The sequence below is a fragment of the Cydia pomonella genome, chromosome 12 (assembly GCF_033807575.1).
Source record: "Cydia pomonella isolate Wapato2018A chromosome 12, ilCydPomo1, whole genome shotgun sequence".
NCBI classification, from domain to species: Eukaryota; Metazoa; Arthropoda; class Insecta; order Lepidoptera; family Tortricidae; genus Cydia; species Cydia pomonella.
The window spans coordinates 9,188,391-9,289,870 of NC_084714.1; the positions used below are offsets into that span (position 1 = coordinate 9,188,391).

At 38.0% G+C, this 101,480-nt stretch overlaps 9 protein-coding genes and 1 pseudogene across 15 annotated transcripts; 8 read left to right on the forward strand and 2 right to left on the reverse strand.

Annotated features, from left to right (window-relative positions):
- Positions 1–1,764: 1,764 nt before the first annotated feature.
- LOC133523450 (centrosomal protein of 135 kDa-like) lies at positions 1,765–6,860 on the reverse strand. Its single transcript, XM_061859033.1, has 2 exons — positions 3,615–6,860; positions 1,765–2,052 (listed from the first exon to the last, which is right to left on the reverse strand). The coding sequence occupies exons 1-2, from the start codon at positions 6,714–6,716 to the stop codon at positions 1,909–1,911; spliced, it is 3,246 nt and encodes a 1,081-aa protein (XP_061715017.1). The 5' UTR covers positions 6,717–6,860; the 3' UTR covers positions 1,765–1,908.
- A 74-nt stretch (positions 6,861–6,934) lies between these two features.
- On the forward strand, positions 6,935–29,976 carry LOC133523451 (RAB11-binding protein RELCH homolog). Of its 3 annotated transcripts, none has more exons than XM_061859035.1 (16): positions 6,935–7,480; positions 7,593–7,763; positions 7,975–8,135; positions 12,016–12,234; positions 12,614–12,924; positions 13,450–13,632; positions 14,544–14,703; positions 16,471–16,636; positions 17,815–18,186; positions 18,706–19,051; positions 19,747–20,031; positions 20,180–20,298; positions 21,545–21,686; positions 22,791–22,999; positions 25,570–25,696; positions 26,965–29,976. In XM_061859035.1, exons 1-16 carry the CDS (start codon positions 7,252–7,254, stop codon positions 27,179–27,181), a joined length of 3,417 nt encoding a protein of 1,138 aa, XP_061715019.1. In that variant the 5' UTR covers positions 6,935–7,251; the 3' UTR covers positions 27,182–29,976. The 3 variants fall into 3 exon arrangements, with proteins under 3 accessions (XP_061715019.1, XP_061715018.1, XP_061715020.1); XM_061859034.1 differs by having other exon boundaries at positions 14,541–14,703; positions 26,965–29,970; XM_061859036.1 differs by having other exon boundaries at positions 7,303–7,480; positions 7,580–7,763; positions 14,541–14,703; positions 26,965–29,974.
- Positions 29,977–39,915: 9,939 nt separating this feature from the next.
- On the forward strand, positions 39,916–48,972 carry LOC133523454 (pyrimidodiazepine synthase-like). 3 transcript variants are annotated; one of them, XM_061859042.1, is made up of 6 exons: positions 39,916–40,020; positions 40,431–40,491; positions 40,567–40,734; positions 41,650–41,807; positions 47,390–47,635; positions 47,971–48,972. In XM_061859042.1, the coding sequence occupies exons 2-6, from the start codon at positions 40,467–40,469 to the stop codon at positions 48,136–48,138; spliced, it is 765 nt and encodes a 254-aa protein (XP_061715026.1). In that variant the 5' UTR covers positions 39,916–40,020; positions 40,431–40,466; the 3' UTR covers positions 48,139–48,972. The 3 variants fall into 3 exon arrangements, with proteins under 3 accessions (XP_061715026.1, XP_061715028.1, XP_061715027.1); XM_061859044.1 differs by lacking the exon at positions 39,916–40,020 and adding an exon at positions 40,061–40,128; XM_061859043.1 differs by lacking the exon at positions 39,916–40,020 and adding an exon at positions 40,216–40,306.
- Positions 48,973–49,818: 846 nt separating this feature from the next.
- Positions 49,819–55,258, forward strand: LOC133523453 (glutathione S-transferase omega-1-like). 3 transcript variants are annotated; one of them, XM_061859040.1, is made up of 5 exons: positions 49,819–50,005; positions 52,521–52,688; positions 53,083–53,240; positions 53,597–53,839; positions 55,038–55,258. In XM_061859040.1, exons 1-5 carry the CDS (start codon positions 49,963–49,965, stop codon positions 55,170–55,172), a joined length of 747 nt encoding a protein of 248 aa, XP_061715024.1. In that variant the 5' UTR covers positions 49,819–49,962; the 3' UTR covers positions 55,173–55,258. The 3 variants fall into 3 exon arrangements, with proteins under 3 accessions (XP_061715024.1, XP_061715023.1, XP_061715025.1); XM_061859039.1 differs by lacking the exon at positions 49,819–50,005 and adding an exon at positions 50,502–50,757; XM_061859041.1 differs by lacking the exon at positions 49,819–50,005 and adding an exon at positions 50,945–51,085.
- Positions 55,259–55,388: 130 nt separating this feature from the next.
- On the forward strand, positions 55,389–72,206 carry LOC133523455 (pyrimidodiazepine synthase-like; annotated as a pseudogene).
- A 77-nt stretch (positions 72,207–72,283) lies between these two features.
- On the reverse strand, positions 72,284–76,370 carry LOC133523452 (DNA replication factor Cdt1). The gene is made up of 3 exons (XM_061859038.1): positions 75,255–76,370; positions 74,883–75,018; positions 72,284–74,097 (listed from the first exon to the last, which is right to left on the reverse strand). The coding sequence occupies exons 1-3, from the start codon at positions 75,785–75,787 to the stop codon at positions 72,931–72,933; spliced, it is 1,836 nt and encodes a 611-aa protein (XP_061715022.1). The 5' UTR covers positions 75,788–76,370; the 3' UTR covers positions 72,284–72,930.
- Positions 76,371–80,160: 3,790 nt separating this feature from the next.
- On the forward strand, positions 80,161–82,333 carry LOC133523458 (uncharacterized). Its single transcript, XM_061859046.1, has one exon. It carries the CDS (start codon positions 80,365–80,367, stop codon positions 82,321–82,323), a length of 1,959 nt encoding a protein of 652 aa, XP_061715030.1. The 5' UTR covers positions 80,161–80,364; the 3' UTR covers positions 82,324–82,333.
- Positions 82,334–85,201: 2,868 nt separating this feature from the next.
- On the forward strand, positions 85,202–87,839 carry LOC133523457 (monocarboxylate transporter 6-like). Its single transcript, XM_061859045.1, is given in 2 exon segments — positions 85,202–86,047; positions 86,050–87,839. Coding segments are annotated over 2 exon segments (2,004 nt in total). The 3' UTR covers positions 87,208–87,839.
- A 1,235-nt stretch (positions 87,840–89,074) lies between these two features.
- LOC133523459 (SRSF protein kinase 2) lies at positions 89,075–92,127 on the forward strand. Its single transcript, XM_061859047.1, is given in 3 exon segments — positions 89,075–89,753; positions 89,756–90,612; positions 90,614–92,127. Coding segments are annotated over 3 exon segments (1,920 nt in total). The 5' UTR covers positions 89,075–89,203; the 3' UTR covers positions 91,127–92,127.
- A 2,682-nt stretch (positions 92,128–94,809) lies between these two features.
- On the forward strand, positions 94,810–100,524 carry LOC133523463 (divergent protein kinase domain 1C). Its single transcript, XM_061859061.1, has 3 exons — positions 94,810–95,959; positions 96,266–96,461; positions 96,648–100,524. Exons 2-3 carry the CDS (start codon positions 96,288–96,290, stop codon positions 97,689–97,691), a joined length of 1,218 nt encoding a protein of 405 aa, XP_061715045.1. The 5' UTR covers positions 94,810–95,959; positions 96,266–96,287; the 3' UTR covers positions 97,692–100,524.
- The last annotated feature ends 956 nt before the right edge of the window (positions 100,525–101,480 follow it).

Below are 101,480 nucleotides of genomic sequence, written 5' to 3' on the forward strand. Positions count from 1 at the left end.
TAGGACAGTGCAGATATTGTAGTATAGATAAATTATCACTGGTCCTGGTAGTGGTAAATACTCACTAATCATAGTAGTGAGACTGCTGTAAATAATATTTATCTCTGTATACTTTTTATATGTATGCAAAGAATAGTCATTTATATTGTATAATTTGGCAATGAAATTTTAAAGTTTACTTATTTTAAACCTGTCCTTGGCTTTAACTATTGTGAATATAATCACTTATTTTGTATAAGTACATATGAACTCCAATGGATTTATTATTCTGTTTGTGTTCAAATTTTCCACATGGCTCTGCATGTGTTTTAAAACAATATAGTGACAATTTGCAATTACTATCAATGCTATAAATATGTGATTTCCCAAGAGTTTTGGAATTGTGTTCCGTTTGTTTTACTGCTGATATTGTATATAAACATGTTTCTAGTTCCATTCCTCTTTTATGTTGGAAATATCCTAAACATTCTTTGTTCTTATATCCCAAATTCTAAAATGATAGTTCAACTGCCCAATTTGCAACAGTTACACTGTAGACTGAGCTCAATCTGGGTAGTACCATTCAAACCACAATATAGATCAGCACCACTCCCAACTCAGTGGTGGTGACAATCCTCTACTAATTGGATGGAATCAATTGCAGTGAATTTGGGTATCAATCTGTCTGTGTATGAAGTACCTGTAGGTACATATAACTTACCTGGTAAAGTAATTGTTCCTTAAAAAAATTGTCCTGTGATTACAATTGATTGCTCATTGTCGTCTCTATGCTCGACCCACCGATAGTCACTAATCATGCTTGCTTGTGACTGATTATTATTTTAATAATGTTGAATAATTGCAATATTCTTTTAGTATAAATTATTGTGATAATGATAAATAAACAATGTACGAAATTATGTTAAGATAACAGATGATAACTTGTATTCCTTTCTACTGTAATAATTGATATCTTTTTGGATGCACAAACACTTACCTAAACCAATAAATGTACTGGTACTTACCTATGTTAACAAAAACTTAAAAGTAAAAATATGAACATACTCTACTAAGTAATATAAGATAAGATAGTATGTAATGCTAAAGTTAGGTACTAGACAAAATGAGTAATTTGCAAACAGAATATATATTTGTAAATATATAGGGAGTGCAATATTTTTTTTTTACCTATTTGTTTAATAATGGATTTTAATAGCATTTTACACCTTAATTTGCAACTTCAATAGACATTTAACTATATATACTGACATATCTTCTCTCTTAAATTTTTGTGACGAATCTAGTAGCTGTTGAAAACTATTTGTGATTCTTTTTCAAGCAATTTCACTGTGCCTTATGAAAATGGAGGGTGAAATGGAGCAAACTGTGAGCATTTGAATTGAACTCCTTGCCTTTGCAGTAGTTGTAGGATACTGTGTAAAATATTAGTAGATGTCTGCTACTGAAGTTACACTTAATTCTAATCCACCTGGTAATAGCATACACTCAGCAATGTTAGGGCTGGAATATCAATAGAGACTATGTATGTAAATCTGCCCAGCACTACCTAACTTACACTGACTTTTAGCTTAATCTAGTCCTCTTGAATGTTAAAAGCAGTCTACTCACTACTGTCAATACCTGAAACCCTTTAACAATAACAAAGGCATATAAAGAATGAACTTTTTGTTGTTAAACATTGTTAGAAAACAAAAGCTAGTGTTCTTAGTTACCTAGTAATGTATTGTATAGAGGTTTTGGTTTAGGTAAAGTAACTTTTTCATATTTATCCATTGGTAATAAATATAATTTATTTAATACAATACAGTTTTCTTTTATAAATGCAACTTTACCTAATTCATAACATAATTGTTACACAAACGGTTAACAATTAATAAATAACAACAGATAATTAGCTAATAATTGATTTTATAAAGTACTTCCATGGGAGTACTTTGAAAATCTTTTATGTAATTCATGAAAACGTGTGCTGTCTTCATCCTCCTCATGGCTGACCTCGTGAATTGTTTCTTCCAACATAAGAGGAAGCTCCAATTCTCGCCTCAATGTAGACTGTAAAAAAACAAAAAACAAATTAATATCAAAATCTTTCTATTGTTAACAAGATTGTTATAATTTGAACAACTAATAGTTAGGGAGGCGAGGTAGCTAAATGGCGTAATTCAACGGCGCCGTTGAGACCTATCAAAATCGAAAGATAAAATAATTTCGAAAAGAAAAGCTCGTATGGTAAAAACCATTTTAGCGGTGGGTTTGGCGTGTACGGTTTTTCAAAAATGTAAAAAAAAAACAGTTACTTGGGCATTCTCGAGCGCGTCAGATATTCATACTACGTATGCCCCAAGTGCCTCTGATACCAACGGTATACTAATCTGCCGGTTTGCGTGGTGGTGGTAGGAATATAAAGTAGTCAAAAATGCAAAAAAAAAATTACTCGAGCGCGTCAGATTTTCGGAAGGGGTGTTAAGTAGGCCCCAAGGAAGCTCCCTTTAAAAAAACTGACGATTTCGGCGTGACGATAAGTTACGATGAATTATTGAAAATGCAAAAAAAAAAAGTTTTTTTGAAATACTCGAGCGCGTCAGATTCTCATAGGGGAGGTTTATCTCGGTATCCTGAAAGCATATTTTCTTAATCTGACAAAAATGTTGGTGGGTTCTCTTAATCTGACCGAAAAAGGTTTTTTGGTTTCTTTTTTTTCCTTTCTTTCTCCTTGATAAAACGGGGATTTTAAGAATGACAATAAAGCGATAGATGCAACCAACGTACGGTACGTCCAAAAAACAATTTGAGGATCAACAGGCTATTGAATAATATACATACATGAAACTGTACATGTTAATAATACTTTTGTATACAGATACGCATAACTTTTTCCGAGTCCACGAAAATTGTAGAGAAGCTTTAGAAAAAAAAAAATTGAGATATAATAAAAGTCACATAATTTAATCATCGTTATTTCATATCAATTTTTTTAACACCCTCAGTTTTCGAGATATACTAAAAAAACCGGGAGTTTGAGTTTTTATGATGCTTCAAGTCAAAATTTTTTAACTTTGGACAAAAATGTAGAGACCTTTTTTTGTGTAAAATAAAATTACCTTTTTTGTTTATTTAAACCTTTTTTTTTGTAAAATGTATCGTTCGCGACTTATATGCCGCAACGCGTTTTTCGGAAGACGAAATGGCTCCTCCACACTTCCGGTCATACAGAAACCGGCAGATTTTGTATTTTTAGTAAGTTTTAGATTATATTCTTCAAAATAAAAAAATAAATAATCGCGCTCGAGAATGCCGGATTAACGTTTTTTTTTACAAGTTCGCGACCCTATAACTCGGCGGCGTCAAGGACTTATCATCAGATTAGTTAAATTTAGTCTTAAAACACTAAAATCAACCCCCAATATCTTAATCTGACGCGCTCGAGTATTTCAGACTATCGATTTTTTTTTTACTAATCTGATCGTCTATCCTAGGCGCGCGTCACTACATATAGAGCTAAATACTTTACAAGGTTGTTCTATTGGGACTAAGGTATCTCTCATATCTTAAACTGCCACGCTCGAGTATTACCGAAAATTCCCCTATTCGCCTCCCTTCCTATAACAACTTACATCATGTATTTCAGTTTCTACGCGACTTAGTCTATTAATTCTGTCCTGCAAAGATTTTGTTTCAGCTGTAGCATCCTGCAGAGCCAATTTCAGCTCCACAACCTCTCTCCTTGCATTTGCCAGTAACTTTTCAGTTGTTTCTAAGTTGTCTTTTACATCATGTTTCTCTTCCTCTAATCTTGCCTTTGCTTTTGAAAGACTCTTTATTTTATTTTCGTACAGTTGCAGTTCTGAGTCAGCCTCGCTCAAGCCATGTGTCACTTGACCTGATTCTTTTTGAAGATTGCTACACATTTGCTTCAGGTATGACAGATTTTGTTCAAGAAGAGCTTTTTCCTCGGTAACTAATTTCACCTCATTTTCTAAGGCAGTAATCCTACAGGTCATTGTTGCAATCTTTGCTGATTGGGCGTCAATGGTGTTACCTTTATCCATAAGCCTTTCTTCTAGAGCCTGTATTTTGCTAATATATGTTTGTAACTGTAGTGATTTTGAAGCAGATTCACTCTCCAAAGAGTGATTTGTATTTTCTAATATATTTGCTTCAACGGACAAACTTGCAAAGTGTTCTAGCATATCAGATCTTTCGGCTTCTTTTTGTGAGAGCATTTCTTCAATTCGCCTGATTTCTGCTACATAGTGTTGTAATTGTTGTTTAAGACCGTCTACTTCTCTTTTAGATTTTTCATATTCAATTTTATTTAATTTCATGTTTCCGTTTGCCTCTGCCAAACTATTTTGCAAATGTTTATTTTCTATAACAGCATTATCATATTGCTGATTCAAGCGTAAAATTTCCCCATTGAGAAATTGGATTTGTGTTTCAAAATCTACCAATTTGTGTTCTGATATTTTGTTAAGGTTTAGTCTTCTTTTTAGTTCAGCTAGTTCATCTTCCAGTTTATTTATCTCATGGCTCTGAGATTTAACTTTCTGTTCAAGAACACTTACAGCTTCAGTCTTGTGATCCAATTCTAAAACTAATTTATCTCTATCTTGATCTATCTTTTTTAAATTCTCCATTAACTTTGATTTATCATGATTCAGAGAAGTTATTTCAGATTGCAAATCATTACATTTCTTTTGTAGTGATTCAATTGTGTCTTTAGATAGGCTTAGTTTCTTCTGAGTACAAAATAACTCACTTTGCACTTCATTACTGCTTCTTTCAGTTTCCATTTGAATATTCTTAATTTGATTAGCCAATGTCTTCTCCTTTATAACATCAGATTGCATTCTTTTTATTTGCTCTCTTAAAAAGTTGCATTCTTCTTTGAGGTGGTCAGCAGATGCCTTACCGGTTCGGTGTGTCATTTTATAAGAACTATTTTCTTCCTGTAACTGTTCCATTTCTCTGTGCTTCAAAGCTAAATCTCGTTTTAACTTTTCAACTAAATCTGTGGATTCTTTGTACAAAGATATGTATTGTTCCTTATCTTTTCTTAAGATATTATTACTCTCCTTTAACCTTTCAACTTCATCTTGAAGTTTTAAAATATCACGTTTTGTGTATTCACATCCTGTGCTATATTGTGTCAATTTCATACTTTTGTACTGACTCAATTGACTGCTTAAGGAAATGTTTTCCTTAGAAAGTTCAGCATTTTCCGCATTAAGTTGACTAATTACATCTTTATAATTTTGTTTATTACCTTCATCTTGCATAGCAGACGTGGCTTTAAGTTCTTCATTCTCTTTTTTTAACATTAGTATTCTTTGTTGGCACTCACACAATTGATTATGAAGATTTTTAATGCAAGCACTATCTGGAGGAATACCATTTCTTGGGCTATAATCTTTACACTTTGATAAATGTTTGCTAAACATAGTTGTTGTTTCAGTTAATTGTTCTTGCAATTTTGCCATGCACGTCTCATATTTTTTTCTTTCTTCCTCTAGAATTTTATGTAATTCATCTTTTGTTGGGCATTTACTTTTTGCACTAAGTCCTCTTTCAGAATTTGTGTTACTGTTAGAAGCAAAAAATAGAATTTTATCTTGTAAAGTTTTATTTAACTCAGTTAGATCTTTAACCTTCTGTTGCAGAGTCTCCTTCTCCCCCAGAGCAATATTCAGGTCTAATTGAAGTCTATCTAGTTTAGGTGATTGCGAAATTTGATTCATTAGTTCTGAGTTTTTCTTAACTAGGTTTTCGGCTTTAGCTTGTAACAGACTCATCTCATTTGCCATGGTAGCCATTCTTTTATTACAATCATCTTCAACAGTTAAAGCTAAAGAGTCCATTTTTTTCAATTCATCATGTAGAGTCTTGTTCCTATCAGCAAGATTTAGTGCCCGTTTCATAGCCTCATGTTGTTTTTCTAAAGCATCTGCGACTTGTTTTCGCAGAACACCATTTTCAGCACCTATGTCTTGTAGCTGCCCGAGTAGCTCTTGAACTTTTTTATCAGTATGTGAATTGCAAACATCTCTGCTAACAGCTTTAAGAGGCCTTCCACCTTCAAGAAGGATATTCAGCCTTATTATTTCATTATCTCTGTGTTCAATTTGACTCTTCAAAAGTGATATTTCATCAAAATAGGCTCCATTCTTTTCTTCCAGGCTTTGTATCTTCTTTGTCAACTCTGTGATATCACTATCAGAACCAGTTAACTTATTGTCATTGCAGAAGCACAATCTAGCAACATTATCATCTCCACAGTCTTTCCTTCTGCTTTTATTGCGGCTGCTTTGGGTGCTAACACACAACCCTCTGAGGCTCAGGTCCCTAAGATCATGTTGCAACTTACTTATCAATGTTTCCTTCTTTGTAAGCTCATCCGACAATGTTTTAATTTTTCTTTTACTGTCTTTAGACAACCTCAAATAGTCTTCTTTTAATTTGATGTTTTCTTTGTGTAATTGATTATTTTCTTGAATGAGCTTTGCATTGTCACATTTGTATGGTTCAGCTTCCAGCATCAAGGAGTCTCGTTGCATGAGAGCTTCTTTTGAAAGATCCATGTAATGTTGTAAACTCCTTGTAGTCTGAAGCAGATCTGCGAGCACACATTCTACCAGAGGAACTGCTTCCAAAGGCAAAGAATTATTATATCCTAAGTCTTCTAGTTTTCGCTTTAGATTAAAGTAATCTTCAGCCATTTTTAATTTGAATGATCAAATATATTTTTTTTAACAAGTCGTCACATAACACAGTGAAAAGAACGAAGATTTAGCTTAAATAAATAAATAAACGTAACATAACGGTCCATAAAAAGCAAGCAACTTTTGTTTGTATTCGAAAGCGATGGTGACATTGGTGACATTGGTGACTGTGACAGAACCATAGACAATATTTGCTACGATACGAGTCGTTCGAGGCACACGCCGTCAGCGCACACCAAAAGCTGCTGGCGCTTGTATTGCGAGTAAAGCGCTAGCAAGTGACTGTTAATGTCGTTTTATTTTCATTCATTTTTCGGTTGTGTGTAATCTGTGTTTCATTTCATTCATTTGATCTGTCACTTTTGAGAAAAATGCCTGAGTTGTTCTTATTCTTATTTATTTTCCAAAGTTCATGAATATTACATTTTGTTTATTAACTTAATAAGTACGATATGAGATGAATTATCAGGGTACATCAGACAGTTTTGTCAAAGTTTGTCTCGGTAGTGATTTTTAGGTGAAATAATAAATCATGAATCCATATAAGGATGTTGATGAAAGTTCTTTCACTGCCGCTCCTCACCTGACCTACGAAGATATAGCTACAAAATTGCTGAAAGATCACTATTTTTTAACGGCTCTAGAACTGCATACGGAGCTCGTGGAAAGCGGTAAAGAATTACCGCAATTACGGGAATTCTTTTCTAATCCAGGAAACTTCGAACAACATGTTTCTAGAGCCTCAGAGTTTGTTTCTATGTGTAAGTATACATAGCTTTCAAAGCACGAATGTAATGTGATACTATAACTAAGTGTCAGATTAGCAATACCTTACAAATACTAAAAATACTTTAAAACAGTACTTTTACTCAGATCGTTCGCCCAGCCAGGCGACATTGGATTCCCTCGACACCGCACGGTACTCCGAGGATGGCGGTGGGGACCGCGGTGGCAGTGGGGGTGATGTGGCTGTTTTGGAATTTGAATTGAGGAAAGCAAAAGAAACCATTCATGCACTAAGAGCTAATCTAACTCAATTTGCTGGTAAGTAAGCCAATGAACTTTATGGTATACATCACATACTTAGAGTTATAATCCATGTGCAAGTTAACTTTGGGTATAAAAAACCTTGCATTAAGGAAAATGTTGAAATATGTCAAAATGTTTGGAGACCCTGATCTAAATTATCAGAAATCTTAAACAATTACAATATATTTACTACAGTACTAAAGACAAAGAAAACTTAATGCTTTAGATGGTGAATCAGGGCTGGACAAAAACTCAAAAGATGCATTCAACAAGCGTTCCCTGAAACCCCATGAGCGCAGAGCCCTCAACTTCCTGATTAATGAATACCTGCTGCTCCAGGACTACAAGCTCACCTCTATCACATTTTCTGATGAAAATCCCGATCAGGTGAGTCACATTCCATGAGAATAAGGTACTCTAGGTCTAAGGTACTAGGAAATTGCCTCGCGCGTATGCTCATTCTGTGTGAACCCGCTTATTGAAACATCACAAGTTCAAAGAAGTTTGATGTTTAAAATAACAGTTGCACAGTCTGGGCTGCCAAAATCACTGCAAAATTAGCTTTGGTCTAATTCTAAACTAAAAAAAATAAGTAATATCAACAATACAACATTGCCATCTTTGTATTACAATATAGACAAAAATGTTGCTATGTAATGTTACACAACGTTTTGATTTATAACAACTATATTTGCCTTTGTGCTGTATTGAAAAGCAGATGTTGTTTTAATAATTATTACATATCTGCTTATTGGCTGTTGCGGCTGCGTATTTATAAAGTTTAAGTGAGTTAAACTAAACCTTATATGCTTACGCAATAAAATATAAATTGGAATATAATTTCCTGATTATCACCTGCCAGTTAGCCTTGTTGGAGTATACCCAATGTTGACTCACCATTATGAATTGTTCATGCATATTTAGTTTAGATATTACTTTTGAAAAAGTATCAGGTTTTATGTGTCTTATAGATTTTATGTTTCATGCAAAACACAATGGTGCTTATCAAAGGAGTATTTTTATGTCCCAGATATAAACAGTAAATTAAAACCGCAATGTAAAGAAAGGGAGCCTATTTCTGCCTATTTATGATACAATATGCTGAATAAAAAAAAACATGTGACCTGTCATTCAGCCAATGAGTTACACAATTACACAAAATGCCAAACCAAAAAAATTATGTTACTCACTTGTCTCTAATGACATTATAGATTTGTATCGATATGTATAATAATGTCATTAGAGGAACAAGTGAGTAACATATTTTTATTTGTTGACATGATTTTAAGATCATAATAAATAATAAATATTATATGACATTATTACACAAATTGACTAAGTCCTACAGAAAGCTCATTAAGGCTTGTGTTGTGGGTACTTAGACAACAATATACAACGTGTCCCAAAACTCAACGATAAGCCGGCACCAGAGGATGGAGCTGCTTATGATTAGTCGAGAAAAAATAAGGAAAAAAACATATCTCAATTATTTTAGAAATTACAGAAAAAAAATGAAATTCATTGAAAATCGACATCCCTAATGGTATTTTTAACGACCATGTCTACAAATATTCAAATATTACTGTTTTTTATTTTGTTTTTGGAAACTTCAGTAGCCCTGCTATCTAACACAGTTCTTAAAAATACCAAAATACATGTAGTTTTTACACAAAAAATAATCAAAATTCATTTTGTCCCTACAATTTTGAAAGATTGTTTCTTACAGTCCACTTTCAATCATCATGGTGTAAAAAAATAGTATCGACACCACTATGGCAATTATTTTCAAAAGTTGACGCAACTAACCAAGATTCCAAAATGGTATAATACTTTGGGAAACCTAGTCACAACAAAAAACAACGAATTTTTAAACAAGAACCGACATTTTTAAATGTTGATATTAATCACTTTTGAAAAGGGTTGTTGTTGCAAGTTTTAAAATTTCAACGGAAAATGTGGGTAGTTAATACAATTTTCAAGTCAGTACACTCTGATCCTTTGTTCGCTGTGCACCGTTCCGTATTAATTGATGTGGCTCTCATACTAACAACTCTTGGCTTTGCTTTTTGGACTGGTGATCTGCAAACTGTACTGACCTGGCATTATTTTGGACTGTGATTGTGTTTTGTGTATTGGACTTTTTCCGTATTCTGGATTGTTTAGCGTTTATCATGCCGCTACCGTACACACCGTTGGAATACGCTAATATGCATCTCATTTATGGAGAATGCCGATGCAATGCTAACGCTGATAGCAGATTGTATCGAGAAAGGTACCCAAATGTTCAAAGACATCCGGATTATCGAGTGTTTATTAATGTACATCAAGCCTTTGCGGAAGGTCGTTTACCATTTGACAGGAGACACACTGGAAGACCTAGATTGGAACGCGATGAAGAAGTTCTCAATGAAATAGAAAACGATTCAACTACCTCGGTACGTGCCATAGAACTAGCTACGGGAATACCAAAAAGTTCTGCACATCGAATTCTAAAACGTCACAGACTTCACCCATATCACTACAGGCGTGTGCAGACGTTACTACCGCGGGACTATCCACATCGGGTCGCATTTTGCCGTGCGATGCTGCAAAAGCACAGGGAAGATCCCCAATTCTTAGACAAAGTTCTATGGTCGGATGAATCAACCTGCAAGAAAGATGGCTATTCAAATCTACACAACTTACATAGTTGGAGCAATGAAAATCCGCACTTGATGAGAGAAGACAAATCTCAGTATCAATTCAAGGTTAACTTATGGACGGGCATCTTAAATGGAAATGTAATTGGACCCTTTGAGTTACAAGGAAACCTTAATGGTGATGGCTATTTGACCTTTTTACAAAACGACTTGCCTGAATTATTAGAAGACGTGCCTTTACGTGATTTACAAAACATGTGGTTTCAAAATGATGGTTGCCCAGCTCACTATGCCCGTGCAGTGCGAGAATACTTAAACCAAGAGTATCCAGGGCGTTGGATCGGGCGACTTGGTCCTATCTTGTGGCCACCCCGTTCGCCCGACCTGAACCCCCTGGACTTCTTCTACTGGGGCTGTCTTAAAGACAAAATCTACTCAAAACCCATAGCAACATTGGACGAGCTTCGCCAAAAAATCACACAAGCTGCGGATCATATCAATGGTAGAAGATATGCACGACGGATAAAACGATCATTTCTAAGGCGATGTCATGTCTGTATTAATGCCGGTGGCAGGCAATTTGAACATTTACTGTAGTATTAATAATGTAGTAAATGAATTTAAAAAAAAAGGAAAAAAAATTGTACCATTTCTTTGCATTTATTCAACATTTTTCAACAACAAAAATCCTTTTTTGGGTACAGTAAAAGTGATTACCGCCAACATTAAATAATGTCGATTCTTGTTTAAAAATTCGTTGTTTTTTTTTGTGACTAGGTTTCCTAAAGTATTATACCATTTTGGAATCTTGGTTAGTTGCGTCAACTTTTGAAAATAATTGCCATAGTGGTGTCGATACTATTTTTTTACACCATGATGATTGAAAGTGGACTGTAAGAAAAAATCTTTCAAAATTGTAGGGACAAAATGAATTTTGATTATTTTTTGTGTAAAAACTACATGTATTATGGTATTTTTAAGAACTGTGTTAGATAGCAGGGCTACTTAAGTTTCCAAAAACAAAAAAAAAACAGTAATATTTGAATATTTGTGACATGGTCGTTAAAAATACCATTAGGGATGTCGATTTTCGATGAACTTCATTTTTTTTCTGTAATTTCTAAAATAATTGAGACATATTTTTTTCCTTATTTTTTCTCGACTAATCATAAGCAGCTCCATCCTCTGGTGCCGGCTTATCGTTGAGTTTTGGGACACGTTGTATATAATATAATATTTATAAATACTTAAATACATAGAAAACACCCATGACTCAGGAACAAATATCTGTGTTCATCACACAAATAAATGCCCTTACCAGGATTTGAACCCGGGACCATCTGCTTCATAGGCAGGGTCACTACCCACTAGGCCAGACTGGTCGACAAATTCATCATATTGAATAGAATAGACTATAGCAGGGATCACCAATTAGTTTCATCAGTGGTCCGGTTCTTAAAATAAAATGACTATTGTGGTCTGTTGTTTCTACTTAAGTTTATTAAATAAGCAAAAAATAAAATAGGTTGGCGGTCCGGATTCGGACCGCGGTCCACCATTTGGTGACCCTTGGACTATAGTAAGGTACTCTAACTAGCTATTTCATTCATATAACTTATGACTTGCAGGATTTCGAAGATTGGGATGACGTAGGTCTAAACATGCCACGGCCCTCAGGTCTAGTGTCCCTTTTCTGGGGAAATTCCGCCATAAATGTCCCAAAGACAGATGCAAGTACAGAAACAGACTGGCAATGTTCGGAAATGGAATGCCAGACTGAGTGTGATGATAATGTGTGTGTGAGTTGTCAGACGTCGTTTCAGAATGATACTGATTGGAATCATGAGGTGAGTTATTTTTGTCATAGGAAAGGCCTATTAGAATCAACATTTGAACCATAAGCGGCCTTAGCACGAGTGCGCCGACAGTATCTCGCGCGTGGGATAGACTACCCGTTTTTTTTATTTAGAAAGAGATGAGACGGGTAGTCTATCTTGCGCGCGAGGGACTGTAATGGCACACTCGGGCTAAGTTGGAGCAGTTATTAAACTAGAATCTAGATTCATCATCGGTACTGTTTTATATTTACATGAAAAGTTAATTATGAGTATTGAGTATCTTCTTTGTAAGAAGACTAGAAAAGAATGATGGAAAAATACGCTTTAAATGCCATCATGCTATTTTCACTACAGAGTTGTCTATAACCTTTACAAAAACATTTTTCAGGTACTTATTCAAGCAGAAGAAATAGAACTCCTCAAGCAAAAAATCATACTACTAGAAACAGAGAAGTTAAACTTTCAAAAATTATATGATGCCGCCATAGTTAGTCTAAACTCCTTAACAAGTCCAGCTTCTGAGAGCAAAGGTCTAGAACTACACATGCCAGAAGAGAAGATGACCCAGGTTATTGAAACAATTGAAAGTAGGCCGTTGCCCTGCACGGCAACGGAGAACCATTATGGCAGTGGGCAGTCTACCCACAGTGCTACTCCAGACCTGTTTGAAATGATTGACAGTGAAAAGAATAGTGCAATGTAAGTACATAGTTAAATTTACTCTTCATACAGGTCACGTCAAAAATGCATTAAGTTTTTCGGTAAAGTTCAACATTTATATAATTTTTATCCTTTTGTACCTCGCTGAATTGATTTTTAGATAAAGATAGGTTATTTTCCAAGTAGGCATGTTAAAATGCGCTTATGACCGGCAAATGAAGCTACGCTTGCTCTAACCCTACACCTCTAACCCGAGAAGATTTAAATCCCTCCAAAATTGTATGAGGAGGGTATCCCAATATGTAGCCGGCAAGAAACTCGGTGGGACATTTTTATATTTAAAAATAGAATTTTATATCAAGTATTTCTTTATACGCCGGGAATACCATGCTATTGGCTATGCCGTAGCGGTACGAGCGTAGCTTAGCAGTGAATGAGTTATACTTATATCCTATCCTATTTGCTTTCAACGGACAACTCTGGCCTTAAAGGATCATTAGTGCTATAGACCAATTTTGTAACCAATGTTGTTAAACCTAATATGACTAATTTCCTTCTTAATAGAGTAAGGAAAGAAGGCTCCAACACCAGCTCATTCGAACCGGCCCTACTCGGTGACGCCACAAGCCGGGGCTCCCCAACGCACGGGAGCGTCACGACACTCGACGACACGTTAAGCATGAACGACGCGGCCGAGTGGACCCGCGTGCACTACGACTACGACTGCAAGGAGATGTGGATCGACAGGTTAGTGCCGACAACGTATCCCGGCGTCACGAACTTGACGACATACTCAGCATGAATTTTCAATCAAGGTCGCATTAAGCGGCCAGGCCTTGCTTTGTCTAAAGTATTTGTATTCTGTATACTTAGTCGAGATTTAGGTATACCTATTTCATGAAAAGATGATACTTTATTCTTGAACCAGCTGATACCTAATTAAATAATTAAATATTGAGAAATTCTAACTTAGATGAATGACATCTTCTTCTGCTGATTAAATAAAAAAATTAACTGAAATCATCACAAAAGATGTCCATCTCGATTTAGGCTGATGATGACTATGTGTGGTGTTTATTTAATAACTAGCCTCAATTTAATTTGATCTGTGATTATGACTTGCTTTTTCCTCTTAACTCTGTTTCTATGTTTATCCTATTATTGTTTTATCAACTATATATACATATATATACTTAAACATTAACTCTTTGGCCGTCAAAGCCCGCAGCTGACGCGCACGGCTACAGCCCAATATCAACCTTCGTGCATTCCGATAAGGTTCACGATGATATGATTTATTTAAATATCTGACAATACACAATTACGCTTAACATTACGTATGAGGAATTTATATTGTGTTTGTCAGTTTGCTTTACTAAATATAAAAAATAACAGTGGCAATCAATAATTCATTCAAAATTATTAAAGTTATTAATTTAACAATTGTATTTGACGACTCGCCGCACACCATAGGCATCATAGGCATGACGTGCAAAGATTTAAATATTTACCGATAGATACAGCAATACTATTCGCTTAGCACCTTTACATACAAACTTCTATGCAGGGGGCTCACTTTTTTCTGCAGCTGACTGTTAATTCCAGCAAATCTCGCCCTTGCGGACACATCACATTAAGGTATATTTTTCTTCCAGCAGTCTACCAAACGCCCTGAAGCTGTCCTTAATAAACTGGTGCAGCGAGACCCTGAGCCTGAACGAGCCTTTAACGAACGACTTACTGGCCGAGCTGGTGAACAGCGACAAACCGGTCACGCTTTCTGGGCTGCTTACGTTGGTCGCTGATACGATGCCTAAGGTAATGCTTTAAGAGGAACGGGCACGGCTATACAAATGTAGTCCCCATTTTCATCTCTGGATATTGACATAATGAAATATATTTTTACATAATTTGATAAATAATTATATTAACCGATTTTTTTAGAATTAGGAGAGAAAAAAATCCATGCAAATTTTCAAATTATCCTAACTGTTATAATAATTAAAAATTCGAATTTTAATCAAAGGGGCATAGCTGTGTTTGATATACATCTAATTGTATGAAAATATTTTCAATAAAGTTAAAATCTAGAGAGAAAAATGAGGGCTACGTTTGTCTGAAAAGGCGATTTCGCGCGGTCTCCACTTTCGTCTTAAATAAATGAATTAAATAATTCAACGGCTTTAAATGAATTATAAAAAATAAATAACCGTTATGGGACGTTCTAACAAAATCCCTTAGTAAGTTCAATAAGACTTGTGTTTTCAGTACGAGACGACGTAATTTATCTTAAATAGTAAACTGAACAAATAAAGGGGTGAGAAATCGCCTACATAATTTTGGTTCCGAAGTTAATTTAGGTAGTCAAAACTTGATAATTGAAGTTCTAACCACATGTAGATATTTTCTGTATAAGTTTATCGGACTGATTGGCAGATTGCCAAATTAAATAAATCAATATTTGGGGACAATCTTACACAGATCGACTTCGCCCCAAACTAAGCAAAGCTCGTACTGTGGATACTAGGCGACGAGATACATAGGTACGTATATAGATAAATACATGCTTATATACATAGAAAACACCTATGACTCAGGAACAAATATCTGTGTTCATCACACAAATAAATGCCGTTATCGGGGTTCGAACCCAAGACCAACAGCTTCATAGGCAGGGTCACTACCCACTAGGCCAGACCGGTCTTACAAAAATAACAATAAAATCGAAGCTTATTAATTCCTGATTCATTCTTATTCAGGGTTAGGTAAAGAGATAATATTTTCACAATTCGTGAACGTGAAGCCATGGCCATGAGCAACAATGCGTGTTATTAATTGCACATAATTGTTGTAAAATTAATGATAGCAGAATACGTGTTGGGTTACGAGATAACATGCTACGTTGTTGTGTATGTAATATGTTCTTTGTAACGTTGCAAGCTCTGCCTAAGTTAATTTAGACTAAGGGTCTCTACATATGTCACCGACATATTGCGGCATTTGATCGATCGAATCAATCCGTTGCACCTACTAAAGACACATTGATTTAGTTGGCCCCATAATAAAATTTGCTCAGTATAACCTAAACGTTTGCGTAATTGCTTTTCGTTCTGTTACACACTGTATTTATTGCAATCATATTACATAAAAATATATAGTATGTACCCTGCAAGGGCGCAGCAATCTTATAATTAAATAACAAACTCGTACAAAGATTTACACACAATTGTTTGAGATCACAGGCTAAGTTACCTTATTTTAGCCTAGATAGGGGAAAGCGGGGCAGATAGGCACTAGAGGCAGTTTTGAACACCCACACAAACTTAACCCGCTGGACCAGACGGACAGTGGCCGGTAACACGAAATTAGCGACCATATTCTGCGTCGAAAGAAAAACGCATGAAAACTCGGAAACACGCGTTTTCCCAAACATAAGACTAATCTAGATCGATTATTTACCCCCATATACCAAATTTCAGCAAAATCGTTAGAGCCGTTTCCGAGATCCCGGAAATATATATACATATATATATATACAAGAATTGCTCGTTTAAAGGTATAAGATACTTACCCTATGTATAACAGGTGCTTCCGCACACGCTGGTGGCTCGCCGCTGCGAGGCGGCCGCGCTGCTGGCGAGCTGCGCGGCGCTGCTCCCGCCCGGCGACCCGCGGCGCGCGCGCACGCTGCAGGCGCTGCTCACGCTAGTGAAGAAACCCGAGCCGGCGGACACACGTGCTATTTGTGAAGGTCTATATATTGGCTAAAGCTAAATCAACCTTCATTAACTCTACTCTGTATATTTAGGTATTTAAATAAAACTAAACAAACAATTGGACATTTTCGGGTAGTTATAACATTAACGTTAACCGACCAAATACGAAACCGCCTGGATCTGTCACTGAGCGACCTGACTTTAACCTACATTATTTGATCATGTAGTGTTTTCATCTACCCTCAACTGGCTTAAGGAGCCATTTGAGTGTAGATTTTGTTTACTTTTGTTTCAATACCTAAAGATACAGAGTATAGTGGCTTTGTGAGCTCTACACCCCGCGCCCCGCTTAGGAGCTGTAAAAGTGAAAAACACCCCCTTATTCATAAACGTGTACTAAAGTTACGATGCCGGTAATCATCGTTTGTCCCTTTCCATCATACCAAAACGTCGGAAAGGGACAAACGATGATCGCTTCGTCACTTTAGTACACGTTTATAAATAAGGGGGTTAGTTCGTCGAGTTATTATCACAGCCAACTCACAATGGTCCTGAGCGCCATCGACACTATCGGCACTTAAGACCTTTATGCTACGTTCCGCATTTTGAAGTATTACCAAAAACTAGATCAACAAAAAAAAATCTTTTTAATCATGGAATATGGTCAAAAAATTTCATGAGAATCGGTCGAGAATTGCGACCCGTAGAGGAGAACATCCGGATATACGCAGATCCCGAACAGAGATCTACGCTGAGGCTTGGGTTAATTACGTTAACGGTATTTTCGCCCAAAAACACTCACGCATTCAGTGCATTAAACCACCAATGGTAGACAAAATAATTCACATTAGGTGGTTCCACACAGAACGAGCAATACGCGCGAGGAAATTGCCTCGCGCGTATGTTCGCTCTGTATGGACGCGGCTATTCATTCCTGCCGGGACTGGTTAGCTACTGCTACCGAACGCGTACGACCAGATCCGGCTGTACGGCCCGAATGGAGCCAATAGCGGCAATTTCTTTTGGCAGCTGAAAGCAGGCTTGTTACGGTCGCAAGCTTTGTAATCTTATTTAAATATGAAATACAACTTCTGCACGACTGATTCACATCCGTATAGTATTTAGTAAGATGAGCTCTGGCCTATAATGGCTAACATCATCTCATGTTTTGCAAAATTGCCCGCATGCTCACATTTTTACTTTTAATTTTCAGCTGCATGTCTCATAGTGAAATGGGGCGGCGCAGGCGAAGTCCTGTCATCCGTCGCCGAACTCCTCGCCTCACGGTCCACCGAGCGACGGATCCTAGCCAGCCAAATATGCGTAGCCATAGCTCCATACGTACCCATAGAGCTATGCACTTCTTTACTACTCAGCCTAGTCACATTAATGTGTGAGTCTAGTGAACCAGAGATAAGAAGCATTGGGCTAAAGTCGGCGTGTTTGATATGTCCTGTGGCCGAGCATAAGTATGGACAGTTGGAGAATCTCATGTTTAGCTTTTTAAAGGACCCGGTGGATAAGAATGTTAAGGATGCTGTTAGAATATTTGTTCCGCTGTTGGCGAGGAGCGCTTTAATTTCAGGTAAGATATGTTATAAGTAATAAGCATACGTAAGCAATATTATCACGGACTAGCAAGCGCAGCGTAGGACGACCACCCGCAAGATGGACAGACGACCTTATTAAGGTCGCCGGAAGACGCTGGATGTGGGTCGCTTCCAACCGGTACATGTGGAGGTCCAAGGGGGAGGCCTATGTTCAGCAGTGGACGTCTTATGGCTGAGACGAAGCAATATTACATGTTAAATGATATATGAGAATTTTGATTTTAAAACGAATTTCAGAAAAAATGCCTACACTCATAAGTAAATTATTACTCTAAATATATCGTTAAAATAGCTCGTTTGACTTCTTGAAATATGATCCTATTACACTAAACTTGTGTATTTTCCTCAATCTAAACACAAAATTAAAGTCATATGAATTTACTTATTATTTTTCTTGAAGTGACAAAACTAGATTACCAATTTTATTTCTAATTGAGTCAAATTATAGTTGTCTCTATTGATTTTAATTTTATGAGTTGTATATTTTTTTTCAGGCAAATTCTCAACGGAATTATGCACACGAATATTATCGAATTTAATAAAAGCAAGCAAAGAAAACGAATCAAAGAATGTTATATTATATTTAGAAGTAATGAGAGTATTAGTTTTATCGAAGCTGGCCTACGTAGTGAATGTACAAATCGTTAGAGAAGTTACCCCTGTCTGTGATATGAGTGTTATGCTGCAAGATGTATTGCTGGAGAGTGAGCAGGATAGCTTTATGGACCTGCAGTGCTATTTTACGGAGAATGTGGACGCCAAAGGACTGTTGGTGGCGATGAATAGTTTACTGTTGAAGAAGGATGTGAGATGGGCGGAGTTGAATTGGTTTATTGATATGTAAGTTGTTTTTTGACAATATCTATTTACGATTTTGGACTACAGTCCGATAACAAAGAGTAGAATTTTTCTAAGGGTGATACAAAGCGTTAGCATGCAACAATGTATATTATGCATGCACAATTGCACATGATGGTTGCAAACAAGGCTCGGTTTTGGTCAATATCGGTTTTATTCCGAACTTTCATGAGAACGCGAACGTTTTAAGAACTTTATTGCAATCTAAATAAACCGGTTTATCCGACGAGCGACGAGAGGGCCGGCCGGCCTAGTGGCGAGCCGTGTAAAAAAAGACACAGACGTAGGAAGAAATCGGTTTTTATTGTTCTAAACCGGTTAATCTGACTACGAAATGTTCACCTAAAAACCGGTTTGAAAAATAACGGTTTTCATACGAAACCGAAATTAAAAGGTTTTGCGCCAAGTACATGATAATGGTTTGGAAATTTAACCGGTTTCCGAGCTTTGGTTGCAAACTGCAAACCGTCACATCACGTGGACCGTTTGTCGTTTGTTTAGCACATATTTGATTAGACTAATTTCAGTCTAATCAAATATGTGCTAAACATTTCATTCATTAATTTTTGTGATTTAAGTCTGCATATTTAGGCAGGTTTTAAAATAGTTCCTTTTTATTTAATTACTACTTCGGCTTTCATTACCCACTCATAAAATATCAATATTTTTATTTCCAGAGTTAAACAAATTTTAGAAATAGCAACGAACGGCAAAGCGCTAAACCATCCCACAATATACGAGCTCCTAATATCTCTATTCAGCAGTTACGTAGACAATTTCGGCGCTCAGTTCGCACTGAGCGTATTGACGCCTATATTCATGGACATAATAATGGAGTTGGAGCAGAAAATGGAGAAACTTCACAGTGTGAATGTGGAGTACACTGTGGTTGTGGGTGTGTACCTCGTGTCGGTGTTGCCGGCGCAAGGGGATCTGAGGCAGCAGGCGGAATTCTTACAGAAGTAAGTTGTAAGGAAATTAAAATAATACTCGAGTTAGTGTTACAGTGTAACTACTCGGAAAGGTTTTATGAAGTTCGAAATATACTCAGACAGAAGTCTCGAAGTCAGAAGTAATAGTTTACTAAATATATGAACGTACAATTTTCAGGTGGATTGTGTATAGCAGTATCCGTGGGCTGCCCGTAAAGATGTTCTCCATCCCCTTGAAGTGGACGGCGAAGCACAGACCGCTCCTGTTGGAGTCTTACTTACAACACCTTAGAGAATGTAAGTACCTACTTGTCATAATAATGCTTGTCTTATAGTTGTAACGTATATGTTTAAATAAAATCTTATATTCTTTCAAATTAAATTATTTCATCAGTTCCTTATTGTCTATTGTAGCCCAAGTTTCATCTATCCAATCTCCCTTAAGGTTGAGTTTCTGCGGAAACAATTAGAGCCACCGCGTTTAATTTCGCCGCTAGGGGCGCTGGTGTATACGGAGGTCTTTCATAATGTCAAATGCATAGAATTTTTGGGACTTGCAAGCTTTTTTATCGGGAATTTTTACTCCTTATTCATAATTGTGGTAAATATTTTTCCATCTTTGATTAATTATCAGACCAGACCAGACAAAATCAAAATATCGAAATGTTTATTATCGATGTTACCTTAGCGTTATGGAAATTTTAAATATTGTATAAAAAGATAGCTACCGCAAAATACATAACACGTTCGATATCTTCTATGATACACCCATTGATAGTTTTCTTATTTTTTGACACTGTATTCTTCAGTTTACGTTTTTATTTTTAGATACTTAATATATGTATTAAAGAAATTAAGGTCGGATTTGTAATTAATTTGCATTCTGGAAATTTTCCGGTAAATTACAGCGAGCATAATTTACATTTTTTAATTATTAATCTACGACTGACTTATCGATGTTATTATTTGTCGATGTTTCATTTCTCAAGCACTCGTTTTTGCTACAAAAACTTCTATGTCTGTTAATTATGTATAGTCAGTAAATGTTAGTGGTTAAAAAAAGTTACAATTAAAATATATGCAAAATTGATCAGGTTGCAAAAACGGCAAATTTAGATGTTAAAATAACTTTTTGTGTATGTATTTGAAATTGATTTGATGTTTTTTTTTTTAATAAGCATAGCAGAATGTTGAGATCTGCTTTTCTGGACCTACATCTACAGTGGCGCCAACTAGTGAGCACAAAAACGGTAGCCCTCATTGCCATTTCTAATCCTATCGGAGAAGATAAATTTAAGCTTTGTGTGTATAGATAGAGAGAAGTAAAGAGTCTTGAGACACCTGATTTCTTCGACTTTCGAGGTTCCTCCCAAAGTACACACTAAGTAACCACTATCACTCAAAACCGACAACCTGTTCGACGTCGCTTAATCCAAGAGTAAGCGGGGTGATTGTATAAGTGTATTTATATTGGAATTCAGTACTTAACTAACCTATCTTTTGCGTTATTGTGCTAACGATAACCAAAACATGTTTATTCCAGTCACAGCACACAGCAGCGCCGGCAGCCGAGTGTATACCAGCACTTTATTAGCAGAGCTTCTGAGCGTGTGCGACGTGGACGAGGGCTGCATAGAACGGCAGCTGATTCCTGCCGTTATGGCGCTGCTTAACGATGACGACGCGTAAGTCATTTGACTAACAGTACATTACTATTGAGGACGGGAAACGAAGGGTTGCAGGCCAATAGAAAATGTTTTTTCTTAGGAAGATTTCTTTGAATTGGCGCCTAGCCTTTTTTTAGACATGATTTACTGAGTTATTAAATCTTAACAGATTAAACATAAAAGGTACTAATTCCTGGCGTAATAAAAATAATTGTACCTTAGCGTTTTTTCTTAAAAATAAGATCGATAACTTGAAAAATTATAACGCCTGCAAAAGTGTGATAGCAAGTAAAATATAAATGAGTAAAACTTAGAAACCACAAATAAAATGGCTCATATTATAATTGAATATGAAGGTACAAAAAAGGTACAATAATTTGGCTTTTATAGAATTTATCAATAACCGCGGGAATATAGCGTAATAAAGTACCCCCGCCATTCTGACTGTCAGGATGGCGGGTGTACTGTTTTTTGGTGATAACTTTAAGTACCGTGAGGTACAATTTTTATTAAAGGAGGTACTAAATAGTACAAATTAGGTACAAAAATATGGTATGGTTTTCATTTAATCTTATTTAGGTACACCCGCCATTCTGACTCTCACCCCCAAAAGAGCGGTTTTTTGCCTCCCCTCCCCCTCACTGTTTACTCGATATCCCCATCGTACAAACGCGTCTCATGCTCCTGACGCTGACCGAGCTTGCCTTCAGTATCGGTTCAACGATATATATAATACATAAATATTTATAAATACTTAAATACATAGAAAACACCCATGACTCAGGAACAAATATCCATGCACATCACACGAATAAATGCCCTTACCAGGATTTGAACCCGGGACAATCGGCTTCGTAGGCAGGGTCACTACCCACTAGGCCAGACCGGTCGTCGAACTATATAATATATAACAAAACAAAATTATAGTAATTAGTATAACATCACCTTTCTTCGTGTTAATTGACCTAAATAGGGAACAAATCAAATTGTGTTCTGTGTTTGAAGAAAAGGTCACTTTATCTTCATTATATGATGTCTATTTCAGTTTATAATTAAATTGACCTAATCAACCGTTTTCGGCATCTGCTCACTCAAAGGGATAACTAACTTTGTCAATTTCAGTTCGGTCCGTGAATCCGCCATCACATGCTGGGGCAGCGTGACGCGCGCCTGCCTCCTGCGCGGCTACAGCAGCGAGGCTCAATGTTGGCCGCCGATGGAACACATCATATCAGCTGGAAGACTCTCCGTTAAGGAAGTGGCGAGAGCTGCTGAGGCGTTGGCGTTGCTGGTGCTGCCTACTGCTGAGAACGCTGTCGTGTCGGAGAGAGGTAAATATAGTAACATAGCATGTGTAGTCGTAGATATTTTATTTGCAAGCAAGTAGTTTGACTGAGTTTTTTTATATTCTAAATCGCTCGATGAAAAATTCTTAACGGTTAAAAGGTTAATTCACCTTAAGTTTAAAGCATGTCAGGTAGCCAGGTTCTAACGACATCAGGAAACGTATGTCACGTTTTAAACCAGGGGTCTCCAATTTTTTTGTAGTTCGTGTCATTCACATAGACGCGCAGATTTGTGACGTCTAACCTTTAATAACATGGCATTACGAGTTAAGGCACGCGTCTTCGTAAATGATACGATCTATAGTTGTATTATAGTAGTTTATGTGACTGCTACCTACATAATAAAAGGCATTAAAATATACGAGTGTGGGTTTAAGAAACGAACGAAGTGAGTTTCTTAAAAATATAACACGAGTGTTTTAATGCCTAATTATGTACAGTTACATACACTATTTTATCTACACACATATTATAAACTTCCTATGATATATTCACTAACTCGCGGATATGTGGTGGCGTCACCGAAATATTTTTATCGCTCATTTTACACGCAATAGTTACTTTAAAAACAGCAAAACATATTCATTTTATACTTAAAACTAATTAAAAGATAACTGTATGTCAAATGGCGGTAAATGAAAACTTTTTCACGCATGTCACGCATTCGTAGTTTTTTTTTATTAACAGACAAACTAGAGTCGGGGGCCTATTTCCGTATCATTCGATACAAACTAACATGCGAGATATGTCAAAATTGTAGCAATTGACATTTCATTTCGAACAAAAAGGCATCTCGACTGATATTAGAATAGAGGTCAAATCGAATTTCTTTTTTTCCCGAGATGTTCCAAATTTGAATGTATAACCACATCGATTTTGATGTAGTTACGAAGCAATTACAACATTATCACAGATAAGAAATTTGTTGTAACAAAACAGTTTATCGTAATATTGGCCATTATTTACGGATTTTGGAGGCATCATAGAGGGTTTATGATATCTGTGTAGATAAAACTATTTATTGTACAAAAACACATCATAAAAGTAAACAATTACCTAGGAAATGGTAAGTACGAAGGCAAATGTTTAGGGTTTTAATGCTTCAGGGAATCATAGATAAATGCGTGCGCGTCAAAAGTCAAAACGCTGTTATAGCTACTATCCACGCTTCCTAACGTGGGCAGAAATAGAAGAAATCGCAAGCCGGACCCGGCCAGTGGCACATAGTTTGGAGTTCTTTACCATCACAGAAAACCGAAAATTACTTTGCATATTAATGGGATAAGATGTTAAACATGAAATAATAAGGGTCCCAGAAAATATGTATGAAATTGAATAATCGACGTTGCATTCATTTTGTGGTGAAATTTACATTCATGAGATTTACACAGTATGTATGTGCTTGGTAAAGGCGTTAAAATAATAAGGTGCTTCGGGGTAACTCCAAACAGGATAATATCGAAATATTTAAACTATAGATAGTGCTCTAGCAAAGCATGAAGTGTTTCTAATCTATTTGGTAATAAACTAGAAAAACTTCATTTTCTAGCACTTACAGACCAAAAATTTCTAAACGCGTCAAAAGGGGGGGGGGGGGGGGGGGGGGCTAAAATATTTTAAATAATATAATAATTCAGCCTATATACGTCCCACTGCTGGGCATAGGCCTCCTCTCATGTGCGAGAGGGCTCGGGCTATAGTCCCCACGCTAGCCCAATGCGGATTGGGGACTTCACATACACCTTTGAATTTCTTCGCAGATGTATGCAGGTTTCCTCACGATGTTTTCCTTCACCGAAAAGCTAGTGGTAAATATCAAATGTAACATTTCGTACATAAGTTCCGAAAAACTCATTGGTACGAGCCAGGATTTGAACCCGCGACCTCCGGATTGAAAGTCGGACGTCATATCCACTCGGCCACCACCGCTTTTTTTTTAGTCGTAAAATTATAATTGACAGATATAACTCATTTATTTGCTTTTCTCCCGCTATTAATTGCCGTTATAATGAAAATCGTGATCATACATTTTATTATACAAAATAAAACAATAAATCAGTTTTTTAACGTGTAATCAATATTATGGAACGCAAACGCAAAAATTTACCATTATTATGGAACGCATTCAAAAATTTACGATTTATTTTCGTATGTATAGACGTGAACAATGCTAACAGATCGTAAAATTGGGTGCAACTGATCGGTGCGGCGCGCGTGCAATTTTATATGTGCCCTATAAACCATACGGGCGGTGACCGCGAGTCGTCGTATAAGCTCAGTCTATAGGGGTTGGTCTGTGTTTACCATACACGCATAATAGTTTAACCAATCCGCTACAGATTTTTAGCCCGTAAAATGTGCTCGGTATGATTGGTTGTTTGAGAGTCATTTATACGTGACCTTGCTAAATATGGTATTCCAACTGTCCAATTTCTTTATCCAGAGTGCATTGCGTCTCACTTTCTCATCAAGCCAAATGTGAGATGTAAATACACATTAGACAAAGAAATTAAACAGGTGGCATACTATCGTAATACTAGTAAACTGTTGGGCAGCGGTGTCCCTCCTGTGCGCGCTGGCGACGCTGCGCGCGGCGCCGGAGGGCGTGGGCGCGCTCACGCCCGGCCTGCAGCTCGCCGCGCACCACGCCGCGCACCACCCCGCGCTGCTACCGGCCCTAAGGTACTTCATTTCAGACTTTATTGCCACGGAATAAGGTCGACCGGTCCGATCATAGAATGCACCACGCCGCGCACCACCCCGCGCTGCTACCGGCCCTAAGGTACTTCATTTCAGACTTTATTGCCACGGAATAAGGTCGACCGGTCCGATCATAGAATGCACCACGCCGCGCACCACCCCGCGCTGCTACCGGCCCTAAGGTACTTCATTTCAGACTTTATTGCCACGGAATAAGGTCGACCGGTCCGATCATAGAATGCACCACGCCGCGCACCACCCCGCGCTGCTACCGGCCCTAAGGTACTTCATTTCAGACTTTATTGCCACGGAATAAGGTCGACCGGTCCGATCATAGAATGCACCACGCCGCGCACCACCCCGCGCTGCTACCGGCCCTAAGGTACTTCATTTCAGACTTTATTGCCACGGAATAAGGTCGACCGGTCCGATCATAGAATGCACCACGCCGCGCACCACCCTGCGCTGCTACCAGCACTCAGGTACAGCATATTAGACCTTACTACGACGAGATAAGATATACTTCAGAATATACTAACCCTCACTAATGTGCGTCACACCGGGGCTTCATCTAGCCACGCATCACTCCGCGCTGCCATCTCAGAAAGAAGCTCATTCCAGAGCCGGAGCGTCCGCAGGAGGAAATTCCTCTTGAAACGCACAGTATGCGACCATTTAGGTCCTAGGATGTAAGGATGAACACCCTGCCGACGGCGAGCAGTGCGAAGATAAAATCTAACTTGGTACACCGGTTTAAAGTGTTTAAACTGATGCTGACAGTTGTGTACGGCACCGGTGGGCTATGCTCAACATGTTAGATTTTACTTTATCGGTACAAGGTCTATCAAATTATAGTAGTTCGCTCCGAAATGAGATATCACATTGTACTACATTAGGTGGGTCCACATAAACAAGGCATCATGCGAAGAAATTGCCGCTTGAAATAGTTCGGTCTGTCCACACTGTCTGGATCTGCTTTGCGAGACAATTTCCTCGATCGAGACAAAAATGTAGGCTTCATTACAATCAATATCTCGTTCGAACAAGATACTTTTACATCTTAAGCTACTTCATAGAGTTTATTTCGATCTCGTAACTCTTTTTTCCTTAATAAATCCAGCGTTTGCGTACAGCACAAGCGAGTATTTAAAAATATCGAGTACACAAAATATGAGGTTAAATAAAAAATTGCCTACCTAACGAGCACTTTTGATTTATCAGACCCTCAATTGCAATCTCAATCCTTCCAGAAAACTGGAAGAGATCGTCCAAACCCCCGGCTTCACTCAATACAAGCCGTCCATCGAAGTCCTGCTGCACAGCGTGCTGGGCGCGGCGCCGGAGCCCCCGCGCGAGGCCGCGCGCGCCTCCAACATGGCGGCCGCGCACGAGGTGGGCCGCCGCGTGTCCCTCATGTTCCAGCAGAAGACTAACATGATGCCGAATATATTCAAGAAGAAGACGTAAACGTGCATCAATAGGCTGGTTCCTATTAAAAAAATCAATTGTTTTACAGCTGGCATTAAAACAAGTTTGACGAAAATATATTAAAAAACGAGGTAATACATATTTTAAATATTAAAAAAATAAGCGCGGCTTAGACTAACAAGAACTATTACACGGTAAACGGCATTCAAAAGTTTGATTAGATATCGCAATGTAATGAAAATTGCATGCAAGTTCTTGCCAATTTAAACCTCGTTTTACATAAAAAAGGTAAATTTATTGTGGCGTGACAGGTTTCAAATTCAAAATATCTGTGGGAGATTGAACTTACGTGCCTACACTTTCAAATTTACTCCATTTTTCTACTGATTAGGTTTATAAGACTATAGTTACTTTACATTTGAATTTTTTGTACCCAAAAATTTAAGGACATTCGTATGGAAGATAAAGGCAAGGAACAGAATCTCCTTAGGCAGAACTGTCGCAAAAGTGTCCAGCTGCCAGCTATAAATAATAGTTCCAAATCTCTCCAGAGTAGCGCTAGAGAAGCTAAGAACCTAGGCGTTATTGACGGAGTAAAGTGCGCTATCTATGATTAGATTTTTTTCTCAAGTATTCTAGGTATTGTAGCGCCACCTATTTATGGTTTTTGTCGGACACTTTTTAATATATGGAAATTCTGTTTCTTGCCTCTACCTTCCATAGACATTCGTCAAATGAATGTCAAGTACCAAATACGTCAGAATGGATTTTAAGCGAAGTCACAAACAGAAAGAAGGCTTATTTATACTTAACAGTTTTTTTTTTAGTTTTTCTGTGTCTATGACCCAGACACATTGTCTCATTTTTCTATAGAAAAGTTAAAAGGAGTTAAGAACTATTAACATTAATGCTCCATAGTTATTCCTCTCGCTCTGTTGACGTTACGAATCATTAAACGTTAGAATGGACTAGCGATAATGTTCAGCCAATTGTTTACTTTACCTACTTATACATATTAAAATATTTAAAGACGTTGGTCATCTCTAGATTGATATTGCTCTATGTTGTTGTTATTATGACAGCCTGTCTAAATTCATTTTGCACTGATTTCAACACAACTAATTGTGGAAGCGTCATTAAGCCATATTTACATATAAATTTAACATTAATGATGACATTTCCACGCTTTATCATTACCCGCTTAGATTTTTTTATCAAGCGTGCTCATGTCGTACTCGGTACGAAGTTACACCACGCTTTGTCTTATTTATCAGACACCGGCGAAATGAGCTGGATATTGTATGTCTTATATATCAGTCTACAGCTGTTAAAAGGTTACAAGTGCCAAGCAGACTTAGCTTGGCCCGACTAACTACCCTATATGGGATGTCTAATAGTAAGAACTAAACTCAATATTTGTTTACTGTCTTCCAAAACTATTGTGTTTTATATGTATACTTAAGAGCCCTTAATCCTTGGAGCGTTCTCCGATTTCACGAAATAACGCTCGATAGATGGCGTTGGCGCTCGGTACGCGAGCGCCGGCAACGCGACGCGCGTTTCAATGCAGACTAGAATAATCTTGATAGTTTTCAATATAATTTCAAGCAACATTAATTTTAGTGTCATATGATATCATATGGGCACTCTTTATTTTATTGTATATGCACAGTAGTTTTTTTTTTCATGTACACTACTACTAAGTGTACAGACTACAGAGTGTACTATAACCCTTGCTCTTTATTCTGTCTCTTTCACACCAATGGAAAATGAAGAAGTTACTAAATGACTGCAGGTATAAATAAAGTATATTAGTGCGATAGAGAGACAGATAGTGTTTCGTTGTCGTATCGTAAACGATTGGCATGTTGGCCACACACTTGCTTAGTGCCTAGCCAAAATACCAATCGTTTGCGTATATTAGTGCGATAGAGAGAGAGTAGTGTTTCGTTGTCGTATCGTAAACGATTGGCATGTTGGCTACGCACCCATGATACCTAGCCAAGAAGCCAATCGATTGCGCATATTAGTGCGCTAGAGAGACAGATAGTGTTTCCTTGTCGTATCGTAAACGTTTGGCATGTTGGCTACGCACCCATGCTGCCCAGCCAAGATGCCAATCGTTTGTGCATAGTAGTACGAGAGAGAGACAGATAGTGTTTCGTTGTCGTATCGATTGGCATGGTGGCTACGCACCCATGCTGCGTAGTCAAGATGCTAATCGTTTGCGCACATTAGTGCTATAGAGTTTCAGTGTTATTTGAAATCACGTTAGGGTTTGTATTATTATTTTTGACCCGAATGAAGTCCATCCAGGTTCTTATGATGGAGTCAGGAGTTGGTCACAAGAACTCCTAATCTACTCATTATAATTCCATCGTGCTTGGGCTCAAAAGATTTGCCCTGACGAACACCATCGATCTAGATGAGGTCCAGGGTCTCATGACGGAGTCAGGAGTTGGTCACCAGAACTCCCCAGAACTCCTAATCTACTCATCATAACTCCATCGAGTTTGGGCTCAATAGATTTACTCTGATGAGCACCATCAATCTAGATGAAGTCCAGGGTCTCATGATGGAGTCAGGAGTAGGTCACTAGAACTCCTAATCTACTCATTATAATTCCATCGTATTCGAGCTCAATAGATTTGCCCTGACGAGTTCCATCGATCTAAATGAAGTCCAGGGTCTCATGATGGAGTCAGGAGTTGGTCACCAGAACTCCTAATCTACTCATTATAATTCCATCGTGTTTGGGCTCAAAAGATTTGCCCTGATGAGTACCATCGATCTAGATGAAGTCCAGGGTCTCATGATGGAGTCAGGAGTTGGTCACCATAATTCCTAATCTACTCATCATAACTCCATCGTGTTTGGGCTCAATAGATTTGCCCTCACGAGCACCATCAATCTAGATGATGTTCAGGGTCTCATGATGGAGTCAGGAGTTGGTCACTAGAACTCCTAATCTACTCATTATAATTCCATCGTGTTTGGGCTCAAAAGATTTGCCCTGACGAGTACCATCGATCTAGATGAAGTCCAGGGTCTCATGATGGAGTCAGGAGTTGGTCACCAGAACTCCTAATCTACTCATTATAATTCCATCGTGTTTGGGCTCAAAAGATTTGCCCTGACGAGTACCATCGATCTAGATGAAGTCCAGGGTCTCATGATGGAGTCAGGAGTTGGTCACCATAATTCCTTATCTACTCATCATAACTCCATCGTGTTTGGGCTCAATAGATTTGCCCTCACGAGCACCATCAATCTAGATAATTTTAAGGGTCTCATGATGGAGTCAGGAGTTGGTCACTAGAACTCCTAATCTACTCATTATAATTCCATCGTGTTTGGGCTCTAAAGATTTGCCCTGACGAGTACCATCGATCTAGATGAAGTCCAGGGTCTCATGATGGAGTCAGGAGTTGGTCACCATAATTCCTAATCTACTCATCATAACTCCATCGTGTTTGGGCTCAATAGATTTGCCCTCACGAGCACCATCAATCTAGATGATGTTCAGGGTCTCATGATGGAGTCAGGAGTTGGTCACTAGAACTCCTAATCTACTCATTATAATTCCATCGTGTTTGGGCTCAAAAGATTTGCCCTGACGAGTACCATCGATCTAGATGAAGTCCAGGGTCTCATGATGGAGTCAGGAGTTGGTCACCAGAACTCGTAATCTATTTATCATAACTCCATCGTGTTTGGGCTCAATAGATTTACTCCGACAAGCACCATCAAATTACCATTATGATGAATAGATTAGGAGTTCTGGTGACCAACTACTGAGTCTATCATGAGACCCTCGACTTAATCTAGATCGATGGTACTCGTCAGGGCAAATCTTTTGAGCCCAAACACGATGGAGTTATGATGAATAGACTAGGAGTTCTGGTGATCAACTCCTGAGTCCATCATGAGACCCTGGACCTGATCTAGATTGATGGTCCTCGTCAGGGCAACTCTATTGAGCCATTTGAGCCCATACACGATGGAGTTATGATGAGTAGATTAGGAGTTCTGGTGACCAACTCCTGACTCCATCATGAGACCCTGGACCTCATCTAGATCGATGGTGCTCGTCAGGGCAAATCTTTTGAGCCCAAACACGTTGGAATTATAATGAGTAGATTAGGAGTTCTAGTGACCAACTTCCTGACTCCATCATGAGACCCTGGACTTTATCTAGATTGATGATGCTCGTCAGGGCAAATCTATTGAGCCCAAACACGATGAGGTTATGATGAGTAGTTTAGGAGTTCTGGTGACCAACTCCTGACTCCATCATGAGACCCTGGACCTCATCTAGATCGATGGTGTTCATCAGGGCAAATCTATTGAGCCCAAACACGATGGAGTTATGATGAGTAGATTAGGAGTTCTGGTGACCAACTCCTGAATCCATCATGAGACCCTGGACCTCATCTAGATCGATGGTGCTCATCAGGGCAAATCTTTTGAGCCCAAACACGTTGGAATTATAATGAGTAGATTAGGAGTTCTAGTGACCAACTCCTGACACCATCACGAGACCCTGGACTTTATCTAGATTGATGATGCTCGTCAGGGCAAATCTATTGAGCCCGAACACGATGAGGTTATGATGAGTAGATTAGGAGTTCTGGTGACCAACTCCTGACTCCATCATGAGACCCTGGGCCTCATCTAGATCGATGGTGTTCATCAGGGCAAATCTATTGAGCCCAAACACGATGGAGTTATGATGAGTAGATTAGGAGTTCTGGTAACCAGCTCCTGACTCCATCATGAGACCCTGGACCTCATCTAGATTGATGGTGCTCGTCAGGGCAACTCTATTGAACCCAAACACGATGGAGTTATGATGAGTAGATTAGGAGTTCTGGCGACCAGCTCCTGACTCCATCATGAGACCCTGGACCTCATCTAGATTGAAGGTGCTCGTCAGGGCAACTCTATTGAGCCCAAACACGATGGAGTTATGATGAGTAGAGTAGGAGTTCTGGTGACCAACTCCTGACTCCACCATGAGACCCTGGACCTCATCTAGATCGATGGTGCTCATCAGGGCAAATCTTTTGAGCTCAAACACGTTGGAATTATAATGAGTAGATTAGGAGTTCTAGTGACCAACTCCTGACTCCATCATGAGACCCTGGACTTTATCTAGATTGATGATGCTCGTCAGGGCAAATCTATTGAGCCCGAACACGATGAGGTTATGATGAGTAGTTTAGGAGTTCTGGTGACCAACTCCTGACTCCATCATGAGACCCTGGGCCTCATCTAGATCGATGGTGTTCATCAGGGCAAATCTATTGAGCCCAAACACGATGGAGTTATGATGAGTAGATTAGGAGTTCTGGTGACCAGCTCCTGACTCCATCATGAGACCCTGGACCTCATCTAGATTGATGGTGCTCGTCAGGGCAACTCTATTGAACCCAAACACGATGGAGTTATGATGAGTAGATTAGGAGTTCTGGTGACCAGCTCCTGACTCCATCATGAGACCCTGGACCTCATCTAGATTGAAGGTGCTCATCAGGGCAACTCTGTTGAGCCCAAACACGATGGAATTATAATGAGTAGATTAGGAGTTCTAGTGACCAACTCCTGACTCCATCATGAGACCCTGGACCTCATCTAGATCGATGGTGTTCGTCAGGGCAAATCTTTTGAGCCCAAACACGATGGGATTATAATTAGTAGATTAGAAGTTCTGGTGACCAACTCCTGACTCCATCATGAGAACTTGGACTTCATCCGGGTCAAAAATAATAATGCAAACCCTAACGTAATTTCAAGTGAAAATGCGTTTTTCAGAAAATCGCAGCCAAATAACACTAGACCTTACTCATAGTGTTGTGTTCCTGCCGGTGAGTAAGGTTGCCAGAGCTCAACGAGGGGTGGGAGGGGGTTAGGGTCGGCAACGCGCATGTATCTCCTCTGGAGTTGCAGGCGTACATATGCTGGCCGTATGCTTGTTTGCCACCGACTTAGTATTAAAAAAAAAGTAACACTGAAAATCCATCAATAAGCGAGTCTGTTAGGCATACTGTAAAAAATGAACTTTTATTAAGATTTTTTAATCGCAGTATATAGCACTTCTCGGAACTCCGTAGCTGATTACGATCGCAACGAATGCCTGACAATCGAGCACAGGTCCGTCCTCTAAGCGCGCTCCGCGCGGACTGAGAGCGGGGCGTCGCTGCTGCGTGATTTATACGTGTTAAAAAAAAATATAAATTTACGGCAATGTAGGTCCCATAGTTACGATTTTTTTTTATAGGTTAACATAAAGTTACAGTTTGCTATAATATTATTTTTAAAGCAAAATATGCGTACAATTTGCGGAAATAAAATATAATAAAACCCTGTTTTCGCCAAAAAAATGAAGAAAACTCGGAAGGTATTTTATCAGTTTTTTCAAATGAATCTTCGATTGTTAATCATTCCAGCCCCTCGTACGAGATATGTTGAATCAAATTGTAGTCATTCATGTACCAAATGATTCTTGTTTATAGCAAAATTGAGAACCGAAACGCCACATCTCACTGCAAAATTTGGAAAAGACTCCCAAAAAACCTCATTAAAAAAGAGGTTTAAAAGAGAAAATGAAAATTTGAACTGTTGGAGCCCCTAGTTTTGGAAACGATTATTTAAGTACGTTATCAGTTTTTGAATAAATACTAATAGTTACGTCGTAATCTTGAATGAAAAAGGAAGCATTTTACAAAATACGCTCGTCTGTAGGAATAAGGACTCTTAATGTTTTAACCTTGTTCCATACTCGTATTGCAATTTTTTAAAGTATTTTTTACGATTTGTGATTATTTATTTTAAACGTATTTTGTAAATATTTCTCAAACCTTGGCGGTATTAGGTATTCTAAATAAGTCTGGTCAATCATTTATCATCCCTATAAATTAATGAAATGAGCATAATAGGGGAGTATCATCTCTCAAAATTAAATTTTCAAGGTATTTATGTAACGAATTTAATACTATTTGATTATAAAAACATGATATTTTTTTATTATTGCATAATTAAAATCGTAGTTTCATTATCTGTATGTACGTCATAATAACCGAAAACGTCGATCACCATTTTTTTCTCATGAGTGACGTCACTATAGCCTAAACAATTTCAATTTAAAACAACGGTGAATAGTCTGCACTGCACATTTAGCTTTTCTTTGTTACTGCACATTGCACAATCGTATGACGTCACAGGAACGGCGGCTAACTTTTTGGCGCGAATATCTATCATTTAAATTTTAAACACTTTCTTTGCACACAGCGATATTATTTTCAGGAAATTAAAATACCAGTTGACTGAACGAACATATTAGCATATAAAAAAAGTGGCTGTGACATAATCGGACAGACAGACGGACATGACGAATCTATAAGGGTTCCGTTTTTTGCCATTTGGCTACGGAACCCTAAAAAGTAGAACAGCCTATTATGTCAACACCTCTTCAGTGACACACATTTGACCAAACTACTGATATCCAGAATAGGGAAGAGTAAACAGCAACTTCAAAAATCCTTTTCAGTTCAGAAATATTTATGTGCAATGTGATTGAGTGAGCATGGATTCAAGTAAATAAAAGTAACGTTTAAATTTAAGTAACAAAAAGTCAGGGCTATAACGAAATTCGCAAATTGCGGGCACCTTTCTCAGCCCGCAGTTTACTCTTTGTTAGGCGTTCTTCACACTGTGTTCTGATTCTGAATACAAGTATAAAACTTTTAAATAGTCTGTGTATGCATTCCAATTGGTTGTTTAGTTCCGCAAAGTTAAATTTGAAATTAAATATGTATTTTAGAGTATTTTACACCTTAGTTTAATTGTTGGTTGTACTTAAATAGATGTAAGTTCTTAGTTTTATCAGAATTTAGTAGTTTAAGCGGTTTTTTTTAACCCAATGATTTATTATTTGATATTAATATTTAATTCTGTTATACTACTCGTGTCGTGTTAAATGTAGTACAAACAGTGCAATTTGAATAACGACAACTAAATTTGAATATTTGAAGTTTTGAAATATGCAATAAAAGTTAATATACAATATTGCTGTCCATGTATTTATGTTTCATAAGTTGAATATTTATTAAAAGTTTTTATTTGCGTTATGTACTTAATTGAACTATGTTTGAGCACAAAGTAAAAAAAAAATTGAACTTTAATGTATTGTAGAGTGAAGTTGCAGGCGGGCTGTTTACTATTGTTGTTCAAATATGCTCTAAGTGAAGTGCCTAAAATAGATTTTAAACAGTATGTAGTCCTAACCACATAGTACGCGCACGAAGTATGAAGATTTTTTTCCCGAGGGGCTACAGTATGGGGTTCTTCAAAAAAGGAGTGCACAGGTTTTTAAAGGGTCGGCAACGCGCATGTAAAACCTCTAGTGTTGCGGACGTCCATAGGCTGCGGTGACTGCTTACCAGCAGGCGGGCCGTATGCTTGTTTGCCACCGTCGTGGTATAGAATAAAAAAAAGAATCGGTATGAATGCACTTTATGCGCTGCGTCAATAGGCGGGTTCACACAGAGCAAGCAGCCTCGCGAGGAAATTTCCTCGCGCGGCAAACGACGGGCCTCACGCGGCCGCGTGCTCGTGTAACTTTTGCCTCAGCACGTTTGCCTCAGCCGAGCCAATTTGCTGCACATATTCACTGCCGTGGCTCGTGTATGTTTAATTTTGCTTTTCAAAGCAATCCAAAAGAAAAAACGAAAACGAACAAGTTGCAGAAGATTTTGGGTGCACGATACGGAAATCGGCTCTTTTAAGGTTAGAAATAGAGACGAATTCGTCGTCTCGACTCCAAAAAAAATATATTTACGCAGCGATATTTAGCGATGGAAGACTCGTACATCTCCGTCTATTTATTAAATTTACAATCAAAATAAACATCAATTATCTGTATATCCCCTATTCGTGTAGTTGGAATCTCAATATTTGATACGTAAAAGGATATTCATTTGCAACATTGGTCTTTATTCAATTTCCCAATTTGATGTACGGAACAAACTAACCACCGCACCAAACAAAGCGACCGGCGCGCGGCAAACGACTGAGGCGCCTTTGAGCATGCCGAAAAACCGACACCGAGCGGCTCGGCCAAGGTCGCGGTCGCCCGAGGAAAGCGTGCGCTCTCCTCGACCGAGGCACGTCTACATTGACCGTTTTCTGCGCGAGGAAATTGCCTCGCGCGTATGCTCGCTCTGTGTGCACCCGTTTTCGACCAGGGCCGTAACCGCGAAAATCAAAGTTTGTCAATTGCGGGTATTTTTCTCTGTCACTCTAATTACGTTTTAATGAGAGTAAAAGGGAAAGATGCCCGCAATTTGCATATTTCGGTTTTCATTGTAGGCCCAGACGGGCTGTTCTGCGATTCCTCACGCTTCGTGCACGAACCGTACGTGTTTTATTCCCTATGAGATTGTACAATATGTAAAAACTGATGATAATGAATGTATATTCAAAACCTAATGTAAAATAGAAGATAATACTAAGCTGTTACACGTGTTTTAAGTGAAAATATCATGAATCTCATTAATTAAATGTCTAACGTGTATTAAATACTAAAGTTGCTTGTGTAAGTCTGTCATCCCAAAAGAGTGATATTATTTGGTTTAATGTAGTCTGAATTGTTGACTGTCATAATCATTACCTAATATATATTACGAAATAAAATGTTTTTTATAAAACCGTGTCTTATTTTTTCCTAAATTTGCTCTACATTAGGCCATAACTTTCGAATCTTAACGAAATAACTGTAATTTTTCTACGAAATTCCATTTCGCGAGAAAACGTTTTCCACTAACTAAATCTTATTTTAAATGTATAATAATTGTTGGTGAAATAATAGTACATTATGATAAATTCGAAACGAGTGGCGATAACTTAAAACACGACCGAAGGGAGTGTTTTAAATCGACACGAGTTGCGAATTACCTATTCGCACATGTATTGTACAACGTTTTACAGTACATACCTATGGCCCTTTAAATGTTCGATACAGTAACGTAATATGCTAATTTTCGCACCAGTGCGGTAAAGTAGCACCATATGTACTGTAATAATACATTACGATACAAGTGCGAAAAATAGGAAATTCGAAACGAGTGGTGATAAATTTAAACACGACCGAAGGGAGTGTTTTAAATCTGACACGAGTTGCGAATTACCTATTCGCACATGTATCGTACAACGTTTTACAGTACATATGGCCCTTTAAATGTTTTACACAGTAACGTAATATACTAATTTTCGCACTAGTGCGGTAAAGTAGCACCATGTGTACTGTAAAGAATATTTACTTACTTAACAAATCACTTTCATTTTGATGTCGATCGCTTCAGCATAATATATTCTAGGTTCATTAGGCTTCGCTTTTTTGAAAGAAAGAAAATTGTTTTGCAATTTTTGTAAAAAAAACCTATAAACCAAAAACCATTGTGTCAATAACATACTAAAAATCATAGAGAATGGAAAATATTTAGATGTGGAAAAACGTTTTCTCTTTGTGTATGGACGATCACGTTGTATACTTCCCTCTTAAAAAGCGTTGCGTTAAAACGTTATTAGAATTTCCCTACCATCCGTACGCTAAATTCGATTTAACGGCCAACGCCCAAAGTCGAAATTCCATCAACGCACGATAACGCGCCGCCGCCATCGTGTAAATAAATCATGAATAACATAGGTATATAGTTACCAGTCGTCAACCTAATGAAATATATCGAGCAAATGAGTAAATATTTACGGTAAACCGATATCCAAGATTATAGCTACACCTTCAATGGAAGGCATTTTTCACACCACGAACGTTTACGTTATCACTCAGTTGTAATAGGGTTGTTTCCAATTTTTTGAAACGCTTGTATTACGTTCTATATTAACTAAAAGTTGCCCTAACATTCAACTTTTATACTAAAAACGGCTTTAAATATGTTAAATTAACAAAATATATTGTGACGGATGCTTTCGCGCCCAAAACGCTCTTTGAAAATTGTGTGACGTCACAGTTTACGGTTTGACACATAACTACATACACACGTAGAAGATACGAGCTGTCAACTGACATTTCTCATTTGTTGTTTATCGCCTAACTGTCAACAGTGTCAATCCGAGAGTTGTGACGTCATCAGAATCTTCAAAGACGTTTCGAGTTTGGTCACGTGACGTGTGCCAAAAGATATTTTAAATTCAATATTTACAAAAATATGATCATTACAGGTCCCCTAAAAGTAGTTTAACATGTTCTTATAATCCAAAAGAATTTCTTGGGATACAATTCTACCCTAAGATTTGTAGATGGAAACAACCCTATTTGGTTGTAATACGCACATTCAACGAGCTCGTTCCGAGTTTGTCGATAAAAAGTTGTAATCGATATAATTCGTTTCGATGACGCGCAAATTTGTCGAATCTAATCTTTAATAAAATTACATTACGAGTCAAGGCACGCGTCTTCCTGAATCACACGATATAACCCGACGCCTACCGCGAAAACCGAAATTCGCAAATTGGGGGATCTTTCTCTTTTACTCTCACTAAGACGTAATTAGAGTGATAAAGAAAACTGCCCGCAATTGACGAACTTCGATTTACGCGGTTATAGGCCTGGGGGCCTACCGCGAAAACCGAAATTCGAAAATTGTGGGGATCTTTCTCTTTTACACTCGCTAATGGCTCCTCTACACGATGGCCCAGCGTAGGCCAGTCCAAGGGACGCATCTATGCGTTAGAGGGAGCAAGTGACATTGCTATCTCATTCTACCGCATAGATGCGTCCCTTAGACTGGCCTACGCTGGGCCATCGTGTAGAGGAGCCCTAAAACGTAATTAGAGTGACAGAGAAAAATGCCCGCAATTGACGAAATTCAATTTTCGCGGTAGGCCCTCTGAGGGGCTACCGCGAACCACGTTCGACGTGTTGTCTCTCTGTTGTACTAGTAAATTCGTACGTGGGTGTGACAGGGAGGCAACACATCGAACGTGGTTCGCGGTAGGCCCTCAGGGCTTATGACAGTTCAACTCCAAAAACGGCCGATGCGGCGCTACCATAACTAATTAATCTAATTATCAAAGATATTATAGACCCATCAATCAAGTCAAAATTACAGAGCCTTGAGCATCGCCGTCGAGTCGCTAGCCTATCGGTGTTCTATCGGATACATTTCGGGGAGTGTGCACAGGAACTGCACGATCTGATCCCACCTTCCTCTTTCCATCATCGGACGTCCAGGCGTGGGGAGCGAATGCACCCGTTCGTGGTACACATTCCATTTGTTCGCACTAAACGGTTTGCCTCCTCTTTTTTGTTACGGACGGCTAAAGAATGGAATGCGCTCCCGCCCTCTGTATTCCCTGATAAATATGACCTCGGTCTCTTTAAAGCAAGAGTGAATAGGCTACTACTGAATCGGTGAGCTCCATCTTAGGCCCTGTCTTCACTTTCCATCAGGTGTGACTAGAGCCAATCGCCGATCAGTTTATAATAAAAAAAAAAAAAAAAAAAAATATACATACAATACTCCGTATTCTCTAAATTCTCTTTGCTTGTTATTAATCTGTGATCGATAGTGCCGTGCGAAGCGGAACACCCTTTTGACAGATGTTGTTGACGTCACAATGCGTAGCCAACATGCCAATCGTTTACGCCCCGTAGCGAACGAAACGCAACGTCACTGTCGCACTAATAAGGAAGAGTGATAGAGAGAGACCACCGTATCGTTTGCCACGAAGCGAACGATTGTCTTCTTGGCTACGCACCATGTCTGAAACTGTCACAGTCACACGCAAGCCGCCCGGTCCCTTCACTTGCGGTTGCTGCGGCGAATCGAATATTGTGTGGTGTTATTTTTTAATTTCAGGTAGATTTATTTTACATTAAATACAAGTATGCTCCAAGAATGCATATTATTTCATTCCATATCACGGAAGGAAGGAAAATTGCTTAAGTATTTTAACTGAGTCTACTGGTCAGTTATAGTTTGTAGCGGTACCTACTTGCTGTGAAATATGCGACTATATCTTTTTATCTTTTAACAATATGGTTCTAAATCATTCTTATCTTATATCTTGTAATTCATCCTCTTAAAAAGGCACCGTAAGGTTGTATTTTTTTTATACGATTCTTATCTAAGGAAATTAAAAAAGGTAGGTAACCTTAATCAAAATAAGTCTGTAATAAGCTGCCTGTCTTCTAGAAAAATAAAAATGTCAAATATTGTTTTATTCTATGACCATCTATGACAAGAGATATCATAAATATATTTTTCAGATATCACTGTTTATTGGATTATCATTATCACCAAAGATGTCTGAAAAACATTTAAAAGCTGGTAAGTACGAAATAATTGTATCATGTCTTTATTCTTTTAGAGAACTATGGAGTAAAAATGTTTATTTCTTGTCAGGTGACCCTCTCCCTCCATACAATGGAAAGCTCCGTCTCTTTGCGATGAGGTTCTGTCCATACGCTGAGCGCAGTGTGCTGGTACTCAATGCCAAGAACCTCCAGTATGATCTGGTTTTCATCAACCTGGACAGCAAGCCGGAATGGCTCTTTGAGTTCAACCCAAAAGGTAAGGTCTTCAAACTGGTGTTGTTCAATTCAATGTTATTTTCCTTGCTTTTTACTACAAAGTGCCTGCTGAACTCATACTAATCCATTTGTTTATTACTTCTTCTTCCTATATTGGAAATGGGTTTGCGAGTCCCTTGCCTTTTGGCCTGTCTGTTTATAGGGAATTGCTTAGGAAGAGATTTATATTCAGCTGCTTAACAATATTTTTTTTTCAAATGGTCTATTAAAATCATACAGATAAATTAAATGATTCAGCCAATTATCATTTCGGTAAGATCTGAACCGATTGGAATTCTAAATATAAATCTCTTCCTAAGCAACTCCCTATAAACAGACAGGTCAAAAGGCAAGGTACTGGCAAACACATTTCCAATATTCTCCTAATGATCAAAACTCCTATGAATTCAACATGTCATAGTAATCATGTGTTTTGACAGCGGGAAAACGTAACTTGATGGAGGAAAGTACTTGAAAAGTTCTGGATGATCTTTTACAGTGTTGCAACAAGTCAAACATAATAAATATAATTGGCAAAAATTTGCCACTTTAACGGAATAATGGCGAATATTCAGCTCAACTTTGAGACAGATTTTACAATTAACTTAATTGATAGGACTTTCTGTCTGCAGGCGGTCTTATTGCAAAGGAGTGATCTCTTCCAGATAACCCACATAAATAAATATAAAACCACTACATTCATAATGAAATAATAGTTTAAATTGTCACAGCCCTTTATTAGAGATAGAGATATTTATTTAGGTGCAAATAAAATCTCTAGTAAAGGGCTGTGACAATTTAAACTACTTTACATAACATTACATAGTAATATCTAGGCTGGACCCTGGTAGGGTATTGACTTTACTTTTTATGCACTGTCACACTTATTACACAAAATACTTATCTCTAACTTTAGGTTCAGTGCCAGCATTGGAGTACGAGCAAGGCAAAGCTATCTTCGATAGTGCCATCATCAACACCTACCTAGATGAGAAGTATCCGGAAGTTCCACTGCAGGCCACGGACCCACTCCGCAGAGCTCAAGATAAAGTGTTTGTGGAACTGTTCTTGGGGGTATGCATAAGCCCTATATAAATATGTCTGATATGATATGACTAATAGTATCTAAATTTGATCTTACTTGACTAAGGGACGGACATATGCTATTTTAAAATTTTTGTTTAATTGATAATTTTTTTGGGTGGTAGACATAAAAAAAGTAACATAGCACTGTTGAATTATTTATTGTAATATATATTAAATACTTACATTTTTAAGCCCATTCCAAAGATAAGTGCTAATTAACTTACAAATTCACTGCAGTAATATTTGTGACACTGTACATGTGTTAATTATCAATCTTTAAGTACTTGCTATCCTGTTGGTTACAAAACTGTCAAGTACATAACCTATAAGAGCAACACTACAACAATGTCAAGCTACACAGATATTGCCGAGTCACAGAAGTCACTGGAGACAAGAGTGCAGAAGATGCTCGCTGAATTTGAAGCCAAGCTACACAGGTCACCGGCAGCAAAGGCGACAGTCACCAGTCTTAGTGAGGAATTTTCAATTTTTAAGGAGCAAATATTGAGCTTGATGAAACTTCTTGGGAACCAGATTAAAAGCCTTAGCCACGCTCAGGATGTTATGGAGATGAGACATCGGAGAAAGTATCTACTCTTCAATGGTGTTCCAGAGGATCCGGCCGAAACTGTAAGTTTGCGCATCGCTGACATTATTACTGACCAATTAAAAATCTCCGGTGTCTCGACTGCTTCATTTAAAGCATGTCACCGACTTGGCAAGCCATCTGAGGGTCGCAACAGGCCTATTCTTGTGAGGTTCACTGATATGGACCTAAAGTCAACTGTGTGGCAGAAGAAGACCTCTTGTAAGGGAACCACATACGCCATTTCTGAGTTCCTTACGCCTCAGCGGCAAGCATTGTTTGTGCAGGCACGTAAGGCTTTTGGGATGAGAAGTTGCTGGTCCATTGGTGTCAACATCTTTGTAAAGTTGACCTCGGGCAGGCGTGAACGCATTGAATCGAATGAAGATGTTGAGCGCCTGAAGCCTCTTAGCGACAACCAGCAGCCTCGTTCGTCGTCGACGCCCGACTCCGGCGCTGCTGGTGCGAAGAATGCCGATGCCGTCTTAGATGTCCCCAGCAACCAGACCGGCCGCCCCCGGCGTGCCGGGAAGTCATAATTTCTAAGTTTGTAGTGTATTGTATTCAATTTTTCTCCTGTTTCCTTTTTTATGTTATCTTCACCATGGCAGTAGGTAGTTCATAGTCCATTTGTTAATATTGTCATCTTACCCGTTTTTTTTTTTAGTTATAATTTCATTTGTTTTTGCACACACTTCACACTAGCTGGTCTGACAGTGACATTGACATTTTTGACGTCCGTTTAGTCTGGAGAGTTTGAGTCAATGTTTAAACCGTTTCTGTTTACTACAATAGTATGTTTTGTCATTTTAATCGTGACCTGCTGCCATTTATGTAATTTTACTTTGTTTTTAATTTCCGATAGTTGTTTATTCTGTAATCTCACAAGCTAACCAGCAGGATAAGCAGAGTTTTTTTTTGTGGCTATATCTTGTATTTATAATTTATTTTTTATAAATATTTTGTAGTCATATTATTATATATTTATTACGTATTTTAATTATTTATGTCTGACGATGAAACTTTTTATTCTGCTAGTATTGACAGTATTTCTTTTCATTCTCTAGATTCCTTTGATATTTCTCACACTTTGGGCACTCTCGTGTCTCGCGAATTTCTCAACTCCGGTGACTTTAATGTATGCCATATTAATGCCCAAAGTATCCCTTCTCACTATAGTGAACTTATTGAGACATTTCAGTCCGACTTTGTCCATGCCATCTTGGTGTCGGAAAGCTGGTTAAAGCCTACCCTAGACTCGACATCCTATGCCTTGCCTGGTTATGTGTTGATCAGGAATGACCGAATTGGCAAGGGCGGTGGTGGCGTAGCCATTTACCTTAGAAGTACCATTCCGTACAAATTGTTAAATTCGACTCCTTCTCTTTACACTGGCTCAGCGGAATGGATATTTCTCGAGGTGATTGTCAAAGGGGTTAAGGCAGTCCTGGGTGTAATTTATAGTCCCCCCACCGTCGACTACTTTTCTCATCTGGAACGAATTCTTGAGTCCGTGAGTTCTGATTACGCACATCACCTTATCATGGGGGATCTAAACACTGACCTTCTGAAAGACACGTCACATTCTCGTAAACTTAGGTCATTACTTCAGTCGGTCAGTTTCTCTCTTCTTCCATTGGATCCGACTCATCATACAGCGTCATCGGACACTTGGCTCGATGTGATCATTACTTCATCGCCAAGTCTTGTCACTAAGTTAGGGCAGTTCATGGCGCCAGGTTTCTCTCACCATGATCTTATATATGCATCCTACAAAATCAAGGCACCTAAATGCAAACCGGCTCTAATTCATATGCGTAGCTTCGCCAAGATTAATCCTGAATCTCTTTTAAAAGATGCCGCTGCTATCGATTGGTCTCCTGTGCTCTCGACCTCATCAACTGACGCTAAGGTTTCTCTGTTTAATGATGCGATTCTGGGGCTCTTTGACAAGCATGCGCCTGTTCATACTGTTAGAGTAAGGCGTCCACCGGCTCCTTGGATCACTGAGGGCGTCCGAATGGCAATGAGAAGGAGGAACAGAGCTTTCGGGCTCTTTAAACGTGACCGCACGGATGAGAACTGGAATCTCTTTAAATCAGCTCGTAATCGTTGCAACCAGATGGTACGTGCAGCGAAGCGACGATTTATTCACCGTAATGTTTCCTCTTCGTCTATGGCCGATGTTTGGAAATTCCTCAGATCTCTTGGCCTGGGAAAATCCCCCAACAGTTTTAATGGCAGTTCCTTTTCTCTCAATGACCTTAACAGGCATTTTTCCTCCGCTCCTTCTGTTGACACCGCTACTAAGGCCATTACACTTTCTAACATCTCTTCTTTGATTTCTCTTATCTCAGATTCTTTCTCATTCTGTCCTGTTTCTGAATTTGACATAAAGGTCATTATTAAAGCTATCAAGTCAAAAGCCGTAGGTTGTGATGATGTGAGTCGTTACATGATTGTGTCGGTCCTCGACTGCGTACTTCCTGTACTTGCTGACATTATCAACACTTCACTGGCCACTGGCGAATTCCCTTCTCTTTGGCGTAAAGCATTTGTGATTCCACTGCCTAAAATTAGTAATCCCACCACTCTCAGTAACTTTCGGCCCATTTCAATTCTTCCTTTCCTCTCGAAAATAGCTGAGGCAGTTGTTCATAAACAACTTTCCGTCTTCGTTTACTCGCATAACCTTTTAAGCCCTTTGCAGTCAGGTTTCCGACCAAGTCATAGCACCAGTACTGCGCTTCTCAAGGTAACAGAAGACATCAGGCGAGGCATGGAGAGGCAAATGGCCACGGTGCTTATTCTTATTGACTTTTCTAACGCGTTTAATACCGTTGACCATGACATTCTCCTTGCCTTGCTCAAACATATGAGTGTCTCTGAAATAGCCCTTAACTGGTTTGCTGCCTACTTGCGAGGCCGCCAGCAGGCAGTCCGAGTTGACCGGTCTTTGTCTGACTGGTGTGACCTGGCGACTGGCGTGCCTCAAGGAGGTATCTTATCTCCACTTCTTTTTTCTACTTTTATTAATTTTATCACACCTGACCTTCGCTGTTCCTACCATCTGTATGCTGATGACTTGCAACTCTACGACCAGTGCTCCGTGACTGACGTTCCAACTTGCATTGGTAAACTAAACCTAGACCTTTTACATATCCAGCAGTGGTCCGAGAGGTTTGGCCTCTTTGTAAATCCGTCTAAGTGCCAAGCTATTGTTATAGGTAGTTCCAAACAGCTTACTAAACTAGACTTGGACGCACTTGCACCAGTAAACTTTAACGGCTCCCCAATAATATTTAGTCAAAGTGTTAAAGACCTGGGTGTGCTTTTAGACAGTACCTTGAGTTGGAGAGCACAGGTTACTGAAATCAGCCGTAAGGTCATGGGCTCACTTCATTCTCTCAACAAAATGAAGCACTTCTTACCGATCAAAACTAAAGTTGCACTAATTAACACCCTTATACTGCCCATTATTGATTATGGTGATGTGTGTTATCCGGACTTAAACGAAGAGTTGCTCGATAAATTGGACCGCCTGCTTAATAACTGCATTCGCTTCGTTTTTTGCCTCCGCAAATATGATCACGTTTCTTCTTTTCGCGCACAACTTGGCTGGCTTCCCATTCGTCAACGACGCAATATTCGCTTGCTTTCCACTCTTTTTTCTGTGCTTAACGACCCACATTCTCCTGAATACCTCAAATCCTTCTTTCAATATTATGGCGTTACCCGCGACCGTCAACTTCGCTCTTCTGGCAATATGTCTCTGTCCATCCCTCTTCACCGGACTGGGTTCATGTCAAATTCGTTCACCGTGCAGGTGGCGCGTCTTTGGAATGGACTTCCTTTTTACATCAAAAATGCGCCAAATAAGTTCGCTTTCAAAAAATCATTACGTGCTTTCTTTGCTAGCAGAATGAAAGATTCTTAATGTATTTATTTATTAGCTTCAGATGTTTCGTCTTTATTTATATATATGTATATATATATACATATTTATTTATATATGTATGTGTGTATTATGTTTGTATGTATATGTTATTTAATGTATTTTTGCTTGATTTGTTTTGCTATTGTAATTGTAGCACCGCTCTCAATCTCTCTGCTTAGCCTTAAGGTTGACTGGTAGAGAATGCCTCGTGGCATTAAGTCCGCCTTTTGTACTATAAGATTGTTTTCTTTTGTGCAATAAAGATTAAATAAAATAAAATAAAATAATTTAGCTATGTAGCAGGTTATTTTTCCTTATATTATTATTTTTCCTTATATTGAAACTGAAATGACGAATCTGGAGTCATAGCATTTTGCTTAGGAATAGGCGGGTCCACACAGCACAAGCATACGCGCGAGGCAATTTCCTCGAAATTGCCTCGCGTGTATGTTCGCTCTGTCATGCTGAGACGCAACACCAAGGTAAAACACCAACAATACTGGTCTAACCTAGGTACGTGCAGGCAGGCGAAGGAGGCCCTCCCGACAATCGACCCCGGTTTGTCGAGGAGGCTGAGACAGCTGAAGAGGCGAGGCGGGCCATAACCGGCCACGCCCCACTAAACAAACACCTACTAACCCTACGTGTTACAGATAGCCCCCTCTGCAGAGCGTGCATGGAGGAAGAGGAGACAGCTGCCCACGTCATTCTTGAATGCCCATGGGTGGCAGAATACCGGGCACAATACCTCGGTTCTCCGGGGTCTCTCCCAGAAGTCGTCGGCAACATCAAGGGTCTGCTAGGCTTCCTTGTAGAGTTGGGTTGGCAGGAGTAGTGCCGTCAACCCACTATCACGCAAAATAGGCGCGAATTACGACGTCGAGTTGCGGAAAACAAGCCCACGAATACGAATACGAAAATGTTCGCTCTGTGTGGACCCGCCTAATGAGTCAAATGAGTGTAGGAGAAATTTATCAATGAAACTATGCCAGCTATTTAGGTCGTTTATTGTCCGAATTATAAATACACTTAAAATTTTATTTCCAGGCACACTCATCCTTCTACGTCGCTGCATTCAACCCGGACGGCTTCCAGCCATCCCACCTAGAGGCCTACAGCAAAGGTCTGGAACGCCTCGAGAAGGAACTGGAAGTCCGCGGCACCAAGTTCCTGCACAGCAATGAGCCAGGGCTGGTGGACTACACCATCTGGCCGCATCTGGAGCGGTTCGAGTCTCTGCCGCTCCTCGGGAAGGCTGACATGGCTATTGACGGCACTAAGTATCCGCGTGTGGTACGTATTGTTTTGTTTATTGCTAATGTTTTTATCGAAATATGTCTTAATTATTTTGTAATTTTGTCTTATCTCTGTGTTTTGAAAAACAAAATGATAATATACATTTCTTATCAGTTTTTAAAGTGCAAAGAGAGCCTTTACGAGCTGCCCGCGTAGCCAACATGCCAAACATGAACGCTCCGTAGCGAATGAAACGCAACTGTCACTGTCGCACTAATATGGAAGAATGATAGAGAAAGATGACTATGCTACGCTACGGAGCGTTGACGATTGGCATTTTGACTACGCGGACTGGTTTGGTGAAAAATATAATTTATCTATCTTATCTCCAGACAAGCTACTTGGAGGCGATGAAGCAAGTCCCGGCCGTGAAGCAATACTACCTATCTGCCGAGACTCACGCCAAGTTTGTCGAATCCAAGACCAAGGGCGAAGCCAACTACAACATGCTCGACACCAGCGATGTGTGCTGCATGCGCCCGAGGAAGAAGAAGCAGTAAAACATTCGTATTTTAATTTATCAACCCTGGCTATTAAGAATAAAGACTAGAAATACAAAAAACTGGTCTTAGATGTCGAGTCAAAAGTGAAATTTAAGTTAATATTTACAACTTAGCCAGGCTCAGGACCGCTTCGTCCACAATCCTATTTTGTCACCGTCTTAACTTGTCATTAGGTGGGTCCACACAGAGCGAGCATATACGCGAGGCAATTTCCTGGCGCACAAAACGGCCGGTGTAGACGTGCCTCGCGCGTATGCTCGCTCTGTGTGGACTCGCCGATTATTGTCATAAGGCCTACAGGTCTGTTCTGATTCGTCAACATTCCTATTTTACCCACATTCCTTGTGGGTCAGAGTGCTTACTCATCCACATTCCTATATGGTCCACAGTGCTAACATTGGTGGAAGTAAAAAGAAGTTTTTAGTTGGAAAAAAACCAATGCAAAAATAAATGAAAAGTGCAGATGTCTAAAACCCCGAAACCCGGAGTTACCAGTACAATTTTAACCCTGTGTTAACGGTTAACTCCAAAAGTTGCTTTTACTGAGAAATTTAAGATAGCCTGGCTAAGTTAGATTTCACTGCGGCCCAGACATTTTCTAGGCGTTATTCATTTAGCTATTCTAAAAGCAACCTTATGAAGTACATAATAATATATATTTTACATAATAATAAACATTTGTGAATTAGACAAGGGAATGCTCTATTTTGTATGCAATATGGTCCAACCGAAATGTTAAGAATCACGTTATGCAATCGAAAATCGAGTATATAATAATGTTCATTAACGGAGTTTGATATCGGCAAAAGTACAATAAAATTTTAAAGTTAACATTGATTTTTCTTTTCACTGATAAAACATATTTTTAAGTAGTTTTCTCGTTTTGTGGTTAGCGGCATGTGCATGTCATGGTTTGTGTCAATAGCCGGGTCCACACAGAGCGAGCATACGCGCGAGGCAATTTCCTCACGCACAAACAGGCCAGTGTAGACGTGCCTCGGCCGTGGCGGCGCGCTCGGGCGAGGAAAACGCACGCGCCGCCTCGCTGGCCGGTTTGTGCGTGAGGAAGTTGCCTCGCACGTACGTGCTCGCTCGCTCGCTCTGTGTGGACCCGCCTAATGATCCTACCACAACTAAACGAAAAGTATCCGAGTTAATTTCAAAGTTTTTGTTATACTTAGTTTGTGATTATCAGTTTTGCATCTGATTTTCTACCTTATCCTAGGTCTATAAAGTCTGAATTACAAGAGTCAGTATTTGGCGGGTATCAGACTGGTTAACTGCTCCGATGTTTGAGCGAGACATCGCTATGCGCGTATTATAGCGACATCCCGCTCGCACATCGGAGCGTCGTGCTAATCGCATCCAGTGTGATAATGATAAGCGATAACCGCCTTTGGCAGCGTGTTTTAAAAACGGATAATTGTAATTTTCGTTAGATACATAGGATAATGGAATCAATAAAATTGGAGATAAATTAGCGCCCATTGTAATTTATCCGTAGGTAACGCTTGACTTAGTTTTTTTTTTTAATTCTGAAATGGTAATGCCGTTTAAAACTTTCAGACTAACCATCGAAACAACTTTCGTTTCGTTCGATTAGTACGTATCTAAGTTAGAGTGATATCTTATTTACCCAGCGATAAAAGGAATGCACACAACGTGATAACAAATCTGTCTGGCAATTCGATGATTTTTGTTGGAACATGTACATGTAAGTAAATAATACCTACTCGATTTGTTAATGCCCGTCTGGCTAAACGCGTTGTGAGCGCCTTCAGTCTTGAAGATCGATTGGTGGTTGTATGTGGTAATACCACTATGACTCCCAAAGTGAATGTTAACACCAGGCATCTTGCTAGAGGTAAGTTATTTTTATTTGACAACGCTGTAGGTATTATTATTTTTCGGGTAGCTAGCTTATTGAACGCAGCGTTGAAATAGGTATTATGTTCCGTTATTTGGGCTAATAAGTAGGCAAAGATTTCAATATATGCGGCAATGTAAGTAGGCAGGTACGGTCAAGTCTAAAAATATCGATACGAAATAAGTGCCAAAAATATGTATACACTAACTGAATATATCTATGGGCAATAAGGTCGTGTATACATATTTTTGGCACTTATTTCGTATCGATAATTTCAGACGTGACTGTACAGGACGCGTCAAGATTACCTCTGGAGAAAAATTGGCCCTCTTTTCTTTCAAGCAAAGATGTAGCAATAAAAAATGTAAATGGTAAAAGTAATGAAACCAGCTTCATTTAACATGACATGGCATGATAATAATTATGTAAGTATGTTCATTTAAATTTGTTGTCATGTTCGAGCGATTACGTCACCGGTATCTTTACTATTTGAGCTCCCGCAATAAATACTTTATCAACATGGCACAAGCGAGATACTAGCTAAACCTGCTATTTTGGTCTATATTACATTATCAAAGGTTAACCGGTTAAAGTGGACGTGTTTTGTTTATTTATAATGCACACACTGGCATTAGCGTCTTGGAGGGTACTAATGCCGGTTGTTCAAAATTTAAAATACGTGTTACCATTATACCGCGCTATGGCAGGAACAGCTAAAATTAACTTCGACACAAAACATCTGAAGAAAGGTTAGTTTTTACGCTTAACAATGTATTAGCTTTCGTTAGTTGGTGTTCTAATTATAAAGGTTGATGAACTTGCTTGACTAATAGATGTGTGCAGTGCAGGTATACTCGTAAATGTAGGTTATGTTTGTGACGTAGTATTTGGTAGTATGGTTGGCTTGTGTTCCTAATCCATAATTGAATTTAAACGTGTTACATACTTATATATGTATATGTATTATGGTAATGTTTTAAACATATTAATTAAGTTGTCAGCAAAAATATGTATGCAGTTTTCTGCAAATTCTCATCGTGAATCTCTTCAAACGCCGAGTCGCAGGCATTTTAATGAGTAAGTAGCTATACAATGTTTAAATAAATAGGTGAATCGTCCGAATACCCTTAGGTACTAGGAGCTTACCTGGAGTATAATTAAACAAAATTAAGTAACTTGAAATTAATTTTGTGCAGACAAGCTACATACATTCGACTTGTTTTAACACAGCTTGTGACATTGACAGCATAGGCGCCGGTAGCACTTGGGTGCACTTGCACCCCCCTGGCAGGAAAGAAAATATATAAAAAAATTACGCGTTTGCACTGCACCAGCATTAGAGCATCAATATAAGTCTGCAATGATTTGATAGCATAACTCGGAACCATATAACACAAGAAAAATAAATGATTGCATCGTTTCTTCTATTCCATTTATTATGCACCTCCTTGAAAGTAATCCTGGCGGCGCCCATGATTGACATATTTACTATATGGCCACTTGTGATATAACGTTATAAGATAAAATTCTGGGGGCCTACCGCGAAAACCGAAATTCGCTAATTGCGGGGATCTTTCTCTTTTACTCTCACTAAAGACGTAATTAGAGTAACTGGAAATATGCCCGCAATTGAAGGATGTCGATTTTCGCGGTTATAGCCGTATAGACCTTACAAAGTATTAAAAGTTGAACAATTAAAACATATAAAAGTTGAAGTGGACATTTGACCAATAACGAAATAAATTTGTGATATCTATTATTGTTAAAAACTGGGGATCTACTTTAATGCCGGTAATTAAATGATAGGTCAGCTATCTGATATTAATACACGTACCTCACCTATAAGAAAATGGGTATACGAAAGGAACAAGGTACATTATATACACACAATATAAATAATGAGAATCATCCAACACACTTTCGTATTACCTATTTACCAGCTTTCTGTAACACTGTCTTTATCAGTTTTCCAGAAGGCTTGAGACCGAGATAAAACGCCAACCTAATATTTTTAGAAGATATAAGTGCTCTTTATTATCTGAATTGGGATACCTCATCATCAACACTGCTTATTATTAGGAAAGAGCTTAGGTCTGATGAACAATATTGGGCTTTAGTCTCAATGTTTCAGGACCCTTAGAGCCGTTAGGCACTGTCTCTAGGCGCTGGCTACTTGGTCTCTCGGCGATCAACATAGGCAACTAGGGCTAGGCTAGGAGACCAAGCCAAGCGTAAGCGTCACTAAAAGATATTGTGTTCTTCACAACTATGTTCGAGATAGAGACGGATACAAATTTGTCGTCTCGACAGTTGCTCGCGATGTGAACGCTTCCATTTGAACCCGTGTTCCTAGTGATAGCCGGCGGCGATCAGCAGTCGCTTGTGCGTCGCCACTGGTCGTCACTACGCAGCTTGTCGCTCGGGCGACCGGGGACTAAGTAGCAGTAGTAATAGCTCTTATCTGCACTAGAAACATCATTAATAAATTAACACCTATTTAACATATTTTCAGGCGATCCTCTGCCCCCGTACAATGGAAAGCTACGCATCTACAACATGCGTTACTGCCCGTACGCACAGCGCACGATTCTCGTCCTTAATGCCAAGCAAATCGACTACGAAGTCGTTAACATTAACCTGAAAGAGAAACCCGAATGGCTCACTAGCAAAAGCCTTTTTGGTAATGAACTGTGTAACGTTTATATAAGGTCTAAAATTGCACATAATACGATATGCGTTAGGCCACGGACTGCCGCCGCTGTCGTCCAAAACAGATTCATTCAAGCCTATTAAGTACATTTTGATCAAGTCACGCAAAGGTGTGCGTGCATCCAGTCCGCGGCCTTATACTGTCCCTATATATAATACGCGATCCGCACGATCCTCGTATTGCACTGGAAGGACAAGACAGTCCACTAGTTATAAGTAGCGTTTTAAATTATCTGAACCATTTTTTGCCACTGATATAAGTATCTAGACCAGTTGCACCAACCACATTTAGCGGAATGATCAACGTCACTCAGATCAAGACAATAATGGCGGAACAACTAAAGCAATTCCTCATATATTTTCAGGTAAGGTGCCTGCAATCGAAGTCGCAGATGGCGTTTGTATCGCAGAGAGCCTGGTCACGTCGGAGTATTTAGACGAGGTGTACCCGCAGAGAACGTTGCTGCCCAAAGATCCGTTGAAGAAGGCGCTTGCTAAAATCATCGTCGAAGGATCGGGCCCAGTAAGTAAATGAATCTAACAAAATTTTACATGGTTGGGTAAATAACGTTCACGAAAATAGTATAACGAGGTAAACAAGTCTACCTGAAAGTAAATCTCCGGAGATGTCACATTTTCTCGTTGCCGGCCCTTTAAACAGCATGATTCGGTCTTATTTACATCCTAATAATAACCTACATAATAGGTAATACAACACTACATATATATACCTATCATATAAAGACTGAGTAAGTGTGGAGTTATTTTGACTGTAGTTTTTTATAACGTGGAAAATTGGAAATATACATATACAATTTGGCGATTCAAATTTATGAATAAAATGGTAATCTATTTAATGTAGTATACGTATTTTTTTAGATACAAACAATGTTGTTCAAAATCTTGAGAACTCCAGACCAAGTCACCGAAGAGAACATAGCAGCGTACAGGAAGTACTTGACCTTCATTCAAGACGAATTAAAGAAGAGCGGAAGCAAGTTCCTTGGAGGGTCCGAACCGGGATTCGCGGACTACATGATCTGGCCCTGGTTTGAAAGGATGGTGCCGATATCAGAGCTGTATGATGCGGTGAAGATAGATGAGACTGAATACAAATTACTTGTAAGTATAAACGTAAGCAATTTAATTGCGTAATTTGTAATGAGTCTCTATACAGGGTGTTTATTTAGTCACCTGCAATAATTTACGGGCTGAATATATAGGTCATATTGAGCAACTTTTACTATGAGACCAATCCCGAAATCGCGAAAAAAAATCTACTCTCCCATAGAAAATATCAAGGTCAAACAGCCAATTTTTTTATTAGTTGACCTATATATTCACTCCGTAAATGATTAAAGGTGAGTAAATATACACCCTGTATAGGTACCTACATGAAAATCGATTGTTTTGCTAGTTTAAAGAAACTAATAAATAATATTTTTATGCCTAACGGATAAACTGATTTAAATAGGTACTAGTAATATATATATATATATATACACCGTGTTTTTATTGAATTTCGTTAACTCCGGGGTATGGGTACAAGTACGTTTAAGGAAACTAAATGCCATAGTTAATTCTCGAAATAGTACATAGGCCGGGACGAAAGACATATAGACAGCCGAGCAAAGTGAGGTCGCATAGGTCTGAGGCGGACAACCCCATATTTCCCGCCGAGGTATGTATAGTGCTTTTCTCAAACATGCAATGAAATAATAATAAAAATAGGATGATGATGGTGATGATGATTGTTTCATTAATGTGATAGGTTATTCAGTGCGTGGAGTAGTAAAGGGAAACAAAAATTTGATTATTTTAGCGCTACGACGCACGTAATTACGCTTTTTTTTTCATTTATTTTTTGTGTTTTTTTAAAATTATATTGGGGTTTTCTAAAAAGGAACAAAAATTTGATTATTTAAAAAGAATATAGGGCTGTATCTCCTAAACCGTGCGTCGTAGCGCAAAAATAATCAAATTTTGTTCCCCTTTAGAAAGCCCTGAAATAATAATAATAAAACACAAAAAAGAAAAAAAAAGTTGCTTAGTTTTTTATAACTGAATGTCATGATGCCTGTGCCACAAATTTAAGTGAGATGGAAATTAAAAAAGAGGACTTTGCTGGCCTAGGCCCGCAAGATTTGTATGAAATTCCATTAACGACCTCTTGTCCTGGCCGCACCTGAAACGTCATACTTCTCAGCCTATTATAAGCAACATAACATCAATATTTAATTGCATATTTGAGACACAAAACACGGTGTATATATATATATTAAGTATATATGTATATGTACTAATTAGTTTTACTTTTCAGTGGGAATACATCACCAACATGTTTAAGGACCCAGCTGTGAGCCAGTACGTGGTGCCAAAGGAGATTCTTTTTAAGTTTATGGAACCCTACAGAACTGGAGGAACATCTAATTATGACCTTCTTACTGTGGAGTAATTAATTTAACAGCTTTGATATTATCTATAGATATTTGTACAGTGTTACTTGCGGATTACGTATGGAATAATATGGAATAAGATCATAATTTTTTTATTAATTTACAATATACAATTAATTCTTATATATAATTTACATGGGCGCCGCCAGGATTACTTTCAGGAGGTGCATAATATATGGAATAGAACAGGGGTGGCCAACTTCATTAGACCCAAGATCTCCTGTTTACTAACGAAACCCTGTGCGATCTACCAATTACATACTTCTTGAAACCTTAAATGAAACTGGTCTACGTATTTTACACATCTTAGAAACTGTCAGAAACTGTTTCTAATAGGCTGACAGTCCTTTACCAGGTTCGTAACTACCTTAGTGTAGAAATGCGTGTGAAATTGTGCGACACATTGATCCTGTCCAAGCTTAACTACGCGGATACGGTGTATGATAACTGCCTGCTCTCACGTACAAAAAGAGTCATTCAACGGCTACAAAACGCTTGCACACGTTTCTGTTTCCCAATACCCCCTCGATCCCATATTACTCCCTATCTCAATATGAACAAACTTTTAAATATGGATGGTCGACGTACCCTACATTTTGCCACACTTTTATTTGGTATTTGCAACAGTAAGAAACCCACATATTTGCATGAAAAGATGGTCTTCTACCAGCGTCGTATTAGGCGTGTTCCCCGACTGATTTGCCCAAGGCACAATACCGCTGCATTTCGTGGCAGTTTTCGTTATGCTGCCACGAAGTGCTGGAACAACCTTCCACCTCCTATTTGGGAGAACACAACTGTTAGTAGCTTCAAATCTAAACTGAAAGCACACCTGATAGCTCAACAGGGTATTGCTGCCTAAGGGCATCATTCTACATAGCCTCTGTTCCTAAATATGATTAACACCCAAGTAAATATCTGGTTACTGCAATATAATGAACTCGCATGTATAATGTATAATATGTGTACCTTAATAGCTGTTATTTATAAGTATTTTTATTTGATATTGCCTTTTGATAACTGATTATTTATTATTATCTGTCACACAAGTCGCGCAGTATGCCGTTCCGCTCACCTCACTGGCTCCACAGAAAATCAGCGCCGCCGTTGACAACGCTTAGTCGTGCCAACTGCAATGCTGAGTGGAAACCATTCCAGCCTCACATCCTTATCTGTTCTGTACTATTCAACTTCCACTGTTTCTTTTTTTTTTAATTCTTATTGTTGTTAATGTATTATCTTCTTTGTAATAATTGATGTGTTGTCTGAATAAATATAATTCTATTCTATTTTTATTTTTGGCCTCGAAAGTAATATTCAGGATAAAATATACAATAATACCTACAGATAGGGACCCGTCCACCCCTTCCAAGGAAAAACCTCTAACTGGTTTAATCGTTTATCGCATAGCCCCAACGATATGCTTGCCCTGTGAACTGATTATCAGTTCGTTTTACTTACCTCTAGGAAGGGGTTTCCCTTTTAGAGTTACCGCTACAAATGAAATGGTATCCCCATCCTAATTAAAAATGTATGACACCTCTGCTGTTAAAGCGCTATACACCCTGCCAGTAGTTCACTTACTCGTATATTTACTGCCGCAAATGTCAAAAATCCTGGCAGCGACATCGATTTTCACATTTGAAATAGTAAAACAGTAATATCGCGATTCAATACTGCTGCCGACTTTTTTTTTTGTATTAATGAGTTCCTTATTTAACATAATTTATTAATTACAATGTAATTACTTAATCTATTGTACATTTTCACCCTAGACAGCAATAACAATAAATTAATACAGTTTAGTGAGCAATAGGCGCTCATTATAAACTTTTTAACAACACAGTGTTTATAACATTGCCCTGGGTAATATCAATATCATACTTACACTAATGCTTAGAAGTAAACAACAGCATAACTATTATTAGTATTACGTTCACTCAGATAACTTACGTTTGTTGCATACACAAAAACCACCTATAATTAAAACAGTACCTGGGCGACCGAGCTTTGCTCGGTTATAACTATTTATTGTAATATGGTGGTGTATAGGTGATAATCTTAATTACATTTTTTTACTAAATTAATCTTGTCTAAAACAATAAAAATTAAAAAATTATATATAAACTTGAACATATAAAAAAAAAAAGTTTGTCACCGGGCGGGATTCGAACCCGTAACAGTCGTTTAGCAGTCCGCGTCTTAACCCGCTGGACCAGACGGACAGTGGCCGGCAACACGAAATTAGCGACCATATTCTGCGTCGAAAGAAAAACGCATGAAAACTCGAAAACACGCGTTTTTCCCAAACATAAGACTAATCTAGATAGATTGTATACCCCCAAAAACCCCCATATACCAAATTTCAGCGAAATCGTTAGAGCCGTTTCCGAGATCACAGAAATATATATACATATATATATATATATATATATATATATATATATATATATATATATATATATACAAGATTTGCTCGTTTAAAGGTATAAGATTGTAATAATGGAACCCTTAAAATCTTTTGTTACAGAATTAAAAATCTACACTTCCAAATGATTTATAACCATTTAAAGCCTGACCAGTAGGTAATATATGATCACGCGCCATATTGCGGCATTTCATTGCAACTAAATTTTTCATACTAAACTGAACTGTCGCCCTAAAGATGAGAACAGCGCCCTCTTGACAATGGTCATATATTTCTGGTCGGGCCTTACTTGGTTATCAATAATTTAATTAATGTTGTTAACATTCCTCTATTCTGACGGGAATAAATATACTATACGTCTCACGGGGTATACGGTCTGTGTCAGTGAATGGACAGATGAAAATAGCATAAGCGTTATAAGTTAGGAATACCCCTTCAAGGAGTCAGCGCTTAGTAACAGGTATCAGACATTCGAAAGGAGAACTGCTTACCCGTAATAAAAAGCCAAATGAAAGGGCTTTAGGTTACTAAATACCTCTTCCGAAACCTTCGTAGGGGATACCGGACCGGTGCCTAAGAAAATATGTATGTCCAATGATTAAGCCATGTGAAAAATAGCATCAAGAATATTTTTTTACTATTATTTACTATTTTTAACCCCCGACACAAAAAGAGAAGTGTTGTCTATACTAACCTGCTATAGAACGTACAACGTACACGTGTTCTGTACCCCTAGTGTAAATATTTTCGACAGCGAAACGTGACGTACGCGTTTGCGTTAAGTGTCATTTTGTATGAGATTTTTGACTTTCCAAAACGTCCCGCTTGGCGCGCTGTTCAAAAACCCATACGTCACGTTTCGCTATCGACTAAAATTACACTAGGGGTACTGAAAATAAATTGAATAAGTTTTTAAGACATAAATACTATCACCTAATTAAATAAATAAAAAAATACAAAAACCCCTTTATACCAAGAAAATCCATTTTATGCCAAAAATGTCTTACAAAATTTTAGAAATAAGAGCTGATACTCTTCAAACTGCTGGATCTATTTCTATGTAATATAGCTAAGAACTAAGAACCACTGCAGGAAAACCAGTTTTCACGTAAAAGGGATGGGACTCCCACAGACTGGCACGTGGCAGTCCCATTTCATCTATAAAAGTTTTGAAATAATTAAGTTTGATTGTAATATAGTTTTATATTACCTTGACAAAACATACAAAGTATAGTGAATGCAACAAAACCAAATAAACAGTAATATAATAAATAACACTAGGGATCAGATTATATTTAACAATTTTTGGACATGTCGTACATTGGGTATGTCGTTAAAATGACCCGGGTATGTCCTTGAACTACGTCCAAAAGAGAGGTATGGCCACTGTGAATGTCATCTCGCATTGTGTGGTAGGGCACAACACAGCAGTTGTCATCGTCAGATCTAGAGCAGAGCCCAACTGAAAGTACCTCCACCTTTCAGAAAACCGCAGCTACATAACACTAGACCTTACTGCTAGTATTGTGTTCCAGTGAGTAAGGTTGCCAGAACTCAACCTCTGGAGTTGCAGGCGTCCATAGGTTACGGAGACTGCTTACTGCGCTGCTTATAAGGCGGGCCGTATGCTTGTTTGCTACCAACGTTGGTAAAAAAAAAAAAAACTTGTTGGTTAGTACTGTGTGCATGTATGTAAATAGGTGGTTGTACACTTAAGGAGTGTTTATTTCCGATAATCTAAATCTTCATAAATAAATGAAACCACAAAACTAAAAATTACTTCTTGGGATATAATAGACTCAATTTCTGGAACAGCACTATTTGTATAAAATAATAATAATAAACAGCAAAAAACTGCCTAGTCACTTTAAATTCAGACAGCAGCTGTTTATAAATCTGTACCTATTAGGGAATGCAAACCGGTTTTAACCGAAACCGAAAAAACCGGTTAAAACCGGTTTTTTGACGGAAACCCAAAACCGGGTTTTTAGAATTTGTACAAACCGGTTTCGGTTTTATTCGGTTTTTTTTTATTTACCTAAGTTGCATGTTTTATTCATTTGTCCTAAACCGGTTGAATCGACATCAAATCAAATAATGTGGTGTTGTGTTAGTTTGATCATTTGTAACGCAAATTAATTTTTACGGTACAAAATACAAAAATACGAACGATTTAAATAATATAAAGTACTGGAAGTGGCAGGACATCCGTGCTGGTGTACGAATTGTATAGTAGTACTTTTTAATAAAAATGGGTATAAAAGTTCTTACTTATAATTTTATTATGCGATGCGCTGTAGAAAAATTCCACTTAATCAATTATATCAATGGCAGCTTTAGAGTCTTTTGTTGGTTCGGTGATAACGACTTACCGACAACCTTTTTTGTATCTTTCGCACTAATAGGAAAGGGTAGTTCAAACCCTAAAGAATGGAATTACTTGACTACTTGTGTTTGCCCAGTTGAAGCTAACACCATCAGTTTCTAATTGACTTTTCGAGAAGAAACACGTGACGTGAATAGGGTTGTTTCCATCTACAAATCTTAGGGCAGAATTGTATCCCAATAAATTCTTTTGGATTATAAGAACATGTTAAACTACTTTTAGGAGACTTGTAATGACCATATTTTTGTAAATATTGAATTTAAAATATCTTTTGGCACACGTCACGTGACCAAACTCGAAACGTCTTTAAAGATTCTGATGACGTCACAACTCTCGGATTGACACTGTTGACAGTTAAGCGATAAACAACAAATGACAAATGTCAGTTGACAGTTCGTATCTTCTACGTGTGTATGAAGTTATGTGTCAAACCGTAAACTGTGACGTCACACAATTTTCAAAGAGCGTTTTGGGCGCGAAAGCGTCTGTCAAAATATATTTTGTTAATTTAACATATTTAAAGCCGTTTTTAGTATAAAAGTTGACTTTTAGGGCAACTTTTAGTTAATATAGAACGTAATACAAGCGTTTCAAAAAATTGGAAACAACCCTATTATTGTTTTAGCTTGTTTCATTTATTTCCTACTTTACAAATTCATAATAACTTAGCAAATATTTTATAAAGGAAGGTAGTAACAGTAAACGAATTAACTATTTGAATATATACTAGAAGATAGCGAAAAACTTAGAGCAAGATTTCGGATTGGGCCATTTGATTTAAGACAAATAACATTAAATTATAAATTGATATTGTCATATATTTAAGAAAAAATGACCTATCCCAATCGGTGTCTAACCAATAAACCAAAAAATAATTTAATACTAATAATAAATAGTTACAAATAACATTAAGTCATTTGACAATTCCCATACAATACAATTAAATAGTCAGATTTTCTGTCTTTAATTTCGTGATAAAATCGTGTATATACTATACTAGCATTCGTTTTTACACGTGAAGCAATCTTTTCTTTATTCCATGACGATGAATTTAAGAATAGTTGATTCTAAAAACCGAAACCGGTTTTAACCGGTTTCGGTTTTATTGTAAAACCGAAGAAAAAAACCGGTTTTGAAAAACCTCCGGTTTTGAAAAACCTCCGGTTTTTGCATTCCCTAGTACCTATCCTTTTTAGGGTTCCGTAGCCAAATGGCAAAAAACGGAACCCTTATAGATTCCTCATGTCCGTCTGCCTGTCCGATTATTTCTGCACTGTCATGCTTATCAAACAAAATATTTATCTCTAACTTTAGGTTCAGTGCCAGTATTGGAATACGAGCAAGGCAAAGTTATCTTTGACAGTGCCATCATCAACACCTACCTAGATGAGAAGTATCCGGAAATTCCACTGCAGGCCACGGACCCACTCCAAAGAACTCAAGATAAAATATTTGTGGAACTGTTCCTGGTGGTATGCATTGTTATTCATAAACCCTAACCTATATAATTATACTATGTCTGATATGCCTATTTGTATTCCATATCTAAATTTGGCATTTTAAAGTTCTAATTAAATTAGCTTGTACTTTTCTCATACCCAATCTGAAAAGACGAATCTAGACTCATAGAATACAGAATACGGCTTAGGAATGTGAGTGTAATGAGGAATTTAGCAATGAAACTATAACAGCTATTAGACCATTGGATTGTCTCAATAGTTTACGAATTATGAACTGTAAATACGATTAGTCGATTACGTATCTACAATCACTAAAGATGTCTAATCTTTGCAAGAACTTCTCTTAAAACTAATAGTGAAGGAAATGAAGCAAGTTGTTGTATGGAGACCCACGCATTAATTTCTCAGTCGATGAAATTTTGCTTGGTTATTGTATAATACGAGCCGAAACTAATATATAAATTTCCAAAAAAAAAAAACACTCCTTAGTTAGGTATTTATAAGTAAAAATATAAACCAACAAAGAAATAAGAAAGAAGAAGGCGCGCACGGCGCCTCGTAAGACTCAGTGTGGTACCGCCGAACCGGCTATAGTACGGTCAAATTAAATCAAATTTCCCTAAAGTCAGGAACTAATTCTAAGGACTAATAAAATCACTACGGATTGTTGTGTATGGGCTAAAAATCGAACTTTATACAATCGTTACTAAATTCACCCCTCCGGAAAGGGGTGAAATCGGCTAAAAATAATGTAATGGTTATAACTAAGAAGAGAAAAAAGGTGTACTCGGTGCAATTTGGCGTACGTTTTACAACACTTATATCTAAATTCGCACGTGTTATTTATGTTAATTTAAGCTACGGAACAGGTAAAAAAAAAAAAACATACAAAAAAATCTATTTTGGCCATTGCGGGTCTGGGGAAAGTAATGTACTCGGTGCAAATTGAGTAAATAATTAGAAAAAATATCTAAATCCAATGTCAAATTCGCACCAGGGTGCGACACCCGGAAAGTAGTTTTTCATGTTTTACTGTCGTTGTACTTTGGGGGAAATTTTAATACTATTGGAAATTGATGCAATCATATTCATTTGATTTTGTTTACATTCGCACCCCATAAAAAATTGGCATTTTTATACGGAACATGCAGTTTTGTAATCAAGTACCAAAAAACGTAGAGCAATAAATACACAGAAGCGACAAGCGCGTGATTAGTGGCAAGAGAAGGAACGCGCGTAGATGCACCGACGAAGCACGGCTCTTGAGGCACGAGTAGTGGCATGTACTGCAAAAATAGTAGGGTTTCTGAGTATGCAGACAGACAGTCAACAAATTAAATACAGGTACGCTCAATGTTTGTTAAATTCGAAAAATCGCGATTTTCCATATACTTACGAAAACGTTAGACTACTTAGTTCACTCAATGATTGTTTAAAACAATGGTTTCGTTTTAATGCCAGAAGAAAGATTTGTGCTCGTTGCCCGTCAAAAGTGTCAAACAAACTGTCTCGAAACAATCGCTGCGCGTAGGGTTTGAGATCCGGATATCTGAAATATCCGGATATCCGTCAACTATAAGATCCGGATATTACGGATCCGTTAAATATGGTTATTGACCTATAACCGAAACAATTTTCTAATGTAATTTATGAATAATTTCATACCATTTTGTCATTTAAATATAGTATTTTCATATATTTAATCAATTCAAATACTAACAGCACATCAATTTTGATCATGTCACGCAGTAACTTTATACAATGAATGCGAATGTTGCTTAATGCAAACATTAGATCATTGGATATCCTGATGACTTGGGGCTATAGGCTCAAAACAAAAGCGACCTGGAGGCCAAGGCTAGGATAGTAGAGTAGGAAGGAGAGAAAATTGGTCTGATAATCAACCACTAGAATATCTCCAAATGAATAGGGCTAAGATGGTCGGCTCTTTATCATTTGTCATCATCATTTAAAATTGGTTGGGGTAATATCATTGTATTAAAAAATAGTTAAAAACGTTATTTCTGTGTTATCTAAATCCGTTTATTCGGATATTTATTTTGGTGGATATTCTAATAATTAGAATATCACAATATTCTAATTGCAAACCCTACATATAACTTCCCAGTAGGGACACAAATAGGTAATGTAAATACTGCGAGGAGGATCTTGTTTAGGAAATAATCGGACAGACAGACGGACATGACGAATCTATAAGGGTTCCGTTTTTTGCCATTTGGCTACGGAACCCTAAAAACAGAGCGATCGAGTATATTCCTTCAACAGGATGCTCTCCTACAGCATATAAAGAGGGCTTAACAGACCCACATTGGGACCAATTTACCTGAATAGCGACCCACAAATGCTAGATTCTTGCAACTAGCCTTGGCGAAGGAAAAATGATGGACCAGCGTACACCTCTTTGTAGAAAACCCTTCCTGATGCTAGTCTCAGCTGCAAGGAGCTATTGTCTTGCAAGTGCAAAGAACGCTGTACAGGGTGTGGGTGAGTAAAACACGGATTTAAATACACTATGCTTTGCGCATGGGAAGGTGCATGCTCTGGGACAAAATAATACGTAAAAAATAAATATTTTTGTTTAATTAGTGTGTAACTTTAATTAGCTAGATCCAGAGTAAATTACAATAAAACGATCTCAGTATTCTTAATTTTGATAATAATACTTTTATCGAAAATATTACTTTACTATAAATATCGTTCAGCAAGTTACCTTTACTTAAACATCATTTGCCTTGCAAATTGTATTGAAACAGCCATCCGACTCTTGGTGGTGTCATCCGGTATGGAACAAAAATAGTGTAATTTGCTTGTTTATAAACCGATTTTCAAAATTTTAATGGAATTTTATAGCTTACTAATGTAGCATTCATATCTTCATACAATGTTTTCCTGTAAAGTTACTAGTAAAGTTGATGAAAACAAAAAACGGATTTTTTTCGGGAAAATTTAAATAAAACTTAAAATTTCTTGCAAACTATGGTATTTACAAGGTCAAATGTATAAACGATATTGTAGCGCATTTAATTTTGCTTTTTATGACACCCCACACAAGCTTACATGTGATATACTTTCTGTGGTATACGCAATATTCTGAACACGGCACTGGCCATTTTGATGACGTCATAACTGGTGACTTAACCACGTTAGAAACTGTCTCCCGATGGTTTTTTTGTCAAAATAACATGCTTAACAACATACTAAAATATGGTGCTGGTTTCATCAAAGGCACCTTTTGGGCCCTATATGACCCTAAGGGAAGCGACTTCATACTTACCTACTCGTATAACATTTTTTTATACAATCAAACACATTTGAATAAGTAGTCGATAAAGCGGTCAAACACCGATAGATTATTAATATGTTGTAACATGACATCACTATTATTGATCTCACATAGACAATTTACGCACAAACTTGCATTTCATTTTTGGTCGCACTTTTGAAGTTTGACAGTCGTTCTTGATATCCTATTTCTATGTATCCGGATCCGAAAAATTTTCGGATATTGCAAACCCTAGCTGCGCGCTGCGCTATCTCCCCGCCCCGCGCGCCCCGCGCCGCGTGCGGCCAACCACCTTCGCTTGCAGTTCGTTGCGATTAATTCTATTTACTTTTTGACAAACTTCCGGTAAAAAAAATCTATTTTTTATTTAGTGCAAATGTAGTGTCTTTAGATAAGTACCGTTTTTAAAATTTTCACGTCTCTCTTAATTTCCCCCGAAGCACAATGTACAAAATAATTAAAAATACATGTTCCATAATTTGCCCAGGCGTGCAAAGTTAACTGAATGTTTATAATGCTTTAAAAAGCTTAACTTGAGATTGCACCAACCGACTGACTTAGCCTCGAGCCGCAATCGAAAAAAAAAATTTTTTTAGGGTATCACACATTGCACATCTTCTTAATTAAGATATACTATGCACCAAGGTGTTCTCTATACACTACTTAGCTTGAACCCAATAGCTTTTAATTTACTCCAAAAATACGGCACTTTATAGTTTATACCTAAAATTTTACGGTCTTCCGTACATAATAGAAACGGTGCAACTCGGGGAAAATAATCTAGTTGCGCCATCTAACGAATCCAAAAAAAGCACGACTACACGACTTACTTCCATACTTTTCCTTAACTTGACTATACTACTAATTCTGGCTTGCGGATTGCTACACCGAGTAAGGCGCTGTACGTATCGCGCTTGCATTACACCGCCACGGCTGCTGAAGTGGTGGAGTATGTACACCAGAAGACCGGATACACGCTGAGGGTGTTCCAGCTTCGATCGCGCCACTACGTGCATTTTAACTTTTGTTGTGCGCGTGCCGCGATCGCTGCAGGGGACCATCGAACGCGCCGACTTCTGGCCGAAGGGTGTCGTGTTTCGGAGGTTCCTGGAGGAGGAGGAGGACCTGCCTATGAAGCAGGAGGACCCGGGTTCGAATTCCGGTCAGGGCATTTATTAGTGTGTTCATCACGAATATTTGTTCCTGAGTTATGGATGTTCTATGTATTTTAGTATATGTTTATCTATCGTACGTATATCGTCGCCTAGTACCCATAGTACAAGCTTTGCTTAGTTTGGGGCTAGGTTAATCTGTGTAAGATTGTCTACAGATATTTTTATTTATTTATTGCCTAATGTCTTAAAACAATTAATGATTTCTATTCATTACAACTTTTTCTGGAAGTTTTAATACACTTTTACCGTAATTAGTCCTTAATTAAGAATTTCTTGAAATAACCATTCTTTAATTAAGAATTTGCTCTTTATTAGGTACTCCTTTGAGTAGTATTTCGCAGTTGCTTAATTATCGGGCTCCACCTTAATTAGGTATTTATTCAAACAAAGATTACCTAATTTATAAATCGCTCCTCATTACTCCTTTTAATCTATACCAACCCGAGACATTCAAGATACCTTATCAACTAATTATAAATATCAAAAACACATTGTGAACAGTTCTAGGACTATTGTTAGCGTAACAGCAGACAAGCTACATAAAATTATTAAAATGTTGCTTCTAAAGTATGTATCACAACTCTAATCTAGCAAACTGGCTAAGCGCGCGAAGGTCCTTAGTTGCTAAGATAGTATGTGCGGGTGTAAGTAAATTATTTACTGTGTGTAGAGCGCTATTTACTTCTGCTGCTGAATGCGCCTAAAATAATACAGAAACGTTGCTAATTCTAGAACATAAAATATTTTTATAACTTATATATTTTATCTCCAGACAAGCTACTTGGAGGCGATGAAGCAAGTCCCGGCCATGAAGCAATACTACCTGTCAGCCGAGACTCACGGCAAGTTCTTCGAATCCAAGAACTACAACATGCTCGACACCAGCGCTGCGTGCGACATGCGTCCTAGGAAGAAGCAGTAAACGTTGTTCAACTGTGTTGTACCCCTGGCTTAGAAGGGTCAATATCATGGGCGTTTCAACCGCATAATTTATTTAGACATAATTTTGTAGAGATGTCTTTCAATGATATTTCTAGTGGTTTCGTAGTAGTCAGAAACCTCTATCAGACAACCAGAAATATCGTCAAAATATCGAAACACTTTGTTATAATTATATCATAAAAGATATAAAAGGAACAAAAACGATCTGCTATTGACTCAGAAACTTAGTCCTAGGTGCCGCAATAAAAGTAAAATTATTTTACAGTACATATGGTGCTACTTTTCCGCACTAGTGCGTAAAGTAGCACATTATGTAACTATGTCGAAACTTTAAAGAGCCATATGTACTGTAAAACGTTGTACGATACATGTACTATTTCCTATTTTGTTGCTCTATGGAAAGTTAAAATCGTTGGATTTGATTTCACTGCGGCCTGTACATTTTCTAGGCTTTATTGATCTTAGCTAGGCTTTAAACGGGAATAGCACCCTATGTAGCACATAACAGTATTTACATTTGCAGACTAAACGAAATTGTATTTTAAGAATCCCGTTATGCATTCGAAATGCAATTAATTTTATTACATTATAATAAGTAACTAGTTTATAATAATGTTTACAGTCCATATGGTACTACTTTACCGCACTAGTGCGAAAATTAGCATATTACGTTACTGTGTCGAACATTTAAAGGGTCATATGTACTGTAAAACGTTGTACGATACATGTGCGAATAGGTAATTCACCACTCGTGTCGATTTAAAACACTCCCTTCGGTCGTGTTTTAATTTATCGTCACTCGTTTCTAATTTCCTATTTTTCACACTTGTATCGTAATGTACTATTACAGTACATATGGTGCGACTTTACCGCACTAGTGCGAAAATTGAATTTCCTATTTTTCGCACTTGTATCGTAATGTACTATTATGATATTAGGAGGCAAACCAGGAGACTAATCGCCTGATGGTGAACGATTACCGTCGCCCATGGACACCCGCAGCACCAGGTTGTAAGTACGCTGTCAGCCTTAAAATGAGAGTACGCTCTTTTTTGAAGATTTTCCGTAATGTACTATTATTTATTCATTGCGAGCGAAGATTGGTATGACATAAAAGTACAATAAAATATTTATTAAAGTTAACATTGGTTTTTCTTTTGACTGATAAAACATGGGCGTGTGCATGATCCGTCAATAATAATTGATAAGATAAAAATAATAATGTTTGTCATTGTAGTATTATTATGAAATATACAACGCTAAAAATAAAAATGGTACAGTGAAACTAGCCAAAGGCAAAGATTTACCCGCTTTTTTCCAGACATACAATTTTCGAAAAAAAAAAAAAAACAAACGGCTAACACCTTACTTAAGTTGCCAAGTGTGTAGCAGCCTTAAGTAGAATATAAATTATCTATAGCACTTGTTGGTAATTGATCTCAATAAAAGATATTAGACATCTTGATTATGAAGCTCTTTATTTAAAAATATACATCTACAATATTCACAAACCCTATGAATACCACACATGGCCCGCAACAATTTCGTATAGAAATACAGCTCGTAAAGCCCATCACAGACGGAACGATAATATACCAAACGATATAGCAAGGCTGCCTTGATTGCCAAGGCATCTTACGATATATTTAACGTAATACGATACGACGGAGTCCACACACGAAGTGAAGCTATAATATATATTTTGGTATATTTGATATCGTATAGCAAAGGCATCTTGAGATACCTTGCGATATATATTTTGGTATCGTTGACGTGTGTGGTGCTTAGCCATATTAATAGCTCCTCTACACGATGGCCCAGCGCTGAACGAGCAAGATGACCATGCGACGGTGATGGCTCCTCTACACGATAACCCAGCGGTGGACCAGCGAGATGGCCCTGCGATGGTTGAGAGCACGCACTATGGAATGGGCCACGTGTAGATGTGTACGCACCATCGGCGCACTACCTTGATGTGAGAACGAAAAACCGATAATTGTAAATTGAGCTAATAGTGACGTTATCTATAAAACCTGGGTCTTTTGTCAAGGGCGCTTACGCCACACTGCGTAGCGCAGCGGTGTATTTGTATAGGAGCATCGTTGATAATGGCGTAAGCGCCATCGACAATAAAGTCCCTTTCAATAAATAACGTCACAATTACACGAACGAAGAAACAAATCAGTCAAAAACCGATTTTACAGTACATATGGGGCTACTTTATAGCACTAGTGCGAGAAGTAGCATATTATGTTACTGTGTCGAACATTTAAAGGGCCATATGTACTGTAAAACGTTGTACGATACATGTGCAAATAGGTAATTCGCAACTCGTGTCGATTTAAAACACTCCCTTCGGTCGTGTTTTAATTTATCGCCACTCGTTTCGAATTTCCTATTTTTCGCAATTGTATCGTAATGTACTATTTTAATCACTTTTAAGGTGATTTACTGAAACAGTAATCGACTTGAAATGAAACGAATAACTAATTAACTTTTTAACGTGAAACATCTGAAGAAAGGTCAGTTTACACGCTCAACGTGGATTTTTACATTTGACCCTACGCTGAGTCACTTCTCGCTAATGGTGTTTACATTATTAAGTTTAATGAACTTGACTAGATGCTCGTTCAAGTAAACAATTGAATGTAGGTTTTTATGTTTGTGACATATGTTTTGTTTATGTAATCAATAATAAAACTTGTCACATATAGTTGGGTTTTAAATATAATACTTTTACATATGTCTGTCTGTCAGCAAAAATACAATACAGTTTTCTGCAAATCAGTCGGACATTTTAATGAGTAAACAATTTTTAAATAAGCAAGTGGGTCGTCTCAATACCCGCTTACCTGGATTATTTAATCATATTTAAGTAATTTGAAATGCATATATATGTGCAGACAAACTACATACATTCGACTTGTTTTAACACTGCTCGTGACATAGATATATTTAACATTCTAATCTGTGGCGTTGTCATACATATACATGACAAAATAAAAAAACAGTGAAAATGGTAATTTGACCAATATCGTAACAGTTTTGTGATACTCGTAATTAGAAGTCTAAAAACAATGCATCCATCATCATGTAGCACACTATATTGTTTAAACTATCTCTACTTTAAAGTAGGTAACTAAATAATATATCTAAGGCTATCTTATACACATATCATGATTATACACGAAACTCATTTTATACGAAAGAAATACAATACGAATAAAGATAGGTAATCTTTCTCATCTCCTAACCCACTTTCCTGTTTATAAGGTACCAGTTTTCTGTAAGTTATAAGCACTTTCGCAGTGTGCTTGAGATATAGATTAAACTCCGTCTAGTCTTGGAAGAGATAAACTCTCTTTAAGCTCTTATCTGGGATATACTAATCACCAACACTACTCGTACGTTAAGATAGGTTTCTGCTTAACGAGAGAAATTAGTCTTAAGTTCTTACCTACACTAGAAACATAGGTAACATTAAATAATTACCTAATTAACATATTTTCAGGTGATCCCCTGCCCCCGTTCAATGGAAAGTTGCGCATCTACAACATGCGTCACTGCCCGTACGCTCATCGCCCGATTCTCGTTCTTACCGCCAAGGAGATCGACTTTGAAGTTGTCAACATTAACCTGATGGATAAACCCGAATGGTACAGCAGTAAAAGCGTTTTTGGTAACGAACCGTTTTACATATGTATATCTACAATTGGCGTTAGGTACCTACTTGCCTCCGCAAACAGCACGATGCTGGTGTTATACTGATATGACGAAAGTCAACTCAATTCGTGTTCTAACGTATAGTTTATTATTGATACATTTCAAAGACGATGATTTAGACTTCGACATTTATCCTAAGCACAGAACTGTTTACTTGCTTTTTACTGAAACAGTAAACCAACATGAACTTATGACTTAGTTGGTATTAAGCCCTAAGCTACAATTACTGGACAGCTTCAATAAAAATCACTATAATTAATAATTTTGTCCTTTTTCCATGCCTTGATTAACTGATAACAATGGCGGAACAACTAAAACGAATCCTCATATATTTTCAGGTAAGGTGCCTGCAATCGAAGTAGCAGATGGCGTTTGCATCTCGGACAGTCTGATCACGGCGGAGTATTTAGACGAGGTGTTCCCGCAGCGGCCGTTGCTGCCCAAAGATCCGTTGAACAAAGCGCTTGTTTAAATCATCATCGAAGGATCGGGACCAGTAAGTTAATGAACATAACAAAATTCCAACCATGTAAATCACTTTTCACGAACATCGTAAAACGAGGTAAAGAAGTGTGAAAGTAAATCTCTGGAGAAGTCACATTTTCCCGTTGCCAACTATTTAATCATTCTTAGATCAAAGGGGGTCTCTGTTTGTAGAAAAGCACAGAATAGCTACCGATGGGGATTCGATTTGCCCTTAATCCAGACACTTGACGAGTGGTACGGGAATTAGGGAAGTATGCAGGGCAGTATAGTGGCCGATTACAAATTACAAGCAACGTGGCCACACACTTCTCTGCCTATTTCCCATATCACTCGTCGAGTGTCTGGCCGCGCAGTTATGTAGGTACCTATAATACAACACTACATTGGTACCTAACATAGACTTCAGCGTGTGGAGTTATTATGCATTTAGTCTTTTGTATCGTGAATATAATTATAATTATATAGAGATGGGCGTTCAAAATTACGAGTAAGTACCTAAATAAAATGGCATACCGTTATATACTTTACGTATTTTTTTAGATACAAACAATGATGTTAAAAATCTTGAGCAACCCAGACCAAGTCACCGAAGAAAACATAGCTACATACAGGAAGTCCTTGACCTTTATCCAAGACGAACTAAAGAAAAGTGGAAACAAGTTCCTTGGAGGGTCCGAACCGGGATTCGCGGACTACATGATCTGGCCCTAGTTCGAGAGGATGGTGTCATTATCAGACCTGTATGATGCGGTGAAGATAGATGAGACTGAATACAAATTACTTGTAAGCGTTTATTGTTATGAAATTAGCTTTAAAAATGGGCACACATATAATTTCCATTTGCTAGTGTTAAAAAGTATAGACGTAGGCAAATTAATCGCATAATTAGTAATGACTTTCTACATACGTGAGAATCTATTGTTTTGGTAGTTTAAAGAAACTAATGAATAATAATTTATAAAATATGTACTAATTAGAGGTTTTTTTTCAGTGGGAGTACATCAACATGGACAAGGACCCAGCTGTGAGCCAGTACTTGGTGCCGAAGGAGATTCTTTTTAAGTTTCTTGAACCCTACAAAACTGGAGGAAAACCTAATTATAATATCCTTATTTCGGATGTGCAGTAATTAATTTAACAACTTTAAAATTATTTATAGATATTTGCACAATGTTACGGGTTATGTATGAAATAAAATATAAGGAATAAGATCATTATGTTTTTATTAATTGTAAAACAACATACCACACAGTAAGAAAAAAGTAAGAGTAATCACTAAAAAACTTAGGGCTACGATTGAAAACTACATTGCAACTTCTTTCAGGATCGAAAGTAATACATACATCATAAAATACACAATAATACAGAAAATATGTCCAATGTTTAACCTATGTCAAAAATAGTATCAAATATATATTTTTGTTATTTACTAGTTTTAGGTGACAGTGTATTTATGTGACACCTCAATTTCTATTTCATGATAAGTAGGCGTTTGATAAAATCATTATAAACAAAACAAAAATAAAGATAAAGCTATGTCCAATGATTTATTATGTCAAAAATTATTTTACTGTTATGTACCAAATCTAAGTTTACGATGTCAAGTAAGTATTTCTATTTGTGTGAAACCAAAATGTCAAATTAAATTATAACATACCAAGTTATGATGTAGGATAGGATATAAAACGTATATTAATATAGTTTTTAAGAACTTGAACTATTGAATACTATAAATTTTGCTAAAAGTTGAATAGATGATCTCTTAAAAATAAAGTAGAATGTCATACTTAACAATACATTCGCTTACTTAACAGTCTCAAGGATCTATTCCTATGTCAAATAAATATTTATAACTAATCACTTTTATACTTATCTGCCAACGCTTCCAGTTTGGAGGTGATGTTCTTTAGCTCAGCATTTCTGTCCAACTTTAAATACGTTGTGTTTCTGATGTCATGTAACTTAATCCAATCTGGAACCTGCTCAGTGAGTACTTTTATGTCTCTTTGCAAATCATTACTGGACACCTTGCTTTTGAAACTGCTGTCCAATTTAGAAAGTATTATGTTAAGAGCTAACACATTCTTTCTCTCTGTGACAAATATGTTTCTCAAGGTTCTAGCTAAGTCCGGCAGGCGACTGTAGATGAGATAGTTCTGCTCATGCTCTGATGACCTGGTCATGGCTTCCAAAGCTTTTGCCGCTTGCTTAGCTTTAACTTTTTCAAGCAATGATGCAGGTAGATTCCTTAATGCAGGATTCAGTATGGTAACTCCACTAGTTGATGGCTGGCTGGCCTGAGTGCTCGCATTCTGTGTGGGTTGGTCCTTGATGCCAGTGGCAGCCTTTTCCTGATCAGTAAGACCCCTGGCTTTAGCTTGAGCCAGTTTTTCTAAAGCTCTTTCCATCTTTGTGTTACATTTGAATAATTCTCTAGCTTTAGACAGAACATCCTGAGCAGTTGAGAACTTTTCAGCATTAGGCATTTCAGGAAGCTTGGCACTTTCAATTTCTGGTACCTTCTCAATTTCAAATTCAGGATGCCAGCGAGTGAGCTTGTTGTCAGGGATCACCATAGGGGGATCAAGGTTCAATAAGTATTGAGCATGATGTTTCTTCACTACTTGGAGCAAGGTATCAAAGAAGTATCTACGTCTTTCTAGAAGGACACTTGGGTTCATTATCTTAATATCATTGGGAAAATTAGGGGATATGATCAATTCAAAAGCCTCTTTCTGTGATGAAGTGGTAAAATTTTTGATCTTTTGCACCTCAAAGTTGTAGAAGTCAGGTACTAAGTGCTTAATTTGAGCGAGATGTTTCTCAGTAAAGTTACGTTTGAGCATGTCTTGTACAGACGGCTTTAATTTAGCGAAAGTTATTTTTTCGTTTCTGTTATAAAGGAGGGACACAACAGTCTCCATACCTCGGAACAGCTCAGCAAGGAACCGGTAGTGGTGCGGGAGTGGCAGGCTGGCGGAGCTGCTGGCAAGAGCAGCATGTCTGATGTATGCTGGAACCTGAAACATTTGCAAATGACTACATATTGCTAACATATTACAAGATCTTAGTGCTTGTTGCATCCTAAAGAACCCTGGTGGCCATATTACAAGCACCCATAGGTAGCTGCTTAGCATCAGATGAACTACACACTAGTTTGCCACCGTCATGGCATAAATATATTTACAGAAACATTGGTCCTATTCCCTAAATTTGGTGCAGGCACTAGTTTTTACTAACTGCCATCTGACCTACTAACCAAGAGGGAAAAGTAGGCCTTATTAGCAAGGTTTACAATGTTTTCCTTCACCTTAATGAGACTAATAAATATAAAATAATATATCATACATAAGTAACAATGCGAGGAAGATGATACATAAGTAACAATAGTAACAATAAAATTACTGTAGATCCAATGGGGTATGAAGCATTGTTGGAACCTAATTTTTGACAAATATCAAATTCAGTCCACGCCATACTTGCAAGTTTAAAATCTAATCTTGGCATAATTTGAAATAGATAGGTGACATCTTGAGGATGATTGCCTTGCAGCAGCCCTCTGTACTATCTACAGCACATAGTTTAGGAACCCCTGTTCTAAGGACAATTTCTATTGTATCCTTATCAAAATATTAGTTTAATTACATTATATTCATCATACTAAAATGGATGCCAGTGTATTTAATCAACAGTGATAAACTTGAAAAACCTATACATATCATACATGATAAATGTAAAAACATTATTAAAAACATTCTTTAAGCAAGTAGTAAATACTTACAACCTACATATAAAAAATAACTACCTTGCTTGGGCTCTTCACGGGACTGACTACCACCTTCCGAGGTGATATGAAAGGCCTTTGTTGTACAGCACCAGGTAGCACTTCTTTCTTTGGAGACATCAACTCATTTTGAATCTTGTTTGCTCTTTTGCTTGGACTAAAAGAAAAAAAAATAGTACATGACATACCACACATTTAAGTAAGTACTGACATTTGATTGTAAGAAACAAGGATAGGTTACAGCAGACATCTGAACTTATCCCTATGAGGGATTTCTTCCAGCTAACCTATTAGCTATACTTAAAGTAATTAATGAATATTACATGTTATAAAAATGTAAATAGTGCAAATTCTAGGCATTGCTTACAACAAAGACACTTGTATGATATTTACCTTGATGGTACTTCCACATCAATGGATTTGAATTCTTTGAGTTTGCCTTGCTTTTCGCTGCCATCCTTTAGCTGCTGGATGCCCTTGCTTAGCCTTTCAGCAGATGCTTTCAATTCTGCCAACCTGGAACTGCTGGCCAATTTTTTTCTGATATCCCCTAAACTGAGCTCCTTACGAGCCGAAGTCACTAATTCTGATTTGGAGGGTTGAGTGGTTTTAGTAATATTAGAAGCATTAACTTTACTGGCAAATGCTTCACCAGCACTTGTCTGTCCAAGCTCAAGAACTGGAGACAAAAGCTTGGTAGCTAGAGAGTCATGTTTCTGTGTCTGGGTGATACTTTCTGAAGGGCTTATTCCATCTTTGACAGTAGTTTCACATTTTTTTTGTAAAATATTTCTTGGTTTAGATTTTAATTCACTTTCCAGGACGCGTTCTATATGTGGGATCTTGCGTTTTGATGATGCGATGTCTTCCGCTGCAGGTCTTTTTCTGCTGTTGTAGAACGCGGTAAGCGTAGTTTGAGACATCATATATTAAAGAAGAACACTTATCAGACACCAGGCATTAATTTAGAGGTAATATAATATAAAATAATTATAACTGAGAGCACTTTTTCCCTCCAAATCCGTAACGAACAGTCAACTTCAAACTGACAAGCTTGATCAAAGACAATGCACGATGTATTTTTATTATTTGCTATCCATTGAATTTAGATGCCAGTTTTTCTATCCAATATCAAGACAAGACTGACAAGTTTGTCCAACCGTCCGAACTTTCGTTTGAACTATTAAATATGAAACAAAACCCTTTTATATACGCTGGACACTGTCGTTAGTTAATTAAATCATTCACCTTAAGTAGGTAAGTGCATGTTTATTACTTTATTAGTCTTAGGTTTCCTCATTATCGCGATCCAAAATGTAATTAATCTAGGAATGTCATTAGCAGATATCTTCCGTCGATAATATTATAAATGCGAAATTAACTCGGTCTGTTTGTCCGTTACCTCTTCACGCTTAAACCGTTGAACCACTTTAGATGAAATTTAACAAGGAGATAGATATAAGGGACAGGGCTCCTACCGGGAAAATCGAAGTTCGTCAATTGCGGGCATTTTTCTCTGTCACTCTTAGTAAGAGTAAAAGAGAAAGATCCCCGCAATTTGCGAATTTCGGTTTTCGCGGTAAGCCCCCAGGCCAGAAAGCAGACGACGACGTCGCGGCCAGAAACTAAATTCTTCTTATTATATTCATCAATAGGTATTTTACTTAGCGTCTTCCAATCCAGGGTTTTTAGGGTTCCGTAGCCAAATGGCAAAAAACGGAACCCTTATGGATTTGTCATGTTCGTCCGTCTGTCCGTTTATGTCACAGCCACTTTTTTCGGAAACTATAATATACTGTTCAAACTTGGTAAGTAGATGTATTCTATGAACCGCATTAAGATTTTCACACAAAAATAGAAAAAAAATCAATAAATTTTGGAGGTTGCCCATACTTAGAACAGAAACTCAATTTTTTTTTCATCAAACCCATACGTGTGTGGTATCTATGGATAGGTCTTCAAAAATGATATTGAGGTTTTTAATATCATTTTTTTCTGAACTGAATAGTTTGCGCGAGAGACAAAAAGAGAAGACGTGGTTAAATGTGCCCCCCCCCCCACCCCCCCCCCCCCCCCCCCCCCCCCCCCCCCCCCCCCCCCCCCACCCCGCTGTAACTTCTAAAATAAGATAATGAAAAAACTAAAAAAATATATGATGTCCATTACCATACTAACTTCCACCAAAAATTGGTTTGAATGAGATCTAGTAAGTAGTTTTTTTTAATACGTCGTAAAATTTAAAAAAAAAATGTTTTTCATCAAACCCATACGTGTGGGGTATCTATGGATAGGTCTTCAAAAATGATATTGAGGTTTCTAATATATTTTTTTTCTAAACCGAATAGTTTGCGCGAGAGACACTTCCAAAGTGGTAAAATGTGTGTCCCTCCCCCAGTAACTTCTAAAATAACAGAATGACAAAACTAAAAAATTTATATGATATACATTACGATGCAAACTTTCATGGAAAATTGGTTTGAACGAGAACTAGTAAGTAGTTTTTTTTAATACGTCATAAATGGTACGGAAGCCTTCATGGGCGAGTCCGACTCGCACTTGGCCGCTTTTTAAGTTTAACTTTTATTCCATCGCCTCAATTTTTTTCGTCCATCTCCACTCACATGCTTCATATTTTTCAGTGACTTCTATTATTATAATAAAATAAGGGTGACAGCTGAGGGCCCCTGTCACGCTTACGTACGAATTTACGAGTGCGACAGAGAGGCAACACGTCGAACGTGGTTCGCGGTAGGCCCTCTGGTAACTACAGTAGTGATTATATGCTCTTTGACTACAGTTACCAAAAGCAAGTGAGTGGATCTTTAGCATGTCGCATTACAGTTACAGCATGCATACACAGCCGGCAGATTTGGGTATGTCCGTTACTAAAATTCTACTTTACTTTTAGTACTTCTTTTAGTGAGTTCATGGGTTGATATTAACACAAAAAAAAAAACACAATACATTTCTTTAATGTGCAATTTAATACGAATCAAGCTATCTAAAGTATAATAGGTGGTGTAATAGGTGGCTGTATATTGAGTATATTTATAGCCCCCTCCAGACTATGCGCGTGAATCGCGGCGCGACTTCGCGGAGCGAACATACCGCGACGTTGACCTAGACTCCACACTCGCACAACTTCACGGCGATTTCGCAGTTTGGTTCGCGGCAAGATGGCGCCGAAGCGTCAGCTGATCGGGTTTAGTTTGCGGCAAGGCACTGATTCAAACTGGGAACTGTCAAATTGATATTTGGTAGATCAAGTTCGCACCCAATATAACCAAGTAGCCACCATAGAAGGTTATGACAGTTCAGTTTAACCGACTCGTGAGCGAATTGCGGCGAGAAGCGATCGTGTCGCGAGTGTGGAGTCTTGCAAGTTCGCACTTCGCGTCTCCTGTGACGCGGGCCAAATACCGACAAAAACGGAGAATAAGGCGCGAAGGCGTGAACAATCTGCGAAATCGATGCGAGGGCCCTCCACACTCGCGTTCGCGGCTTCGGGCCTCGATTCGCGCACGAGTGTGGAGGGCCCTAAAGGTAGAATCAACGAGCGAGCGGCCAGTGTTGCCAGGTGAGCGGAAGAGAATTATCGTATTTGAATGTCAAAATTATCGTACCGATTAAAAAATTATCGTACGCCTATCAAAAAGGCACTACTCCCAAAATTTCTTGCAAAATAAGCTTACATGTCCGATGCATAAGCAAACAAAAAAGTAATTTTATCTTACCTAATTATATTTTATTAAACATTTAAAATATATTTTATTAAACATTTAACGTTTTACCATGTAACCCTTTAAATGTTTGATACAGTAACGTAATATGCTAATTTTCGCATTAGTGCGGTAAATTAGCACCATATGTACTGTAAATAACTATTTTGTTACAATACCACAGAATAAATAATAGTACTACCGTACAGAAATGTCACTTCCTACAAAACCGAAGTTTGACAGCGATTCAGGGATGGATTATGCTGTCCCTTTCTTATGTATGGCGCTATCCCTTTTCGCCATTTAGGGTACAAAAATTCAAGTCATTATCTTATCTGTGGTCGTGCACCGGACCGAAAGGAGGAGTGTCGCCCCACTGACAATACCTACCTATTTCATGAGGTAACTGCACTTGGGTACTTCTACACAATACTATCGAAGTCTTCTTATCTTCTTCTTCTATAAAATCTTATTATCTAGGGATTAAATATATTTCATCATATTTGCTTGAAAAATATCTTATTTCATGCAGGTATTCTATACTGAAGGACAAAGGCATGTATTGTTTCCGAGGGAGTTATAGCTTTTTTTTTACAATTGTGTCACTAAGTCATATGAACTAAGTAGGTATAAATGAATTTTAGTTTTAAAGTAGGTAGTAAATTTATAATTTATTTTTACTGTTTATGTAAAAAAATATTCAATTTGATTAATTTAATAGCCGTTTAAAATATTTTTACAGAATTTTTAATCGTTGCTGGATGCCGGATAGGTCTGTGCCTTTGATGCCTAACCTGTCAATTATTGACGAATGTTTGAAATGTCACCGTATTTAAGAATTATTTCGCTTAAAATTACGTTTTTTCTTCGCTAGAGTTTCTTGCCAGTCCATAATGGGAATCTTCTCGGGTCAACGATGTAGGGTGACTTAGAGCTGGTGTTTTTTTTTTAGAGCCGTCTTTATTTAAGGTTCATAAGCTTATTGTAATATGCCTACTTGAATAATAGACTCTAATTGACTAAGTCCCACAGTAAGCTCAATAAGGCTTGTGTTGAGGGTACTTAGACAACGATATATATAATATATAAATATTTATAAATACTTAAATACATAGAAAACACCCATGACTCAGGAACAAATATCCATGCTCATCACACGAATAAATGCCCTTACCAGGATTTGAACCCGGGACCATCAGCTTCGTAGGCAGGGTCACTACCCACTAGGCCAAACCGGTCGTCATGAATAAAGAAGAATAAATTTCACTTATCCCCCTCGTTGCACAATGTACCTTGGACTATCAATGTTAACTCTATGCAATTACTATACTTTTTTAGAATAGTAGAAACAGAAACTGTTCTATTGAAAGTGACATTGTGACGTGTATATTAACACTGTTACCTAAAGGTTGTCTGGAAGAGATCGCTGCGATAAGACCGCCTGTTGTTACCTGGTTCTATTTTCCTTTAAAATTCATTTGTAGTTTTACATGTATGTATGTATAATTGTTGGTGCAATAAAGAATATTTACTTACTTACTTACTGTTCCCATTGAAACGATAGATGTAATAAACCCTTATTTTTATGAAAATCCTAAAAGTTTTTATTCGAAGAGGAATTTGACGCTTTTGATAACAGTGTTTTCAATGACGTATAATATCTGATATTTACGAAATAATAATTTTATTATTTGCACATCATTTATGTTCAAAGAACACAAAGGAACTCAATCAAAGCAAGTTATTTGTTTTATGACATTAAATAATAATAATCAACCTGAAATATGCCTCCGAAACCAACTTTATCTACGACATACGATAAGCGAAAGAGTGTTACGGTCATTACAAGTAGAACAAATAGACGTGTCAGTTTTGGAGGAACAGAAGAAACTGAGATCCAAGCACAAGTTCATGTACCCGAAGAAGGGTGCTGGGGTTGGGTGGTCGTTGCAGCTGCATTTTGCGTAACATTTATCATGGATGGCATAGCATTAACATTTGGAAGTATACGTCCAGACATGACCTTAGACCTCAATGTTTCTGAAACAATGACAGCTTTAATCAACTCGATTGCTCTGGCTTTATATTTAATAGCAGGGCCCTTAGTTTCTGGTTTAATAAATCGATTTGGGTTTAGAGCTTGTTGCATGGCAGGCTCTGTAACGTGTTCTCTTTCATTATTTATTTCTTATTTCTTAGCCAATGTTGGTGGTCTTATTTTGTTTTATGGAGTTTTATGTGGTATCGGATTTGCTCTAATTAATATGTCTACGGGACTTGTAGTGGGTTTTTATTTCGAAAAAAGACGTTCTATAGCTATAGGAACAGCTACACTTGGTACTAGTGTTGGTATCATGGCTTGGTATCCAATAAACTCAAATTTAGTGAAATTAGCCGGTTGGCGCTCGGTGACGTTGTTCCATTCGGGAATGTTTGGCATCATTTATTTTCTTGCTATGACTTTTCGTCCTTTACTCTCGTTACATGTAGATAAAACCGAAGTTACAGAAGAACCAACTCGTACAGTGACGTATTTGCCGAATGTGGCAGCTACTTCATCTCAATCAGGCCAACCCGATACCGCTAAACCATCAGGATCAGAACGTCTATTCGCTGCAATGACGAACGATCAGTTTCCCACAGCAGCCGATGTGGTGAAAGATAATGAAGAACCTCAAATTCTATCAAGCCAGCCAGGGCCTTCAGCTGAATCGCCACGTGCCTCTAAACTGACGATTACTGCAATGACACCAACAAGTGGTATCAGTAACCATCAATTACAAAAAGTTGAATCTATAATATCTAAAACTAGCATGACGGACTTCAAAAAACAGAAATTGAAAGTTAATGTCCCAGAACAAAAACCCAAAAAGGTAAGTTGTTGGGGACGACTCTGTAATTGGGAGGGACATTTACCCGAGTCACGACCCATGTACCGGGATGACGCATTTTATGACGGAAAAGTAGAACGTTTGCCTGAATACCAAAGTAGTAAGGGCGCAGTTGTTTCTGAAGAAAAAACTGGGCTTGAGTATCAGCTAGCAGTGTCCCGTGCGGCCACTGCACAAGATTTACAAGATCGTCGCGGCGTATTCGCTACAGCGGTACGGAGAGTTCTTGCAACAATGATGGACCCCAAATTATTAAAATTAAGTACCTTTAGATACTTTTGTGCTGCTGGTTTCCTAATTTACTTAGGTTTCTTAGTACCTTTTGCATATATACAAGTCAGAAACTTACAGGCTGGTATTGACCCAAGGCATTGTAGCTTATTTGTAAGTGCAATGGGAGGATTTAATGGTCTAGGCAGACTAGGTTTTGGTTTTTTAGCTATCAAATTTTGCCCCATAAAATTATCTGTAGCTGGATTATGTATTGGCGGTGTGATCACCATGCTGTCGCATGTTTCATTTAATATGTATTTTCAGTATGTCTATTGCAGTTTATTCGGCTTTAGTGTAGCTTGTGTAATTAGCTGCAGAGCTTTGATGCTTGTCAAGCTTTACGGACTAGAGAAGTTAACAAATGCGACAGGAATGTTATTATTATTTCAAGGAATAGGGAGTTTAATTAGCACACCGTTGGCAGGTATTTTGAGCGAGCGCTTTGGATACACAGTTGCTTTCATTGTATCCGGGGCGTCTCTTGTGTTAGGTGGTCTAATGTTTGCACGAATGTATTTAATTTTTTTGAAAGAAAAAGTTACGGTCTCCCCATATTCATCTGAAGGGTCAAACAAATAGGAAGGGTAAATAGTAAAAAGTAATTTTAAGTGTCTTTTTTAAGTACCTAATAATTACATAAATATATGCATAATGTTTTACTTATCTTACATATATATATTTTGGACTTTCGCATTGAAATCGCATTGTCAATTGTCATACAAACGTAGTTTTCCTCTTTGGATATTAACGTTATTGAAAATATTTTGACACAATTTGTTGTATACCGACCACAGCTAAGTATGCCCCTACGTTAGTTTTTTTTGGAATTTTTATTCATTATAAGTTTTTCGCTCCTAAATTTTACAATAATCCATAAAGTGAAAAAAAAGTCAAATCTAGGGGCATGGCTATGGTGAATACACATCAAATTATGTAAAAATATTTTCCATTAGCGGCCGTCCCCTTTCATCTTAAAAGGGGACTTACGCAATATTCCCGTTTTTATATTGAATTTTTAATTTTACACGTTTTAATCGAAGGCAATATGTGATAAAACAAAAACACTTCGAAACTAGACTATTTGCAAGGGCAGACTCTGAAAAACCGTAAAGGGTTAAAGTTAGCTCGATAGAAAAAAATTACAAAAATATGTCTAATTTTCGTTTATTTTCAATTGTATATCGTTACCCTGCTGCATGCAATAGCAGTATAATTTTAGTATAAAATTGCTAATGACATAGCGGAGGGAATTTGCTAGCAAAATTGAAATCAGAAGTAAAACCACGCAATCGCCAAGTCTTCAGCCCCCTCCGTGAAGTTGTGCGAGTGTAGACTGGAGTCATACGTAAACGTCACGACCTCACGACATGTTCGCCCCGCGAAGACGAGCCGCGATTCACGCACGGGTGAGGAGGTGCGCAAGGTGTAACAGCTAAACTTGATCAGCTGATGCTTTTCCGCCATCTTGGCGCGAACCAAACTGCGAAATCGCTTTGATGTTGTGCGAGTGAGTCCGTCAACGTCCGTCGCGATATGTTCTCGCCGCGAAGTCGTGACACGCGCCCCGTACGCGCGATACATGCGCACGTGCACGCAGTCTGGAGGGTGCTTAAGGAGGGCAGGAAAAAATATATTGTTTTTTCTGTCCCTCTTAGCCATAGACCTTTATGCTCTCAGCAGAAAATGTCCTGGTAAAAGGGTATAGTAGATAAAGAGTAATGTAGGAGTAGATGTAATAACGCCTATAAAATTATCAATCGCTGCTATGAAGGCTTAACTTTTTACACCTTCCTCGATCTAGTAAGTAAATAAATGCGACAGAAATGTAGCAATAAATAGAGTGAGATGGAAAAATCTACATCCTTGTCCCTCTTAGCAGCAAGCTTGCCAAGCTTTACCTTACTGCAAAAATCTAAAATCCAAGTTTCTGTATCAGCCTCTATTGCTCGAATACGTATAGGGCTCTCCACACTCGTGCGCGAATCGAGGCGCGAAGTCGCGAACGCGAGTGTGGAGGGCCCTCGCGTCGATTTCGTAGATTGTTCACGCCTTCGCGCCTTATTCCCCGTTTTTTGTCGGTATTTGGCCCGAGTCAGGAGACGCGAAGCGCGAACTTGCAAGACTCCACACTCGCGATCGCTTCGCGCTGCGATTCGCTCACGAGTCGGTAATCTGAAACTTCTATGGCGGCTACTTGGTTATATTGGGTGCGAACTTGATCAACCAAAAATCAATTTGACAGTTCCCAGTTTGAATCAGTGCCTTGTCGCAAACTAAATCCGATCAGCTGACGCTTCGGCGCCATCTTGCCGCGAACCAAGCTGCGAAATCGCCGTGAAGTTGTGCGAGTGTGGAGTCTAGGTCAACGTCGCCGTATGTTCGCTCCGCGAAGTCGCGCCACAATTCACGCGCGTAGTCTGGAGGGGATTTAAGAGCGATAGAGAGGCAGATAACGAAATTTCGATTTCCATTGTGGTTTAAATTGGATTTAAGACTCGACTGTGTAGGGCTTTTAGTACTCTCAACTTTATTTTGATATGTATATCATTTAAACTGCTATGCCGTTTTCGTATCAATTGGGAGTGTCGAATTCATTTATGGTATCATATGACACCATTCCGAAGTAAAAACATAAAAAATATGAAAAGACACTTTATAAATTCTTCTTCACGCTAAAATCGATGAACCAATTTAGTTTAAAATTAGTATAGAGAAAGTTTGAGTCCCGGGGCAGAATATGGGATAGTTTTAATCCCAAAAATCATCCCTTAAGGATATGAAAAGGGAGGGGGATATTTTAATGGGGAATCAATAACCGCTAAACCGATTTTAATGAAATTTGGTATAGAATAGAGAAGAAGATTTGGAATAGAGATAGTTTGAGTCTAGGGAAGGAACATAAGATAGTTTTTATCCCAAAAAATCCCTTAAGAGTAAAAAAGGAGCTGTAGGATTGCATGGGAAATCAATAACTGCTCAACCGATTTAGATTTAGATGAAATCTACGTCTACATTTTTGATTATTTGAAAATGATACCAAACTTAGACAATTATTAACCTCAGACACAAATATTAATTCTGGCAAAGGAAATCTCTTCTTGCTCAGACGACGCCATATTTGACCTTTTCAAGCTTTCTGCCCATCGACTAATTTGTGGACATGTTTTGGACTCCATGAATAAAATGTTGAATAAGTGGTTGACAAAAAAGCATAATCAACGTAGAAAATAACGTAGTGATTATGTGCTCTTTGAGCATAATATATACCTAATCACGTGTAGTTGACCTATGCCGTTTTGACAATGTCTGCAGTGATGTAGGTGTATTTTATATTTACTAAATAATTAATGTACCTATTCTTTAAACATTGTGTATGATCAAAGTACAAGGAATACCCAATTGTAAAGCAAGATACTTATTTATTCTATGACATCAAGTATAATTATTATCCTGCAAAATGCCCCCAAAACCAATTTCACCCAAGACATACGATAACCGTAAGAGTGTTACTGTTGTTGCAAGCAGAGTAAGTAGACGTGGCAGTGTTGAAGGGACAGAAGAAACAGAGATCCAGGCACAAGTGCATGTACCAGAAGAAGGCGGTTGGGGCTGGGTGGTCGTTACAGCTGCATTCTCTACAACATTTTTAATGGATGGCATATCAATGACGTTTGGCAGTATGCGTCCAGATATAACCTTAGATCTCGGTATTTCTGAAACAGTGACATCTTTAATCAACTCGATTGCTCTGGCTTTATATTTAATAGCAGGACCCTTAGTTTCTGCTTTGATAAATCGATTTGGGTTTAGAGCTTGTGCCATGACTGGTTCAATAATATGTTCTCTTTCATTATTCATTTCTTACTTTTTAGCCACTTTTGGATCTCTTGTTATATTCTATGGAATAACTTTTGGTTTGGGGCTTGCTCTGATTAATATGTCTACAGGACTTGTCGTGGGCTTTTATTTCGAAAAAAAACGGTCTTTAGCAATAGCGATAGCTACATTTGGCTCCAGTGTTGGGGTTATGGTTTGGTATCCAATAAACACAAATTTAGTTAATTTAGCAGGTTGGCGTTCTTTGACTTTACTTCACTCGGGGATGTTTGGAATAATTTATTTTCTTTCAATGACTTACCGACCTTTACTCGCGTTGCATGTAGTAAAAACTGAAGAAGTTACAGACCAGCCAACTCGTACAGTCACTTATTTGCCAAATGTGGCGGCAGCAGCTGCTGCATCCCAAGCGCCTCAATCTGACGGCCCTAAACCAACAGCAGCAGAACGTCTATTCGCTGCAGTGAAGAAACGACCAACTTTCCCACAGCAGCTGCTGTGGTGAAAGACACTGACGAACCTCAAGCTCTGTCAACTCAGCCTGGGCCTTCTGCTGGACCTCCACATGTCTCCAAACTAACAATTACTGCAATTACACCAAAAGGTGGTATCAGTAAACGCCATTTACAACAAGTAAAATCTATTATGTCTAAAACTAGCATGGCGGGGGACGCTAAACAACAGAAACTGCAAATTACTGTCCCAGAAGAAGAACATAAAAAAATTAGTTGTTGGGGCCGGCTCTGTCATTGGGAGCAACATGTACCCGAGTCAAGGCCTATGTATCGGGATGACGCATTTTATGACGGAAAAATAGAACGTTTGCCTGAGTACCAAAAAAGTAAGGCCGCAGTTGTTGCTGAAGAAGAAACGGGGCTCGAGTATCAGCTAGCAGTGTCCCGTGCGGCGGCTGCACATGATTTACAAGAGCGTCGCGGCGTATTCACTACAGCGGTACGGAGAGTTCTTGCAACAATGATGGACCCCAAATTACTAAAATTAAGAACCTTTAAATTATTTTGTGCTAGTGGATTCCTTATTTACTTAGGTTTTTTAGTACCTTACTCATATATACAAGTCAGAAACTTACATGCTGGTATTGATCCAAAGCATTGTAGTTTCTTTGTCAGCGCACTGGGGGGATGTAATGGTCTGGGCAGACTCAGTTTTGGTTTTATAGCTACTAAAATTTGTCCAATAAAATTAACAGCGACTGCGTTGTGTGTTGCTGGCGTGAGTACCATGCTTTCAAATGTTTCATTTAATATGATCTTTCAGTATGTTTATTGTGGTTTATACGGCTTTTGCGTAGCTTGTGTGGTTAGTCTCCGAGCTTTGATGCTTGTCAAACTTTATGGACTGGAGAAGCTAACAAATGCCACAGGCATGATATTGCTATTTCAAGGAATAGGAAGCTTAATCAGCACACCATTAGCAGGTGTTTTGACAGAACGCTTTGGATTCACTGTTGCATTCTGTGTAGCTGGGGTTTTCATTACGTTAGGTGGTCTAATTTTGATACCTGTGAATTACATATATTCCAAAGAAAATACTTTAGTAGCACCTTCAGCCAAAAACCAAAAAAAAACCAAAGGGTCAAACCAGCCTGTAATCAGTAAAAAGTAATTTTAAGTATCTTTGTTTTATAAATATATGTCTAATTTTTATAAATATGTTTCTGTTTGTGTTCTCCGCAAGCATCATCAGTATCATGTCTTTTTTTTTCATTTCATTTATTTATTTCAATATAAACTTACAGTGTAACACGCAATGTTTACATGAGACTTTTACATATATGTTACCTATATCTAAGACATTCATATATTAAGCAACAAGAAAAGAAATAAAGTTGCCAATTATATCCACACTTTATCAACTTTATCAGGCCTGATATCAGGGGGCCTACCGCGAAAACCGAAATTCGCAAATAGCGGGGATCTTTCTCTTTACTTTCTCTATAACTTTCTCTGACGTAATTAGTGACAGAGAAAAATGCCCCCATTGACGAACTTCGATTTTCGCAGCGCCAATTACATCCACACTTCCCGATTTCGAGCCCTAAAGACTGATAATCTTTTTTGTTTCACCAAATATCAGCACATCGTTTACAGTTTACAATATTTGAAATGTAAAAAAAATGGTTCATATGCAAAAATATGAAATACTGAACATTTTTGGCAATTAGAGACCAAGTATTTTTTTACATTTCAAATATTGTTACTCATATTCCGTGAAACAGAAACCATTATCAGGCCCGAAATCGGGATTGATTTCGGGCCCGATATCGGGAAGTGTGGATGTAATAGGGAGCATTACTGCAATGTTCTCCCGCCAGAGTGCACCACAAGCACCTTTCATAAACAATATGAAACAATAGAGTAACTGCATTATGGAGGGTAGAGGTAAGGAATGGAATCTCCATATACCAAAAAGTGTCATCAAAAAACCTTAAATAGGTTGCGCTACAATACCTAGATTACTTAAAAAAAAATCAAATCATAGACAGCGCACTTCACTCCGTCGATAACGCCTAGGTTCTTAGCTACTCTAGCGCTACTCTGAAGAGATTTGGAACTATTATTTATAGCCTACTGACTCCCTATATCCGAGATCTATAGCTCCCTAGGGAGTTATAGTTTTTATTTCTAATTCGTACGAATTTTTACCTAAAATGAGTTTCACTTTTAAAATATTAACATTTATAATTTATTATTTTTGTTCATGTTTAAAAAATATTTAATTTGATTAATTAAATAGCCGTTTGAATTATTTTTACACAATTTTCAACTGTGGCTGAACGATGGATAGGTTTGTGCCTTCGATGCCTAACTTATTTCGCTTTAAATTCAGTTTTTTTAGTAAGTGTGATGAAAAACATTGTGTGTAACTCTAGTGGTAAGAATATTGTTACTCGAGTTTTTAATTCAGTCCAGTCGCAGCCTGCGGCTATCGTGAATGTATAGACTCTCGTACAATATTTCACGTATCCCCCTCGTTGCACAATGTACTATTGTAACCATACATTAATAAAAGGCTTGATACACCTTTTGATAGATCTTACTGAATTTAGTAACTGACGATATAATAACATAAGATAATGATTTATTTTCTTAAACATGGTAAATTGAAGTTGACATAACATTACCAAATTATAATCATATACCTTTCTCAGACCCTCTCAGCAAAAAGTCTTAGGCAACCGGAAGGATGTAATCGCCCTTTATCAATGTATCACATTTTTCCTACAATCTATTAAATGAGCCTTTTTAATGTATTAATTTAAATTTAAAATTCAGCTTAAAAGTAGTTTACATTCTTACTACAAAAAATAAGCCCGTTTGATTTCCTCGAACATACCTACTTTAAATTGCGCACGCCAGTAGCATTGGTTCGCTTTTTACAATTAACCAATCAGATGCCACGCATTTAGTAAAGAAACGCCCTACGGAAATAGACGAGTGCTTATTGAACTTATCACGAAATTATGTAGCAACATTGAATGGGTTTCGTGTTCGAGCGCATTTTGTTCTACGACCGGCCGCCATACTCAAACAAAAAGATTGAGATGAAAAGATAAATTTTATATTTATCGGGCGTTATCGAAAGTGTTTTAATTTACTAAATGAGTTCTAAATCAGATGTAAATAGAAGGGTACTCGCCATTCAGGCGAAAAAGAAGCGGCATAAATTAGGAAAAAAGAAAAATCGCGAGGAAGAACACGGTGGTGGAGGACAAGGAAACGGGCTGCGCAACCAGAATCAGAATCGACTGGAGCCCACGCACAGCTCTTCCAACGAGACGATTGAGGAGGACGAGGACGAGCAGTACGACAGCGACGACGAAGAGCAGGAGGACAGCGCCGACTACTGCAAGGGTGGATACCATCCTGTCAAAATCGGCGACTTGTTTCTTAACCGCTACCACGTTACAAGAAAATTAGGATGGGGCCACTTCTCGACGGTATGGCTCTGTTGGGATCTTATCGACAAACGGTTTGTAGCGTTAAAAGTTGTGAAATCTGCGCCCCACTTTACAGAAACTGCCCTAGACGAAATTAAAATATTAAAATCCGTTCGCGATAGCGATCCCTCGGACCCTAAGCGGAACAAGACCGTACAGCTGCTCAACGACTTCAAGATCACTGGAGTCAACGGCACCCATGTGTGTATGGTGTTGAGGTCCTAGGCCACCACTTACTGAAGCTTATCCTGAAGTCCAATTATAGAGGCATTCCTCGAGATAATGTGAAGACAATTATACGCCAAGTGCTAGAAGGTTTGGATTACCTCCATACGAAGTGCAAGATAATTCATACAGATATAAAACCTGAAAATGTGTTAGTGTGTGTGGATGAGACATACATTCGTAAGCTAGCAGCTGAAGCTACTGAGCTACATTCCTTGGGCTTGAGATTGCCCCACTCACTGATAAGCACTGCACCAAAGGAATTCCAAGAACAAGTAGTGACGGGTAAGATGAGTAGGAATAAAAAGAAGAAATTAAAAAAGAAAGCTAAGCGCCAGTCCATGCTGCTCAAAAAACAAATGGAACAAATAGAAGAGATGGAAGAGCAGAAAAAGGTCGAAGTCAGTGAATCAGCGCCAATGTCTCAGGATAATGATGATTCACCCCAGACACCCGAGGAAGCCAGTGTTATTGAGACTACTCGCTCTGAAACTGACTCTAACTTAAACGAAGCTAACCTGAACGGCTGCAATGACTATGAAAAAGTAGACGATGAGGCATTTGATACTGATGCTGATGCAGTGCAGGTGAGGAGTAAGCCACATGGTTGTGGTGATGATGTTGGCACCCCAATGTCAGAAGGAGACATGACTGATACCCCTCCTTCATTTAATTCAGAGTCCACTAAGGGTAAGTCTTTGGAAAAACAACCTGACCCAGCCTTTGATGTATGTGATCTAGAAGTCAAGATTGCTGATCTTGGAAATGCATGCTGGGTTCACCGACATTTCACAGAAGATATTCAAACCCGGCAATATCGCTCTCTTGAAGTACTGCTTAGTGCCGGGGTATGGAACATCTGCCGATATTTGGAGCACTGCCTGTATGGCCTTTGAACTGGCAACAGGGGACTATTTATTTGAGCCTCATTCAGGCGATGGCTACAGCAGAGATGAAGACCATCTGGCACACATCATTGAGTTGCTAGGAGACATTCCTAAGCGTATTGCTGCTTCCGGAAAGTATTCTAAAGTTTTCTTCAATAAGAAAGGAGAGCTGAGGAATATAACAGGACTGAAGCCATGGGGCCTAGTGTCTGTACTCACAGAGAAATATGAATGGAGTCACACAGATGCAGAGGAGTTTGCTGACTTTTTAAAGCCCATGTTAGATTTTGATCCTAATCGGCGCGCCACTGCATATGAGTGCCTTCAACACCCCTGGCTAAAAATAGCAAATTCAGAGCAGAAAGAAAAGAAGGAAAAGAAAGATTCATCTGTCAATTCCACTCCAAACACGGAAGACATGTCGCAGACTGATAAACCAGCAAAGAGGAGGGCCAAGAAAGTGTATACATAGCCCAGATCATAATATGCCAGAGTGCATACTTTTTGTTTCTTTGGTATTTTGTTGTATAACTTCATTGTATACACTCATTTTGCTTGCTCTCTGTTACTTGAGTGAATCCCAGAGCATTCATTAAATCAGTAGTGTTGACTTACAAGTATTCAGTGTTTTAAAATCAAAGTTTATTTATAGATTTGTTTGTGAATAATTTAATTTGTAACTTCATTGTTTAATTAGCAATCCTTAATTTGTAAAACAAAATTGTATCCATCTATTGAGATAATGCTGAGACACAAGTCTCCCACAAGTGGCTATGTATATAATACAGGCTACTTATTAGTGGTGACATGTCTGAACAAACTCATTGGCATTATTTAATGTAATATCTTGAATTACCCAAACTGTACAGATAGCTTTAGGAAAAATTGTGATGTATGACATGTAGACAATATAGGTTTTGTCACATAAATCTTAGGAATTTATTAGTTGACATAGTTCAGCACCTAAATCCACCTAGAAATTGAGGAGTGTAATGTGAAGTCATGCATGCATACTGTAGCCCAGGAGTTCCCAACCTGTGAGTTGTGTCCCCCTAAGAGTTTAGTGTAAAGCAAATTGAGTGTAAGATGCCTTAGCTTATGGAAACTGAGCTCTTCACTAAAAGGAGCATAACGCAAAAAAGGTTGGGAACCCCTGCTGTAGCCTGTCAGGTAGTATGTTCACGTAATAGTAAGTTTGTGTTTTATCACTATCACAATAGAAATCTCATAATATAAACTTTAGGGAATAAGACAGTATTTGTAAAGCCACACCTCCGAGACTGCCTTTTTATATTTTGATGAGTCATCTAAATTTAACATTGGCTGGAGTGCAGATATTCGGGAGGATGTATAATATGGTGTCCTCTGATCCAGCTTATAGTTATTATTTATCATAGATCCCAATTTACATGACCATTTGTATTAATTATATCTGCAAATTTACATAAATAAAATGTCAAAACGAGCTTGTTATTATGAGTTTTAATGTAGATTTATTAATTATTTTGTATGGTCAGTCAAATCTAACCCAGGGCTAGGCCACTCTAAGGCCAGGTCAAGGAACTGCATCGATGTTGCAAATCATAATAATCTCTGAATATTTGACATGGTTCTATATGGTAACCCAGGGTTCCATTTGGCTGAGTTTACCTGATGCACAGTAGGTAGTAATTTGTATAGTTCTCAGGAAAACAGACCTAAGTGCAGTAGAGGTTTACTTGTATTAGAATGTAATAAGGAAAAGGTGACTAATAATCTAATAATTATATTAAAGCACACACCTTTCCCTGAGAACTATGCATTTTAATTATTTTTGTACCTTTTACACGTGATACGCTTGGCGTAGTCACAATGAATAAAAGAGTTGTACACAGTAATAGAGGTTTGACCTATCTGCGCAAGCAACCTGCATCTTCACAAAACATGTTATCTTGACTGTCAAAGTTCCTAGTATAATTTGACCTATATCGCCGTAACATCTATTTGTACGGAGATTACCTACTTTTATATTGGTTGCGTCGCGGTTATGAATAATAGGTCTGGACATTTTTCCAAGGTGGAGCAGGAAACGTTATTGTAATCCGAGTCGAAGTACGCACCCAGAGAGCACCTATGTATGGCGTGTTGTACAGATGTAGATGAGTACTGTGGTTTCATTGCATATATTGTCTACAGCTGTATGTGATTCCTATTCAATTCTAATATCATTCCCACACATTTTATGTGAAGGTTACTCAGATAGCTTAAAGTAGGTAAGGTAGCTACACTTACTAAGTACCTAATGGGACGGGCGAATTGCTATAAAATACTTGTTTTAGTAATAAGTAGGTATATTCCTACACTAAACTAAATCTAACTTCCCTGACTCTTAAACTATTCTCCAAGTACAATATGCACTAACCAAATTTCATCTAAGTCGGTTCAGCGGTTTAAGAGTGACGTAGTAACAGACAGACGGACAGTTTTTATTTTCGTATTTATTACAATACTAGCTTTAGTTGGCTACTTTGTATGCGTAGAGTTAGTAAGTACTTCCCCATATTCACTTGCATAACATAAGTCCCACTCCCCTTTTTAACCTGATGGGATGATTTTCGTAATAATTACTATCCCATGTCGTTTCCTGGGAATATAACTATTTCCATACCAAATTTCGGTTTATACCCACTAGTTACCACCAAGTTGTTACCAGTGGTAACTACTGGGATTTTTTTTCCCACCATTTACCAGTGGTAACTACTGGGAAAATAAATTCTCACTAGTTGCCACCTCTGTTTGGTGGCAACTAGTGGGAAATTTGGTTAGCGTTCAATAGTAATAAAAACAGTATAGATAGAGAGTGCTTTAATCAATAATTAATTAAAAGTTCAATTAATAATAAGTTAATTAATTATTAGTTTAATTATAAGTCGATTAGTGTTTCAGTAAACTGTGGTTTATTGAAATCAGTTCAGCGGTGTTTAAACGAAGAGGTAAACAGACAGACAGTTACTTTCGATTTTATGATATTAATAATTAGCTTCTGCCTGCGACGTCTTATGTGGAATGATGATGATGATGACGGTTGACAAAAACTATCCTATGTCCTTCCTCAGGGCCCAAACTATCTCCATACCACACCAAATTTTGGTATAAGCGATACACACCTCGCTTTCGCATTTACAATATTAGTATGGATAGAGATAGTAAGAATTCCGTGATAGGAACCGTGGCTGTAATGTCTGCCCTAATAAAACTAAAGGCTAAGGCTAAGCTACAAAGTGGTATGTTACTATGACAATTAATCACACATACGGCTTTTTGCCTAGCATGTTTAAATGGCGTGTTCGGGTATTTCTCTTGATCTCTTTATAAAGATCAACAGAATTAAAATAGAAATGAGAGTATATGAATACAAGACAACATAAAATGTTTAAAATATGTGATGAGTACAATATTCCCAGTAATACTTTATGGTTAATCTCGTATTGGAACCGTTATACCTGGGTATAATAACGTAGTGATTATATGCTCTTTGGGTATAAAGCCCCCTCCAGACTATGCGCGTGAATCGCGGCGCGACTTCGCGGAGCGAACATACCGCGACGTTAACGTAGACTCCACACTCGCACAACTTTACGGCGATTTCGCAGTTTGGTTCGCGGCAAGATGGCGCCGAAGCGTCAGCTGATCGGATTTAGTTTACGGCAAGGCATTTGATTCAAACTGGGAACTGTCAAATTGATTTTCGGTTGATCAAGTTCGCACCCAATAACCAAGTAGCCGCCAACGCCATAGAAGATTATGACAGTTTTCAGATTAACCGACTCGTGAGCGAATCGCGGCGCGAAGCGATCGCGAGTGTGGAGTCTTGCAAGTTCGCGCTTCGCGTCTCCTTTGACGCGGGCCAAATACCGACAGAAAACGGGAATAAGGCGTGAAGGCGTTTTTGGACCCGGGTATGTCCTTAAACTACGTCCACAAGAGAGGTATGGGCATTATGAATGTCATCTCGCTCTGTGTGGTAGGCAGTGGTAGGGCACAGCACAGCGGATGTCATTCCAGATCTAGAGCAGAGCCCAACTGGGGAAATACCTCCACCTTACAGAAAATCGCAGCCAAATAACACTAGACCCTACTCATAGTGTTGTGTTCCTGCCGGTGAGTAAGGTTGCCAGAGCTCAACGAGGGTGGGAGGGGGTTAGGGTCGGCAACGCGCATGTAACTCCTCTGGAGTTGCAGGCGTACATAGGCTACGGATACTGCTTACCATCAGGCAGGCCGTATGCTTGTTTGCCACCGACGTAGTATAAAAAAAAAAAAAAAAAAAAAGGCGTGAACAATCTGCGAAATCGACGCGAAGGCCCTCCATACTCGCGTTCGCGGCTTCGCACCTCGATTCGCGCACGAGTGTGGAGGGCCCTTAATATTTGACAAAATTCGATTTTACAAACGCTGCGTTCAGCACAGATGCAGCATGAGCATATGCAACGCCCAATATTACGGTTATGCAAGGGCTCTGGCAACAGTTTTTAAATAAATAGAGTCAAGTAATAAACAATTATTAAAAAATAAACTCAATAAAGTAGGGTTTTACTTTTTTTTTTTTTCCCTGGCTTTCCCCTCTTGTGTTTTGGCAGGAGGGATTTTGCCAATGACGACGTTTTAGACGTGCAACGCACGATAAAGCATGTTCGGTGTATGATAAATTTTGGTTTGGTAAAAGGACTTATGGTAGGTACCTAAAACAAAAAACATTTATTGTTATGGACATCACAGACAACACAGGACATGTACAGTTTATTAGAAAAAGAGCGGGAAAGGTAACAGTTTTGACAATTAGAAGGCATACCAACATAAGGAGAGATAAGAAATGGACAATAGACATAAGATGATTTTACTAGAAAATGTAGAGCCGTTAAAGTTTTATATTATTTTCTTGTATGTGTTTAAGAAGAATTCCAGTGTTCCCACACTTTATTCGTTTAACACATGCGCACAATATAATTTTGATCACACTTTATTTTTGACATCCTACTGACATTGACACTGCTCGTTTTGATTGACACTATGCATAACTTTGAAATTTAATTTTTAATTTAATAATTGCCCGGTTATCCTTTATTCATTGTTGTATTTGTATATTTGTGTTTCGTTCTTCATTGGATTAAACGCCGTATACCCAACCCAATAGTCCTTGTATTAAAACTTCATTGGACTTTGCAACAACAGATTGACGGTATCGCAAATTTCTACTGCATTGCGGTGTGCGGACTTAGTCAATGGAGAGTTTGTTTTAAATATGCATGTAATAAGAAAAGGTTAAGTAAGTATATGGTGTCCAATATTCTAGGTATAGCTGTTACGTGTAATTGTTAATAACTTGTATTCAAAACTTCCTACAAGAAAAGTCAAGTGTCAAGCCATACTTACGAATACGATACGAGACAATAGCGCTAACAAGCCTCTATTAAACTTTGTTGAAAGGACTATAGTAACCATAGTATCTTGGTAGGAATATAATAAAAATGCTTAGATATGTAAATAGTATTTTTATGATTAATACACTCTTAAGATTTAGTTTTACTGTATTTATTATGTAAATGTAATTTGAAAATTTTATTTATTTCAGGTCTCTGGATTTACACTTCATAATGAACAATTTGTATCATCTGTGGGTTTGGATTTTAGCCCAGCTGTATAAGTTTGTTAAAAGAAGGCTAATTTTTATTGGTTTTGGATCATTAACAATTACACTATTAACCATGTTATTGAAATGGAGCTTCACATGTTCTACTATTCAGCCAGAAAAATATGTGAAAAATATTGTAAGTATTTATTTAAAAACTTAAGTCTGGCTAACAAAAGTTCAACATAATAAATAATATTCACCCACCACTGAGCCTTGGCTATTGTAATTCAAACTTGTTTGGTTTGAATTTTGTTACCCAAACCTTGTATGATAAACCCAGATTTTACTGTTATAATTAACGCAAGTGTGTATTCCTTTCTAGTGCACTGATTACCAAAGTGGCTCCTCCATCGGAAAGCTCTGTGATGAACTTTGTAATGACGGGATATCCTCCATTTCCTGCCACAATTTCCACACAAGCAAGGAGGCAGTGTTCTCAGGTATCCATGGCAACCACAGTGTGGTGTTCAAGTTGCCTAGAAAAATATCAAACCATGAAGTGCTGCACTGGTTAGACGACTCAAGTAAAAAGATTTATCCTTCCGAAGTAGACTTTACAAATATGATTATAACAAATGTAAAACTGAAATTCAATATTTTCTTAAACCATATTGATGCTAAGAGAATGTCATATATCAATTATTCATTGAATCCCCATGATAGGGAAATTGAAATGGAAAATGTATGGAATTTATTGCAAGACAATGAGTATCTTGCTTTGTTGTTGTATGAAAAATTTGATATTTTCCCTCACTTAGAGGGATCATGTGGCTCACTGTACGCTGTCCAGAAACTGAACACAATATCAAGGTACTGGCATCTGATAACACTTTATGATAGCAAGAGTGAGTGGGTGAAGAGAGTCAAGCTATCAGTGATGATACTAGATTTCTTGTTGCGTTTAGATCATGCTCAGCCAGAGCCACTTCATGTCTGTGATATAAAGATGGACTATTTCGGAGTCACAAATGATTTCAAGAAAATCAAATATCTTGATCTCGACTCTGTTCACCCTCTTAGTGTAACAAATAAGCTTACTGCTGACGGGTCAGATTGCAAGCAACACAGTGATTGTGATTTTAAAGACTGCCGATCTTTTTGTAACCTGATGACGTTTAAATGTCAACATGGCGTGGCTAACAATAACCTGCAGATTGTGTGTGAGAAGATATTTTTGGGCTGGGTGTTGTCTGGGCGGGTGATGGTGCCAGGGCTACTGCTTGGGCCGCGTTCTCCTCGCGTTCTTATCGACGTGCTGGAGCTCTGCGCTAACCCTGACGTTGAAGCGGGCACACCAAGAGCACCAGCTTCAAAAGAAATTAGGAACAGACTTCACAAACTCCTCTCTCATTTATCTTTATCTTAAGAAATGAAATGCTCTGTGATAACTAATTACCTTAGATATGTTTATGTAGGTGTTAACATTTTCTAGTCACAATTTTTAAAGTTACTTATTGTTTAAGTAGTTTTTAACAGTTGCAATACTTGGAGTGACAATAAAGTTGCACCAAATTGTGATAGTTAGGTTTATAATTTCTTCACTTTTTAAATGTAGATAAAATGCTCACTCTTACCAGGGATATAATAACAAATCGTGTTTAATCTCCAGTAAAAACTTATCTACTAAGTTTTAGGATTCATTAGTAAGTAGTAAAAATTTAATAAAAATTCTCATGTGCCTTTAAATGAGATTTAAAAAAGTTGTTACATTTAGTCAATTCTAATCTAATGTTTCCCGTACAACATACTTCTAAAATTAACCTGATTGCCAACAATAGTTCTTCCGTAAACAATAAAACATTCAACTAGTTGTAATTGTTTAAAAAGAAATCGCACACGAGGTCCGTAGGATCGGGATCTGGGTTATAACCGCGAAAATCGAAGTTCGCAAATTCCGGGCATCTTTCTCTGTAACTCTAATTACGCTTTCATTGGAGTAAAAGAGAAAGATCCCCCAATTTGCGAATTTCGATTTTCGCGGTACGCCCCCTGAGCAAGTACGGTGTGCGCTGCGCCCATATCCACATCAAGTGCGACTAAATAGACTAGTCGAATTAGTGCAAGGGCTTATACGGCAAGCGCGGGGAATCTCGCTTCCTCGGCCCTCGTGCGCGAACTACAGGTATCGCTCAGTGGATTATATATTGTGCACTATTTAAATGTAGATAAAAATACTCACTCTTAACCAGGAATCTAATACTACTAGTGTTTAATCTCCAGTAAAAAAGTTATCAACCATGTAATGCTGTTATATGAACATCAGATTTAATAAAAGTATAACGACGGGTGATGTAAGAGGAAAGGGGAAGACTGCTTCTCCATACGAACACAGTTCCCCTTTTCATCTTTGGATATTAACATTATAGAAAGTATGTTTATAATACAAAATTTGATTTATTTTGACACAGCTAAATGATTATCGGACGTTTGACTTTTTGTTTATTATAAGAGTTATAGGAACGAAAAAAAATCCATACAAATCTTTATATGCTCCTATCTTTTGCAAACATTCCAAATTTGAAAAATATATAAAATTGAGTCAAAATATTTGAGTACTACGTTTGTATGGAAAGGTGGTTAGGGGGCGGTCGTCCACTTTCGTCATAGGTACATAACGAAGTAACAAGGTTTAAGTCATGTGATGAACCCTGACAGTTTTTGTAGAGTTTAACACTATTATTAATTTACTTCCTGATTTTCTTAAAATTCCAAGGCAATTGCCTTGCTTACAGGGCCGGATTTAAGGGAGGGCAACCGGGGCTACAGCCCGGGGCCTCCACAAAAGAGGGGCCCCCACAATAGAGACATCGGAAAATTTACCATTTTATTTGGAAAATAATTTGATGCCAGGGGGCCTCCACTCCTTTATTGCCCGAGGTCTCCAGACCTCTAAATCCGGCATTGCTTGCTTAGATTGGTTCTAGTCTTTCTTAGATTAATGAATTAGGGCACAATTAATTTATATATTTACTTAGGTATTTAAAAAATCGAGTTACACTGCCGCCTGTAGCATAAGTGCAATAACTCATTTTGAAATATCATTCAATCGTTTACCTTGTTATCTTGCGATATGTTATAACTAGTTATAAGGTGTATTGGGGTAGCTTAGAAAGCGGGCTAATTTTATAAATGGCAATTAGTTCGAAAGCGGGATGATTATGAAATTGGCAAATACTTCGAAAGCGGGGTTATTTTGAAAATGGCGTATTCTTCTAAAGCGGGGTAATTTTGAAAATGGCAAATACTTTGAAAGCGGGGTAAATTTGTAAATGGCGTATTCTTCTAAAGCGGGGTAATTTTGAGATGGAAAATACTTCGAAAGCGGGGTAATTTTGAAATGGCACAAACTTCTAAAGCGGGGTAAGTTTGAAAATGGCAAATACATGATATAAAATCCTACTTTAGCAACACTGATTACGCTAGTGCAACCTGCAATGCAACGCTTACCAAGGCATGTTGCTTACTTTTTTTTTATACAGGCGGCAAACGAGCAGACGGATCACCTGATGGTAAGCGATTACCGTCGCCCATGGACACCTGCAACACCAGAGGGGTTGTAAGTGCGTTGCCGGATTTAAGATGGGAGTACGCTCTTTTCTTGAAGGTTTGGTGTTGCTACAGTGGAAAGTGGGATCTAGTAGTCTGTAAATATTTGCCTTTCAAAGTTTTCCAAAGCGCTGGTGATCTAGCGGTAAGAGCGTGCGAGTTGCAATCCGAAGGTCGCGGGTTCAGCCCCGTCTCGTACCAATGAGTTTTTCGGAAATGAATATGTACGAAATATCATTTGATATTTACCAGGTCGCTTTTCGGTGAACGAAAACATCGTGAAGAAACCGGACTAATCCCAAAAAGGCCTAGTTTACACTCTGGGAAGATCAAATGGCAGTCGCTTTCGTAAAATCTAGTGCCTACGCTAATTCTCGAGATTATTTGCCATTTTGCTAGGCTCCCAGGAGAGGAGCCGTGGTAAATTAAAATGCCGGGACAACGCGAGGAAGATGATGCCATTTTCAAAGTTACCACAATGAATCTTGCATTTGGAGGTGATTTCAAAGTGAGTTATTGCTCTAATGCTTAGGGCGGCTGTACAGTCATATCATTAAGTCTCAGGGATCTTATAAATGTAAGGTCTAGTTACAACACAACAGTGTTTGTATTGGGTATTTGAATAAACGCCCAATCGGCAAAATGGAACATAAGTTTAATGGTTTGATTTTTTCCGAGAATCCTACAAATGGAAACTGACGTCTAAATACGTTTACGTATTTTGATGACCAGACCCTGCCTACGAAGACGATGGTCCCGGGTTCAAATCCTGGTAAGGGCATTTATTCGTGTGATGAGCATGGATATTTGTTCCTGAGTCATGGGTGTTTTCTATGTATTTAAGTATTTATATAAATATTTATATATTATATCTATCGTTATCTAAGTACCCTCAACTCAACACAAGCCTTATTGAGCTTACTTTGGGATTTCAATTTGTGTTATAATGTCCTGTAATATTTATGTATTATTTATTTTGTAGGCACGATAAAGGCAGTCATCAGTATCAAAAGTAGCGTATCCATAGACTTAAACGTAAAATGAAGTGGATCAGTACCCCTAGTGTAAATTTGATCGACATCATAACGTGACGAACGAGTTTGCGTTAAGTCTCATTTTGTATAGGATTTTGAGTTTCCAAAACGTCCCGCTTGGCGCGCTCTTTCTAAATCCAATACAAAATGAGACTAAACGCAAACGCGTACGTCACGTTTCGAAATCGAATTTATTTACACTAGGGGTACTGTACATTGGTGTCGAATCGCGTAGTGCGTAACAAATGCGAGCCAGCCTAAGGACGCGGGCACACTGGCGAGTTGCGAGTGCACAACGATATCACCGCGAGCGCGCAACGATTTCGCCCCCATCCCAATACGTCAGTACGCAGGGAAATCGTTGCTTAATTACTCCGTCAATGGCGGTTGGTGCAATGGCTAATGTCAAATTAAATTGCTCTAAGTATTTTACATTTATTAATCATTGATAAAAGCGAAGATATGTATAACTCCGTATAAGATAAATAAAGTCTAAGAAAAAAACGTGCCTCGACAAATAAAGAAAAAAAGCGGCCAAGTGCGAGTCGGACTCGCGCATGAAGGGTTCCGTACCA

Bases quoted from the DNA above. Each gene is read 5' to 3' on its own strand.
- LOC133523450 (XM_061859033.1), bottom strand. From the start codon at position 6,716: ATGGCTGAAGATTACTTTAATCTAAAGCGAAAACTAGAAGACTTAGGA. The intron at 2,053-3,614 runs GTAAGTTGTTAT...GTTTTTTTACAG, and splicing joins TAGAAACTGAAATACATGAT to TCTACATTGAGGCGAGAATT.
- LOC133523454 (XM_061859042.1), top strand. From the start codon at position 40,467: ATGTCTGAAAAACATTTAAAAGCTG. The intron at 40,735-41,649 runs GTAAGGTCTTCA...CTCTAACTTTAG, and splicing joins CTTTGAGTTCAACCCAAAAG to GTTCAGTGCCAGCATTGGAG. The intron at 47,636-47,970 runs GTACGTATTGTT...TCTTATCTCCAG, and splicing joins GCACTAAGTATCCGCGTGTG to ACAAGCTACTTGGAGGCGAT.
- LOC133523453 (XM_061859039.1), top strand. From the start codon at position 50,625: ATGCACACACTGGCATTAGCGTCTTGGAGGGTACTAATGCCGGTTGTT. The intron at 50,758-52,520 runs GTTAGTTTTTAC...ACATATTTTCAG, and splicing joins CACAAAACATCTGAAGAAAG to GCGATCCTCTGCCCCCGTAC. The intron at 53,241-53,596 runs GTAAGTAAATGA...GTATTTTTTTAG, and splicing joins TCGTCGAAGGATCGGGCCCA to ATACAAACAATGTTGTTCAA.
- LOC133523458 (XM_061859046.1), top strand. From the start codon at position 80,365: ATGCCTCCGAAACCAACTTTATCTACGACATACGATAAGCGAAAGAGT.
- LOC133523463 (XM_061859061.1), top strand. From the start codon at position 96,288: ATGAACAATTTGTATCATCTGTGGGTTTGGATTTTAGCCCAGCTGTAT. The intron at 96,462-96,647 runs GTAAGTATTTAT...ATTCCTTTCTAG, and splicing joins AAAAATATGTGAAAAATATT to TGCACTGATTACCAAAGTGG.
- LOC133523451 (XM_061859034.1), top strand. From the start codon at position 7,252: ATGAATCCATATAAGGATGTTGATGAAAGTTCTTTCACTGCCGCTCCT. The intron at 14,704-16,470 runs GTAATGCTTTAA...TATGTATAACAG, and splicing joins TCGCTGATACGATGCCTAAG to GTGCTTCCGCACACGCTGGT. The intron at 16,637-17,814 runs GTCTATATATTG...TTTAATTTTCAG, and splicing joins CACACGTGCTATTTGTGAAG to CTGCATGTCTCATAGTGAAA.
- LOC133523452 (XM_061859038.1), bottom strand. From the start codon at position 75,787: ATGATGTCTCAAACTACGCTTACCGCGTTCTACAACAGCAGAAAAAGA. The intron at 75,019-75,254 runs GTAAATATCATA...TTTTTCTTTTAG, and splicing joins GATGTGGAAGTACCATCAAG to TCCAAGCAAAAGAGCAAACA. The intron at 74,098-74,882 runs GTAGTTATTTTT...CAAATGTTTCAG, and splicing joins CCGTGAAGAGCCCAAGCAAG to GTTCCAGCATACATCAGACA.